General features: G+C 42.8%; 2 protein-coding genes across 5 annotated transcripts; both read left to right on the forward strand.

Moving 5' to 3' along the window:
- The first annotated feature begins 28,861 nt into the window (after positions 1–28,861).
- On the forward strand, positions 28,862–84,158 carry BOD1L1 (biorientation of chromosomes in cell division 1 like 1). 4 transcript variants are annotated; one of them, XM_081229021.1, is made up of 27 exons: positions 28,862–29,216; positions 34,322–34,446; positions 38,883–39,073; positions 39,562–40,176; positions 40,760–40,909; positions 48,919–49,085; positions 50,234–50,345; positions 51,009–51,147; positions 52,277–52,349; positions 54,193–60,160; positions 62,051–62,115; positions 62,996–63,080; positions 65,240–65,283; positions 66,697–66,754; positions 67,997–68,067; positions 68,684–68,756; positions 69,467–69,546; positions 71,173–71,257; positions 71,626–71,699; positions 73,556–73,631; positions 73,710–73,744; positions 74,834–74,879; positions 76,809–76,858; positions 76,956–77,040; positions 77,445–77,598; positions 79,985–80,125; positions 82,887–84,158. In XM_081229021.1, exons 1-27 carry the CDS (start codon positions 28,980–28,982, stop codon positions 83,002–83,004), a joined length of 9,117 nt encoding a protein of 3,038 aa, XP_081085147.1. In that variant the 5' UTR covers positions 28,862–28,979; the 3' UTR covers positions 83,005–84,158. The 4 variants fall into 4 exon arrangements, with proteins under 4 accessions (XP_081085147.1, XP_081085144.1, XP_081085145.1 ...); XM_081229018.1 differs by lacking the exon at positions 79,985–80,125; XM_081229019.1 differs by lacking the exon at positions 79,985–80,125 and having other exon boundaries at positions 73,713–73,744.
- Positions 84,159–109,289: 25,131 nt separating this feature from the next.
- On the forward strand, positions 109,290–113,068 carry NKX3-2 (NK3 homeobox 2). The gene is made up of 2 exons (XM_081239870.1): positions 109,290–109,778; positions 111,259–113,068. The coding sequence occupies exons 1-2, from the start codon at positions 109,319–109,321 to the stop codon at positions 111,783–111,785; spliced, it is 987 nt and encodes a 328-aa protein (XP_081095996.1). The 5' UTR covers positions 109,290–109,318; the 3' UTR covers positions 111,786–113,068.
- Positions 113,069–144,179: the final 31,111 nt, after the last annotated feature.

The following is a 144,179-nucleotide window of genomic DNA, read 5'->3' on the forward strand; positions in this document are numbered from 1 at the left end:
AACACAGAGGATGGACGCCACCCAAGATCACTCCCAAGACCTTCACTTTGGGTAAAATGTCTTCACCACTGTTCTTTGTTCACTATTAAAATTAGTCCATCCAACACTCCAAATTGTCTATTTCTGCATATTCACTGTCACCTTCATATGCAGGCATTGCCATGAAGCTGGAATGAGAAAACAAGAACACTCAGAAACACAGACACACACACATACACACACACACACACACACACACTCACACACAAATACACAAGCAAAAAATACTCCAAAACAATTTGGAAATAGTGCAGTGCCTCCCCTGGCACTTCCCCAAGTCCACAGCTTGAGGAATGTCTGACCTTGGGCAGTTCAATGTTGCTGCCTTTTCTAAAGGAATCTCTGCCTGAGTATAACAAAGACCAGCTTCCATTGAACATTGGGGAGCTCTTGAGGCTGCTGCCTTGTCTCCATTTTCTCTCTTTACAGACACCATGTGGCGTAGGAAGGGGCTGGTGCACACTTGTGTTAGAGCAGGTACAGAGACCAGGGGAGGATGGGGGACAAGAGAGAGAGTCAAAAGGGAGGCACTGCCTTCCATTTCTTTAGGATGGTGTAGGGGAAAAACACGTAAATGGTCCAGCTTTGGATGCAATCTGTCTCCCAATTCCAATTCTATCTATTTGCAGCAACATAAATTTAGGCGAGTTGTTCATTGCCTCCGAGCTTCCATCTCCTCCTTCTCAAAATGGCTCTAATATCACATCCTTGTTGTAGTGAAGATGCAAAAGGAGTTATGGCAGGTGCGGTGCCAGCCAGGCACACAGATAAACACTCAGCCAAAGCTTATTCTCTTTCCCTTTTAGCTTTTTTTTTTTTTTCACATTAGCACTATTCACGGAGGTCCAAAATTCTCCCTTTTTATTTGTTTGTTTTGCCTCCCAAATCCTGAGTCTCATCTGCAAAGTAAAAGAGAGAGAGAATGAGAGAGAGGGCTGTGAATTTTCATAATTTAAGGGTCTTTTTCTTTGACTTGATCATGGAAAGTGATGTATGGGAGCTGAGTGGAATGACAAAAGGGGAGAGAGAAAAGAGAGAAGAAAGACTTCACAAGAGCAAACCCCAAAATCAGCCCCTTTTGAATAATCATTAAGCAGCCTGTTGGAAGCTTCAAGTCCTCAAAAGATTTTTGGTATGAGAGAGTAACAACATGAATCTAGAAAATGTGGTACATTTTATCAAAGATTTGAATTAGAGAAATCTTGGTTGGTTTTGCCTATTGGGTTGGGGAGATAGGGAAAGGCACAAAGAAAAACAGAGAAACACTGCCCCCTGCTGTCTGTGTGGTAAATAGCAACATCGATGTAAAAAATTTCCGTGATCAAATAAAAACACTCACTCCCTAAATGTTTGCAAAGGAATCACTATGTGCAGATATTTGATTTTGTGGAATGCATTTCCCCATCCAAAGCTACCTTCAAAAGTTGTAAAAATGATCAAAGAACAGAGGCATGCTCTCCAATGATTATGTTCTTCACTGGGCTTTTTTTTTTTTTTTTTTTTTTTTTTTTAATTTTTGGCTGCGTTGGGTCTTCGTTGCTGCTCGCGGGCTTTCTCTAGTTGAAGCGAGTAAGGGTTACTCTTTGTTGATGTGTGTGGGCTTCTCATTGCAGTGGCTTCTCTTGTTGCAGAGCACAGGTTCTAGGCGTGTGGGCTTCAGTAGTTGTGTCATGCAGGCTCAGTAGTTGTGGCTTGCTAACTCTACAGCGCAGGCTCAGTAGTTGTGGCACACGGGCTTAGTTGCTCCGCAGCATGTGGGATCTTCCCAGACCAGGGCTCGAACCCGTGTCCCCTGCATTGGCAGGCGGATTCTTAACCACTGCACCACCAGGGAAGTCCCGGTTATTTATTTCTTTATCTGAACAGGAAATACATTGATGTGATTTTAAAATCAAAATGATATAAAAGTTATAAGTTGAAAAAAATCTCACCCCTTATTTTTGCCCTCCTAAACCATACCTAGATATTTTTATTAGATTTTCATGTAAATACAAGCAATCGTGACTATATATATATTTTTCTTCTTTCTTGTACAATAGTTAGCTACTCAATATTGTTCTACATACTGCTTTTATCATGTAACACCATGTCTTGGAGCTCTTTCCATTTCAGGACAGAGTAAGTTTCCTTGCTCTCTCTTCACAGAATATTTTAAATGTGGAAAGAACACATTGCCAGTTGCAAAACCCTATAAATTGGTTACATTATTGCAAAATGTGAATGATTTAAATTCTTTAATATAAACATAACCTCCTTCAGCCCACACTTTCCCACAGACAAACACTGTCCATGGTCCTATGTAATCACCTTGTCTCCTGGCTGTATTTTTATTCTGGCACTCCTGGTGATGACAATCTCTCGCCTTGGTACTCATTGTGTTCCACGGCAGAACAGAGCTTTGCGTCACTGAACTTTAGAAGCTAGTGCTCAGAATTAAAAGAGCTTAATTTCACCAAGATTTCTATTAAAACACCCAAGGTGAAGGAAAAAGGCCTCCGCTTCATCTGAAATGTTCTTGTAAAGGGCAAAGTGGAAAATACAAACACCACTGCCTTTTTGCTGGTTGGATACCACAGCCATCGGCGCCTCCTGAAAATGGTAGGGCTGCCAGCTCTTGATGGAAACCAGGTTTGGCTTTTTGTATTCACAATGGCTAGAAAACAGTGTCTTCTAGTACAGACAGCAAGCCAGTAAGACTGTCAAGGTCAAAGAAAAACCCAATTATCCATAGCAAACACTGACCATACAATTAAATTATACCAGTCAGGAAAACATTTGATCCTCTGCAACTGGGCTTTTCCAGAAAATTCACCCTGAATCAATCTGAGCCATTCATCAGCTTCTAGCTGACCAATTTCCTTCTGCTACCCAGCATCCTACAACATGTCTGTAGTAGATACTTCATGCTAACCCACATCCCCTTGATCCACCCTAGAGGTCACCTGCAGCATCACAGGAAATTCCCATGCACACAGATATCTTACCATCAAGGATTTGTTTCTACCTGAGTGCTTTTTCTTGCTACATAAGTATGCACTGGAAAGCCCAGGCATTCAGGGCAGGACAAAAGTACCAGGGAGTTAAAATTCCCAATCAACCCTCAATCAATGAGGGACAGGAGTTGGTAGATAAATAGCCAGCCCTCTTGCCTCTTGCTGGGGCAATGCTGAAGTATGTGGCACCCAGACTCTCAAAGGGACACCAGTGTGATTGAGTCCCAGGTACTGACAATAGTGACCCACTCATTAGTACATTCCTTATTGGCTTTTGTCCCTTCCCACTCTTTCACCTTCTTCCTGTGATCACTTCCTATGACAGTCTGGATCCAATCAGGAGACAGAGCACACAGTAACTTAAACAGAGGAAGTGTAATACAAAGAACCACTAACTATGATAAAGAGTAACTGTAAGATACAAGTAAACTCTTTAAGGCACCCTATGGCTTAGGCTGAACACCCACAGAAGGACAAAGTTGGGAGGAATTCAGACATCTTTGGAGAAGGTGTGGCTCAGTCCACAGTGTAGTAGAGAAGTCTGCTGCTTTGGCTAGGCTAGAGCTGGTCTGGAGGTGCTGCAAGCAAGAAGCCACCCTCCAGACTGCACATGGGGGAGCAGTCAATCAGCACCTAATTATGGGGATGAGGAGCCTGGGAGTCACAGGGGATAGGAGTCCTTCAGAGCATGTAAGCTGTGCTCCTGGCTCTGGTTTCCATACCAAGGGGGTTGCATGAAGGTTATCACTACACCATGGCTCCATGACCATCCCCCGAGTTCCAACAGGCAGGTTCAAACAGATGCTAATTAGGAAAGGAAGGGGATGCGGAGACAAGGGAGGAGCAGTCAAGAAAGGATAGTGCAGCCTTGGGGCAGGGTCGTGGTTCCCCCTCAAGGGATATAAAACAATATCTTTGAGCTGTTTTGCAGATACTGAAACCCCCACCAGGCGGAGAAATTAACGGTATGCTTCCCACAAGCACTTAGACCCCAGACAGGTTGGAACCAGAAGGTGGATGCCACTGACTCACACTTACCTCACCACCAACCAATAAGAAGAATGTACACAAGCTGATCAAGTCTTCTTTGAACCACTACTATAAAACTTCTCCCTACCCCCTCGGGGTGGGGAGGGGACACACAGTTTTGAGGGCATTAGCCCTCTGTGGCCCCCTTTGCCTGGCAAAATAAAAAAGCTATTTTTTTTCTACTTCACCCAAAACTCTGTCTCCGAGATTTAATTCAGTGTTGAGGTACAGGGGTTGGATTTGGCTTCAGGACCATATTTTGGCTTGTGAGCAGGTTCCACAGAATGTCCCCACACCCATAATTGAGCCTCATCTGGCACAGAAATGGCAGGAGACCCTCCTTCTCCAGCAATATCCCTCCAGCATCCTTTACTGAGAAAGCTTAGCATCATGCTCATGTTAAAGGAGAAATACTTAATGGAATTCCTTTATCATACACCACATATTCAAGGGTGCATCAGGTCTAAGGGGCAATAAATTGATAACAAAAACACCCCCCAAATAAACTATTTGCACCCAAATCCTTTTCTCAGGGTCTGATTTTGAAAGAACTCACATTAACAGAATGTCCATCAAACCTGATTTCAGTCTTGTTTCTGTGTGCCTTAAGATGAAGGGCCTTAACAGCTCAGAGTCCCCATTTTCTCATATGTAAAATGGAGGTGATAATAAACAATCCTACTTCAAAGGGTGTTGGTAGAATGAAAAATCTAGACCTTTCACCATGCATCTGGTACAAAATTTCATCCTCTTTCATCCTTATTTTCAAATCAGTTGCAGCCTCCAAATTTCTTCTTCCATCCTTTATGTAAGAGGTTAAGTGTCAGGGTGCTCTGAGCTACCTAGCTCAAGACATTTTGTCCTTGACTGTGGCTTAGGACAGCTTTGGTGGGGAGGAGGTTAGAAGGACACTTTGCCCTGGAAAGGGACTGTTTGAAGCTTTGGAAACAACGGATAAAGACAAGTGCTTCTCTGTAGAGAAAACTTCAAATGGAGAAGTTCTCCCAGAAGAGGATACACCAACTTCTGTGGGCACTTAAATAAATGAGCTTTAAAGGGGTATAATATAACAGCTACCTTGTGTTGAGATCTCACTATGTGTCAGGTATTCGTAGTCATAATCCTGCTTAATTCTCAAAACAAGTCTCTAAGGGAAATGTTATTTTTAATTCCAATTTTGCAAATGATGAAACAGAGGCTCAGAAAAATGAAGCGATTTACCTAAGATCAGAGTCAGGATTTGAACCCAAATCTGACTCAAAGCCCCAGCTCCAACTGCTGTGGTGGATGGAGTCTTGATTTAGACTAAAGAGTCAGAAGATTGTAATCCATGATTAACCTCTAAGTCCCTGTGAGATCTGGGAGGAAGTTCTTCATTATTCAAGGGAGAAATTCCCTCATCAGTAAAATGAGGGAGTTGAGTTAGAACCGTGATTCTTGTGGGGGTGATACCATCCCAAAGGATATTTTGTACATTTATAGGAATAGTTGGCACTATGATGAGAAGATGCTCAAAGGCATTTCATGGTTGAGTGCCAAGAAGGCTAGACACCCTATACAATGCTTGGAATAATCCTGTCCAATGAAGAATATGCTTCATGCCATGTATATCCCACAAAACATTCTTCTTGCTGAAAAGTTTATCTAAACCTAGACCTCAACATCATTTTACATAAAAAATAAAGCATTCTTATACAGTTTTAATATATAATGAATTTTTCAGAGCCAAGTGGGGGAAGATTGTGCTTTTTTTAATTTTTTTTTATTTTTTGCTTTATAACAAATTAACTCAGTTATACATATACATATGTTCCCATATCCCCTCCCTTTTGCGTCTCCCTCCCACCCTCCCTATCCCACCCCTCCAGGCGGTCACAAAGCACCGAGCTGATCTCCCTGTGCTATGCGGCTGCTTCCCACTAGCTAGCTACCTTACGTTTGGTAGTGTATATATGTCCATGCCGCTCTTTCACTTTGTCACAGCTTACCCTTCCCCCTGTGCTTTTTTATTAAAAATTTTAGCAAGCATTGGTCACTATTTGGAAAATCATATCACTGACAACAATGCAACTCATGATAGGAGTTAGCAGAACACTGCCCCTCTCTCACTTTGCATTTGTACTGATCATATATATAGTATCTGTTGCAAGTATTTGTGTATTTCCTTATGTCTTCCAATATAGAAGTCCCCAGACATTTGTATATTGAAATACTCATTACCTTACTAGAAATTACTTTCCTTTTATATTTCCTTCACAGAAGAGTTAGGACACCAAATTGATTACAAAGAAAATATATGTGTAGACAGGTTGTATTATCTGTGAACTTTGATTTGAGATATTTAAGGAGGCATTATAAAAGACTTGTTTTGAAAGGGGAACTCCGGGCACAGGGAGAGAGGTTATGACCTCTTTGTTCAGTGAAACATGGCAGCCCCCAATACAAAGCCAAGACTCAAGATGCACAATATGCATATATTTTCATTTACTCAAAAATAAATCATTAGCACCGACTCTGAGCCAGGAATTGCCGTGGGTTCTGGGATGTCGTAGAGATCAAAAAGACTCAAGCCCCTGATATTGTAGAACTCTCACTGGAAAAGGCAAAGGCTCATATCTACTAAAGCTAAATATTCTCCTAACTTAATTCCACTACTAGATATGTACTCAGGAGAGATAAGGGTACATGCCCACCCAAAGGCATTACAAGAATGTTTATAGCAGCTTTATTCATAACAACCAAAAACTGCAAAGAACTCAAATGTCCCCCAAGAAGAGAATGGATAAATAAATCGTGGTGTGTTCATACAGTGGAGTAGTACACAGCGATTAAAAAAAAAAAGACAAACTAGTAATACCACAACATAGATGACTCTCACAGACATTTTGTTGAAGAAGCAAGACACAAATGTGAAATTACTATATAATTTCATTTATATGAAGTTGAAGAACAGTCAAAATTAGTCAATGTTGATAAGTGTCAGAATAGTGGTTGTCTTTTGGTGGAGAGGTTATTGACTAGGAAAGCACACAGGGAACTTTCCAGAAAAGTGAGAAAATTCTGTAACTTCATCTGCTTGATGGTTTTACAGGTGTATCTAAATTATCCAGGTGTAATCAAAAGTTCATCAAGCTGGACACTTAAGATTAGTGCACTTTGACAAACCTTAAAATATTCAAATTTCACCTCATTTTAAAAAAAAGACTCTATTTGAACACCCCAATTTAAAAAGTTAGTAACTGCAAACAAAACGTCTCTGAGGTCAGACAGATTTGGGTTCAGATATCATTGCCAGTATTTTCTACATTTTGAGACCTTGAGAAAATTACTTATCCTGTCTGAGCCTCCATTTCCTCATGTATAAAATGAGAATAATAATTCATCCCTTTCCAGTTGGCTGAGAGGATTCCAGACATAACATATGTAGAAGTGCTACCATTGTCCTTATGCTTCTCCAGGAATTTCACACTCCATTAGCTTTGACTTCCCCAAAGCAGGGCTCGTGTCAGTGATGGCAAATGTAGGACACTCGTGTCCCCCACTGCCCACTCCTGAGCCCTAGGACATGGCTAATCAACTATGACACTCTTCCCCGCTGACCCTTAAAATCCATCTCCACACAGTTCTCCCTGAAGCAGCACACTCCGTGAGAGCTGACATATGAAATAAAGCCTATTTGCTATCTTGACCTACATCACATTCATCTTTGCCTTGTCAGCAGCATCTAGCACAAAGACCTGTCGAGCTTGTAAAAAAATGGAAAAAGAACTGATACTTACTTAGCATCAAAAACTCAACATACTCAAGCCAGGTGTTTTTTTATGTTTTTAATGGTACCACTTAAATCCTCACAAAAATTCTATGAAAGAAGCATAATTCTTGTTGAGTAATCAGAGGAAGTAAGGCCCAAGTTTATTTAAGTAACACCAGTCCACAGGTCAGAGGCGGTTAAACCAGGTTCAAATCCAGAGTCTAATGCCCGAAGTCTGTCCGCCATGGCATGCCATGCTTCATTAACTTGAACATGCAGTGCATGTCTAACATTAGAAAATACACAATTGTGGATGAATCATCCAGCATCCAGAACAAGGAAATAGACATGCATTATACAATTAGGAGTGAGTTAAAAAGAGAATATAGAAAATGATTTCATGCCAAGAAGTAAATAAAAATAAGTGAGGTCTGATAATTTAAAGGAAGCAAGACATAATCAACAGTCTGCAAGATTAACAATTTATTGGCTGCTAATTCTGCAGATTGGCTTTTTCAAGCACGAGCCCATTGGGTATTCTGCCAATGGAGCAGAGAGCACCTTGGCTAATCCCGTGAAGTGCAGCTGCCCACACTCTGCAGAGCCCTGCCTGTTTTTCTTGCTTTCAGCTTGGTCTGCTTTCCTGCCAGTTTCGTGTATCTCATCAGAGACCAGAGGTGGGAAAGCAGAGCTGCCCCCTGACAAAGCAGAAGTCTTTGCAGTGGAGGACGAAGAGGACCAGTGAGCCCAGACCCCAGGCATGTCAGGACCACTGTTTTGAGTCTGAAAATACACATTGCAATGCCTTCTCTCCTGGGGAGAGAGAGGGAACAAGAGAAAAGACTGGGAGGGAGAAGAATGCTAGAATGTCACAGCCAGGAGAGCCTGCAGAAGCCATTTTTCCTGTCTTCCCAAATGTCAACAGGTTTGCCATATGCCTATATGATCTGTACTATTATTGATGTATTCTCTTTCTTTAAAAAAGTCCACTTAGTTGACTACATTTAGCCTCATCCTAAGCTATAGCTCAATAAAATCATACACTTGATGTGCTGGTTATATTTCCCTTATAGATATTAAAATAAACATAGTAACTATGATAATTTTTAATGTTTATCCAAAACCACAATGAGATACCACCTTACACCTGTCAGGATGACTATTATCAAAAAGACAACAAATAACAAACATTGGCAAGGATGTGAAGAAATGGACCTCCCGTGCACTGTTGGTAGCAATATAAATGGTGTGGCCACTATGGAAAAAAAGTATGGAGATTCCTCAAAAAATTAAAAATGGAACTACCATATGATCCAGGAACTCCACTTCTGGGTACTTATTCAAAGGAAACAAAAATACTAACTCGTAAGATATATGTACCTCCATGCTCATTGCAGCATTATTTAGAATGGCCAAGCCATGGATACGACCTAAGTGTCCCTCAATGGATGAATCGATAAAGAAAATGTGGTATATGTACACAATGGAATATTATTTAGAGAAAAAAAGAGTGAAATCCTGCCATTTGCAGGGCCTTGAGAACATTATGCTAAGTGAAATAAGTCAGACAAAGACAAATATCATATGATCTCACTTATAAGTGGAATCTTAAAAACAAAACAAAACAAGACACCAAGCTCATACAGAGAACAGATTAGTGGCTGCCAGAGGTAAGGTGGGGTGAGAAAAATGGGTCAAGGAAGTCAAAAGGTACAAACTTCCAGTCATAAAATAAATAAATCTTGGATATGTAATCTACAGCATGGTGACTAGAGTTAATAATACTGTATTGTATATTTGAAAGTTGCTAAGAGAGTAGATCTTAAATGTTCTCACCACAAGAAAAGTTGTAACTATTTGTGGTGGTGAATGTTAACTAGACTTATTGTGGTGATCACTTTGAAATATATACATATATCAAATCATTATGTTGTAAACTTGAAACTAATATAATATTATGTCAAGCATATCTCAGTAAAAAAAAATGTTCATCCACATATCACATAAAACCAGCTTGAATCCCTCTAATGGGACAAGTACCACAGCATTGAGAAATACTGACAAAGTTCATCGGATTCTAGCCTTTGTTTTTCTTTAGCAGCAGAAATTTAGTGGTAATAGAGGATTTTGAGGAAACCCAATCTATCCAATAGATAGCACAGAGAAGCTTTGATGAAAGCTGAGTAAGATGGCCAGGAAACCCAGCTCCTCAGCTTCCTCATTGCCTCCCGTCCTGCCCCAAGGCCCCAAGTACCCTTGTAGAACACCCAAAGCTCAACAGCAGTATTTGAACACTGCCCTAGCTCCAGCCTTTTGTTGTACAGAGGAAGAAACTAAGGCACAAAAAAGAGAACTAATGACAAAATATTGCATACAAAATTATTGCAGAAATAGATCTTGGACACAGGACCTCTGACATACCTCTGGAGATCTGTGCACTGTCCTGTGCCCTGGAAAACCTTCAACCCTGGGCCAAAGAGATGGCACATGGCATCCCTCCACCTCTATCTCCTTCAACGCCTTCTGGTTTGAAGCAACCTTTGAGGTGAGAGAAGAGGAAATCTATGACTAGGAGCGAAGACAGTGAGGTGGGATTTGGACCATTATGGCTATGGTGCTGCTTGGTCTGAAAGCTCTATGGACTGAGAATATAAGACTGATGCATGAGACCCTCAGGGAAACTGACACAGCTCAATATATCTGTACCATTTGGGCCCCCTTTTTCTCCCTTGAAGAACATTTCAACTAGTTGAAGCATCTAGAAGCATGCCACAAACTCAAATCCTATTCCAGAAGCACTGAAGAATAATTTGAGATAGCTTCCATACTTCTTTCTCCTTACTCACCTGCAGCTCCTTTCTGACCCATCCCTGTCCAGCCATGTCTCTCCAGCCTCCCTTCTCTGGATCTTTCTCTCTAGAGGCATCCAGCATCTTTTCCCTTGCAGAGCACCCCAGCTTCTGCACATCTCCTCCCCAACCACTGTGCTGCTCCACACAAGACAGACAGCACAGCCCACCTTGATGACAATGGAGTCTTCCTCCTCCAAAGGCTGGAGATGGTATCATAAAATAATAAAACTTGAACAAATTTTCTTTCTACCAGATTTAACTCAATATAAGGAATCATTTTCAACAGCCAGAACTTCCCAAAAAAGGTGAGTTGTCCCCTTCAGGCAATGGTGTGCCTTCACCTCCAGGGGATCACTTGAGAAGGCATCCTTGGAAGATTCTAGTCTCAGATGGGAAATTTCACTGGATATCCACTAATACTTCCTTCCAACTCTAGAGTCTTCTAATTCAACAGGAGTCTGTGGCCTTTGGGTTGCAGCAAGGGGGAAATCTGAGGCAGTTTTGGGAAGCATATGTGAGAAGTATCTTTGACTCTAGCACAGAGATCATCAAAGTTTTTCTGCAAACAGCCAGATGGCACAGACTTTAGGCCTTGCACGTCATACATTGTTGTTCAGTGCAATTACTCAATTCTGCTATTGTATCATGAAAGCAGCCATAGGCAATCTGTAAACAAATAAGTGTGGTAATGTTCCATTAAAACTTTATTTACAAAATAGGTGGCAAATGAGTCTTAACTTATTTCAAAATAAAAAGGTAAAAACAAAAATTGGCAGCAGGCTAGATTTGACCTGCTGGTTATAGTTGGCCAATGCTTGCTCTAGAGGAAATGTATCCACCTGAATACCTCCCTCTCTCTTCCTGCTTCATCTACTCAACCACTGAGCGAAGTCAGCACTGCCTCCAGAATATGTCTCATGGCCATCCATAAGAGAGACAAGCCGGCACCTTAAGTAATCAAACCCACATATTCCATAGTTAGCAACTGCAGGAAGACCCCCAAATTGACCTGCCTTTGAGAGACATGCATGCATTTCTTAAAATGTCAGTGGTCACTAAAACCCCAGGGTAGAAGTGTTTAGCCCTTCAACCAGGAGAACTGTTGTAGGTTTAGGGGTGCTAATTATAAGCTCCTCCCTTCTAGATTCCTGAGAAATAGACAGCAGACCCAAGGAACCACATGAGAATCAAGATCCAGCACTGCACTTTCCTAAAAGGCCAGGCAAGTACCAATAGCTTCAATATTTAGGGCCTTGGGTTTACCATGTTGGAGAACATGGCTCAAACCAGACCTTCCCCAATTTTACTCCTAACCCCTTGAAGACATTTGGGTCTATTCAGAGGAGAACCAAAGTTCCAGAACCAACTCAAACCATCTGTCCAAAAGTTGCTTTCTCAAATTGTTGTAACTAGAGCAGGAGGGAAAGACAGCAAGTAATACTTGGGCCCACAGCTCTGCATTTAAGTGAAGAGGTTACTCTAATTAATTAATTACTAATTACTAATTACTCTAATTAATTACTCTAATTACTCTAATTAATGTGACTACCCTTATTGGTGATAGGGTAAGAACCTGGGACCCCTGAGTTGTATTGGTCAGGGGTCTGTATCCCGATACTGACTACCGTACAGAGGCAGGAAGAGGAGGGGAGATAACTTGGCCCTGAGGTACCTACTTTTCAAAGGGACAACTCTGATTAGATGCTGATGAGCATTCATGATTAGTAACAGTGAGAATAAGACATTACAAATTGCTCTTTCTGCATCTTTTCTCACTTATTTTCAGCCACCCTGTGAGGTTGCCATTCATATCAACCCCCTTTACATATAATGGGCTGCCCAGAGGAGTTTAAATCCTAGAATTAATTGAAACTAAGAACACTGCCATCTTGGCTATTTTATGTGATTTCTGTGCTCAGGGTAAAAACCTGAACTTACTTTTGGGGCAAGTTGTCTTTTATCTTGGAAACAATCATTTCAGCAGTCCCTTTGAGTTACAGGTGTGCAAAGTAAATCCCATTGATTTTGGGAAAGGGACTTCTTCGGTGGAGATGGGGCTTGGAAAGGGCTTGGGTTTAAAAGAGGCTGATATGTAAATTCAGAATGAATCCTCTCCCATACATCAGTTTACATATGTGAAACTACATGGTGGGTCAAGGAGCCTTCTGCGAGAAAATAGTTTGGTATTTATCTACTTATTATATTCTTTAGAACACATCTGACAGGGGTGGGCCCACTTGAGGCCAGACTATGGGAAGAAAAAGAAGGGTCTCCAAGAGGAAATTCATCAAGAGGGAGGAGTGTGGACTGGGCAACCCAGGCAAAGGCTGTTGAAGCAGCTGGTTCTGGGCAGTGAGTGCTTTAGCTCACGATACTGCTCTCTGGGTGATGGGCTGGGCCTTAGGGAATATGGTTGCTTCTGTGTGAAATGAAAGAGCTGACCTCCGATGGGCCACATCCCTGGCAACCCAGGCCAATTGGAGAGAAGAGTATCCTTGACCAAGGGTAACCCAGGAGAAGAAGCATCGTCCGCTGTTCTCTGTGCAACTGCGGCTAGAGCTGACATTTCTCCTGACCACAGGGACTGCCCAGCTTCAGCAAGGGCCAGGCTTCCCAGGTTCAGTTCTTCTCACCTGCAGAGCAACAATAGGGGTTCTTGGGCTTCCCAGGAAAGGTCTCTGAAGACAAGGTGTGGGTGTGGGAGAGACTGTACTGCCTGCTAATCCGAACAGGTAAAGGATTGCAGTCACAAAGTGGCTGTTAGCAAAAGAGATTCATTTTGCATTTGCATGAGATGTTGAGGTCTAGGGACTTCCAGCTTCTGAGCATGTGAGCCAACTGAGGCTTAGAGAGGCTCAATAATAGGATCTCAGCTGTTCTTAACTCTCATTGCACACAGAATTACTGGGGAAGTCCTAAAACAGACTGATACTTGGGCTGAACCCAGCCGAATTGAGTCAGTCTTTTGGACTAGAGCCAAGGAATCAACTATATTTGAAAAGTTCCATAGGTTAATCTAATGTGTAGGAGGTTGTGAAGTACAGAACTAACCTAAGGCAGATAGATAGATAGATAGATAGATAGATAGATAGATAGATAGATATAGATAGCCCCATTTTATGGAAGCTGAAGGTTAGAAAGTCAAATAAGTAGCCCAAGGTAATTCAGCTGATAAGCTTCAGAATCATATGTCAAATCTAGGTCTGACTGATTGCTGACCCCATATTGATTTTACTCTATCATGTTGCCTTGAAGATTCTGGAGAATGAGGAAAAAGGAACCAAGATAGAAGAGAACAGAAAGAACCCCTCAAAGACTTCAGCTTCCTACCAGTTAAAAACATCCTTGCAGCGAATAAAAGGAAGATGTTGCACAGAGACACAACAATCTTCCTTCGTCATGTCATGTCAGTGAAAAGTCATCCAGGCCAAATCAACATACTTCAAGAAAGGTTTCTTGGGCTTCCCTGGTGGTGCAGTGGTTGAGAGTCCGCCTGCCGATGCAGGGGACACGGGTTCGTGCTCCGGTCCGGGAAGATCCCACATGCCGCGGAGCGGCTAGGCCCGCGAGCCATGGCCACTGAGCCTGCGCGTCCGGAGCCTGTGCTCCGCAACGGGAGAGGCCACAACAGTGAGAGGCCCGCATACCGCAAAAAAAAAAAAAAAAAAAAGAAAGAAAGGTTTCTTTCTCCCACTTCTTTCTAGCCAAAAAGAGCTTGTCAAGCTTCATGCACTTGTAGTTACGTCACTGGGAGGCAGGCATTGAATGAAAGGGAGAAAGTGTGGTTGGTGTGGCTTGGATTACAAAGGAATCCCACCTGGGCCAGGGCTCCCAGCCTCACTAAGCACAGGCAGAAACAGAGCGCCATCTTGTGGGGAAATGGTGCAAGGCAGGCTGGTTCAGGGCTTTGTACCAGAAATGTGAGGCCTCTAGACACTAGCACATTACAAGTGCCTCAAGGGCAGGAGTCCTCTGAGGGTCTGTGAACACCTAGTAAATAATAATATCATTTTAATTAGAGCCATCGCTTATTGAAAGCTTACAATGCACCAAGTTCTAAGCAAAGCCTTTCCTGAGTACCCTCCACATCCCATATACACTTGCAAACTCCGTTGTTGGCAATATTATCCTCACTAGAGTGATACGGGTCTAGAGATGTGGATAACTGACCAGCTCAAGTCACAGAGCTAGTAATGGATCTGGGATTCAACTGAGGGGAAAATAATAGTGAACTTCATTTCCGCTAGGAATGTGGGGTCTGTTTGCCTACAGAAATCTTGGCAGTGTATGTGACACGGGAAAAATGCAGGCAGGAAACCAAATGCCAGCAAAAACCTGTCCTGGAAACCATCCCACTGTTTTTTTATGTCCTCTTGTTCTATAACTAGGCAGAAAAACATGAGCCAGAAGGGTACTTGCAGTTGTGTACTGCTGAGTGTTTAAAAACTGGCTCTATGGGGCATGAAAGCCCTGATTTGTGGCATTTGCCAATTTCTGTGGTATAAATACTCCCACGGTGGCCAGTTTAAAGCTACCAACTTGGCATCAACTACTTCACAAATTTCCTGAAAATTTAACATGAGCTTATTTAAACTGGTTCCAGTACATCCATGAAATCAATTTCATTCTAAGAGAATGATGCTTGTTCGTTAGAAGTAGGGACTTCCCCCATCCTCCAGTCCAAAATAACCCAGAGTATGTTGTTGTTGTTGTTGTTGTTTGGTTGTGTTGGGTCTTCATTGCTGTACACTGGCTTTCTCTAGTTGCAGTGAGCGGGGGTTACTCTTCGTTGCGGTACGCGGGCTTCTCACTGCAGTGGCTTCTACTGTTGTGGAGCACAGGCTCTAGGCGCGGGCTTAGTTTCTCCGCGGCATGTGGGATCTTCTCGGACCAGGGATCGAACCTGTGTGCCCTGCACTGGCAGGCGGATTCTTAACCACTGCGCCATCAGGGAAGTCCCAATCCAGAGTGTTTTGCTTCTTCTTCTTCTTCTTCTTTTTTTTTTTAATTTAAAAATATTTATTGATTCATGCTTTCCAGAACTTTTTTTTCAACCCAAAGGCCAATACTCCCCTCTGCTCTCAATGCTGAGCAATTTTTTCCACCCAAAATGATATTATGTATATTTTTATACCTAATCAGTTTGTGACAGCTGTGATTCTCAAACACTTTTGAAAAATAGAAGTAAGATCAAAGTTGCAAACAGACCATATGTAGTGATTTAAAAAACTGAATAGGCAAAGCCTGACTCTAACTGACCAAATGACCCATCAGCTGGATTCGGCCTTTTCAGGCTACACGAGGACTTTGCTCAAGAGACCTGCACGGGGCTTCCCTGGTGGTGCAGCGGCCGAGAGTCCGTCCGCCGATGCAGGGGACACGGGCCCGCGCCCCTGTCCGGGAAGACCCCACACGCCGCGGAGCGGCTGGGCCCGCGAGCCACGGCCGCCGAGCCTGCGCGGCCGGAGCAAAAAGAGACCTGCACGTTATCAGACGGGTTCCCATGGATGTCCTTAACACCACAAGCACGGCTTCTGATACCCAATGCTGCCAACAACATCAGGGGAACAGAGAGGAGACCCTGCCGACTGATTCAGTTTTATTCTTCAACACAATGATCTTATTCAGGACTTTTCTCACAAGGGCTAATACATTGTTTACTTCAGCTTGGTAGACTCATACAATCTGGTTGTATGTTTGGCATTAATCATAGACACTAATGATTTAAATCTCTGGGCTTGGATGCACAGAAGCTTCAAGTAAGTGATGTCCTAGACCAGAAGAAAAGATTCTGTGAATCTTGACAAATAGGAGAAAAGGTCCATTCTAGTTAGGATTGGGTTCAATTAGTGAAAGAACAAATTAAAACCCTTAAAAATCAGAAAGCAGAGTAAAGTGGAGGTAAACTACACATACATCTTGGGTGGAATAAAGCAGGGTTACAAAGAATTATATAATACCAGCCTTTAAACATCAATATAAAATAAAACAGATAGGGCTTCCCTGGTGGCACAGTGGTTGAGCATCCGCCTGCCGATGCAGGGGACACAGGTTTGTGCCCCGCTGTGGGAAGATCCCACATGCCGCGAGTGGCTGGGCCCATGAGCCATGGCCGCTGAGCCTGCGCATCTGAAGCCTGTGCTCCGCAACGGGAGAGACCACAACAGTGAGAGGTCCACGTACCGCAAAAACAAAAAACAAACAAACAAACAAAAACAGATAACAATGGAATTGCAATAAAAGAAAGTATGATTACTGGGGACTGTGCCATCTCTCAGGTTCGGAATTGTTTTGCTTCTTCTTGGAAAATTAGCTTAAGTTGTGTTTGGTCTTCCCGGGGGGACCACAGTGGAGTGCTTAAATTCATAGGCTTTGGGTGGAAATCTGTGGCACTGACCAAGTTACTTAACATTTCTAAGGCTCAGTCTCCTTGTCTGTAGAATGGTGATATTAATGATTTATAAACATTTATCCACATTTCATTTCAAGCTTGTTGGCAAAGGGAAAGACTTAAAAAAAAAAAAAGCTAGTTCAAATATTTTCTTTGGGGAAGACACCAAAAGTGACTTAAACACCACTCAACTAAAGTTTTAAAAGAGAAATGTCTGGTTTGAAGGTTTTTAGGAAAGCATGTGGCTTAAAGAGTGTTGTACCTTTGAATATCTGGTTAAGGGTTACTGGGCACATCTAAACAAGAGCAGAGTGAAGTCAATCTAACTCCCCAGAAGGAATCTAAATTGCTTTAAAGTCCATCAGAAAAATACTCCGGAGCTTTATTAGGAATGCTAGATCCTTCCCAAAGAGGCTGAAAATCACATCAACCCACAAAGTTGTGCACCAGATCAGGTTTGGAATGATTTTCTTTCACAGTAACCATCACATAGGGCTGGTGTGAGGATTATATGAAATGGTAACAGCAGCTAACACATACAGAGTGTTTTTCCTGTGCCACAACCAGTGGTGAACACGTTCCATCCATTATGAAATCATGTCATTTGCCAGTTCACAATTCTCTAGGGGCTTTTCATTGCACTTAAGACAAAACATGTTTCCTATCCTTGTGGTCAAAGCCCTTCGTGATCTGATTCCACCTGCTACTATTCTACCCCAATATCCTCCAGCTGCAATGACCATATTTCTGCTCCTCAAACACATCAAGCTGATTCCTGCCCCAGGACCTTAGCATTAGCAGTTCTTCCTGCACCAGCTACTCCTCATTTCCTCATGGCTGACTTCACTGCGACATTCAGACCTGAGAATGACCTTCCCTAACCTGTGAGTTGCTGTCCAGTCAACCTCCGCTGTATCTCTCTACTTCATCTTAGGCAGAGTACTTATCTCTTCTTGATATTTTATTCATGCATTTGTTTGTTGACCAGCTAATTCCACTAGAATGGAAGCACTGGTAGGGCAAGCGTTTGTCTGCCTAGATTACCTGCTTTCTCTCCCATGACTAGAATATTTCCTGGCACATAGAAGGACCCCAAACATATTTGCAGAATGAATGAATGATCTCAATCTTCCCCAAACCCTATGGTAGGTCCATTTGTGTATTTCACAAATAAGAAAACAAGACACGGAGAGGTTGAGTGATTTGCCCACAGTCGTAAAGCTAGAAAACAGCAAAGCAAACCCAGTTGTGGCTCCAAAGGCCTTAGGCTCCACCTCTTCCATCATCATGCTTGTAAAAAGAAGCTTCCTCACTCACCGTTCCTGTTTTATATATTACACATTTAGTCTAAGAAATGGAAGTAAATCTGCCTTTGCTTTAGACTTACTTTAAATTAGCTCCTCTGCCATTCGTTAGTCAAAATGCTATCTACTGTGTTATGTAAATCTAAATTAAGGAAAATGCCCACTTCAGGAGTGAATATGCCTTTAATTGTATGAATATATATTTTCTAGTACTGTCCTTGAAGATTAAGGTACTTAACTTGTTCAGGCCCTCCATCCCCTCTGCCCATCCAGCATCCATCATTTCTTTCAAAACCAAGTTACAGGCTGCCTTCCTGTAGATGGCTTCATTGATTAATTCAGTCCATTCCAGCCACCCTCCTACAAATGTACACATTCATTTTCTTCCACTTTGCCCTCATTTTGTTACCAAATGCAAGTTCGTGTACTGGACGTACAGTGAGGCTGAACAAACTGAAACGTCGGAGTTTGGAGCAGAGAAAGGTTTATTCCAGGGCCAAGCAAGGAAAATGGGTGGACTGTGCTCAAAAACCTGAACTCCCCAATAGTTTTCAGGGGAAGTTTTTATAGGCAAAAGTTGGGGTGAGGGCTTCAGGGTGTGTGACTTTCTTCTGATTGGTTGGTGGTGAGGTAAGTGGGGGATTCCAGGATTGTGAATCATCAGCCTCCTGATTTCAACCAGTCTGGGGTTTCAGCATGTAGTTACCATCTTCTGAAACAGGAGGGGAGGGGGCAGGGCACAACTTTTAAAAGAATGACATAGCCATAGGACATGACAAAAACTGGTTAGAACTAACTAGATCCAAGATGGTGGAAGATTTGACTTCCAGTAGACCTTAAGCCTCATTATATGCTCATTGTAATACATTAGCTAAATGACACAACCATCAGCAGCATGACAGTTCAGAGCTAATCATAAAAGGCCAAAAAGTGGGTGGTGGCCCAATTCCTGGAAATCCCCACTCTTTCCCCTGAAGTAGTTGGAATAATCCTCCCACTCATTAGCCTATGAAATTACCCAGCCCATAAATAATAACCACGCCATATTTGGGGGCCTCTAGCCTTCCCAGATGGCCCACACTGTGTTTGTGGAGTGGGTTTCTCTCTAAATAAATCTACTTCTTACCTATCACTTTGTCTCTCACTGAATTTTTTCTGCGATGAGACATCAAGAAGCTGAGTTTCATTAAGTCCTGAGACCAGCTGTGTGATCTCAATTAAAAGATGGTGGGTTCAAGTCCCAATCTTACTTGCACGGTTTCACTTCTACCTGGGTGGGGGCCTTAGTTTCTGTAGAAGAACTCAAAGATATTGTTATATATCTCCCTTGAGGAGGAACCAGGATCCTGCTTCAAAAGCCGCATTATCCTTTTTTGATTGCTCCTCCTTCGTTTCTTCATTCCCTTACTTCCCTGATTAACAACACTTTGAATCTGCTCTTTGGTATTCAGGAAAGTCTAGGAGGCTGAAGCCTTTATCCTGAGAAACTGGGGACATGAGAAGCCTTTTGTACCTGGGAGGGCCCTACGGGGTCCTGCTTAATTTCAACTTCTGCATTACCAACTCCTCTTATTTTATCTCATACATGTATTGTGTGTGCATAACAAGCATGTTTTATCTTTATAATCAGTGTGTTAGCTCCCTGAGACTATGGCCCATGCCCATTAGGCTTTCTATTTTAGGGAAATCTACTTAGAACCAACAAGATGGTATAGAATTCCTATACAGTTGCCTAATAACAGAAAACATGAGCATATAAATGAAAATACACTTTCTTCCTTCTTTCTTCCTTGTTCTGAAAGTTCTGAATTTTGGGAACAACACAAATGCTCTCTTTATTGCAAAACTCACTGTTTAACCACCATTGTAACTTGTTCAACATATTTACTACACCAAAGTATGTGTTTCTAATAACCTAAAATAGTAAAAATTCAAATTTATGTTTAATCTAAAAGAATCTTAGCGTTACTCAGCCTTTTATTATGTTTTTAATGATTACCTGAATCTCACCTGTTAATTATGGTCTCTTATCACAGAAAAAGAGTGGTGCAAAACATTTCAACACAAACTCCTTACTTATATCCAGAAGAGTACAATTGTCAGTTTAGTATTCATTGTCTAAAAGAATTACTTGATGAGTATATTTATTCAATTTTCTTTCAAGAAGTAAGCATAATTTCTCTTTTTCTAAGTAACTCATATCTCTTGAGACACATGATTCAACTCTATGAAAATCATTCCTGAGTCAAATCTTTCTAGCAAGAAAGTTATTGCTTTTGAAATGAAGGAGGACCCTGCGAGGCTCTCCCAGTTACAAACGTCTTTCCATGACCCCTGTTTCTTGTTTGTAGGGAAAAGGTGTCAGCCTCCTAGACATTCCCTGGGTTCCAAAGGGCGGATTCAAACAGATACTAATAAGAGAAGGGAGGGAACACAGAAACAAATGAGGAGCAGCCAAGAAACAATGGTGAAGCAATAAAGCAGGTTCTGGTTCCTCCCCAAGGAATATACAAAACAATATTATCTTTGACTTCTTGTGCAGGAACTAAGGCCCCCACCCAGGGGGAGGATGGTGACTTCAGGCTGAGCACAAGATTCCCAGAACACCACCCTGTTACCTCACCACCAACCAGTCAGAAGAAAGTCACACACTCTGCAGCCCTCACCCCAAATTTTGCCTATAAAAACTCTTCTGTCAAAACCATCAAGGAGTTTGTTTTTTTTGAGCACAAGCCACTCATTCTCCTTGCTTGGCCCTTGCAATAAACCTTTCTCAGCTCCAAACTCCAATGTTTCAGTTTGTTTGGCCTCACTGTGCATGGGGCACATGAACTTGCATTTGGCAACACTTTTAAAGAGTTGTCCCCACCCAATCCATGGCCTCACTGGAGTAACAGAGGCTCTAGTATTAAAAAATAAGCCATGTGGCTTAAAGAATATCAGATTTGTATTGATGTTTTGAAGTATGCCAGCATGGATTAGTAGGAAGTGTCAAGCCAAGGCTCAGTTTACAAAGGGGGCAAACCGTGACAAATGCTGATATTCACTAGGTTCCTGTGCACATGACACCATTTTTCAAAATCCCTTCCCTTTTGGGTCCCTCCCCATCACCTTAACAAGGCATCTTCCATATTAAGCAATAGAATCTTTATTAGTTTGAATGTTTTTCGGTATTTGTTTTACATAATCAAACGATGGGTAAGAACAAATATAACTAGGCCTCAGAAACAAGTGGAGGACAGGCAGGGCCTTCACTGTCCATCCCTTATCTGTGCTTCACTCTGCCGGTTGTCAGATGCTTTTTCTTCTGCAGACTGGCTCTATCCATATGGCAAAGGACCTAGTGGTTGACTACTCCAGACATCTGCTTACAGTGTGGCCACCAGAGAGGGATATCAATTATCTTCAAAAACCCCAAGGATAGTTTTAACTGATATAGCTTATATGGAGGCTTATCTCTAAATGATTAGCTGTTGTCAATAAACTTCTGTGTTTTCCTCATTTTCCACAAGGAACTTGTGGAATTTAAATTTAAATTTAAAACATGGCCAAGAAAATTTGATGTTACCTGAGATAGACCATCCGGAATGGTCCCACAGCAGTATCTCAAGTTCAATATCACCATTAACCAAGTTCTTACAGCCTTATGCATAAAAATCATCCATGGGGAAAGATATAACCACCAAGTGGAGAGCTTCCTATATTTGCTGAACAGCACTTTTTCTTCCTAGATGCGAAGCCAAATGTGAAGCCAAATATGAACCAAAAGTTGTCCAATGATCACAGAGTCAGAAGAGGAATGAATTAGATGATCTTAATGGCTGGCACCTATTAGCAAATGCGTGCTTTCTGTAGAAACAACGCCAGTTCTAGACACTTTGGATCCCTGCCTTTCATAGATGCTATGCCAGCCATTTCCCCTCTAAAGAGATCCTTCATTCAGAGGTAGAATACTTTCATTACTTAGGTATAAAATTTCTTGGTTATAATCTACCTTCTCATCCCTTTCAGAATTTCTACACAGATGACCTGGATTAGATTTGGGTGATTCAGATAATTTTACATCATTTCTACAAATCTTGCTTTCATTTCTGCTTTTCCTAATTTCATTCCTGGAGATGTGGCTTTCAGTTTGCAGGGAATGATCTATCATCTAGAATATTCAGGAAACACACACACACACGCTATTTTTAAAATAAAAACAATCTTCTTAAAGACTAACTCTTCTAAATGCAAAATTCCTTTCCATTTTTATAGGCATATTAAGGAATATCTTTTATTTCAAGCCATCTGATATACTACCATCCCAATTGTCAAAATAGCCAGCAACTCAGTAACATTGACACTGGCTGCTTAACTTCATAATAAATCTTACTTCTTTAAATCTTGTTATCACTACCAGAAGTTTAAAATCTTAAAGGCAAAGAAATATGAAAAAAGTAATGTTACCTGCATAAAAGGAGTATCCTCTTCTGAAAACAAAAACATGTTGAAACTAGGAAGTGTGGAATAAAAACCTGACTAAAAGGCAACCAATCACTTAAGGGAACCACGAATGGCCATCAGAGTTCCCCAAACATTGATGAGAAAATTCACATTTTAGAATTCTGTCTCAGCATACCCACTATACCTCCCCCAATGCCAAAAGCAATTTCTTCACAAAGTAGCACATCTGCATGTGTATTAATGGACAGTTTAATTAACTGATGGGCTACGTCACAGAACATTTCTCACAGAAATGAAATAAATACATGATACTAAATGAGCATTTATTGAACACATCGTGTGCATCCAGTACCCATACCAGAGACCCAGTGTCCTGCCTTGATTCTATTCTCATTCACGGTACCATTAGAAACTATAATAAAGGAAAACTTGGACCCTTTTCCTGTAATCTGCTCTTTCCTCAGCATGCAGAGTTTCCCCTCTCTCTTTGTCCAAATTCCACCCATTCTTAATAATTCATTTCATATAACAAATTGTCATGTGACAAAATGATATATGTCACATTGTCACTTATGTGAGCTGGCTTGGTCATTACAACAACCCTGTGAATTAGGCATTACCTTCACTGTTCAGAGAAGCAACTTCTTATCTAGTGAAAGGCAGACATTCTTGAATACAGGCTTCTCACCTCCAAAGTCTCACAACCACACCTTTGCTGCCTCCTTTTAGTCCAGGCTTTATAAAGGACCAAGTGGTAAATCTTCTCAGTTCTGTAAGCCATGCAGTCTCTGTCTCAACTCTGGCCTTGCAGCAAAAGCAGCCTTAGACAAATGCAAACAAAGCAAACCCAATGGATTTGGCTATCTTCCAATAAAACTTTATTTTCAAATATACATCAACCAGATTAGGCCTGTGAGGCACAGTTAGTCTAGTCCAATGTTTCTCAAATGGTGAACCATCAGCATTTGTTAAAAATTTCAACTCTCAGGCCCCGACCCAGGGCTACCAAAAGTGAGATTCTGAGGATGGGGCCAGCACTGTTTTAACAAGTCTTACAGGAGATTCTAATGCACACTGAAGTTTGAGAGCCACTGCTAATCTTCCTTATTACCCACACAGGACCCTCCCACATAAAGTATGAATAACTAAAGGTGATGGCTATGCCCCACTTCACCAGAAAGCCTCTCTCCACCTCCTTCCTCTCACATCTTCTGCTCCAAATCAAGATTTTTCTCCTCCTCTGGAGTTCCTGCCCCAATACCCCAGGGGCTTATGCAATCCAATCCTAGTATTCTGTTCCCATTATTGCCATCTTGCTGTCCCAGACCCACCTTCCATCTCTCACCTGCTAGAACTCAGCTGCCTTCTTTAATTCTGCAGCTTGTCCAGGGAGTGTATGTTCACACAGCCACAATTCCCAAAACACCCCTATTCTTGGGCACTCCTAGCCTGGCAGGGAATGAGGAGGTTTCCCATCTCTGCCAGAACTGACCCTCCTCCTCTCCAGCTGACCATCCCTTGTGCCACCCTCACCTCCAAGTCCTGACAAGCCCTTCAACTTGTTTCAGGAGAAAAAGCAATTCCCCTTCTCACATTAACACTTTATAAAATGTTCTGCCCAGCTACCATCTCCACCTTCATTGACTATTGTACACTGCAGCAGAAATATAGAAATTAGCTGTGACCACAGAGTTTGCTTTGGAAAGACAAATAATACATCTTATCCTCTTCCCCGCCTCTTACAAAAACTGTTAATGGGGGTGTTTTGAACCCCACCTTAAGATGTGTTCTGTTATCACTGAAAAAGTGAACTTTCAAGATTTCAACTGAACTTTGAGTTGATGGAGAGTCGTTTAGGAAATAACATTCATCAGCCTTTTGATTATGAAAGGAAAGGCCTGGGACCTGGTTTGGAATGGGGCTTCCCTGTGGATATGAGGGAAGGGGAACAAATGACTCTGCCTAATAAGCAGATGGGCTCCCTGGGGTTAGGAGATCATCACTGTAAACTGATGTTTGACTTTCACAGGACTAGCCCCCAGAAACAAGGTTTGGAGGATTGGGTAGGTGTGGCGAGGGGGCAGGCTGGGCTGTAGAAAAGAGAGGAAATCACAGGGGTCAGATATTTGGCAGGTATCTGGTGCCCAAGGAAACAAATGGCTACCAGTAATGGCTGCCATAATAACCCACCATTGTCTCCCTCCTTCCCAAAGTGTTTGTAAAGTTTGTTTAAAGTCACCGGAGCATCAAACTTGGGAAACCAAATGAAAGCTCGATCATATTCAAGGAGAAAGGATTTGATTCTTGTTGAGATGGTCTGAATTCAGACATACATACAGTGGGGTAGGGGAACAGTTGCAAATTTTTTGAAGACCTCACCAAGAGGTCCCCCACTATTATCAAAAATTATATTACTGATTCTAAAGGAACTGTAAGAGAAGAGAACAAAGCAACAAGGCCATTGGTAAGAAATGATGACTGCTTAAAACAGCTTTTTTTCCCTCTTTTTTTAGATTTAAATGTACACCATTTTGCTGCTAGGTATTCACGATACTCATCCCTAGGACCTGCCTTCAAGTGGAAAGAAAAGCACCTTGGAACAGACAAAGCAGTACAGATCAGTGACCCTGATTCTTTTCAATGTAACTAGAATGCTTTCCAAGGCTAAAAAATTGTTCAAAGTTACACTGTACCCAGTATGTGTGTAACCAGTGTAACAAACCCATGGATACAAATATTCTCATTTCTTTTAGATTAACTGTGTGTTATTCAATAAGACAGTTAACATATATTTTATAAAATCAATTGTGAATTATCTATTTAAATTATAATTTTCTACTTTTTCTGCCAAAAGGAACAGAATTTAAAATGCCTTCTCCAATCCCTATAGACGTCTAAATTAGAACACTCAGAGCAAGTTTAAGGGAACCATGAAAGGTAAAACTTTTCTTTGTGTAACTACTAGAGACATTTTATAGAGCATATTGTAGAAGTACATTTTCTTAGGAATACCGTTGATAAAAACTCAATACTTCAAGTGAATTTGGAACATACACAGAGACTGATAATTCTGCAAAATAATAGGCAAAGAATAGGATTAATAGAAGTGGGACAAACTAAAAGAAAAAGAAACCATATTGGACTAGAAAAGGGACCCATCATCTTAAACCAACCATGATTTATAATTTTCACCAATAAATACTATAAAAAGAAATTTAAAACACGTGTGTGTGTGTGTGTGTGTGTGTGTGTGTGTGTGTGTGTAACATCTCTGGAAGATTATACCAGACACTGGTAATAGAGGTTGCTTCTGGGTAGGGAAACTGGGGCACAGAGGAGAGACTTAACATTCCACTGTGTTCCATTTGAATGTATTACCTAGTTTTTTAAAAAATTAAATAATTGTATATGCATATATATCAATATAATATCCAAAAGGATTCATACCAACACGTTAATAGTGGTTATCTGAAAAAGAGACTGATTGTCTTTCTTTTCTCTTTTGTATTTTATAGTTCTCAAATTTTCTACAATGAGTATTAACCTTATAAGCACAAAAATATGTACTTTTAAATGCCTCTAAAAATATGGAATACTGGGGACTTCCCTGATGGCGCAGTGGTTAAGAATCTACCTGCCAATGCAGGGGACACGGGTTCAAGCCCTGGTCCGGGAAGATCCCACATGCCGCAGAGCAATTAAGCCCGTGCACCACAACTACTGAGCCTGTGCTCTAGAGCCTGCAACGAACACCCAACGCAGCCAAAGAAAAAAAAATTTGGAATACTGAGTAACCAATGAATCAAAATAAATAAAATTAATAATATCAATAAAAAAGGAAAAACAGAATATAGTTAATTCTCACCTTATGATGTTTTAGAAAATATTTAGGATTTTCTATATGTTGTTTACAAAACATAAAATTATTTACTAGACACTGAACCAATTCATTTTTAGCAGCAAATATCTTATTGTTTCATTATTTTTTTAAGTTTGATCATTTGCCTAATTAAATTTATGGAATTTTGCTGAATTCTTATGGATGACTCTTTAGTTATTCCCAAATAGTTGAGTAAATTTGATACACACATCTATATACACCAAAGAAATACAATGCCTTTTACCCTACTACACACAATCAGTACTATATACATTTAACAATATATTGTATTGCATTGTTGGTAATTAACTAAAGGGCAACATGTCATATTCTTATCTTGTTTTCATAACTAATTTTGAAAATAGATAAAACAATATCTTATACCATTTTGATCTTGATTTGCTTTTAGCGATAAAGCTTTTATTGCACGACTTCTGTTCTCTGCAGTCTTCATTATACTCCTCAAAATACAGGACACTTTATTTGAATTGAAACAATGAAGTCAAACTGTTTCTGATAGAAAGTAAATCCAATCAGGCTGATCTGGTTAGTCTGACAATGAAAATGGCTGTTAGTTAGGTTATATGACAAATATTTCCTATATTTGACAGTTTTAACTTTAATGAGCTGTTTCATTAGCTGCAAAGTTTTGACAAAAACAAAACTGAACCACCTGTAACAAAAAAAATTCAATTTATCCAAAACTATTTATGCAAATGAACAATGTTTTCCCCAAACTTTGAGTATATCGGGTTAAACAAGGTACATCGCATTTTTTAAAAAGTCTAAATCATAGTCACTTGATGTCTTCTTTTTTTTTTTTTCTTTTTTAACACCCTACTCTAATCATTTGATGTCTTGATAAAACCTATCTGGTATATTTTCTAGAAACCGAAAAAGTGGAAGAATAAGGACTAGGTAAACAAATCCTTTGGCAAGTCGGGTGGTTTTCAATTCTTTGCTTTCAAGAAAATTGAACAGCCAGCTCAAAGATCATCAAATCTAATTTTTTGAGATCAAGAATTGAGTATTGCTACAATAAAACTCCGTTCCCAGGTATAGTACTTGTTTATATGAACACAATTTCTCAGGTCATACAGCTATAAAAACTAGAAATACGAATAGAATTGTTGCTCAATCCTTCCCGTTCTAGCAATAAGACATATTCATCCACAGATCTATGAATTTTAAAAAGCAACAAAATCCATTTCACCCAGATGTATTTTCCCATAACTTTTACATTCTACTGAATAATTATGAAAATTTGTAATATTTATTTTGCTTTGATTGTGTACTAAGAATAATTTTAAAGATAACTCAGTCAAGAATCAGGCGGTTTGCTCTCTGTGTAACCTTGGACAATCTCTCTCGGATCTCAGTTTCCTGATTTGCAAATTAGTGATAATAAGACCTAGTTCAGCGCTGTTCCAAAGACTGGGTGAATTAATGCACATAGAAAGCTCTAAACGCCACGCCTGGCTCCTAGTGCGTGCTATATAAGCATTACCTATTGATCAAACTAATCAATAGCAACACCCTAAAAACTAAAAGCCTGGCGGTTTGTCTTCACGGGTAGGAAGGAGGTGCTGGAGGGATCGGGTTCTAGACCACAGGCACACTCGGAGAGTAACGGGATGCTCAAGAGAAAACGGGATGGGGCGGGGAGGAGAGAGACAGGAGGCCCCTGGAGCTACCTGCCTGGAAGAAAAATGGGCAGGATCACCAGACTGAGAACGAAGAGGGCTGGGAGAGTTTAGACTAAGCAGTTCTATCAACGGTTCGCATGTCTACGGATGCGAACGTCTATGGCTCTCGACTGCTCCGTGAATCAGGAGCAACAGCATCAGGCCTAAACGCCACCGCGGTTGGAACCAACCAACGGTCAACGTTTCGCTCCCCCGCCCCAGCCAGGTGCGAGCCGGCGCCCAGTCGGCCCTCAGGCCCTGGGGGTCGCGTGAGTCAAACGCCCGACTGCCCTGGACTCCAGACCCAAGACCCGCGCGCAGAGCCCACCGCCCGTTATCGCTTCCCACACAGCCCAGCCTTGAGAGGGAGCCCGCAGTATGAGGCTACTGGAACTGGCCCCTCGCGGCCCCCGTAGCCTGACCTTCGTTGCTATTGTCACCGCCTTTTCCTCCCTTCCCCTGGTTCCCTTTCACTTCCGGGGTTGCCCTGGATCCGCTGGTTCCGTAACAACATCCAGTTGGTTTACCTCAGGCCGCGGGACCGGTGCAGCCGCCGCCTCCCAGGAGCGCCGCCCGCCCGGGCCCGCGCCCTCCCCGGCCCAGGCCGCCATGGCCACCAACCCGCAGCCTCAGCCGCCTCCTCCCGCGCCGCCGCCTCCCCCGCCGCAGCCGCAGCCGCCGCCGCCGCCGCCCGGCCCCGGGGCTGGCCCGGGCACGGTCGGGGCGGGCGGCGCAGGGGCCGGCGCCGGGGACCCGCAGCTCGTGGCCATGATCGTGAACCACCTCAAAAGTCAAGGGCTCTTCGACCAGTTCCGCAGGGACTGCCTGGCCGACGTGGACACCAAGGTTCGGGGCGCGAGGAGCTGCGGGCGTGCGGGGACAGGGGAGGACCCGCGGGCCACCTTGATGGGCAGTCTCCCACATCCGTCGATGGGCCGGCGGCGCCTTGGCTTCCCCTGCCTGGGCCCCTCTGAGGCGCGTCTCCCGCCGAGCTCCTTGTGCAGCCGCTTCCTCTCTGAGCTGCTGCTTTGTGCCCGGCACTGTGCAAGGCACGCCGTGTTCATTCATTCGCTTAGCCTTTCGTTCGTTTAACAGACTAGCGTTAAGCACCTCCAACGTGCCAGGCACTGCTTAGGTGCTGGGAATGTAGAGGTGAGCAAGACGGAGTCACTGTTCTTTTGGAGACTCTTTTGGAAACATTAACGTTAACTGTGCTTTCATCTCTGATTCCCCCCACACACACACGTTTACTTTGTATCCAAGTTATTTTTGCCTTCTCTCGAAGATTTCTGGCAAGGATCATATCTTTGTCCTTTGCAGAAATTATTAAGTGGTAATGAATCAAATTATTTGCAGTGTGCATTGCTGGACTTTGTGAGGGGTGCAGGGGTGAAGAGGCCGAGCTGGGGAGATCAGGACTTTTGTTTCTACCGATGACTGATTTAGGTAGCTTAGGCCAAGTCACTTCTCTAAAATGAGAAGGGAGATGGGGTGAGGGGTGAGGAGCAGAGAAAACTGAGGAAAGGATGGAGGCGAGGGGGCAGCAGATACTGAAGTGGAAGAAGGACTGGATAAAAGAGTGAGTTCCGAAGAGTAAGTGGTAGAGGGGAAAGGTCAGCACGGTGGTTCCCTGTACAAAAAGAGTTAGGGGCTAGGAAGGGGAAGGGATTTTGTACCAATTGTCAAAGTGAAAGGAGCATTAGCAGGAACAGGTAAACTTAGCTGGTTCTGCAAGGGATGAGTAGAGGACACCAGGAAGGAGCACTCGGTGCGATGGATGGAAACCCAGTAGGGTCTGGAAACAAGTGAAGCAGGAAGCTTCTGTTGGAAACAATTGTTTTCTTTCTTTCTTTCTTTCTTTTTTTTTTTTCCTTAGGTCTGGTTTGGTTCACTGGTTTTAGAGTTTTGATGGAGTGAGGGTTTTCTCACAGTGTGTTAAGCTGTTCTAAAGAACCTCGTTTCTTGAGAAAAGTGCTTTGTGGTGAACTGCGCACAATTCCTTTATCTTCTCTGGGGAAACCTTCCTGACATGTGGGAACATCTTCCCTTTTAAAAACTCTGGCCCACCTTGTAGACCAGAAATAGAATGTGCCTTTTTTGAGTTGTCAGAGTTTCGGCACCACAGAAAATTCAGTTTACTTGGGGATATTTATCTATGTGGGAAGTATTGATATATAGTTTTCTCACTTTTAGAGAATATGCGCAACCACCTTTTTGAAAATAATGCCTATTGCCTCTTCCTTCCTTCCTTCCTTCCTCCCTCCCTCCCTCCCTCCCTTCTTCCCTTCCTTCCTTTCAAAGGACGTGGCCAAGTAAATGTTACCCAACTAAATAAAGCTGGTTATTTGTATCCGGCAAGTAGAAATTTCACTTTGCTGTTCTCAGAAACCTACAAATCTGTGTGTTATTGTGTATGCAGATTGAAAATGTAATATGCTGATGGTGGGGGCGAGGGGGCTGCAATGTCTAAGGCTCAACATTTTCTTCATCCCCATCCGCACTGAGTGTTATTGCTGTATCTGTAATATCCCTGCCAGATCCTCTCAAAGTGGAGTCTTAAAACATATCTTGGGTGGGAAGGAGGGAAACTCAGGGCTTTGACAATCTAATGAAAACTGGGGAAAATGCACATATTCACATTAACATGCAGCCATAAGATCCAGCAGATGCTGAGGCTCCTCTGCTGTAGACTACCAGTTCCCAGACCCCTGGAGCAAGCTGAGAGGTTGCAAAGCCATTCTGACCTCTTTGCGCTGAGTAGAGTATGTGAGTAGAGTATGAGGAGGGAAAATCAAGAGAGGCCCATCTTTCTGTCCCAGGCAGGGAGCTCACTGACCAAGTAAATATGGCATCTTTCACCCCAGGTGGTAAAGGCCAATTTTTGGATACTTTCTCAGTTATAAATGGCTCCTGGTCACTATGATTATTGTCTGTTTCTTTTTAGGTTCAAAAGGAAAATAGAAGACAGAAGTATATAAGTTTATTCACCCAACAAATACTTATTATGTACCAGGCATTGTTTTAGGTGCCAGGGATATAGTAGTGAACACAAAGTCCCTGCTTACATGGAGCTTGAATCCCGGCAGAGAGAAACAGACAATAAATAATATGTGAGAGGTTCTATGGAAGAAAGAAAGCAGGATGAGGGTGGAAAGGATTGCTGATGCGTTTTGAGTAAGTTGTTCAGGGAAGATTTCAATGAGATGACATTTGAGCCATAACTGAAGGAGCTGTCCAGCTATCAAGGCTGAGGGTTCCAGGTGGAGACCACAGCAAGTGCGGAAGGCCTGAGGCAGAACCTACTGAGGGAGAAAGTGACGGGAGGTGAGGTAGAATTGCCCCTCCCTCCCTCGCTCCCTTCACAGATCTGTTGGGCCTTGGAAGCCTTTGTAAGAGTTTGGCGCTTACTGGAGCTGAGAAGCCACTGGCAGGAGTTGAGCAGAAGAAGGACATGATCTGACTTTCAGTTTAGATAGCTTGACCTCGTATAACTATTAACAGTGTCCCCTTTGCACCCAGTCATGATCTGGTTTGGACAATAAATTAATATGGTTACCCTAATTTTAGAAGATTGGCACTAGCTGCACTGTGGAAAACAGACTTCAGACGAGCAAGGGTAACGCAGGGAGGTCAGCAACAATAATCTAGAAAGGAGATGAGAATGCTCTGGACCAGAGTGGTAGCAGTGAAGCAGGAGGGAAGTGGTCAGGTTCTGGCTGTTTTTTGATGCTAATGCTGACAGGATTTGCTGATGGTTTTGGAAGAGGGGCGGAAGAGAAAGGGAGGAAGCAAGGAGGACATCAAGGCTTTTGACCCGGAGCGCTGGAGAAGGAAGAAGAGATAGATAGCTATTCCCAGAAGAGTAATGGAATCTAAAATATTTCTCTAGTCACTAGGCTTTTTACCTAAAGTAGAACTTAGAAACCAGGAGAATTACCTGTTGTAGTTCAGATTGAAGCTTGTTTTATGGGGCAACTAGAGTGCTAAATTCGTTGTGATATTTGAGCCTAACTGTTTCTGAGATTTGGGAATACTGCAAAGAAGAATTATGTTTTAGAATCATTGGGGAGAAAATTAATTTTCATTCACATTGGTTTTGAATAAATGGAGAAGAAGATGAAAAATGATCATGAGACTGTTTTTGGTAGGGTTGAACATACGTATTAGCAAAAGTCTGGAAATTGGAAGAGATGAAGGGGTGTCACAAAGGGATAAAATCTTTATCATCTGTGTTACCTAGATAGTTACCCAGTCATCTCATCTGACAACTACTTTTTTCAGTTGCTTATCTGCCTAGCAGTGTGTGGAAACAAAGATGGAAAGAGTGGGAGGAGCAGGCTTACATTTCAGTAGGGAGATAAATATTCCTCCTCTCCCCAAAATACAGTACAACACAAGAATTACTTGAATGACAGTATGTATAGGAGATAGTTGGTACGTGGGAGAAGGGCCACGGAAGCCTACCTTGGATGTCAGGATGACTTTACAGATTTGGGTCAACTCCAAAAGTGAGAAGTTTGCCAAATGGACAGGGAGAAAGAATGGTAGGTGCATAAGATTGAAGGCATGAGAACTTATCACTAGAGAATTAGCTTTGAAGCGTAAGGGAGCAAATAGCAGAAGATGAGGCTGTACAGTTTTGCTTAAAATCATTCGGAACACTCAAACTCATCTATGTTAAGAGCCACATAAAAGAAAGATACAAACAGCATGACATGTGGGGGACAGCTTAGAGGAACGAAGCATGCAGTCCTGACTGGTCAGACATTCCTTCTAGGCAGCATCCTTTTAAGATGAGATGACATAGTATGTGTCCTCTCTCCTGCTTCCCTTATGTCAGGAGTGCTCAGCTCTAGCACAGCTGATATTTTGGGCTGGATAGTTCTTTGTTGGGGGGGTCTGTCCTGTGCACTGTAGGATATTCAGCAGCATTCCTGCCCTCGACACACTGGGTGCCAGAAGCAACTCCCCTCAGCTGTGAGAATCAAAAATGTCTCCAGACGTTTCCTGATGCCCCCCCGACCCCGGTGGGGAGGGGGGCAACAATTGCTTCCAGTTACGAACTGGTGACCTACATCAAATTTAATGCCTAGCTCCAGTGGTTGCGACTTCATAATTTCTCTTGAATCCATGTCTTTCAGCCCGTTTTTGCCACCCCACTACAGACCTTTATTATTCTAGTCATTGCATCCTTTCCTGAGTATATTTTGTGTCTGTTTACTCTTTCACCATAGGAAGATTAAAAGCTTTATCAGAAAGCTTTTGATTTATCAGAAAGTTTTCATCAGAAAGCTCAGCTATCACATATCACTCTCCTTATATGTGTTGTGGGTTCCCGTTCTCTGTCCCATAATTCCAGACTTCGTATACAGGTCCCCAGATCCTTCCAGGCCCTGGCCCCAAGCTCTGTCTCCAACTTTATTTCTCTGCTTTTTTATAGTCTCTTCTCCATCCAAATTGGATTTAACAATGTGGGGGGCTCCCTAACGCTCCTGACCCCACGTTTTCTCATCCACTTGCTCTTATATTGTTGGGTGTACCTCCAAGTCCTGCCTTTCCTAGTCCCAGCTGCGTTGTGAAACTCAGGTGCCACGTTCTCAGTGAAGGCTTACTTTCTCTGTTCTTCTCCCTTTCTTTGCTCCAAATCATCTAACAGTAACACTTATTGGTATCTTATTTTCTAGTCCCTTGTCTGTAAATAGGAGGTATGTCTGTCTGCTTTGTATTCCTCATCTCCAAACATATTGTCTTAGACAAAATAAATGGTATTTGAATGACTCTGAAATTATCCTGAAGCAGGATTGTCATAAACTGTGAAACTTTGTTGCCATATTGACACTGTAATCTAAGAAATGTTTAACAGTGTTAAAGATACTCATTCCTGAGACTATCAATATTGTGTAACAGTGGAGATTTTTAACATTTATGTCTTTTTTCTTCTTTCTTTCTAGCCTGCCTATCAGAATCTGAGACAACGTGTTGACAACTTTGTTGCAAACCACTTAGCAACTCATACGTGGAGTCCGCACCTCAATAAGAACCAGCTAAGAAACAATATTCGACAGCAAGTGCTCAAGTAAGCCTCAGAATTGCAGAGTTTCTACAAGGGCTTGAGAATGTCACCATATACTTTGCCTGAAAGCAGAGACATTGTGCAGAAGTTTGTTCACCTGGTGATAATTTTGTCAAGTTTGGTGTGGCTACTTTATATTATGATACAGTGTGATTTTAGAGTAGGCTCTAATCACTTCACATTTCCCCCATAAATTTAACAGTCTGATTTCTCCTGTAGACCTTTGGAAATATTGAGGGAAGGGAATGACAACGTGACTTCAAAAAAAAAAAAAACCCTCTAGATATGATATGAATAGATGGTTAATGCCAGATAGGTAAATATATCCTATACAGTTACATTCACAATTATTCTCTTGGCCCTAAAAGAGCAGGCTTTATTATTCCTGATTTACAAATAAAGACATTAAAGGTCACTGAAATTAAAACATTTTTCCCTGATTTGAGGCTGTGTCTTCTGTGTTCTAATATTGCCCCTCGCTTTTTCTTTTCTCTTTTTTCTTGCATTTTACTGTGATTTTACCTGTGCTTTTTAACGATGACATATCCAAAAAAGGTGGGAGGAGTGCATTTAGACATGTTGGAGTCATTTTTTGGTAAAGATAAAGAGAGTGAAAAGCTGGAATGTTTAGAGGGACCTAAAAAAATCATATTTATTCCCCCAAAAGCAGATTAACAATATTATCTTGTTCTTGAATATAAGTATTTGCCAAGACAAGAAGACCTGGACCCTCTATCCCTGCTTCACACCCCAAAAAAGTGACGACATTGTTTAAAGACTGCCTTAGTCTCCCTGCTTTGACAAATATTTACGAAATGTGGCTTTTAAACAGTTAAACAAATGTTTTACAGCTGTTGCCTCTTTTATTTATTTATTTATTTATTTATTTATTTAGGTTTTTTTTCGCTGTGTTGGGTCTTCGTTGCTTGCGCACGGGCTTTCTCTAGTTGTGGCGAGCGGGGGTTACTCGTCCTTGGGATGTGCAGGCTTCTCATTGCGATGGCTTCTCTTGTTGCAGAGCACGGGCTCTAGGTGCACGGGCTTCAGTAGTTGTGGCACACGTGCTCAGCTGCTCCACAGCATGTGAGATCCTCCCAGACCAGGGATCAAATCCATGTCCCCTGCATTGGCAGGTGGACTCTTAACCACTGCTCCACCAGGGAAGTCCCTACAGCTGTTACCTCTTAATTTCCTCTTGTCCCTCAGGAACCTTGCACACCTACCTAGTGTGCTACTCCATTGATAGTTCCACCCACATGAAGCCCCACAAATAAAACTTTACACTCTGACTCAAAGACCCATTTAGCCACAGGTAATACTAGATACTAGGAGCCTGAGGGCTCAGACTCTGTGTCCTAGTAAATAAGAGAAGAGGGAAATTTGACAATAGCTTTGTTGTCTGCATTTTATAGGATGTTCAGGAACCTGTAAAAGAGTCCAGGTGAGATGAAGGATGCCATTAGAGGGCTGCATAATAATACCTTCTGGGAAAAAGTCAAAGCCTTTCCTGTTGGGTGGCAGGCCTGGGGGTGGGGGTGGTTACTCATTTCCAGACCTTCAGAAGAACAATAACCAAAATAGTGGGATGGGAGGCTAAGGGTGGGATGGGGAAGGGAAGCTTATTGACACTGTCCACACTTGCAGAGCACTGTCAGGCAACAATTTGCATATCTGCTTCCCTATCACAATGGATAACATTGCTTTAAAAGTGGAAGGGGAGAGTCTTGGATTCTTTTTTTTTTTTTTTCCATATATTGAGAGACTAAATGGAAGGCAAATTTCCTGGAATTTACTCCTTAGCATACAGAACCTATAAAGTAGGGAAACAGTCATTTATTCTGTTCTTCAAAGGGAGCTAAACTCAATCGTGCCCATGTAAAATCAAGCACTTAACATTGTTCTTGTACCAATATAAGGCATTGTTTTCACAGAATCTTGTTTGGTGAGGGATTGCTGGACACCTCAGTAGAGGGTTCTTGTGACTGTCAACAATTAACACTAGAGCAGTCCACCTATGGGTGATGAGGACTCTCCTCTAGAGATGTTTCAGAACAGGGGAAATAGCTGTCTCTTGGGTAATATAGGCATTGCTCTTACTGGGATATCTGTATATTTTCTTCTAGCTCTGTTATTTATTTTTAATAGAACTGTTCTCTTATTTAAATTCCATTAGTAAATTTATGTTTCTTAAATAACATGTTAAAGTTTCTTAAAAGACTAGTTGTGTCTAACTAATGGTATAGGGATGGACTATCACCTATAAATACAATTTCAGACAGTTTTTCTTACATATACTTTGAGAAATACTCAGTTGACTCTGTTAGATTGAACCGTCTACAATTGCCATTTTTGTAGGACAAAATAGTCTAATATCAGCAGTTTTGGATGGTTCAGTTTAATAGCCACTCTGCCAACTCAATAGATGGAAAAAAGTTTTATTTTATTCTATTTATGCATTCGTTTATACAACAAAACCTAAAAATGCTAGGGAGCTCAGAAATAATGACCTTAACTGTACAGTGTTTAAAAGGAAAACAAGGAAGTAGCTTTAACCAAGACAGTGCCAGCTGCTGGCATTTTAGCTTTGCCCTTGAAGCTAGAAGTGTGGCTTGTCCTTCCTCTGGTGAGGCAGCTCTGGCCACACCTCAATGAAGTGAGCCCACGAAGAGCAATGTGCTCTCTAGCACTGGCTTCCGTTTTTGTTTTTGTTTTTCCTTTAACATCTTCATTGGAGTATAATTGCTTTACAATGTTGTGTTAGTTTCTGCTTTATAACAAAGTGAATCAGCTATATGCATACGTTTTTAAGATCAGAGCTGACCTTTCAGTGAGAGTAGACTAAAGTACACAAGGGCCCAGAACATAGGCATCAGGGAAAGAGACTAAAGCGGTAATTTGGAGGTGTGTGGGTTTTATTTTTTATTTTGTGCCTTTGTGCTTGTGCCTTAAATCAAAACATTTTTCAGATTGCTTGTCATTGCTTCTTTTCCACCTGCTATATTTTAAAGACACCTCTAAGATGTAACAACAATGTTTTCAGGATTTGCTTTTTTTGTTTGTTTTTTGTATTATATCTTAGAACTTTAGAAAGCAAGTTACCTACTTTGGGCAGTGTTGACTCATTTTTCGCTATGGCCCACATAAGTGGAATTATAGTATCCCAGGGCTGCGAGGTGCCTCAGGAAATGAAAATCACATCCATCCTGCACTCCAGACAGTGCTGCACTCAGAAATAGCATTGCAAAGTATAAGGAGAGACACCTCACCCACTATGCAGGGAGAGCCTGAGGCCTCGGAGCTGCAGAAGATCGGCACCCCACTCTCCCAACTCTATCCAGGGAACTGTGACTCCTCAAGTTCTTTGTTAGAAAGGAACAAGGTGGAAGTGTGTTTCTTCAGATAAATTCAGGTCATCTTATTTTGCTCAGACACCTTTGTGATTTTCTGCACGTTTCAGACTTTACTGTCCCTTTTGCTTCTCTGTCTCATATGCATGATATTTCTTTGTGCACTTTCTTCCCCTTCTCTTCTCTGAAAATCAAGCTTTCCTTAGGAAAGCTTTTGCAAATAATCTCAGACATAGCTAATAATAATAATATCCTACTCTTTCCCTACAGTGTATGGTGTGTTCTAGTGCCTATCATGTTGTATTTTGTTTGTGTCTCTCTCTCCCACCAGAACAGGGACCAGGTCTGATTTGTAGTGGCCCAGTGGCTAACATGGTGCCTGTTGTGTAGATGACACTCGTAACATAATTGTTGAATGAATACATCATTTAGTTTTTAGAGCAAGAAGATAATAAAATGGCCAGAAGTCTTAAGTTTTATTTTTGTTCTTCTAAAGTTTTCTTTCTTTTTCTTTTTTTTTTTAATTTCCTTTTTGTAAGTTTGGTAAAATTATACTTTGTGTATATTCTTCAGTTTTCCTGGAGGCTCTAATACTTACAAGAGGCTTATATTTTTCTGGTAAAAAAAAAAAAAGAGGTTGCAGAATCCATAGATTTATTTTATACCCAGAGCTCAGCTTTAATGACCATTTATTCCTATCACTAAATGATCACTAAGGTCATTTAGTGGGATAAGCCATGGGCAGGATTGAGGTAAGATAAGAATCATCTACAAGCCTGGTCTTTAGGTAATGTGCTGTGTCTAGTTCTAAGGGTATTTTGTTTTGCTTTTGTTCTGTCTGCCTTAGTATTTCCACTGATGACACAGTGGTGGGAAGTTTACATATTTTTTTGCAGTATGGTGTGTTAAATGCCACTGTATTGTGAAACGTATTTTCTTTTGTGTATTCTTTCTGTATATTCCAAGTGAATGGATTGGAGGCAATTTAAGGTTGAACATATATGTAATAGATATGGCTTTACTTAAAAGTACTTAATGCAAATAATGTAGTATTATCTTTTTCACCTTTCTGTAAATTACCCTGTGTTTCAGATCAGGAATGTTGGAGTCTGGTATTGACAGAATTATTTCTCAGGTTGTGGATCCAAAGATTAACCACACATTCAGACCTCAGGTGGAGAAAGCTGTGCATGAGTTTTTGGCCACGCTAAATCACAAAGAGGAAACAGGTGGCAGCACAGCCCCTGATGATGAGAAACCAGACTCTTCCATCATTACACAAGGTGCTTTGCTTTTACTCTTGGTCAGTTCCATTGCTTTCCTTCTTGAACTGAGTATCAAGTTAGGGGTATTTAGTTCTTTAAAACACTTATCTATTTGGCTACTCTAGTGAAATTATATTTATTTTAATTATCACCGAGATTCTTCAACTGGCATAACATTTTTTTTAATGATAAGCATTTTAGTAATGTAGTGTGTGTGTGTGTGTGTGTGTGTGTGTGTGTGTGTGTTTCAATAGAGGGTATAATTAAAATAATTAGAAAACACATCCTTTTCCTGAGAACTAGACTAGTCTCACATTTGCTGGTGCCTTTCCTAATATACTGTATTACAGAGGTAGAGAATTTAGAATGTGTTAAGTACTAGCACCAGTACCTGAAAGTCTAAAGGTTATGTGTCATATGAAGATGACAGTGGCAAGTGGCCTTGATTCAGCAGAGGGGTTTACCTTCTGCATAAATTTATTCTAAAACATGTCTTTCCCTGTAAGGTGTCCCTGCCCCTGGGGCCAGTGCGAATGTGGCCAGTGATGCCATGTCAATCTTGGAAACCATCACTTCTCTTAACCAAGAAGCTAGCGCTGCCAGGGCTTCGACAGAAACGTCAAATGCAAAGACCAGTGAGAGAATATCCAAAAAACTCCCGTCTCAGCCAAGCACTGAGGCTACTGCTGAGAAAGAGAGAACTTCAGAGGACACAGCTGATAAAGAAAAATCTACACCTGACTCTGCAGGGGAAGGACAGGAAACAATCCCTAAGTCTGAAGAATTTAGTGATCTCCCTTGTCCAGTTGAAGAAATTAAAAATCACATAAAAGAAAGTAATAGTTCAGTTCTGCTAAATAAGGATGTTCAACAAGAAAGCAGTGACCAAAAAAATAAATCAACAGACAAAGGTGAAAAGAAGCCAGATAGCAATGAAAAGGGAGAAAGAAAGAAAGAAAAGAAGGAAAAGACTGAAAAGAAATTTGATCACTCAAAAAGGAGTGAAGATGTCCAAAAAGTAAAAGATGAAAAACAAGCAAAGGATAAAGAAGTAGAGTGTTCAAAACTTCCCTCAGAAAAAAACAATAATAAAGCTAAAACCAGCGAAGGGACCAAAGAAGGTAAAAACTTGGAAAAATCAACAACAGTTTAAAGGACAATGAGTGTCCACTGGGGGCACATCAGATTTGCCTTCAAATTTTAATAAAATGTATTTGATACGTGTGTTTTAAAAGCCTGAAAACTCATATCCTCTTTGCTAAAAGATGAGCAATAAACATTTGTATATTTATTTTCTATACTAATGTACCAATTCACAAAGTAAATGAACAGAGAAGTTCTAAACCTTATTATGTAACTCTTATAATTTATTCATATACATTATTCCAAGCAACTTAATTCATAATCTTTAAAATATTAGATAGTAAATATTTCAGTTCCTTACTTAAAATTTCCTTTGTTTATATCATTCAGACCATGAATTATGAGTTTCTTTAATTTTACAGGATAATTTGCCTTTGTATTTTCTGCGAACAACTATACCTTATTTGATATTGGTTACTAATGGTGAGAGATTATTTCTGAAGTTGAAGTTCTTTGACAGTATTTAAACCAGAAAATTTTAAATGTAATTTAGGAATTGGGTGCTGTGTGTATTCTTATTTAACAAGATGATTTATTTTCTGTTCTATTTCCTTCTTCAAGATTTCTCTTTGATAGATTCTGATGTGGATGGACTTACAGACATCACAGTTAGCTCTGTCCACACCAGTGACCTTTCATCTTTTGAAGAAGACACTGAGGAGGAAGCTGTAATGTCTGATAGCATGGAAGAAGGAGAGATTACATCAGATGGTAAAGCATTTTACTTAATAATGCCTTTGTGAAGCTTCCCATTGAGCAGTATTTGTATATTCAGATGGCTGTATCATGAAAAGACAGTGTGGTACAGTGGCAAGAGCACAGGACTTTATAGTTGGAAGATTTGTTCCTCAGTCCCAGCTCCAAGGTTTTCTGTCTGAGCAAGCTTGGTAAGTTACTAAACCTCAACAAGCCTAGGTTCTCTATCTCTTAACTCCATTCCCTAGGATTATTATAAAAGATGAGATCTTATATGAATATGCCATGTGTCAGTGGCACAGTCCACAAGACTGCCCTCATGTTTGACACCAGTTGCAAATTCGGAGTCCCCAAGACCACCTTTAGGTTTAGTAATTCACTAGAAGGACTCACAGAACTCATTGAAAGTTGTTAAACTCATAGTTATGGTTTATTACAGCTAAGGGACACAGATTAAAATCAGCCAAGGGAAGAGGCACATAGGCTATAGAGTCTGGCAAAGTTCAAACACAGAGCTTCTACTTGTCCTTTCTTTTTTTTTTTAAATTTATTTTATTGAACTATAGTTGATTTACAATGTATTAATTTCTACTACACAGCAAAGTGATTCAGTTATACATTCTTTTTCATATTCCTTTCCATTATGGTTTATCACAGGATATTTTTTTTAACATTTTATTTTATATTGGAATATAGTTGATTAACAATACTGTGTTAGTTTCAGGTATACAACAAAGTGATTCAGTTGTACATGTATCTATTCTTTTTTGAATTCTTTTCCCAATTAGGTTGTTACAGAATATTGAACAGAGTTCCCTGTGCTATACAGTAGGTCCTTACTGGTTATCCATTTTAAATATAGCAGTGTGTACATGGAAATCCGAAACTCCCTAACTATCCCTCACCCCCATTCTTCCCCCCTTGGTAAACATAAGTTCGTTCTCTAAGTCTGCAAGTCTGTTTCTGTTTTGTAAATAAGTTCATTTGTATCATTTTTTTTTTAGATTCTGCATATAAGTGGTATCATACTATATTTCTCTTTCTCTGTCTGACTTACTTCACTCAGTGTGACAATATCTAGGTCCATCCATGTTGCTGCAAATGGCATTATTTCATTCTATTTAATGGCTGAGTAATAATCCATTGTATATATGTACCACATCTTCTTTATCCATTCTTCTGTCAATGGAAATTTAGTTTGCTTTCATGTCTCGGCTATTGTAAACAGCACTGCAATGAACGTTGGGGTGGATATATCCTTCCAGACCATGTTTTTGTACAGGTATATGCCCAGGAGTGGGATTGCAGGATCATATGCTAGCTCTGCTTTTAGTTTCTTAGGGAACCTCCATACTGTTCTCCACAGTGGCTGCGTCAGTTTATATTCCCACCAACAGTGTGGGAGGGTTTGCTTCTCTCCACACCCTCTCCAGCATTTATTGTTTGTGGATTTTTTGATGATGGCCTGGTGGTGTGAGGCAATATCTCATTGTAGTTTTGATTTGCATTTCTCTAATAATTAGTGAGGTTGAATATCTTTTCATGTACCTCTTGGCCATCTGTATGTCTTCTTTGGAGAAATATCTATTTAGGTCTTCCGCCCATTTGTCCATTGGGTTGTTTGTTTTGATGATACTAAGCCGCATGAGCTAATTGTAAATTTTGGAGACAGCTCCCTTGTCAGTCACATCATTTGCAAATATTTTCTCCCAATCTCTGATTGTCTTTTCATTTCGTTTGTGGTTTCCTTTGCTGTGCAAAAGCTCTTAAGTTTAATTAGGTCCCATTTATTTATTTTTGTTTTTATTTCCATTACTCTGGGAGATGGATTGAAAAAGATATTGCTTCGATTCATGTCAGAGAGTGTTCTGCCTGTGTTTTCCTCTAAGAGTTTTGCAGTGTCCGGTCTCACATTTAGGTCTTTAATCCATTCAGAGTTTATTTTTCTGTATGGTATTAAAAGACTTATAATTTCATTTTTTTACATGTAGCTGTCCAGTTTTCCCAGCACCACTTATTGAAGAGACTGTCTTTCCTCCATTGTGTAGTCTTGCCTCTTTTGTTGTAGATTAATTGACCATAGGTGCATGGGTTTATCTCTGGGCTTTCTATCCTGTTCCATTGATCTATAGTTCTATTTTTGGGTCAGTACCATACTGTTCCGATGACTAGAGCTTTGTAGTATAGTCTGAAGTCAGGGTGCCTGATTCTTCCAGCTCCAATTTTCCTTCTCAAGATTGCTTTGGCTATTCAGGGTCTCTTGTGTCTCCATACATATTTTAAGATTGTTTGTTTTAGTTCTGTGAAAAATGCTATTGGTAATTTGATAGGGATTGCTTTGAATCTGTAGATTGCCTTGGGGAGTATAGTCATTTTGACAGTATTGATTCTCCCGATCCAAGAATGTGGTATATCTTTCCATCTGTTTGTGTCGTCTTTGATTTCTTTCATCAGCGTCTTACAGTTTTCAGAGTACAGGTCTTTTGTCTCCTTAAGTAGGTTTTTTTCTGCATATATTATTCTTTTTGATGTGATGTTAAGTGGGATTGTTTCTTGAATTTCTCTTTCTGACCTTCTGTTGTTAGTGTATAGAAATGCAAGAGATTTCTGTGTATTAATTTTGTAGCCTGTGACTTTACCAAATTCATTGATGAGCTCTAGTAGTTTTCTGGTAGCGTCTTTAGGATTTTATACATATAGTATCATATCATCTGCAGACAGTGACAGTTTAACTTCTTCTTTACCAATTTGGACTCCTTTTATTTATTTATTTTCTGATTGCCATTGCTAGGACTTCCGAAACTATGTTGAATAAAAGTGGCGAAAGCGGACATCCTTGTCTTGTTCCTGATCTTAGAGGAAATGCTTTTAGCTTTTCACTGCTGAGTATGATGTTAACTGTAGGTTTATGTATATGGCTTTTATTATGTTGAGGTATGTGATGTCTGTGCCCACTTTCTGGAGAGTTTTTTATCATAAATGGGTGTTGAATTTTGTCAAAAGCTTTTTCTGCATCTATTAAGATGATCATATGGTTCTTACTCTTCAATTTGTTCTTGTATCACATTGATTGATTTGCAGATATTAAAAAAATCCTGGGGCTTCCCTGGTGGCGCAGTGGTTGAGAATCTGCCTGCTAATGCAGGGGACTCGGGTTCGAGCCCTGGTCTGGGAGGATCCCACTTGCCGCAGAGCAACTAGGCCTGTGAGCCACAACTACTGAGCCTGCATGTCTGGAGCCTGTGCTCCGCAACAAGAGAGGCCGCAATAGTGAGAGGCCCATGCACCGCGATGAAGAGTGGCCCCCGCTTGCCACAACTAGAGAAAGCCCTCACACAGAAACGAAGACCCAACCCAGCAAAAATAAATTTAAAAAAAATAATAAATTTAAAAAAAATTTAAAAATCATAAAAAAATCCTTGTATCCCTGGGAGGAATCCTACTTGATTATGGTGTATGATCCTTTTAATGTACTGTTAGATTCAGATTGCTAGTATTTTGAGGATTTTTGTGTCAATGTTCATCAGTGATATTGGCCTATAATTTTCTTTTTTTGTGATATCTTTGTCTGGTTTTGGTATCAGGGTGATGGTGGCCTCATACAATGAGTTTGGGTGTTTTCCTCCATCTGCAATTTTTTGGAACAATTTCAGAAAGATAGGTGTTAGCTCTTTTCTAAATGTTTCATAGAATTCACCTGTGAAGCCATCTGGTCTTGGACTTTTGTTTGTTGGGAGTTTTTTAATCACAGTTTCAATTTGAGTACTTGTGATCAGTCTGTTCATGTTTCCTATTTCTTCCTGGTCAGTCTTGGGAGATTGTACCTTTCTAGGAATTTGTCCATTTCTTCCAGATTGTCCATTTTATTGGCATACAGTTGCTTGTAGTAGTCTCTTAGGATGTGTTGTATTTCTGCAGTGTCTGTTGTAACTTCTTTTTCATTTCTAATTTTATTGATTTGAGTCCTCTTCCTCTTTTTCTTGATGAGTCTGACTAATGGTTTATCAATTTTGTTTGTCTTCTCAAAGAACCAACTTTCAGTTCATTGATCTTTGCTATTGTTTTCTTCACCTCTATTTCATTTATTTCTGCTCTGGTCTTTATAATTTCTTTCCTTCTACTGACTTTAAGTTTTGCTTGTTCTTTCTGTAGTTGCTTTAGGTGTAAGGTTAGGTTGTTTATTTGAGATTTTTCTTTTTTCCTGAGGTAATACTGTATTGCTATAAACTTCCCTCTTAGAACTGCCTTTGCTGCATCCCATAGGTTTTGGATCTTTGCTTTCATTTTCATTGTCTCTAGGTATTTTTTGATTTCCTCTTTGATTTCTTCAGTGATCCATTGGTTGTTTAGTAGCATGTTTTGTAGCCTCCATATGTTTGTGTTTTTTACAGTTTTTTTTTCTTTTAGTTTATTTGTAATCTCATAACATTGTGGTTGGAAAAGATGCTTGATATGATTTCAGTTTTCTTAAATTTACCAAGGCTCACTTTAAGGCCCAGCATGTGGTCAATCCTGGAGAATGTTCCATGTGTGCATGAGAAGAATGTGAATTCTGCTGATTTTAGATGGAATGCTCTATAAATATCAATTAAATCCATCTGGTCTAATGTATCATTTAAGGCCTGTATTTCCTTATTAACTTTCTGTCTGGATGATCTGTGCATTGCTGAGAGCGGGGTGTTAAAGTCCCCAACTCTTACTGTGTTACTCTCGATTTCTCCCTCTATGGCTATTAGTATTTGCCTTACATGTTGATGTGCTCCTATGTTGAGTGCGTATATATTTATAATTGTTATATCTTCTTCTAGGATTGATCCCTTTATCATTATGTAGTGTCCTTCTTTGTCTCTTATAACAGTCTTTATTTTAAAGTCTATTTTGTCTGATATGAGTATTGCTACTCCAGCATTCTTTTGATCTCTATTTGCATGGAATACCTTTTTCCATCCCCTCACTTTCAGTCTGTATGTGTCCCTAGGTCTGAAGTGGGTCTGTTATAGACAGCATATATATGGGTCTTGTTCTTGTATTTATTCAGCCAGTCTGTGTCTTTCGGTTGGAGCATTTAATCCATTTACATTTAAGGTAATTATCAATGTGTAAGTTTCTGTTGCCGTTTTCTTAATTGTTTGGGGTTTGTTTTTGTAGGTCTTTTTTCTTCCCTTCCTCTCTGGTTCTCTTCTGTGGTTTGATGACCATCCTTAGTGTTGTGTTCAGGTTACTTTTTCTGTGTGTGTGTGTGTGTGTGTGTGTGTGTGTGTGTAGTAGTAGTAGTAGTTTTGGGGTTTGCTATTCCCATGCAGTTTTGATATAGCAGTCTGTGTATGTACAAGATTGTTTTAAGTTGCTGGTGTCTTCCCCGCCTAGAGAAGTTCCTTTAGCATTTGTTGCAAAGCTGGTCTGGTGGTGCTGAACTCTCTTAGCTTTTGCTTGTCTGTGAAGCTTTTGATTTCTCTGTCAAATCTGAGTGAGACCCTTGCTGGGTAGGGTATTCTTAGTTGTAGGTTCTTCCCTTTTATCGCTTTAAATGTATCGTGCCACTCCCTTCTGGCCTGCAGAATTTCTGCTGAAAAATCAACTGATAACTTCATGGGGATTCCCTGGTATGTTGTTTGTCATTTTTTCCTTGTTGCTTTTAATATTTTTTCTTTGTCTTTAATTTTGTCAGTTTGATTACTGTGTGTCTCAGCATGTTCCTCCTTGAGTTTATCCTGACTGGGACTCTCTGTACTTCCTGGACTTGGGTGACTGTTTCCTTTCCCATGTTAGGGAAGTTTTTAGGAATTATCTCTTCAAATATTTTCTCAGGTCCTTTCTCTCTCTCTTCTTCCTCTGGGACCCCTATAATGCGAATGTTGGTGCATTTAATGTTATCCCAGAGGTCTCTTAGACTGTCTTCATTTCTTTTCATTCTTTTTTCTTTATTTTGTTCTGCAGCAGTGATTTCCACCATTCTATCTTTGAGATCACTTATCTGTTCTTCTGCCTCACTTATTCTGCTGTTAATTCCTTCTGGTGTCTTTTTCATTTCAGTTATTATATTGTTCATCTGTTTGTTTTTTCTTTAGTTCTTCTAGGTCTTTATTAAACATTTCTTGCATCTTCTCGATCCTTGCCTCCATTGTTTTTCCAAGATCCTGGATCATCTTCACTATCACTATCCTGAATTCTTTTTCCGGAAGGTTGCCTATCTCCACTTTACTTAGTTGTTTTTCTGGGGTTTTATCTTTTTCCTTTACCTGGGACATAGATACCTTTACCATTTCATTTCATATAATTTTCTGTGATTGTGGATTCTGTTCCACAGGCTGCAGGATTGTACTTCTTCTTGCTTCTGCTGTCTCCCAATTGTCCTTTCCTTGTGGTGTTGTGGACACAATGCCCTTCCTGGCATTGACATCAGACAGTATATACAGATTGTTGCCAAGCAGGGAAACTCACTAGAGTCTTGATGTCTGAAGTTTTTATTGGGTCTTCATCATATACACCTAGTTGACTGCCCATGTGTCTGTCCTCAGCCTCCAGCCCCTCTGGAGGCCAAACTGATACCCCATGACCCAATGCTCCCACCCTAAATCACACTGTTAGGCAATTTGGCTTGACCCATAACCCTAGGTAAATAAAAACACTCCTATCTGTCATGGCATTCCAAATGCTTAGAGATTACCTCCCAGAATGGAGGAGAAAGACCAGACATCTCTTTTATTATATAGTTTGTTTTTCAGCCAACCCTTATTAAGTGCTTAGTGTGTTCCAGGCACTGTGCTCAGTTATTACACTATTGTATAGGTGCAGGTGAGGAAACAGAGTTGCCAAGACAAGGTGTCTCTCTCGTCCAGGGTGATATAACTAGTGAGCACAGCGCCATTTCAAACCTGTGTCTGGGCTTACAATCAATACCTTATGCTGCTCTTTACCACATGATTAAATATTGTTTATGACCTTTTGAAAAGTCAAAAATATTGAATATTATTTGCAATTGCCCATAGTTAGCATCTTGTAACTTTGTTGCTGGCTCTTGGATAGAATACCTAGAGAGAAAACCATAAGGGGGAAAAAGTAGAAGGTTTTAATGCCACAAATGTATTTTTCTGTATCTCCCATTTTTCATTCTTTTCTTAGTATCCATTAAAAAACTGAATTAGCAGCAATCTCCACTCTTCATAATTATCATCATGAGATCATTTGAGTACCGATGTAGGAAGAATGCTCTCATCCTGTTAAAACTCCACTTTCTCTAGCCAAATGGAAATTTTAATTCTAGATCCTTTATTGGGTCTTTTCAAGGTTTTTCCTGGACAGAACTAGATTTTCTATATATGGGATCCAAAAAATAAGAAAATGGCTCTTTTGAGAGTACTAAGCAGTACTTAGTACCACTTCTTTACTTCTTGCTGTGCCATGGGGAACTTATCCTCCTTCTTCAGATAGAGGAGTTTTAGTATATACTTGGTGTAGGGCCAATTATTGATTCTTCCCTCTTCCATAAAAGAAAGATCACAGGTTGTCATTAACATCTCAAGTTTACTTTAAAGTGTTGCTTCAGGTGAATTTGTTCAATTAAATACCGGTAAAGCATTCATACCAAGTCTATTTTCATACAAATGAGGATTAACTATTTGTCAAAGAAACATAAATAACTATAAGGCCTAATTTTTCTTTGCCTTTTTGATATGTGAGAAGCTGAAAGAAAGGAAAAAATTAATAAGTCAAGAGGACTTACCTGGTGGTCCAGTGGTTAAGACTGCGCATTTCCAGTGCAGGGGGCATAGATTCAATCACTGGTTGGGGAAGTTCCACATGACATGTGGTGCAGCCAAAATAAATAATAAATAAATAAATTGATTATAGCCTTTAAAAATGTCAATATCTGGATGTTCAGATACTGATATTTCTCCTGTCAGACCTACAAATACACTCGAACTACATTGATACTACTTTTGCCTCTTGATGCTGATCAAGCATAATGTTGATCTTATTGCTGATTGACAGAAGCACTGATCTTTCTATTGACTTTCTTCCAGACGAAGAAAAGAACAAGCAGAACAAAACAAAAACTCAAACCAATGATCCCAGTGAAGGAAAAGCAAAAAGTATACGGCATGCTTATGTTCACAAACCATATCTTTATTCAAAGTATTATAGTGATTCTGATGACGAGCTTACTGTAGAACAACGGCGGCAATCTATAGTAAGTCAGATTTGATCTCTTATTATTTTAACCTATTAAGTCAGGTTGGCAAACTTGACTAGTCTGTTTACAAGATACTGGTGAGCATTTGAAACAGTGACATATAGGTTCTACTTTCGGAAACCTTGTCATTTAACTAGGCAGAATAGACATAAACATGATGGAGGTGTTCATATCATGATTAATGGTAGTGAAAAACTGGTAACAACCTAGGTGTTTCATAGTGTCGAAATGTTTGACTCAAATATGGATCCAGCCATAAAGAGAGATGACGTCAGCCATTAACATAATATTAAGAGGGAAGCACAGTCCATCCACATATTTCCTGCATTTGAAAATACTTCTAAGATGTGCTATTATTAACAGGTTTTTAGAGAAAAAAATTGCTACCTTGTTGTATATGTACATCAATCTTAAGATGGCTTACGATTTCAGAAACATTAAAATATGAAAAATTGTGCATCATAGATTGAGGAAATATTACTACATGAAAAATGACTTGAAGGAAGTGCCCCAAAATGTTAATAGTGGCTTATCTCTTGAGGTTAGTTGATAAGGAGTTACGCTTATGCTTAGGATGTTTGGTGCTTTGAGGCTTTGAGTTCTGGGTGGGAAAGAGATGGTGGAGTAACACACAATGACTGGATTTTCCCTGGCTTTAAAGTATGACTGCAGAAAGTCCCATGTCTAAAACCTGGGTCCTGAGATTATGACCAGAAAGTCACATTTGTTGTAGGACTAGCCTGTCACTTGAATCTGTATTTCAACTTTCTTTTTTGAGAAAATCAAAAAATTATGGAGACCTACCTCTACACTTGATGCTCATAGATATTTTTATAGCTATCCTTTTAACTGAAATAGCAGTTTATTAAGCCACCACTTCCCAAAATGATACCTTTAAATTGACGGCATTCTTTAAGAGTAGTGGAAAAATTTAACTTCTCTCTCTTTTATTCTTCTGGTAGCGTCCAGATTGAAACACATGCACACGCACATACGCACATATGTATATAGTAGTAAATATGCACTTTTGCAGAGCCCATTAATTTGTAAGAACATCTGAAGGGCAAGTGTACTTTTTTCCCCAAAGTGTTTTTGCTTTAGCCTGAAAATCTGTCAGGATAATTATGAATATTTTGTGGTTTTAGGCTAAAGAAAAAGAAGAGAGGCTTTTAAGGAGGCAAATTAATAGAGAGAAACTTGAGGAAAAACGAAAACAGAAAGCAGAAAAGACAAAGTCTTCAAAAGCTAAGAATCAAGGTATGGGAGATGTTAACTTTTAATATTTTAAACTACCTTATATACTCCATTATTTTCTAGCTATTAATATAACTTATGAGATATAATTTTGATCATTTTATTTTATAATCATATCTCAATAAAACTTCACTTTTTTAAATTATGTATTTTAAGGTATGGAAGATTTCCTTTTTAATCTAATGTGTTTCATCACTTTTTAAATTATATTTCTGTATCTAAAGTAAACATTCTATCACATACCAGATAATACACCTCACATGTTAGCAATTTATTCTCCAGTGATGGTGGAATGAATTATCACTGGAAAATTTATTGTTAACCTGTGAGTCCTCAAGCCTTGCAGTGATAATAATGGAATTCATCTATACTTTATGTTAAACAAAATGTCAAACATTTATCTGAAATATTTCATTGAACAAAATTGAACTTCCTCTGGACACTGATCTTGTGTGATATAAAATACACAGATGTACATATATGAACATTTGAAATAAAAAATATGACTTCTCCATCTAAAAAATTATTTTTATTCTAACACAGCTTAGAGATATTAAAGCCATTCTGCATTTTTACAGTGATTAGAAAATCTTAATGAAAAATAAATATTACACTGTTTTTAAAACTCTGTTGTGAGATACAGTTTATTGATTGCTTCTTTCCCAGGCAAAAGTAGTGTGGACTTAGAAGAATCATCAACAAAGAGTTTGGAACCCAAAGCCCCCCGAAGTAAAGAAGTCCTTAAAGAACGGAAAGTTTTAGAGAAAAAGGTAGCCTTAAGCAAAAAGAGAAAAAAGGATTCCAGGTACATATTTTATCTGGCCACATTCCCACTGTAACATTCTCTTGGCATGCTACTAGAAGGGAGGCTTTGAACATGACAGTAACGAGTGAGACCTTTAATGTGTATGTTATTCCATGTTTATGAAAGACCTTAGGGTTTCCTTTTCAGTATCATAATTCATTGTATTAATATCTATAATATTTCAAAGTAGTGTATACTAATCTTTTGAGGCGGGCAGACTTTTTAGATAATCTGATGGAAGCTTTAGGCTCTTTGCCCAGAAAAATGCACATTCATAAGCACACAGTTGTCCCTAGAGTTTCAGAGAGTTTATAGACTCTCTAGAAGTACTCAGGAAGCATCCCTGTTCTGGACATTCAAGTTACCTCTTACTGACAGTGACTGTTTCCATTCTCCAGTCTTTCCAGGCAGTTCACCAGAATCTCATACTTCTCCCCATAAACCAGAGGTCCAAGCCAAATTTTTTTTAGCACTGCATTATCATGGTTAATTCTATAAGAATTACAAAGCTGAAGAGATTGAGAGTGGCTGTCTAGCCATGGGCTATAACTTTGCTGTTCCATCGTGATGCAGTTACATAAATTTATCTTAAACTTGAAGATAGCTGAATCAGTCATTTGCAGAACTCAGTGGGAGGAGTTAGCTCTCATTTTTCTTATAGACCTCATTCCTGTCGATCTGAATAAATAAAACTACCCTGTTTATTCAGAAGATAAGACTTTCAAAATGAAATTGTAGCCCATATCATATTCATCTTCAAGCAACATTCAGGAAATTTTGTTTCAAGAATACTTTCCTATAGGGCCAAGAGTGTTCCATGTCACATTTGTGATTGAGTTCTTCACTGTTGACCAAGAATAGGATTTAAATTGAAATGCACAAGTCTCTATGTACAGATTAAATGTTATAGTAAAGAAAAGCTAAGGTTTTTTTTTTAATCTTCCTGATAAATTCTGATATTTGATTCAAAGTTCATATTTCACTTTCTTTTTTTAACATCTTCATTGGAGTATAATTGCTTTACAATGGTGTGTTAGTTTCTGCTTTATAACAAAGTGAATCAGTTATACATATACATATGTTCCCATATCTCTTCTGTCTTTCATATTTCACTTTTTTCCCCACCTAGGAACGTTGACGAGAATTCTAAAAAGAAACAGCAATCTGAAGAAGATTCCAAAGAAACCCTCAAAACAAGTGAGGTGTGTCTTAATTAATAAAACCCCATTTTAACTGTTCTTTTGTTAGATATACACCATTCAGTCCTTTGTAGTAAAACTTAGAATACAATCTGATTTTTTCCAAGTTGAAAAAATCCATCACATTCAGCATTCTGACACCCCCATCCTATTATGGCCTAAAGTCCTCATTTTGGCAAGTTGATTCTTATGATCTTTTATCTGGATAATAGCTACTTTTCTACTCCCTTCCCTTCCCCTAACTTCCCCACCTCTTATTTCCTATATTGGCAATAATAAAATTGCCAGGAATAATAATGAAAAACAAAAGGGAAAAAAGCAAAAAATCCCTCCACAAATAGATTATCTGTTTTATTCTCTTACATTCTCATCAACATATGTTCATAATTTTGTAGATAGATGTAATCTTGCAAAGTGTTTTTAATGTTGCCTCTTTACCCATTGTATGCTGTAACTTCCTAATTATAATATTTGATTGTATAATATTCTATTGAATACCATAATTTAAGCATTTCCTCTTAGTTGAACACTTAGATTGTTTCTAAGATGTGATCATTTTAAATAGTAAAAATATGTACATAAAACTACCCCCAAAATGTTCAGTAAACACATTTCTTCTCCTTTTTGCCTTATTTTCTTGAGATAAACTTGTTTTCACTGGGTTTAAATGTTTATGTATACTGCCATATTTATAACTCTGTAGCTGAACTATCTTAACACTTGTAAGGGAGACACTAATGGTTTAGTAATTATTTATTCATAGCCAGTAAATGTTCTTGATGTCTTTATCCAGAAATGAGAGGCATATTTATAAGTATATCCTGATATTCTAATGGCATATCTTTAAATATTTAACTTTATTTTATGAGAAATTTCTGTGAAAAATGATCTCATAAAATTTTATTCACATTGGTTAGAACTTACCGTAAAATTAGGTTGATGAAATCCCTGTTCTTTCTTTGAGGAGTTTAATTTTAAAGTATTTTTTTAAGATGTTGGTCCCAATATTAGTAGTTGTTAAAATGTAAAAAGATGCAGTGATAAATTGACCCAGAGACACAGAGGGCTTTCTGAATACTTCAGCCCATTATTTGAATAAGAATAATTATAGCTAGTCCATGAGTCTTTATTAGAGTGTGCTTAGTCATTAACATTAACCCCCTCAGTGCTGTACTGTGGGGTAGGGAGGAAAGTTTGGATGTTTTGGTCTATCAGTATCTTCCCTTGGATACATCAATGTATACATATGTCATATATAACATTATTATTACCGTGAATTATTGTGTGCATTTGAAGCTTCCTACATAGCTTGTCTTACAGGTAACCTAAATTCATGGAGTTCCCATAAATAATTTGGGTTTCTAAATTAAAATGTAAGAAACCTTTATTTCATTGCAAAATTTTTAAATTGCCTTCATTAGGTTTTCAGCTTTTGGACTAAAAATAACATTACTTTGTCATTCTTTCAGCTTATATTTATTAATGACCACTGGGCATTAGTGGGCTTTAGCAACTTAAGAGTTTAAGAAGGCCTCCTAAATGCATGGACGCATCTCAGGAAAAAGAACTACTCTCTAAAAAGATGCTGCGATGTAGTGGGAAGGGTACTAGACTCAGAATGAAATCATCTGAACTCGTTGCTGGATGTCAAGTTATTGAATCATGCTGAGTTTCAGGTTCCCGATGCATAGAATGAAGTTAACAATATCTACTGGCTGCTGGCAAAGATTAAATAAGTAAGGTGTAACATGTGACAGCACTCAATGTACTATATGCACCCAAATGTTAGATGTGAATATAAAAATTAATGTTAGTATTTCTTATATTTTAACTTATTTTCTTACAGCATTGTGAAAAGGAAAAAGTATCTTCTTCAAAGGATTTGAAGCACGTTCATGCAAAGAGTGAACCAAGTAAACCTACTCGGAGACTTTCAGAGTCTTTGCATTCAGCTGATGAAAACAAAAATGAATCCAAAATAGAAAGGGAACATAAAAGACGGACCTCGACCCCTGTTGTGGTGGAAGGAGTGCAGGAAGAGACTGACATGAGAGATGGGAAGAGGCCAGTGGAACGGTCAGAAAGTGGCACAGAAGAACCCCAGAAACAGAAATGCACACTTAAAAATGAAAAGCATCTAAAGAAGGATGATTCTGAAACACCACACTTGAGAAGCCTGCCTAAGAAAGAGACAAAATCCTCCAAGGACAAGCCTGAAAAAGAGAAAACTTTGTCAGAAGACAAACTGTCTACAAAACATAAGTATAAAGGTGACAGTACACATAAAACAGGTGATGAGACTGAGCTTCACTCTTCTGAGAAAGGCTTGAAAGTTGATGAAAATATTCAGAAGCCAAGTCAACAAACAAGGCTTTCTTCAGATGATAAAGCTGAAAGAAAAAGTAAACATAGGAATGAAAGGAAATTATCAATTTTGGGCAAAGATGGTAAACCAGTTTCTGAATATATTATAAAAACTGATGAGAATGTTCGTAAAGAAAACAACAGAAAAGAGAGACACGGGTCAGCCGACAAAACTAAGGCAGAGCACAAATCAAGAAGGTCAAGTGATTCTAAAATTCAGAAAGATTCTCTGAGTTCCAAGCAACATGGAAGCACATTACAGAGAAGAAGTGAAAGTTACTCAGAGGATAAATGTGATACGGACTCGACTAATGTAGATAGTAATTTAAAAGCAGAAGAGGTTGTTCACAAGGAGAAGCGAAGAACCAAGAGCTTGTTAGAAGAGAAACTTGTGTTAAAGCCTAAATCCAAAAGCCAAGGCAAACAGTTAAAAGCAGTTGAAACAGAATCACAAGAAAATGTCACAAAACAGGTGACCACTTCAAAACCAGATAAGGAGAAGAACACAGAAGAAAGTGACCCAGATAGGCTGCGGAAGTCTAGAGTTGAAGACAGACCTTCTGAGGAAAGTGGTACAGAACCTGCATCAGAGAGCACTGCCTCTTCAACACATGGTGCACAGAGAGAGTCCAGTCACAGAGTGAAGTTACCACTAGCAAAGGAGAAGCACAAGGGTGATAAAGAGTCAAGCTCTGCCAGACTTGAGAGAAAGTTATCAGATGGGCACAAAAGCAGGAGCTTAAAGCATAGTAGTAAGGACGTGAAAAAGAAGGAAGAAAATAAATCAGAGGACAAGGATGGTAAGGAAGTTGACAGCAGTCATGAAAAGCCCAGAGGAAACAGTTCAGTCGTGGAAAAGAAATTAAGCAGAAGGTTGTGTGAAAATCGAAGAGGAAGCTTATCCCAAGAAATGACCAAAGGAGAAGAAAAACCAACAGCAAACCCTTTGGGCACTCCCAGTAGTTCCTCCCTTCAGAGACCCAAAAAAAGCGGTGATCCTGCCTTGATTCCCGAACAAGAGCCAATGGAAATTGATCTGGAGCCAGCCATGGAAAATGCATTGGAAGTACCCAAAACCCAAAATATCAGAAGCAGTAGTTCTCAGCAAGACACTGACTCAGAAAATATTACAAAACAAAAAACCACTACAGTTCTAAAGGATGAGGTACGAACTTCCATAGTAGATTCAAAAACAGCAGTGCCAGCCTGTAAATCAGGACGTGGAACAGGAACTGTTGGTAATTCTGAAAAGCATGCTGACCATAAAAGCACCCTGACCAAGAAAGTGCATCTCCAAAGTGCTGTGTCCAAACCGAATCCTGGGGAGAAAGAGCCTGCTCAACAAGGAACTCATGAAATGAATGTAGACTCTGAAACGAGTCATCGATTGTCACCTCGTGCTCTGTCAGAAAGCGACAGGGCACAAAAGAATTTGAAAAACACCACCAGACCCACTGAAGAACGTGTTGCTCAAGGAGATACTGCTCTTGAACATTCCACAGCTGTAGACTCCTCCCTGTCGTTAAGTTCTGTGACTGCTGTGCCTCAGAAACAATCTCATGATTCAGGTGTAACTCCTTCAGTTGACAAAAGAACTGTTTCAGAAGGTGGCACAGCCAGCACCTTGCTTGTGGACCACTCTGAAATCCCTAACCAGAGCTTGACTGTTAGGGAATCAGAAGTCCCTAGGACAAGTGACAGCAAAGAAGGTGATGCAGGTTCCACAGTAGACAAACTAGCAAAAGCAAGCATGGATAACAAAAGACACATTCCAGAAGGTTCCCAGGCCACTATACTCCACAGCAAAGAAGGAATAAACATGCCTCTTGGTAGTGAGTTAACAGACATGACTATGGAAAATGAGAGTGTTATCGAAGAAGGTGGCTCAGTGGACGTGGCTGGGAAAGGAAGTAACTTGAGTTCAAAGCAGACAATTAAGGCTTCTGTAGAAAATGGCCAAAAGGATGGCATTGCTGTTGATCAGGTGGTAGGTGTGAGTACAGAGAAAGATGCTGAAACTGTTGGACTTAAGCATAGTAGAGGCCCAGGTGAAATAGAAAACATGCCAACTGTTGCTGACAGAAGGAATGAAAACAGTGAGGTGGACACCAGTGCTGAAAGCAACACTGCATCCTCTGTTTTACACCAAAGGAGCCGGAAAGCTGAGACTGCAACAGCCAGGTCTGGTAGAGCAGAAAAGACTTCCATTGCCACCAGTACTGAAGGGAAGGACAGAGGTGTTCCCCTAAACCCAGTGAAGGCGGGGGATGCCACAACCACGTCTGCAGAGACAGCAGAGGGCAGGGTGGCCGTGCCTTGCACAAGCATCGAGGCGGATGAAGGCCTCACGATGGGTGTGCACTCCAGAAAGCACTCTCTTCACGTCGGGCTGGAAGCCAGGGAAGGCACCATCTTTGCTGCAGCAGAGGAAGGTGGGGGCGTCGTCACAGAAGGATTTGCTGAAAGTGAAACTTTCCTCACAAGCACCAAGGAAGGAGAAAGTGGGGAGTGCGCTGTGGCCGAGCCAGAAGAAAGAGTGGCTGACCCAGTGACGGCTCCCGCGGGGACCACCGAAGACGACATCAATAGCGCAGCACCTGAAGAGAAGGATGACGCCGTGACCAGTGCAGGCTCCGAGGGGAAGTGTGATGGTTCTTCAAGTGGGGACTCAGGACTCATGGAGGGAGCTATTACTTTTATTAGCGAGGTTGAAAGTGATGGAGCAGTAACAAGTGCTGGCACAGAAATCAGAGAGGGGTCCCTAAGCAGTGAAGAGGTGGATGGATTCCGGAGAAATATGATGAGAATGGGCCCCAAGAAGGAAACTGAGGGGACTGTGACGTGTACAGGAGCAGAACGGAGAAGTGATAGCTTCGTCATGTGCTCAGTAGCTGGTGCAGGGCCACAGGAGGAGCAGAGGGTTACAGGGGCCCCTGAGGTCCCAGTAGATAATGACACGCCAGCGGGAGCCAGTCCCACCCAGGAGGGAGACGGGTCTGTGAATGACGGCCCAGAAGGTGAAAGCGCAGTCACCAGCACAGGGATAACAGAGGAAGATGGGGAGGGGCCGGCAAGTTGCACAGGTTCAGAAGAGAGCAGCGAAGGCTTTGCTCTAAGTTCTGAATCAGAAGAAAACGGAGAGAGTGCAATGGACAGCACAGTTGCCAAAGACGTCACCAACATACCATTAGTCGCTGCTGGTCCGTGCGATGACGAAGACATCGTGACCAGCACAGGCGCGAAGGAGGAAGATGACGAAGGGGAGGGTGTCGTGACCAGTACTGGAAGAGGCAATGAGATCGGGCACGCATCAACATGCACAGGGATCGAAGAAGAAGGTGAAGGGGTGTCCGTTTGTGAAAGTGCAGAAGAAGGGGATGGTCGGATTGACACTGCAGTGGGGCATGTGGAAGCCGAGGCCGGGGCTGCCGTCCCGAATGCAAATGAGAGTAATGTTGATAGCATGAGCAGTGCCGAGAAGGACATTAAAGATGCAGAGATCTGCTCCAGTGCCAAAGGGATTGTGGAAAGCAGCGTGACCAGCGCAGCTGCAGGAACGGGCGAAGTGGCTCCAGTTCATGAAGGTTGCGAGGGTCCCATGACTAGTGCGGCTTCAGATCACAGTGACAGTCAGCTCACCAGAAAAGAAAAAGTCGATGATACCACTATTTCCACTGGCCTGGTGGGGGGCAGTTATGAGGCTCTTGTATCTGGTGCAGTCCCAGAATACAAGGCTCATCACACGTCACCAGGTGAAAAAGCAGATGAAGGTATCATCACCTCTGTGGAAAATGAAGACTGTGATGGCCTTGTGGCTGCTAAAGCCAGTGTCAGTATTACCAACCCAGCTTGTTTAGCCAGTGGTAAAAGTCAAGGCAAAGGCTTGATGATTTCTACCAGTACAACAAATGATTTCACCTTGCAGCTAAACACGATGGTAGACATGGAAGAAGGTCGTTCAAGTGCCCAGAGAACTGAAGAAAGCGTGGAAGGCCCCAGAGTGAACGTGGAAGAATTCGAGGTCCCCATGCCCAGCGCAGTGTCAGGCGGTGAGAGCCAACTCCCGGCTGCTAGAAACGAGGAGAAAGACGAGTGTGCCATGATTTCCACAAGCATAGGGGAGGAGTTCGAGGTGCCCATTTCCAGTGCAACAACCATCCAAGGTGCCGAGAGTCAGCAGCCAGTTGTAGCAGTTGAAGAAAGAGCTAAAGGGCCAGTCTTGGTGAGTGCTGATGACTTCGATGTGCCTATGCCCAGTGCACCTGTGGAAGTCGAGAGCCCCCTCGCTTCAACCAGCAAGGAGGAGAAAGATGAGTGTGCCCTCATTTCCACCAGCATCGCAGAAGAGTGTGAGGCCTCCATTTGTGGTGTGGCTGTGGGAAGGGAACATGAGCGATCCATCCCAGGCATGGAAGAGAAAGATGGGAGTGCCATCATCTCAACAAGCTCAGTAGAAGACTGCGAGGGCCCAGTGTCCAGTGCTGTCCCTCAGGAGGAAGTCCATCCCTTGGTCACACCAGCAGAGGAGACGAGTGACACCGCCATGATTTCCACCAGCACCTCGGAAGGACGTGAGGCAGTCATGGTGGGTGCCGTCCCACAGGATGAAGATCAGCCCGCCATTGCGGGAACAGAGGACTTGAGTGATGCCGCCATCATCTCCACCAGCACAGCCGAATGTGTGCTGGCCGCCACTGGCCTAGACAGGCACAAAGAGAATCAGCTGACTGCAGGCAGCCCTGAAGGAAAAGATGACCTGTCAGCCTCAAAGATGAGCAAGGCTGAGGCCCCTCTGCCCAGCCTAATTGCTGAGGACAACTGTCAGTATCCTGGGCCATCCACAGGAGAAAAAGAAGTGGGCCCCATGGTGGCAGTGGGCACCAGGGAAGGGCACGACAGGGTGTCGGTCAGCGTGCTCTCTGCAGGAGCTGGGTGTGCACCAGAGACAGAGAAGTCTGGCAAGGACTGTGCGGGCAAAGTTCAGAGAGAAGATGAAAGCCCTGAGGCAGGGACGTCGGGGGACAGCACTCCAGGCAGGTGTCCGGCAGGGGTTAGTGTGGACTTGCCTCCCGGCCCTCGAGGAGCAGAGCAGGCAGCCGAGGACTCCTCCATCAGGGTGCTCTGTTTGACAGCTGTAAATAGTGGTGCTAAAAAAGCTGATGATCAGCAGGGGCCTGAGGGCAACTTGAAAACCACCACTGAATGTATTAATGGCCAAGAATCAGAAGTTGCTCCTTCTCACATGACAGTCCTTCCCGCTGCCTATGCTGTAGCTCTTTCAGCTCCTAAGTGCAAGCAGGACTTGACTATCAGGAGTGATCGCAGTGGCAAGTGGAGCACTCCAGTGCCTGCTGAGAAGACAGGAGATGGTAGCAGCATGACCGTGTCCTTCCAGGAAGAAGGAGGCCTTGAAGTCACTGTTTCTTCTGAAGAGAATTTGCGTAACATAGGTGAGAATCTCCTAAGTGCACATTGTTGCATTTTACAAAGATAATTGTGTGTAGAGGACATTTAAGACAATATTCCAAAAGATAGTTTGGGTTCTAGAACGTCACAAAATAGCTGTCATCCAACTTGAAGGTCAGGCTTCTCTAAAATTGTGTTTAAAAGCTTAAAGCCTTAGACCTGCTTCTCATATGCGATGAGACCAGAGGCCAGAGGCTGAGAGCCAGGTCATCAGCTGGCCAAGTGTTGTCTGCAGGATTGTTGCAAGTTACTAAACCTCTTGGACCTTCAGATTTCTTATCAATCAAAATGAAGATCCCTTACAACAGCATATGAAATGAGTATATTTTTTAATCACCCTCATTTTACAAATGAGGAAAAAGATTCAGAGAGTTTAAATAACTTGCAGAGTACTCAGGTGCCTCTTAGAAAAAAATTACTTCAGAGCCTCAGTTTTCTGTTGTATAAAAAGGAGATAATAGTACAAAAACAAGCATCATTCCAACCCTTATCTGACTTACGGACTTGAACTATGTGTCAGTTCAGTCTGGCTGGCTACTTCTAATCGAGGGAGCACATTAGTTTATTTAATGGAGTTTATTGTTCATATAAATGAGTTAGTTTCTGGTTTAGAATTGTTTGAAAAGGAAAAGAAATGCATTCCTTCCTGGTAGATTTCAGAGAGTGCTGGTCTTGTTAGAAACAGTTGGTAACTTTCAAAGGTGTAAGCTTTAAGCTTGGTCATTCATACACTCCCACTTCAGACACATTACACCAGGTACCACTGTGGATTCAAAGATAAATAGTCAAGATGGGAAAACAGCTGTGAATCTAGCCATGTATTATACATAGGCCGTGACACTGCAGTGTGACAGGTGCTTAGAATAGGGTTAACCACAGAATGCTGTGAGAACTCAGAGGGGGCACATGGGCTGGACTTGAAGGGATCAGGGATGTCGTCTTCCTTTCTACTCTGATTGTATAAATTGTAGCATCCTAGACTTCTCAACTGGAATAGACCTTAGATACCATCTAAATGCAGCCTCCAGAGGCTGAGGCCAGTAGGTTTAGTCCTGTTCATTATAGAGACTTAGATACGAGACATTAAGAAATGCCCCAAGGGTTGAAATAAGTGACTTTAAAATTTTCCATTGATTTTAGCTTAGGGTAAATTGAACACTCTGGAAGTTTTTTTATGACTCAACCATTGCTACAGTCTATTATTCCTCCTGCCTCCCCGCTTTTCTTCCCCCTGAAGGAACAGAAATAGGAGGGCTTTTAGCAAAGGCAAGCTTGCAGCCTCTTGGAGAAAGGAAGAGTTTTCTTTGGAGGCTTACATGTGGGCAGGTAAGAGAAACTGGAAGTCACAGGACAGAAGAGAGAAAGAAAGAAACGACCAAGACAGGGATAGGTTTGAGTCTCTAGCAGAGAAAATTCTGTTCTCTTTTTATCCACTTCACAGTTTTTAACTTTATGTTCAACTTTGCTGTGTCAGCATGAAGCAAGTACAGTGAGTCTATTCACAAATCACCTTCTTTATTGGGAATATACCACAGTGGCCTAGAATATTTTCTTTTAGGGACAAACTTGATGTAGATCACTATAGAAAAATTCTCAGAAATAAGACGTCCTCACAAATAATATTGTATCATTCTTTGTGGGCAGCCATCTTAACAGCAAAAAAACATTTTCACACACCCCTTCCACCAAAAATGAGTAAATGACCCCTTGCCTTTCATCTGAGAATTTTCGTATATATTCCTTTTTACTGTTTTCTATTGGCAGCAGAGGAAGAGGGCATGGCATACTAGATAACAACATTCTGTTACCTTTTGATTCAGGATGTATTTTGCAAGCAAATTCTTAAATTGATTTAGTGCTTTGAATTTCATTAGGCACTGAAGAGTCTCCATTGAATGATTTGGGAGGATTGGGACTGAAAGCCAACTTGAAAACTGAGGTATGGCTGGTAATTCAGTTATGCTGAACTGTCAGTGGTGTAAGTACCTTTTCACCATATATAAACATATGTACACTTGAGCAGAATATAGTTCCTGTATTCTATATAGCTATACAAGCAGAGTATAGCTTCTCATTGTACTTAAGACATTTAAGTTTTGTTATTGTCACATCCTATAGGGGAAAAGCTAAGAACCTCAATACCTTAGTTAATAGTGCCATCATCAATTCCATCCACTCAAACCAGAAACCCCAGTCACCCTCAGTCACCCCACATTCAGTCCATTTCCAAAATATAACTTGAATCCATCTATTTCTATTTCTACAGCTGCCACGTAATCTAAGCCACTACTTCAGTAGTGTCCCCATTGGACTTTCTTCCTCTCCGGTCCCTCCTCTAGTCTTCACACAGCCCTGAGAGCTATCTTGAAAAACATAAATTAGGTCATGTCATTGCTCTGCTTGAAATTTCCAGTGGCTTCCCATCATACTTAGAATAAAATCTAGTTTTGGGGGTGTTTTTTGTTTTTGTTTTTTTATCACAGCGGGCACTGCAGTGGTTCAGGGTGAGCTGTGGTGAGACTTGAGCCTCTTGAGGAAGTGGGGCAGATCAGGAAAGGCCTTGTGTGTTGTACTCTTTTACTTTAAAGCAATAGGAGAGCCATTGATGGATGAAATTAGTTTTATCATATTTTATTTTATTTTATTGTTTCTGAAGGTTGACAGTATTCATTTTTAAATTTCACAAACTTGAAAGTAGACTTTTATATTGTCACAGGATGCTGGGTGTTTTGTTTAATTCACTTGAGGTGAATTAAACTTACCTTCTTATTTCAAAAACCTCATTTAACTTATTTGTTATGGTGCTTTGGACTTTTTAGGTATTTGTGCCATCAGAGGAAGAGAAAAATCATGAAATTCCAGCACCACCAGAAAGTCCAAGTGGGAGAAAGCTGAGTGGAATCGGTAAATTCCTTTTAGCAGTTGTTCACATTACTTTTTCCTTGCATGTAGTTTTATCTTTTATTGCCACATAAAATTAGTAGTTAACTTGTAATAAAACATCGACAGACTATATGAATTTACCTCTCACTTTTTAACATAGGTTAGAGGGAACTTTTTACTATTTCATTTTTAACTTATACTTTTTCTCATGAAGTATCAATATTATGTAAATCAATATTATGTAAGGTAATTGTTTAAATCCAATGTCTCCAAATAATTGTGGCCAAACAAGTTGCTTTGGAGCAAACCCTTGCTCAAGCTCACAAATGTGTCAATGTGGCCCTCCCTGTCCTTTCAGGTGCTATCACAGTTCACTTCCAAAAGGCTAGTCTCCAGCCCCTGGTCGCACTTCTTTTAACCTCACACTCATGGCTCCTGGGCTCTGGAAGTTGCCCAGTTACTGAAGCTACTCCCCACTTGCATAGCCTCTTCTCAGTCTCTCTGTGCAGTAGTATTCGGTGTCCACTAAGTATTTTTTAGGGGAGAGCCTCAGTGTCAGACAGGATTAGGACAGCGGCTCTCAAACACTTTGGTCTCAGGACCACTTTACACTTTACAAATGACTTCATCTAAATCTGATTACCTCCCAAATGCCCTAACTCCAATACCGTCACATTGGGGGTTAGGATTTCAGTATATGGGGTAGGTGGCAATATATTCCATGTAAGGGGGACAGAAACATCCAGTCCATAGCATTCAAAAAACTGAAAAGTTCAGGTAAAGCATGATCCAGGAGCAAAGACACAGCTTGCAAAGGCCCAATTTCTTATCTTCTCCTTTAGCCCCCAGCAGAAGTAATCACTTTCTCATTCTTGGTCTTTAGGAAGATATCTTTGTGCTGTCATTCATGGCTGAAATCCTGAGACTTATTCTGATTCAGTTTAGGCACCTGAATTATATTGTTCTATAATTTTTTTTTAACTCAGCCATATATTGTGGGCAGCCTTCATTGTCATTGTATACAGATCAACTTCATTTGTTTTAATAGTGGTCTGTAACGCATTTTCCCATTTGTTATTAGATATTTTAGTGGTCTCCAGTTTTTGTAGTTTTTACTAGCTGCAGTGAGCTTCCATATGCATGTAACCATGCATTTCCCCAAGTGTTTTCATAAGCGTGAGTTGAGAGGTCAAACAACATGTAAATTTTGCATTTTCATTTCAAGCACTTGATACCCTAACTTGGAGGCAACTATTGAAGGATGAGTAGGTGTATATTCGGTGGACAAGGCAAAGAGAAAGGCAGTGTGTATAAATCCTCACCCGGAAATATCTGGGGCAGTCAGGGTGGGGACCTTCGAAGGCACAACCATATGAAAGGGCAGCCTTCAAAGTATGTGACCTCAGAAGCCTTATAAGCAAAAGTACCAGGCAGTACTGAAAGACCACCCCAAGACCTGGTAAGCCATTCATGCTCACATGTTAAAACCCTAACGATGACTAATCTATCCAAAACTTGGACAGATGCATTAATTAAAATTTGTATGTATGTGTTATAATACAAATAATTAATATCCCATTTGTTAATTGTCAAGAAGGTAACATTTTTGGATTCTGAAGTCCTTTGTTCCCACAGTTATATTTCAGGTTACTGTACTGTGTTTAGGTATGGTTCAATAAGAGATCTACTTACGTAAAAGGAAGTTGTTTTTAAAAGAAAAATGTGTGTTCTGTCATTGTTGAGTAGAAACAGTAGACCTTGTACTTCAAGTTCCAAAGAATATAAATAGACCATTGCTGTTTGAAGGGATAGGATCTAACTTTTCATTTGATGGCATTATTTTTAAATGAACCAGTGTTACACCGTCACTTAACAGTTACAGCAAAGGCCTTCCTTCCACCGTCCTTCTAAGCTTCAGATCACCGACATGGCTACATCACTATAGTGATTTAATGGATTACTGCCATTACTGTAAAAATGCAGGCAACATTGTTTTTCTGATAGTACAACAGAATACGGATTGTAGAATATAATTGGTCAGAATTTTATATTTCACAAAAGCAGGTAGGCCACTTAGCAACATATTCCGACTTAACTAAAAAGCTCTAAATGTGTTTCTCTGTGGTTCAGAAACAACATTCAGTTTCCTTATTTCTCATTTTTTTTTTATTTTTGAACAGCTGAACTACAGAGGGAGCCTTTGTTGGTGATTGAATCACTAAATGTAAGTCACTGTAATGGTTAGAGTTTTGTTGTTATCAGTTGGGGGTGCTTTGATTTGGAGTTTTGAGAGTGATTACATTTAGGGGAGGGGCTGGCTGTGCATTTCTTTAGGAGACAGGACATGCTCTCCATTCAAGTTCAACCTACTGACACCTTCAGTTCCATGTTCAACTATATCCACTGATGTCAGGAAATTTAGTTGTTTTTCTCAGAAAAAAGGAGTCACTCAATTCAGCTGCACTATGTTCTAGTGGCTGTTTAGGCTAATGTCATGAAACAGCACTAAGAAAATAGAAGGCGGCCCAGATCCCTCAGACTAGGGAACTCCCCTGGTAATCCTAATGAAATCCTTCAAAGAGCTAGGAGCTTTCTATTTTTTTATTACTATAATGGGATTGCAGATTGGACTGTGATGTCTTAAATTATCCTGGTGCTGTAGACAAAACCGACTTTATTTTAAGAACTAAAGTTCACTTTATGTCTTTAGAAACGTTTTGTGAAGATACTAAACTATAATTGCTATATATACATATTTTTCCCAACTGTGGCTCTCATAATCCCTTTTGTGCTTGAAAGAATTGGGTTTGTTTGTTTGTTTCTTTCTGAGTGCATAGAGAAGTGAACATTTTGTAAAATGCTTGCAAATCACAGACAGCTACGTTCTTTCCAGTGCCCCTAGAGGACTTAGAAGAGCTTTGCTTCCTACCAGACAACTGTGGCATCAGAGGGCTTACCTTACCCTGTTGAGACATCCCAGTCTGTATCTAGAAGCTCACACACAGTCTACTGAGTAAAAGGAAGAGAAAAACCCCACTTGGTTCTCTTCAGGTTTACCCTCCAGGAGTTAAAAGGATTTTAAATGTGGCTGAAACCTCCAGAGCTCCCCAGCATCCTACCTTGTTTCCCCGAATCCCCCAGCTGGCTTTTTCCCATCTAAGCACAACTGTCCTTTCCAAATGTGAAATTCTGTAGCTAGGATTTAGAATGTTGTAGGATATTCTAAGACTTCCTCTCTGTGTAAAAAAAAAAAAAAAGTACAGTTGACAAGATTTGCCAGAGGGAAACCTTATGACAGAATGACAGAATCCCTCAACATTTTTTAGTAAAGAAAATCTTCAGGGATTGTTGGATGGGAAGAGAATTCATAGAATTCGGAAATTTTTTCTCTCTTATTTCTTACTCTTTTGCCATAACCATTTTAAAGACAAGGAGAATAAACACAGTGGGATGCTAATTTGTTAAACTGAAACTTCTTCAAAAGGAAAATGCCCTATGCTTGTGGGTGAAATAAAAAAAAAAAAAAAACACGCACTCCAGTTCCTTTAAGCATTCCCACAAACGGCCAGATTATTTTCTAAATGTTCAAGATTTGTGTGAGATTATCCATAAGTAACTTTTTCTATTGCATGTTTAGGTCGAAAATTCAGGCTCAAAAACAAATGAAATTCATAGCAAATCTCAAAGCAAAGAAGGTAAGTTAGTGAATTTCATAGTAGTAATTTAAATATTATAATTATCATTTGTTGAGTGCCTTCTGTGTGACATGCCCTGTGCTAATTCTAATTAGTTTGCAAATTTTCACTCATCTAATTTATATGATCCATTGCAATGAGTGTTAACAGCATCACATCTGTAGTTGAGGAAACTGAGGCATGGAGTGGTCCAGTGTCTCATTCAAGGCCACATAGCTTGTAAGTGGTGCCTTGCCTTAAATAGCTACTAGAACTTTGCCAGAAACCTCACAGTAGATTTATCCAATGTGGATACAAAACGTATAGACCCCAGTGGTTTGTATCATAGGAGAGGCTCTGTGCTAAGTACTTAACTGTTGATTTCTGACAAGCAGTCTCAATTTGGTAGCAGATCAGGGACATCACATTTATGAGGCTCATCGCCCAGGAGTCAGACCTCATTGCACGCAACCTGCAGAGACTGCCAACCCCAGAGGAATAATTCTTTTCTCAAAACAAAATGTAGAATTTTGTTGATTCCTACTGATTTTGTTGATTCCCTATTCCAAGAATGGGGAAAGAGGTCTTAATCCCCTATACAGTTATTTTTATAACATGTTATACCATATTTCAAACCAAAGTAAAGTGGCAATAATTATAAACACCCATGTACCCATCACCTAGTTTTGTCATATCTTAAAATGCAGTATATTTGCTTCATAACTTAAAAAAAAATGTTACAGATATAGTTGAATCCATATTATACACCCCCCTCCCCAATCCCAATCTCTTTTTTGTCATGTTGACATGTATAACTCTAGTTACTTTACTTCAGTTGCTCTTTAGTATTCCATGGTGTGAATATACCACAGTTATTATTTTGCTTCTTTTGTTAGTGGACCTTGAGGTTTTTTGCAACTTGTCCCAATTACAAAGAGAGCTACCATGCATGATCTATTGTTTTCCTTGGACACTTGTTTATACTGTGCTGCTACAGGAGCTGGGGGGAGAAATGGCTTTGAAATTTGCCATGTAAATTCCAGTGATTCTCTTCCCTCCTTCAACTCCATTTACTCAAGTCTAGAAATGGAAATCATGGAACTTACCTGACATAGTTTTTGTGAGGATCCCACCACAGTCATTTATAAAGTATTCTTTCTTCTTTTCCTTCCCCCTTCCACACACACCCCTAAAATAAGTATTGGAGTGAATACTTAAGGTGGGGTTTTGTTTTTTCTTTTTTCTTTTGTATTTATTACTCAGAGATATCCAATAGTGGAAAAGACAACACAGAAGCCATAAGAAGTCATAGTGTTGAAACAAATCCTAAAGAGGTGGGTTTTCATAAGAAACTCAAGTATTTCATGTTTTTTGCATAGTGCTTTCTCCTGTGCACAAAGGCTTTTACCTCTTTGTGTATATAAGAAATTAAATGTATGTATTAAGAGTTCTCCATATCACTGTTACTTCTTTATGTTCTTGTAAGGTTTAGGTAATTTGACAGGTCCCAGGATTATTTGGACATGTCCCTATGATACAGTCAAGGATGTTTTTTCATATACTGCCATTCATCAGCCCTTTAATAGGCCACCAAGAGGGGAGAAAAATGTTGCCAGTTAATTTATGACATGCCATCAATTGTAAGACATAGTTTGACTTCAGAGATGGTAAAATGAGAATTTTTTTAACGTATTTTAGAAATGTTGAAATACAGTATGTAACCAGAAATAGATATGGATATTTTGTATGGATTTATATTAAAATCTTTAAAAAAACAAAAAAACCCTCAAGCTTACAAAATGAGTCTAATCCAAATCTAGATGCCAGAAGCATTATTCTAGATTTTTTAAAAATTTATTCCAAGGGCTAGAAACTAATACAATGTGCCCCTCTTTAAGTAGATTTGGATCCAAATTCTCCTATCTTTAATATAGTCACTCTTAATTCTAGGTTGAAGAGGAAGAAAGGCACATGCCTAAAAGAAAAAGAAAGAAGCAGTACCTCTCTTCAGAAGATGAACTGGGTATCTAGAATATATATGTTCCTGTTTTAGACCTCTTTGGAAATCATTATTTTCATATCCAAAATAATGGGCCGGTAACATAGAAAATTCTTGAGGGTAGTAATTGTTTACAACTCTTAACTCTAGTGTGTTTCCAGACCAGCTTTACCCCTCCAGGGTCTTTTCTGGACTTGATCTAAAAACTAGATTATTCCCTGCAGAAGACCCAACCCCTGGAAATCACAAAAACCCAGGCTTCCTCTGTAACCTGGGCCTGTGCCCCAGCCAGGTGCCATCAAGTAAATCTGATTCCCAAGAGCATGGTCTTAATAGCTAATTCCTGTTCAGGAAGTTAAAAGTGTCTGTGGACGGAGATTCCCTGGAGGTCCAGTGGTTAGGACTTGGCACTTTCACTGCCATGGCCTGGGTTCAATCCCTGGTTGGGGAACCACAGCCACACAGCTCAGCCAAGAATAAAAGAATCTCTGAATATGCTATGTCCTAAGCCTTCTCCACAGAACCTCCTGCTTTGTTGGTGCCATTTGAGCATTTGTAGATTTTTTTATTTTTATTTTTTGGTTTTGCTAGGGCCAAGGCCAGTGTTCAGTGCTCATGACATCATAAATGCCTAAGAAAGAAGTCTCAAACTGTCATTTTTTAAAATAGAACTATGCACTTCATTTTTCATTTGGCTTTTATTCCTTTGTGATTCCATGCAAACTGATTTACAGATGATAATCCAGATGTCCTGGATTCCAAAATAGAAACAGGACAGAGGCAATGTTCTGAAACTGAGCCACAAGATACAAAGGTACTTTTTCCACATATTAATTTTAACTTTTAGGGGTAACCTAATTACATCACTGTGTATACTTATTTTGTATTATATATGTGTGTGTGTGTATATATTATATATATAGTTCTAATATCCCTTTTACTTTATGTATCTCTCATAATAAAAGGTGTATATTTTTTAGGCTCTCTCAAAGGAAAAAAACAAATGTGGCACTTTATAATCTTAAACTGTAAGATTGTATTAATATCACAGTTTAGATATAATCATTACTTAGGTTTTTGTTCATATTACTGACTTCCTTAGGTTTCTAGGTCCTTTCTTCCCAAGTGTAATATGCTTTATTACAGATATACTTACATGAGAACAGTGAAATACAGTGATACATACTGTTTAAAAATTTTAATATTTGGCTTTCTCTTTACCATAACTCCAGCCCCTAAAATATAGGTAGTCGAAGGATGGGCCCTCCCTCATTGCCTCTTTTTTCCTATGATCTTATTTTCACCTTGTGACTCAGGGAAGCGGCTCACAAATTTTCATTTCTGCTCTTACCCCGTCTTTTGTTCTAGGCCCAGATTTTTCCATTTCCTGGTAGATAACCTCTTCTTGGGTGTTCTCCCATTTCCAAGACTCAGTACTTCTCAGTGTCTATTCCAGTCCACCTCCATCTTCTCGTTCTCTCTCTTTCCCTAATCTATTGTTTTTCCAACTTGTTCCAAAAGTATTTAAGTCACCTTATAAATATATGCAGCTGACTTCGGCTCACTAAAACCAGTTTATAGTCTCTTTTCCTCCCAATAACTGATAAACTAAATAAAAAGTAGTAAAAGAATTTTAACAACCGAAGAGGTAAAGTCACATATTGTCATGAATTTCAGTTGGTTGTGGCCAAGGAAAGATACTGGGTTTTAAAAAGCCCATCACTCCCCCTGCCCTATCCAGAACAAAAATCTTGAGACAGTGCTCCTGAATTTGGAAAGAAACAGATTAAAAGGTATCCTTTTATTTTCCCTTCAACTTTGTGTAAGGTTTTTAATGTTAAATTTAAATATACTCTGACTTATTTATTTAAAAATCACATATACAGGTAATATTCTCAATATAAAACAGTACTCTGCTTTTAAATTTAACTTGTATATTTTTATTTACACATTATATTAGTATCGTAGTATAAACAATTTGGTATTTCATGCTCAAAACTTCTTTGCAACTAAGGGCAAATAATTTAACCATTGAGAGACCATTGCTCTAAATCAGCCCAGCTGGATACCCAGAAGTTCTCTTTGGCATCTTCGGCTTTATTCCTTTTCCCCAGTCCCTCCCCTCCACCAACAAAGAAGAAAAAAAAAAATCTGTTGTAAATTCCTTTCAGTTCTTTCTTTGGGGTTTCTCTTGAAAAGTTCAGGGTGAGGGAGGAGAGCAATTTCCATTTTGCAGGGGAAAAAAAAATGGCCTTGTTGCTTTATAGCCTTATCTCATGCTTTTCTGCCTTCAGATTTTGTATCTTTTTGTGTAGTCTCCCAAGCAGCAAGATTGTTACTTTTTTAAAAATTTCCCACAAATATCTAAAAGACTGCTAGGAAATTATTGTTGAAATAAGTAAGAAAAAGAAGCTTCTTGTCTTGTTCAACTTCTCCATAGGAAGAGAACTCTGGAGATTTGGAAGAGTTACCTAAAACAAGTTCTAAGACAAACAACACTGCTTCAAGGGCCATGGAAGAAAAAGGTGAGTAATACATCTACTTAGATAACTTGTTTTAAGAGGAGACTAATCCTTCAAAGCAGTCAGCATATCTCTCACCAGGCTTCGCCAACTGAAACTGCAGTTTGCTGATCTGCCTTCCCATTATAACACAGTACGTCGCGCTGAGTATCAGTAGCGCTTGGGAATCATTTTTAATCTGGCTCCTGTTTTACCCAAAGTGTGCTTCTTATCGGTTAACCAGACTCTGGCTTATTAACTTTGATGTGTCCACCTGAGAATGGAGTCTGTGTGCATGTGTGACGGGGACGACATAGGTCACCTTGGTAGGTGTCCTGGCGCTGAGGCTGAGTGTAGTCCCCAGCAGTGAACGAGCTCTGCTCTTTCTGCAGATGAATACAGCAGCAGTGAAGCTGCTGGCGAAAAGACAGAGCAGAATGATGATGACAACATAAAATCTCAGGAGGTGAGAAATGTTTTTTATATTTATTTGTTCAGATTTATTTAAGTACTACAAACAAATAAAATACATTCAATGGTCTTACCCAAAGTTCTTCGTAAATGCTTTTGAAGTAGCTCTTTTTTTTTTTAGTGCACTAGGACAGCATTTCATGCAGTGCACTTTATCAATGTCATTTTGATTCATTTTGTTCCCTATATCTTAATTTTCCAAACATTTGTATGAGACCTACTTCTGTCAGCCACATGGGATCAGCCCAGATCTGTACCTCAGTGTCCATGTCACTTCCTGACCCAGAGGCTTAGCACAGCCAAACCAGGCACCAGCTCAGGTCAGAGAACAGGGAGCTGCTGAGCCCTGGAGTCCAGCAGAACGACATGGGAGCAGCAGCAGCAGGATGTGTGGAAGGCCTGCAGCAAGTGCCAGATGGGACCCAGTTTGACAAGGTGAGGTCAGGGATTTCTGGGAGGCTGCAGGAGAGGCAGACCTCCATCCCTGCTCACTCCAGCCAGGCCCCTTCAGATTTGCAGAGAGCACAGTGGGACACAGAATCACAGTTACCTGAGACGGAGGCCCATAAATCAAGGGAAACAACTTGTACACCAGCCAGATCTTCTAGATAACCATTGCCAAGTTTGCCAGTCTTGATACAACTTCTTTTTTTTAACATTTTTATTGGAGTATAATTGCTTTACAATGTTGTGTTAGTTTCTGCTGTATAATAAAGTGAATCAGCTGTATGTTTACATATATCCCCTCCCTCTTGCGCCTCCCTCCCACCCTTACTATCCCACCCCTCTAGGTGGTCACAAAGCACCGAACTGATCTCCCTGTGCTATGCGGCTGCTTCCCACTAGCTATCTATTTTATATTTGGTAGTGTATATGTGTCCGTGCCACTCTCTCACTTCGTCCCAGCTTACCCTTCCCCCTCCCCGTGTCCTCATGTCCATTCTCTACCTCTGCGTCTTTATTCCTGTCCTGCCCCTAGGGTCATCAGAACCTTTTTTTTTTTTAGATTCCATATATATGTGTTCGCATACAGTATTTGTTTTTCTCTTTCTGACTTACTTCACTCTGTATGACAGACTCTAGGTCCATCCACCTCACCACAAATAACTCAATTTCGTTTATTTTTATGGCCGAGTAGTATTCCATTGTGTATATGTGCCACATCTTCTTTATCCATTCATCCGATGATGGACACTTAGGTTGCTTCCATGTCCTGACCATTGTAAATAGTGCTGCAATGAACATTGTGGTACATGACTCTTTTTGAATTATGGTTTTCTCAGGATATATGCCCAGTAGTGGGATTGCTGGGTCATATAGTAGTTCTGTTTTTAGTTTTTTAAGGAACCTCCATACTGTTCTCCATAGTGGCTGTATGAATTTACATTCCCACCAACAGTGCAAGAGGGTTCCCTTTTCTCCACACCCTCTCCAGCATTTATTGTTGGTTGATACAGCTTTTTAATAGTTCTGTTTGTTTTCAGTGGCCTCCTTTATTTTTTATAAGGGATCCCATTTGGTCACAAGTGACTAGGACCAAATCCACATTTAAGTGGACATACATATTTATTACAGAAGTAAAAGCTGACACTGAGCGCTTACTTCCATTATCTCATTATCTCATAATCTTCAGGACTCCGTGAATTCATACTCAGTTAGCATTGTTTATCAAGTGAGGGGACTGCACTGAGAGAAATGAAGCACTAAGCCTAAGGTCACGTATTTTTTAAGAGACAAAGCTGGGATTTGAGACCTCTTAGGAGGGAACTCTAAATCCCATTTTGAGAAAGCAAACTATTTGTATAATAGAGGATAAAACTTTTTATTGCTTTTTTTTCCTTTCCCCCTTAGGAAGATCAGCCAGTAATTATTAAAAGGAAAAGAGGAAGACCTCGTAAACACCCTGTAGAAACATCATTAAAAACAAGTAGGTACTTGGTGTGTTTTCAGTTCACACACAAGAAATTTTCAAACTGATTTTCTAAGTGAGATTTTTATTTTTTAGAAGATGACTGCAAAATAGATGCTGGCATTGTCACTGTAAGTAATTGCAAAAGATGAGAATTCTTCAAATATCTGCTCTTGACCTGGAAAGAGTATACTGCAATATTAGCATTTTCAACTATCTTTTCTAAAAAGTATTTGAAAAGCTTTAAGAGATTTTCTTAAATAAAACATCAAATAACCATTCAGATCATATTATGATTACTAATAGCTTCATATAAATATAATTATATTAATTGTAATTCACTCTGATTCTATCCTCACCTGTCAGTTCAGTTATATAAATTATCTAGGGACTTATCTTCTTGTCATCCTTGATTAAAATATAGAAAATAGCTGTTTTATATGATTTTTAGATAATGGCTTCTTTATGGAAACTTCCAAAGTGTCTATCTTACTACTTTTTATGGAGGCCCTTTTATAATAGAATGTACACCAATTTTGATGCAGGAAAATTGGCAGTAATACTTTATATTTTTTAATATTCTTTATCTTTGACCCTGAAGTGTATACCCAACAAAATCATTGTACCAAGACGTCATTGCATGAGTTTCAATGATAGCATTATTAAGAGGACAGACATGTCCACTGACGTAACAAAAGCAAATGGGATTCAAGCCTCAGCTCTGCCACTTACTCCCAGATCTGTGATACTGGGCCAGTCATGTGACCCTCTCGAGACTCCCACTTCCTTGAATATAAAGTAGTATAACAATATCCGCATTAATTACCTCACTAGAATTCTTATAAGACAACAGAACCAAAGAGCCACATGTAAGAGTGTGAATGCATTTACCAACACATAAGATGGTTTGCCGGGCTGGGTTGGGGAATATTAACAGTGGGCCATGCGTGTCCCTCCATTGCTCGCCCCCCAGCGTAGCAGCACAGTGGCTGAGAAAGAGGCTTGTGGCAGCCCTAATCCTCCTTGTGGAAAGACCTGTGTGTTCAGAATCATAGGCATCCATATTTGCTTGGTATGTTTAGTCAACTGTAGGAAGTAGGTTCCAGATATTCTGCCTACATAATAAACAGAGGTCCTGTACCTTCTTTACATTGTTGATTGACTTTCTATGTGATGGTAACAAACTGCTGACTTCAGTTTTTTTCTTTGTTTAAATTTAGGTAGAACAATCTCCACCTGGCAGCAAACAGAAAGTAATGCAAACAGGTATGTACCTAAAAGCATTGCTCTGTGTATGATCTAAGGAAGGGGTGGGGGACCTGGCTGTCGGGGAAGGTTTTAGAATTTCATTGTTTTCCAATGAAGTGGGTGGCTTCCTTGGTAAAAGCAGCTGTCCCTGTAGCCATGAGAGACTCTAGCTATTGGCTTTTCCTGTGATCTGAGTCATTCTCAGTTTTGTTAGTCTGGGAAGCCTTCAGAGAGGAGGGGGAGGGCAACACAGAGCAAAAGAGGGAAGGCACTGCTGTGTCCAAACCATACTTTCGAGGACATGTTTTAGGGAGAAATAGATCAACCTGGGGCTAGGAACTCTTATCAGGAAGACAGGAATTCAGCCCAAGAGCCTATTGTTTTCAGAAGATGAATTTTGAAAGCAGCCTGTGCAGCTTCCAGAACTAGGATGCAAGAGAGAAAATTGTTTCAATGAAGTGTTTTTGTCCTCATTCCAAGGAGAAAAAATATTCCAAAATGTTGATAATGATTAGCTCTGGCTGGTGAGATAGTAGGAACATTTCATGTTTTTACTGTTGCCTGCATTTTCCAGAATTTTTACTATGTGTATATATTAATTTCATGGCTTAAATTATTTGATACATAAAAGCAAAAAATAGCCATTGATGTGTTTGAAAGTGCTGACACAGGCAAAAAAAAAAAAAGAATATGACAAGTATTTTGGACCAAATAAATAGCATGGTCATATCAGGAAAGTACATATTTTGATTAGCAAGGTAAAAGCAAATGTGTAATTTAAAAATTTTTCCACATTTAACTATGTGTGGGATCTTATCCTATTTTACTTTTTCTTGCCTCTTTGAAAATTAAGGTTTGTTTATTTTTTTAACAAAAGGAGGTTTTGCTTATGTTTTGTTTTTAACCATCTTTTATTCATAATTTTATAATATTTTATATCCATACAACAAGAAATCTTTAGAACTCAAATGCCCTTTAAAGACTCTATTGTAAGCTATGCAGTTATGTTTTAGTATTGTCGTTGGGCAGTAGTTTTCTGAATCTAGGTAATGATGACCAGTTAAAGACTGGATTCTTCTTTGTGAGCCTTTTTCTTGGTTTTTAACTCTTCTACCTACGTTAGTTTAGTGAACTTGCAGAAAAGGCAGCTACACAGTCTTCATCACTAATAAGTCCACTTTTGGGTTGATGAGTGTCTAATCAGCATCCTCATAATCTTAGCTTCAAACAGTGCATTGAACTAAACTTCATTTTTCTTACCAAGATACATTCTCAGAAAATGATAACATCTACAGAAAGCAAATACATAAAGAATAGGTATTCACAACCTAAAATAGGCTTATAAAATGTACTTTTCCAGATACCATGATATAAGTATATGGAGTCATAAGAATTCCAACTCCCCCCCCACCTGCTAGTTATGTGACTCTGAACAAATTACTTAAGTTACTCAAGCCTCATTTTCCTACCTATCAAATGAGGGCTGTACTATTTATAGAGCTCCATTACAATTTGAGTAAAGTCTGGAATCCTGACCTGCAGTTCCTGCTGTTTCTTGGGGGCTCCCTAGATGTCCCCTTCCTCCTCCCTTTCCAGGTTCAGAGCATTTGAGCTGAAAGAGAGAAACCATGAAGGCAATCTAACCCAAATCCTCATCTCACAGATGAAAAAACTGAGGCTGAGGGAATTTAAGTAATTTGCCTAGACCACATAGCTTATTCATGACGGATCTGAAACGCAAACTTTGGTATCCTGACTTTCATTCCGACGTGCTTTTTTGCTTAGGTATTCCACCTCAACGTTTGCTTGGCTGATACAAAAACAATGGTAAATCGTGTAAGAATACCTTAATTAGCACTGGTACATTCACAGACAGCAAGCCAGACTGTTGAAATTTAATTTGACACTAATTAAAATATTAATGCAGAGATCTTCCTTTTCTTAAAGATGAGTCCAATAAAGAAACACCTAACCTACAAGAACGAAGTGGAAGCAATGTAAGTGTTAACTTTCTTATCAAGACATGTCCTTTAGAAATAAGCTTAGTAAATGCTCAAGTGACCACCATTTCAACTTTAATTTTATTGCTTCTAGGATGACAGTGAAGAAAAATCTGTAGTAAATGTGCGTCGGAGAGGAAGAAAGCCCAAGCGTTCGCTCACTCTATCAGATGATGCTGGTATGTTCCTGGCAGAGTCTTAATTACAGTCTTACCATTTCAGAATCACCTTTTTAAGAGTTTTTCTTTGGATGAGGAAAAATCCAGGGGGTGCAGCTAGTATTAATACTACATAAATATGTGTGAAATGGCTCTAATCCTGTGTCAGAAATGGTACATCCCAGATGCTTTTCTGAGTACATGTGAATTTTTTGCAAATGCTGGCTGTGAACTGCCTAAGTAAACTATCCCAGAGATTAAGTTAAACAGTTGTGAATTGCAAGTGCTGAAACAAAAAGGAAGTGGAAAACCACTTCTTCTGCCTCCAAGGCCCTAATATCCTTTGTTCTAAACTCTGTGACTCTGTCCTTTGGAAGTGTCTTTGGGAATTGTACAATCCAGGTGTTACCCTTTTATCTGAACAGAATCCTCAGAGCCAGAAAGAAAACGCCAGAAATCAGTTTCTGAAGCAACTGAGGACAAGAAAGACCAGGAGTCTGATGAAGAGGAGGAAGAAGAGGAAGAAGATGAGCCCACAGGAGCCACCACAAGGTCCAGCACCAGATCAGAGGCTCAGAGGTAACAGGGGACAAAGGAGAGCTTCCAGAACCTTCACCAGCTTCTCCATCAGAAAATAGCTGCGGGTTTCATGGGATTCTCTTGTCTTTGACTCACTTGTGCCACAGTGTGAGCTCTTTCCTTTCGTTTTATCCTCAGCAGAGAGCACATGCTCCCAGCCCTGTGACATTTCAGTTCTTCTGGGAGAGGCTGTTTTCCCTCTTAAACCATTTTTGAGGATCACTTTGGAATCTTTTCCAGGCTTTAGATACCTGTTTGGTGGAACCTATTTAGTTCCTTCATAAATATTTATCAAGGATGAGTAGATGTCTCAGATGCAGTGCGAAGCACCGTGGGTGGAAACACAGATACGTACAACACAGTCTCTGTGTGCAGCGTGCTTAGCTGCAGTGAGAGAGAGAAATCACGAGCCCACACCCGTTGTGAGATGCACTTCGCAGTGCTATGTAACAGGTCCATCACGTGAAATCGCCAGGATGGCCACCATTTTCCACTTACATAACTGGCAATTTCATGTTTCCCATAGTACGTTCTCCCAAACCCTAGTATAGCCAGAGCCTCTGTAGAAAAGAGGACCGTGGTCAAGTGAGTTTGGGGAATGCCTCTGAATTTTCTCTCCTTCTTAAGCCATAATGTACATTACCATATTAAGGGCTTGTCATGGTCCTAAAGGAAAGAAACCTGTTTAACTTTGTCAGTTATACTTTGCCCCCCAGCCCCTGTTATTATACCTGTTAACATCAATCAGTATTCCTTTCCCCACAGCCCATTTTGAGAAGTGTTGCATCACCTTACAGTTTTATAACTTTCTCTGAAGCATGAATATTTTCCATTTTTAATGTGATTCACAAGCTGTTAATCTTGGTATCATCATCTATCATTTCATTATCCAAGATTTCAGGAATATTTATTTCAAGAGTATCACTTATTAACATCTGCCACTGTAGTATAATAGTAATAATGTGTTATGTTTACATAAAGACTTAAAATGAGCCTATTTCTAATTCCTCTAAACCTGTACATTATTAGCCATTCATGATGTGGTTTACTTTCTCAAAGAATGAGATTTTAGAGCCAGAAGACTTTAGGAGCTCACAGGGCTGAAGGTGAGGTGTCTCATGATTGTTTTTTAGGTGGGGCAGCTCAGATAAATAGGAATCACAGAATTAAGATATCTGCTGATTGAGAGGGTGCATTTGGGTACAGACACCCCTCCCTCTTGTACACTCGTGGAAAGATCATCCAGTATAGTCGAGCCCAACTCAGAAAGTTCCACAGGCCTTCTAGGCATCTTCAAGTGAGTGTCTAAAAGTAGCTAACAGATTCGCCCTTTAAAATTTATTCTTCAAAACTAAATCGTATTTGATTTACGGTTCTATAATCACCCGGATTATCAGTGCTTCTCCTTAATGCACTTTAGGAGTTTGTGATTTACAAATGGATTCTTTTCACTTTAGATTCCTTGGCATTGGTTGATTGGTTCCAGGGCTCTGGCATCTTTATAATCTCACAGATTCTCAGGGTCACATGGGGTCTCCGTGGGTCCATACCACAAACCCATCAGTACCTCGATCATGCTGCCAGCAGCTCCTCTGAAAAGGTATTTCTGCTTCTGCGTGTTACCTCAGGGCAGGAAAGCCACCTCCTCGTGGCATTCTCTTGTGTTCAATGGATGCTGGCCTCCCCATAGCTTCTACCTTTGGAGCCTCCTGTACAACTTTCCCTTAAACACTGGAGGGCAGCTTCCAGGTCTTCTCTTGTTTTGAGCCCCCTCATCATCCTGTTTGTTCTCCTCAATTTATCTGTATTCTCTTTAAGAAGCAAATGTTTACACCAAGTGTGCACTGATGAATCTAGAAGAGGCCTGTCCACCTTATTTTCTAGACTGTGCTTCAACATGCATCCAGCTCACTGGGCTCCCTCTGCCTGGGCTGCACACCAACTCAGCACGTTCTTTTTCCTCATGGGGCATTTCTTCTCTCACCTGATACTTGTGCAGGCGACTGCTTGGACCCGGTTCCAGGGCCTTAACATTCAGCTTTGTCAATTGTACTTTCATCAATCTTGGCCCCTTATTCTACTCTGGTGAGCACTTTGGGATCTTATATCATCAGCCAATATATTTTCTGTTTATCACAGATTTATCTTTCTCTAAATCACAATATACTGTCCCACACAGTGAAAGCAAAGCTAGAGTCATATAAGCAGAGTTAGTCTCAGGTGACATGAAGACCTGCTCACCAACAGTGGTCCAGAAAACCAGCTATTTTCCTACTTTTAGTCCCCATTCTCTGACTTGCCCGCGAGGAGCCTTGTCCTTTCTGGAGTCCCAGGGACTGGAGTGTTCAGTGCTGCCATTGTCCAGTGTTTCTATAATCTGTTTCAGAAAGCATCATAGTGAGCCATTTACATGTGCAACATCCAAACTTGGCAGCCCAGAAACAGTTTCTCCTAGAAATCGCCAAAAATTAGCAAAAGAGAAATTATCTACCAGTGAAAAAGTTAGTAAATCTCCCCCATTAGGAAGGTAAGTCCCTGCTGACGTTCAAGTCACTTTTAAACCCCTGAGACTGGTTTTGGTGCAGTGATGCTTTCTCTCTAAGTTTAAGATTCTTGTCTTGCCAAATAACTGTCTTTGGGAATCATCTGTTTTCCAAATGAAACCTACTCCAAACAGAGTAAGTAGGAAGGGCTGCCAAAAGGGGTCTCGGTGGCCTCACCAGTCTGTCCCACCTCACGGCCCTCCTGCACAGGCTTTATCCTTGACACTTGTGAGCCTTACCTGCCAACTCCTGCCCCCCAGAAACGAAGACAAGGCTTGTTTCTCCCCGAGTGGTCACAGACCTGAATGCTTGGTTAAAGCAGTGCAGCAGGGTCCAGCAGGTAACAGCCCAGGGTCATTTCTGTTTTGCCCAGAGCACTGGAGAGGTGATGAGGTGACAGGAAAGCCCCTGAGGCATGGCCACGAGCCGGCTTGCACCTTCAGCCTGGCCTGCTTCATCTTCCTGCTTCCCACAGGTTGTGCTGACCCCTGCTCCTTGCCCCTGCTTGTGCTGGCTCTTTCTTGAGGAGCGCCCTCACCACCAGCCCCCAATCAGCCAGGTCCTTCCATCCTGTACACCCACTCCCTTCAGGATGCCGCCCTGCCTGTTCAGCTCATTCTCACCTCCTTCCTGCTGCCCTTGCAGTTGGGGCTGTGCAGTTGACAGTGTCATATACCATTGCTTTCAGTGTGTTAGTTTTGTTTTCCTCTCTGGTCCATAAGCTTCTCCCTTGAGGTCAGGGACTTGCCTTACCTTCTGTACATTATAGCATCAAAAAATAAAAGACTTGACATTGTATAAAAACTGTTTTGATGTCTCTTACCACATTTGATCTTCATAGCATACTTGTATGTATGCATTATTATCCCCATGTTATAGAAAGTAAAGCAAACTGAGGTGCCGGGCACCTTTCACATAGATTCTCCCATTAATCCTCATTAAGTAAAATGTAGTATTTATCCTTATTTTATATATGAGAAGAATCTTAGAAAGGTCTGGTTCATTATTTCTCAATCGTGAATGTGCAAGCCAATCACAGAGGCTCTTGCTGAGATGCAGGCTCTGACTCTGCAGGTCTGGGGCAGGACCTGGCAGTCTGCATTTTTCACAGGCTCCCAGGTGCTGCCAGTGCTGCTGGTCATAGGCCACCCTCTGAGTGGAAAGAAAGGGTCTTTCAGGTGACCTAGCCAAGCTCACACAGCTAGACGGAAGCCCCTGCGCAAAGCTTCTGTGCTCTGCGGTATGGCATCCAGCACAGTGCTGGCACACGCCCACTCCTCGGTAAATAGATGCGCACTTAGTGGCTGATGGCTTTCCCTGGTCATGGTTTGAAATGGGATATTGGCAAGCACTGGTTTTTAGCCGTTTTCAACACATGCATAGATAACATTATGCTGAAACTACATCATATACGACAATGTTTGACTCGATTTGAGCTTATTTACTTTGCTGTTAAAGGAACAATAAGCAAAACATGTCTTCACATCAGTAGAGTCCCAGCTCCTGCAGTTTTATTTTCCAGGTGTCTTCACTGATATAACATTTACTGCTCGCTCACACATGTCGGGCTTTGTACTAGGCACTGGAGAGAGGAAAAGGAATAACCTCAGTAGCTGCCCTGGAGAAACATCCTGTCTAATGGAGGGACGTACATGTACCTGACTTTCAAACTTTTTTGACAGTAAGCAGCTCATGTTAAGAATGTATTCCGCAATATTGTCGCTGTCACTGAAACAAAATTTTCATGAGCCAAACTGAATAGAAGTGATATCAATGGTCTATTGTGTTCTATTAATACATTGTTTTAAAATAGTGGCTCTAGCCTGCAATTTGAAAAACTCCAGTGGATAAATTAACAACGGAAAGTGCTGTGAGGTTTCCGAAGGTCAGCTTGCTCTGTGATGAGGAAGGCTTCCCAGAAGGAGTTGCTTTTGAACTGGGGCTTCAAAATGAGGTTTGCCAGATAGGAGCTGCGGCGTTGTTCCAAAAAAAATCACATGCCAAAATATGAACATGTCAGAGAACACTTTGTGTTTGGGAATGGGGCTACTTTGGCAGGACTATAGTCCAGAATGGTGCAGCAGTTGAGGGCAAATGGTAAAGGACTTTGTGTATTGTGTTCCGGATGACTTTGTGCTGAAATCATCAGAGATCCTAGAGAAGAGATAAACAAGAGGGGGATATTGACATGATTAACTGAAGTTTCCGACAAATCAGTCTAATGGCAGAATGGAGAGCAGGGCTAGGCTGCTGGCAGGGAGACTGGGTAGGAAACTCTTCTCAAGTTCCCATGCCTTTTCTAACACTGCCAGCTGTCCTCTGTGGTAACGTCCTGTGAGACACGGTTGTGCGTGTGCTCAGACGGAGGCTGCCATCCCGCTGTGTTCTCACCAGTTGTTTCAACATGTGACTGGCCATTGATTTCTTTATTGTATAGATAGAAGAACTAGGGCCTAGAGAAGAAAGTGGTCTTGACCAAGGTCCACACCCAGAGTAGGACAGAGCCGGAAGCAGAGGACAGGCTTCCAAACTCCTCCACCAGTGCCCTGTTAGGATGTGAGGCTGTCAGCAAATAACCAGTCAGCATAGGCTCTTCTAGAGTCTCCTTGTCCTGTGTAGACCTTAGCCAGGTTTTCTCTTCTTGGCTCTCAAGGTCAAAAATCTTCCAATTTTTGAAGAACTCCCAAATTATTTGAAGCAGCTCTTTTTAAGTCTTACCACGGCCTTGAATTTTGTTTACTGCAGATCAAAGGCACAGCTCTCCCCTTCTACCAAGCGCAAGAGAGAAGCCAGCCCTCCCGGGGCACGCACCAGAGGCCAGCAGAGGGTGGAGGAAACCCCGGTGAAGAAGGCAAAGCGGTAATCTGACTGCGGCCACCCCTGGCTGGTCCACAAGGAGACACGGTAGAGAGAAGAGGGACAAGCCTCAGGGCACAGGCTGTTGTTTTTAACCAGGGGAAGGCCGTGCATGTGCTCCAAGTTCCTAGGTGCAAGCTTTTTCTTGTTATGTTTTAAACAGCTTTATAAACTATTGTTCATAGAAGTATTATGTACATTTATTTCAGATAAAGGAAAATAAGTTTACTTTGTACCTGAACTCAAAACAAAGTAGTTGTATATTTTAACATTTGAAATTGGGATTTCCCGATGTGACACATCACTCACGCAAACCCTTCCAGCCCATCAGACACCAGGCTGCCAATTGGTAATCTGTGTACAGTATATAAACATGTAAAAACAGGTTGTATTTTACTGTATGTATGATGCTAATCAATGAACACTTTATTTATTTTACAGAGAAAACTTATCTGTGAACTTTACTATATATCTGTTTATTTTATTTTATTTTTTTTAATTAAAAAAAAAGGGTTTTAAATGCTATGCAGTCATTAGTAGAGATGTTTTAGGACTCTGCCTGCCCTGTAACTATCTGAATCTCATCTGGCAGGAAATACAGACTCTTCTCGCATGTATCCAAGTAAAGTAGTTTAGCTCAAGAAGGAGTCTCCATTGCTTTTCTGTTCACAGTTGTGATTCTGTTTTTTAAGAATGTAACTTGTTTCTAGATTACACTCGCATCTGTGACTTTACTACCAGCCCCACTGATGTAGGAAGTTCTGGTTCAAGTAAAATTACATCTGTCACCTGCAGCAGAAACCCCTGTGTCGGTGTCCATTCCTCTCTGTGCTGCCCCATGTTCTTTCCATAATGTCTTTTTCAGTGAAGAGAAATGCATTGAAGATTAAGTCACTCCTGTTTATCGAGCTTCAGGATTATATGTTATTTTATACACAGTTATTTCAAGATAGAAACTGGCTTTATTGCCAGATTCTTTTTTAAACATGTTTTAACTCTCATATGAGCAAACTGTCCAACTTAAGTTTTTCATAAGATTAAGCTTTTCTTAAGATCAAATTTGCCTCTAGCAATGATGTGATGAGTTGCCAAATAATTGAGATTGTTTTAAAATGTTTTGTTCATATTCTTGTTTTATAATTAAAATTTACATTCAGTGTGTGTGATTTTTTTTGAACTCTTAATGTAAGTTGGATATTTCTGTCATTTTACATTGTTTCTTACTGAGATTTTATATATAAATTATAAAATGTTTCCCAAAACTTGAGTGGTAAGAATTTTTCTCCCCCTATTTTAAAATTTCTCCCTGTGAAAACTGTTTCATCTCTCTAAATAATTGGTCTTAGATATATTGTTCCATTTTCACATTCAAATTTGAGTCACTGATGGCCTCTCTCTCTTGGTAGAATTGGATGTTAGATCTGGAAGGGGCTTGGGAGACAAGAAATGTGAAAACTCCGTATTTCCATTTATATGGTTGAGTTTAACCAAAGCTCAAAGTTAGTTAAGGGTAAGAAGCCAGACTAGGTTCCAAGGCTCCAAACTCCTTGGCAAACCATCTTTGCACTAGATGGTTCTAGATTGGTTCACCAGAAGTGCTCACCCGAGAATGTATTCTCCACGTGAAACCAGTCTTATTCCGTTTAGTAATGCCCTCCCTGGGCACGACCTTACGGGACTGAGTAGCTGGGTTGTGGGGAAATGCAGCCTCTTAACAAAGTTGGAAGTAAACATTGCAACTGTGTAAGGAATCATCTCGTGGGGAACTCAACTGAGTCACTTAACCTCCAACGGTTCGGAAACCCATGTAGGGAGGAGCTGCCACCCCATGGGGCACTGGAACTACACAGGAGCGGTTCTTGGTCATCACAAGGATTTGGCATCACTGGTCCATATTTAGTAGAAGGGAGGAGGTTGGAAATGTTGAGTGTCCTACAATGCACAGAACAGCCCCTGATTCCACAGCCCAAAATGCCAGGAGCTTCCCCCTGAGAACCCACTGGGAAACACTTCCACACCACCTCAAACTCTCCATTTCCCTCGTCTCAGCTTAGTGACCACTGCCATGCTTCGTTGCTCCTCCGTAGGCAACCTGAACAGTCACGCATCTGTGGAGCTGACACAAGCCTGGGCCAATGCAGCGGGACGTCCCAAAGGGGCAGCCTGTCCCCAGACTGAAAGTAATGCAGCCAGTTCCTCTGCAGCTGAAGTTGGTCCTTCCCTGCCTACTTCAGGCCTCTTTCTTCAGGGTGATGCTGCTGGACCGCCCCCGCCCCACCCCATCACCTAGACTTCTTCAAGATTAGAACCTACTAACTCCAGCTTGCCAAGGCCAGCCATTAGGAATGGCCGTCTGGTGATCTCACAGTGAGCCAAGTTGGGACTGAACTCCTGTCTTCTAACCCCAGGTCCAGGTTCTTTCTGCAAAGCCCCAACAGAGGGAGGATGGATCTTCCTACCTCAACAGCAGGCTCACTCACGGCAGGACCATGATATAGTGGAGGAATCCCCAAACATCTTCACAACTGAAAACCTAACTGATTTGAGATGAGGTGGGAATTTGAGATTCGAGCTCAATGATTTAATTTTCATTTGCTTTTTATTTATTGTTCATCCTGAGTGCAAGAGCACCTTACATTTCCTAAAATTACTGCTTAGCTATCCTTGTGTAATTAAATCAAGAACAAGAAGTGTTTCCTGATACACTGAGTGAGACACTTTTCTCAGGGGAAGGAAATGGTTGTATAGCCAGCGTCTTCCCGCTGAGACTGCTGCGCTGGGATGCACATTTGTTGAGCTCCTAGCCCAAAACCAGGGACGCAAGTGTGAGCCCCAGTCCCAGGGGTGACAACACGTGCGGCAGACAGCTGTGCTGCCCTGGGACTGCACCGCAGGACACAGCAGCGGGGAAGAAAGTTACCTTCCTGAGAGAAGCCGGCCAAAGGACGAACTCGGTGGACAAGAGAGTCTTTGTTTGTTTAAGTATAAAATGGAGTTTGAAGCAAGGTTAGGACCTAAAGAATAGAGCATTTTGAAAGCTGAGGAGCAGGCTGGCAACGACAGGCCCCATTCTTACCGCCAAGACAACCTTCCAGAAACTTCCAGGAGGAGAAGCACACAGATAATAATATCTACATAGCTCTAACCACACAAAACACATACTAGCTCCAAAGGCTGCTTCCTCACACTGCAAACCTTCTTGGAAATTCATTAGTCACACGAGCACAAATGGATTTCTAAGAAATCTGGTTAACTTCGTTTAACCCAGAATTTTCCAAGGTTGTCAAAACCTTAGAACCCCTGCTTCCTCTCCGTAACACACACCACATACACACACACAAACTCAACAATTTAACATCTATTTGACAACCCTGCTCCCACCCAGATTCTGGACATTTACATAAGAACCTGAATTGAGGATTCCTGCCCTAAGTTGCCGCTTTGCTTTTCCTGAGGCACCTTTTAAAATAACCACTTAGAGTTGAGTACGCAAAAAATAAGTGACCTCCGCACCAAACACCTTATAAGTAACAGGTGCTTGGTACCCCACTCTCCATCTCCTGCTCTCTTGTGATCTGGGACAGAGGACTGCCCTTCCCCCAGCTCACAGCACCTCCCTCAACCCCACCTCCATATCTGATCTGTAAGCAACAAATCTTGGGACTTTACTTCCTTTGTATGAATGTATTGAACCTGCACATTTGACCAAAGTGACCCCGGGGTTTTCACTTCCCCAGAGTGGGAGCTCGGATGCCGGAAGAGCTACCTGCCAACCCCATGAAGGTGGTTTGTGCCTCCTTGTTCAGCAGATTATAATCTGTACATTCTTTATTTAATACATCAGCTCTGGGCCCCCCCAACACATTGAAACATAGAACGATACTCACACCTTGGAAGCTTCCTACGTGCCCCCAAGTTTACCACCATTCTAAATACAAGTTTATCATTTTACTGTATATGTATATACATCCCTAAATGATATTTTAAGTTTTGAATATTTTTGAACTTTACATAAATAGAATCATATTTTAAGGATCATTTGAGACTTGCTTTTTTTCTTCTACACTGTGCTTTGAAATTTGTCTATGGTAATGTGCACACCTTCTATGGTAACATGCATACCTCCAGTTAGTACATTTTTGCTGCCGTATCGTATTCCGTTAAAAGAATACATCACAGACCCCGGAGGAAGATGGCGGAAGAGTAAGACGCGGAGATCACCTTCCTCCCCACAGATACATCAGAAATTCATCTACACGTGGAACAACTCCTACAGAACACCTACTGAACGCTGACAGAAGACCTCAGACCCCCCAAAAGGCAAGAAACTCCCCACATACCTGGGTAGGGCAAAAGAAAAAAAGAATAAACAGAGACAATAGGATAGGGACGGGACATGCACCAGTGGGAGGGAGCCGTGAAGGAGGGAAGGTTTCCACACACTACAAGCCCCTTCGTGGGCGGAGACTGCAGGTGGCGGAGGGGGAAAGCTTCGGAGTAGCGGAGGAGAGCACAGCAACAGGGGTGTGGAGGGCAAAGCGGAGAGATTGCGGCACAGAGGATCGGTGCCCTCAGGCACACACCAGCCCGAGAGGCTTGTCTGCTCGGCCGCCGTGGCGGGCGGGGCTGGGAGCTGAGGCTCGGGTATCGGCTTTCAGTCGGAGCGCAGGGAGAGGACTGGGGCTGGCGGCAGGAAGAGAGCCTGAAGGGGTTAGTGCACCACGGCTAGCCCGGAGGGAGTCCGGGGAAAGGGTCTGGAGCTGCTGAAGAGGCAAGAGACTTTTTTCCCTTTTGTTTCCTGGTGCGCGAGGAGAGGGCATTAAGAGGGCTGCTTGGGGAAGCGCCGGAGACAGGCACGAGCCGCGGGTAAGGCACGGACCTCGGAGACGGGCGTGGGCCGCCGCCGCCGCCGCCCGCCGCCGCCGCCGCCGCCGCGGCCTGCCGCCGCCGCCGCTGCCGCCGCCGCCGCGGGGCCTGTGTGCGAGCGCGGGTCACTGTCCGCCCCGCCTTCCGGGGGGCCTGTGCACCCCGCCACTGCCGGGGTCCCCGAGACCCGGGGACGGCTTTCCCGGGAAAGCGCACGGAGCGCCACGGGCTGCTGCAACGTCACGCCGGCCTCTGCCGCCGCAGGCCCGCCCCACACTGCGCGCCCCTCCCTCCCCTCTGCCTGAGTGAGCCAGAGCCCCCGAATCAGGGGCTCCTTTAAACCCGTCCTGTCTGAGCGAAGAACGGACGCCCTCCGGCGACCTACGCGCAGAGGCGGGGCCAGGTCCAAGGCTGAGACCCGGGAGCTGTGAGAGCAGAGGCAGGGAAATCTCTCTGTGCAGCCTCGGAGGCAGCGGATTAAAGCTCCACGGTCCATTTGATGTGCCCTGCGTCTGTGGAGTGCAGGAATGGACAGCGAATCATCCCAAATTGAGGAAGTGGACTTTGAGGACAAGATTTAAGACTTTCCCCCCTTTTCCTCTTTTTACAACGAATTATTCCAAATTCAGGAGGTGGACTTAGAGAGCAAGATTTCAGACTTCTCGCCCTTTTCCTCTTTTTACAACGAATTATCCCAAATTGAGGAGGTGGACTTGGAGAGCAAGATTTTTGATTTTTCCCCCTGCTCTCTTTTTGTGAATGTGTATGTGTAATCTTCTGTGTAAGATTCTCTCTGTATAGCTTTGCTTCCACCATATGTCCCAGGGTTCTATCGGTCCGGTTTTTTTTTTTTTTTCAATAATTACTTTCTAATTTTAATAACGCTACTATATTTCATACTTTATTCTATTTTACTTTACCTGCTCTTTCTTTTTTTCCTACTCTCCCTTCCTCCCTCCCTCCCTCCGCTCCTCCTTTCCTTCTTTCTTTTTCTTTCCTCCCTCCCACCCTTCTTCTTTCCACTTTCTTTTTCTTTCCTTCCTCCCTCCCTCCTGTCTTTCTTCGTTTCCTTCCTCCCTCCCTCCCTCCTTTCTTTCCTTCTTTCTTTCCATCCTTCCTCCCTCCCTCCCTCCTTTCTTTCTTCCTTCCTTCCTTCCTTCCTTTCTTCCCTTCTTCCTTTCTTTCCCTCTCTCTTTCTTTCTTCTACTAATTCTTTCTTTCTACTTTTTCTCCCTGTTACTCTGAGCCGGGTGGATGAAAGGCTCTTGGTGCTGCAGCCAGGAGCCAGTGCTGTGCCTCTGAAGTGGGAGAGCCAACTTCAGGACACGGGTCCACAAGAGACCTCCCAGCTCCACATAATATCAAGCAGCGAAAATCTCCCAGAGATCTCCATCCCAACACCAGCACCCAGCTTCAGTCAACGACCAGCAAGCTACAGTGCGGGTCACCCTATGCCAAGCAACTAGCAAGGCAGGAACACAACCTCACCCATTAGCAGAGAGGCTACCTAAAAACATAATAAGGCCATAGGCACCCCAAAACACACCACCAGACGTGGACCTGTCCACCAGAAAGACAAGATCGAGCCTCAACCACCAGAGCACAGGAATTAGTCCCCCCCACCAGGAAGCCTACACAACCTACTGAAACAACCTTAGCCACTGGGGTCAGACACCAAAAACAACGGGAACTACGAATCTGCAGCCGGCAAAAAGGAGACCCCAAACACAGTAACATAAGCAAAATGAGAAGGCAGAAAAACACACAGCAGGTGAAGGAGCAAGATAAACACCTACCAGACCTAACAAATGAAGAGGTAATAGGCAGTCTACCGGAAAAAGAATTCAGAATAATGATAGTAAAGCTGATCCAAGATTCTATTTCCATGATCCATAATCTTGGAAATAGAATAGACAACATGCAAGAAACAGTTAACAAGGACCTAGAAGAACTAAAGATGAATCAAGCATCGATTAAAAACACAATAAATGAAATGAAAAATACTCTAGATGGGATCAATAGCAGAATAACTGAGGCAGAAGAACGGATAAGTGAGGTGGAAGATAAAATAGTGGAAATAACTGATGCAGAGCAAAATAAAGAAAAAAGAATGAAAAGAACAGAGGACAGTCTCAGAGACCTCTGGGACAACATTAAACGCAACAACATTCGAATTATAGGGGTTCCAGAAGAAGAAGAGAAAAAGAAAGGGACTGAGAAAATATTTGAAGAGATTATAGTTGAAAACTTCCCCAATATGGGAAAGGAAATAGTTAATCAAGTCCAGGAGGCACAGAGAGTCCCATACAGAATAAATCCAAGGAGAAATACACCAAGACACATATTAATCAAACTGTCAAAAATTAAACACAAAGAAATCATATTAAAAGCAGCAAGGCAAAAACAACAAATAACACACAAGGGAATCCCCATCAGGTTAACAGCTGATCTCTCAGCAGAAACCCTACAAGCCAGAAGGGAGTGGCAGGACATAATTAAAGTGATGAAGGAGAGAAACCTGCAACCTAGATTACTCTACCCAGCAAGGATCTCATTCAGATTTGATGGAGAAATTAAAACCTTTACAGACAAGCAAAAGCTGAGAGAGTTCAGCACCACCAAACCAGCTTTACAACAAATGCTAAAGGAACTTCTCTAGGCAAGAAACACAACAGAAGGAATATACCTACAATAACGAACCCAAAGCAATTAAGGAAATGGGAATAGGAACATACATATCAATAATTACCTTAAATGTAAATGGACTAAATGCTCCCACCAAAAGACACAGAGTGGCTGAATGGATACAAAAACAAGACCCATATATATGCTGTCTACAAGAGACCCACTTCAGACCTAGAAACACATACAGATTGAAAGTAAAGGGATGGAAAAAGATATTCCATGCAAATGGAAATCAAAAGAAAGCTGGAGTAGCAATTCTTATATCAGACAAAATAGACTTTAAAATAAAGACTATTAGAAGAGACAAGGAAGGACACTACATAACGATAAAGGGATCGATCCAAGAAGAAGATATAACAATTGTAAATATTTATGCACCCAACATAGGAGCACCTCAATACATAAGGCAAATACTAACAGCCATAAAAGGGGAAATCGACAGTAACACAATCATAGTAGGGGACTTTAACACCCCACTTTCACCAATGGACAGATCATCCAAAATGAAAATAAATAAGGAAACACAAGCTTTAAATGATACATTAAACGAGATGGACTTAGTTGATATTTATTCGACATTCCATCCAAAAACAACAGAATACACATTTTTCTCAAGTGCTCATGGAACATTCTCCAGGATAGATCATATCTTGGGTCACAAATCAAGCCTCGGTAATTTTAAGAAAATTGAAATTGTATCAAGTATCTTCTCCGACCACAATGCTATGAGACTAGACATCAATTACAGGAAAAGATGTGTAAAAAATACAAACACATGGAGGCTAAACAATACACTACTCAATAACGAAGTGATCACTGAAGAAATCAAAGAGGAAATTAAAAAATACCTAGAAACAAATGACAATGGAGACACGACGACCCAAAACCTATGGGACGCAGCAAAAGCAGTTCTAAGGGGGAAGTTTATAGCAATACAATCCCACCTTAAGAAACAGGAAGCATTTCGAGTAAACAACCTGACCCTGCACCTAAAGCAATTAGAGAAAGAAGAACAAAAATACCCCAAAGCTAGCAGAAGGAAAGAAATCATAAAGATCAGATCAGAAATAAATGAAAAAGAAATGAAGGAAACGATAGCAAAGATCAACCAAACTAAAAGCTGGTTCTTTGAGAAGATAAACAAAATTGACAAACCATTAGCCAGACTCATCAAGAAAAAAAGGGAGAAGACTCAAATCAATAGAATTAGAAATGAAAAAGGAGAAGTAACAACTGACACTGCAGAAATACAAAAGATTATGAGAGATTACTATAAGCAACTCTATTCCAATAAAATGGACAACCTGGAAGAAATGGACACATTCTTAGAAATGCACAACCTGCTAAGACTGACTCAGGAAGAAATAGAAAATATGAATAGACCAATCACAAGCACTGAAATTGAAACTGTGATTAAAAATCTTCCATCAAACAAAAGCCCAGGACCAGATGGCTTCACAGGTGAATTCTATCAAACATTTAGAGAAGAGCTAACACCTATCCTTCTCAAACTCTTCCAAAATATAGCAGAGGGAGGAACACTCCCAAACTCATTCTACGAGGCCGACATCACCTTGATACCAAAACCAGGCAAGGATGTCACAAAGAAAGAAAACTACAGGCCAATATCACTGATGAACATAGATGCAAAAATCCTCACCAAAATACTAGCAAACAGAATCCAAGAGCACATTAAAAGGATCATACACCATGATCAAGTGGGGTTTATCCCAGGAATGCAAGGATTCTTCAATATACGCAAATCAATCAATGTAATACACCATATTAACAAGTTGAAGGAGAAAAACCATATGATCATCTCAATAGATGCAGAGAAAGCTTTCGACAAAATTCAACACCCATTTATGATAAAAACCCTGCAGAAAGTAGGTATAGAGGGATCTTTCCTCAACATAATAAAGGCCATATATGACAAACCCACAGCCAACATTGTCCTCAATGGTGAAAAACTGAAACCATTTCCACTAAGATCAGGAACAAGACAAGGCTGCCCACTCTCACCACTCTTATTCAACATAGTTTTGGAAGTTTTAGCCACAGCAATCAGAGAAGAAAAGGAAATAAAAGGAATCCAAATTGGAAAAGAAGAAGTAAAGCTGTCACTGTTTGCAGATGACATGATACTATACATAGAGAATCCTAAAGATGCTACTGAAAAACTACTAGAGCTAATCAATGAATTTGGTAAAGTAGCAGGATATAAAATTAATGTACAGAAATCTCTGGCATTCCTGTACACTAATGATGAAAAATCTGAAAATGAAATCAAGAAAACACTCCCATTTACCATCGCAACAAAAAGAATAAAATATCTAGGAATAAACCTACCTAAGGAGACAAAAGACCTGTATGCAGAAAACTATAAGACACTGATGAAAGAAATTAAAGATGATACAAATAGATGGAGAGATATACCATGCTCCTGGATTGGAAGAATCAATATTGTGAAAATGACTCTACTACCCAAAGCAATCTACAGATTCAATGCAATCCCTATCAAACTACCACTGGCATTTTTCACAGAACTAGAACAAAAAATTTCAAAATTTGTTTGGAAAAACAAAAGGCCCCGAATAGCTAAAGCAATCTTGAGAACGAAAAACGGAGCTGGAGGAATCAGGCTCCCTGACTTCAGACTATACTACAAAGCTACAGTAATTAAGACAGTCTGGTACTGGCATAAAAACAGAAAGATAGATCAGTGGATCAGGATAGAAAGCCCAGAGATAAACCCACGCACATATGGCCAACTTATCTTTGATAAAGGAGGCAGGAATGTACAGTGGAGAAAGGACAGCCTCTTCAATAAGTGGTGCTGGGAAAACTGGACAGGGACATGTAAAAGTTTGAGATTAGATCATTCCCTAGCACCATACACAAAAATAAGCTCAAAATGGATTAAAGACTTAAATGTAAGGCCAGAAACTATCAAACTCTTAGAGGAAAACATAGGTAGAACACTCTATGACATAAATCACAGCAAGATCCTTTTGGACCCACCTCCTAGAGAAATGGAAATAAAAACAAAGATAAACAAATGGGACCTAATGAAACTTCAAAGCTTTTGCACAGCAAAGGAAACCATAAAGAAGACCAAAAGACAACCCTCAGAATGGGAGAAAATATTTGCAAATGAAGCAACTGACAAAGGATTAATCTCCAAAATTTATAAACAGCTCATGCAGCTCAATAGCAAAAAAACAGACAACCCAATCCAAAAATGGGCAGAAGACTTAAATAGGCATTTCTCCAAAGAAGACATACAGACTGCCAACAAACACATGAAAGAATGCTCAACATCATTAATCATTAGAGAAATGCAAATCAAAACTACAATGAGATATCATCTCACACCAGTCAGAATGGCCATCATCAAGAAATCTAGAAACAATAAATGCTGGAGAGGGTGTGGAGAAAAGGGAACACTCTTGCACTGCTGGTGGGAATGTGAATTGGTACAGCCACTATGGAGAACGGTATGGAGGTTCCTTAAAAAACTACAAATAGAACTACCATATGACCCAGCAATCCCACTACTGGGCATATACCCTGAGAAAACCATAATTCAAAAAGAGACATGTACCAAAATGTTCATTGCAGCTCTATTCACAATAGCCCGGAGCTGGAAACAACCTAAGTGTCCATCATCGGATGAATGGATAAAGAAGATGTGGCACATATATACAATGGAATATTACTCAGCCATAAAAAGAAACGAAACTGAGCTATTTGTAATGAGGTGGATAGACCTAGAGTCTGTCATACAGAGTGAAGTTAGTCAGAAAGAGAAAGACAAATACCGTATGCTAACACATATATACGGAATTAAAAAAAAAAATGTCATGAAGAACCTAGGGGCAAAACGGGAATGAAGACGCAGACCTACTTGAGAATGGACTTGAGGATATGGGGAGGGGGAAGGGTGGGCTGTGACAAGGCGAAAGAGAGGCATGGACGTGTATACACTACCAAACGTAAGGTAGATAGATAGTGGGAAGCAGCCGCAGAGCACAGGGAGATCAGCTCGGTGCTTTGTGACCGCCTGGCGGGGTGGGATGGGGAGGGTGGGAGGGAGGGAGATGCATGAGGGAAGTGATGTGGGAACAGATGTATATGTATGACTGATTCACTTTGTTATAAAGCAGAAACTAATTAAAAAAATAAATAAATAAACTTTAAAAAAAAAAAAAAAGAATACATCACAATATACTAAGCTGTTCATTTGCCTGTTACTGGTCTTTAGGTTGTTTCCAGGTGAAACAATGCTTCTATGAATATTCTATGGATATTTTATGGGCAGAGCCTCCCAAACTTATCATCATACATATAGAAGATGACATTTATAGGCACATTAAGGGAAGCCGAAGAAGCAGGCTGGTTGCTGCCTGAGGCGACCATTAGCCTGTGAACCAGAGGACCACTCAGCCACTTCAAAGGCTGAGGGATTAATATATATCCCCATTTCCCATGCCAAGACACACCCAGCTTTCTGCTTCAGTGTACAACTGCTAAGTCCTAGAGTAAGCATATTTTCAGGTTCATAAGATAATGCCAAATTTTTTCCCAAATGCTTTTACCATGTTGTACTCCTACCAGCAATGTGTTTACCTCCCTGGACATTTGGTAATATAGGACTTATTGATTTTTGCCTATCTAGTGGATGTAAAATATCTCGTTGTGGTCTTTATTTGCATTGGTTATAAGGAGGTTGAATATGTTTTCATGTGTTTATTTTCCATCCTTATATCTTCTTTTGTGATATGCCTGTTCATGTCATTTTACCATTTGGTTCTTTGTGTTTTTCTTATTGACTTGTAGGAGTTCTTTATATATTTAATATAAAGATATAAATATATATCTTTATATATTGGATAATAAACCTTCATGTAAATGTGTTGTAAATACCACTCCCCCAAACAAACACACACAACACACACACACACACACACACAATTGGTGGTTTATCTTTCCACTTTCTTTATGGTACTTTTTCGTTAATTTTAATGTAATTGAATATAAATTTCACTTTGGAATTAGATCTTGTTGTGTCTTAAGACTCAAGATCAAACAGATATCTCTAAGTTTTGATGTGTTGCCTCTAACATTTAGAGCATAGAGAAGAAAGCAAGAGGTGTATCAGTGCATGACCCAGGCAAGCCAAGTCTACTAAAGAATTCAGGCCAAACTCAAAGTCACCACTAGTTTTTAAAAGATGCTCCATGGCCGGAAGGATCTGGCTGAAAACAGGTTTCAGCCTATTAGTCGTTTGAGTCACACCCCTCCAGTCTGGGCTGGCTGGCTGCCGTCTCATCCTGAGTCTCCTCTCACCATCCTGGGGATGCCCTTCACCACTCTCATCTTTGGGAGCCTCTAAGATCTGCATCCCCCATCTTCCTCTTGCTTGTTTACTGCTGTATTTTGATGGAGCCCCAATAGCATTATGAGAAGTGGCCTCTGTAATACCATAAAGGACCAACTGTCAAATCAGACTCATCAGAGACCATGGCCAGCACAAATCTTTACTAATAATTTCAAGGATATAAGTAGTTGCTTGGTGTCGTCAAGCATGGAGATCCGGGGTAGCCAACTTACTTCCCTGGCCCTTTCTCCTCAGGATGCACATGTGTCCAGATTAACACAAGAAGTCTCTAAAAAGATACCTGCAGCTACTCTACTTACATAGGAAAAAGTCTTTTCAGTCATTGAACATCTCTACTCAGAAGGTTACACAGCTTGCATGATGTTTTCCCAGTAGCCAAGCCCCATAAATCAATAGATTACAAAGGGTTTTTTTCTTTGTGTGTTGTTGCTGTAAGCAATCCTGGACAGACCTGGTATGTCCTGTTGAAAGCATTTCCTAAGTATCAACTCTCCCACTAGCAAACACCATTCGTTGTTTGCCTAGAGTCCAATCATTAGCAAATTTACAAGAGTTTTTAACTCCAGGTCACCTTATTTCTTTCTCAGGAGCAGCTCTCAGTGCTGGATTGAAGGCCTGTTGAGAACCATATTCTTCCTACTACATTATAGGAAATCATTTCAGACCCATTTCAATCATGGTCCAGTCAGCTATTAGAAACTATATCAGTTATTTTAATAACTAATTTAATATTGGCAATTGGTTTCAGTAGCTATTAGAGGACTAAAGAGCAAAAGAGTAATCCTGACATGACATGGTACAGAGTAACTTCAGGAAGCAACCATCATCACTGCTTGGCTTGGGGAACAGAAAGAAAAGATTGAGTTTGGTAGGAAACTGAAGAAGAATCCGAACAGTGGTGATGAGCAGACCCCTGAGGCGTGTGGCCAGGTTGGCGGGACAGGGTGGCTTGTCCTAGAGTGGGGGAAAAGTGGGAAATTGGAGTCAACTGTGACTGCAATCAGCTGCCACTGCTGGAGTGAAGAACCGTTGCTGGGGGGAGGCTAACAAGAGTGACCAAACAAGGAGAAGCAAGTCCCTTCTCCAACTTCAGCCTCCTAGTCTGTGCTTAGTGCCCCAAATTGGCAGAAAGAAACTGGAGAGCCATCTGGCTAAGGAGAAGTGGGGTTTGCCGAGTCCCAGCCCAGTCAACACAACATGGAATATAGAAGGTAGATGTGAAGCAAAGAGACGATAGCTTAATAATTGGCAAAGCCACACCTCTGACTACTCAACTCTATCCCACCCTACTACACATACTTAAACTTCAATACAAGAACAACTGGCTTGTGGATTTCCCTTATGCTGTAGCAAGCTCAGCACTGCACTTTAAGGATGCAATTCAAGTTTGTAATTAGTCTAGCATCTGGTTATTTTGCTACAGTGGAGCCTTGACAAATACCTAATATGCCATGCTTTCTAAAGTGGAAACTCCAAATACATTTTTCACATTCTCTGCAGAAATCATCTGTGTTCTCATTCACTCAGTTTTTATCTCCGGAAGGATCAGCCTCTCCATTAGCTTTTAATAAACGTGCCCCCTCTGATCACTGGCAGAATCTGTCCCATGCTTTTTTGCAAATGTCATTCTTTCAAAATAAGTATATCATCAAAGCTCAAAGTTGTTTTTATTTGCAGAAAACAATTTGTCACTCTTCAACAAGTCTTACTTGAAAGAGTCAAATAACATTTTTTTCATCCCTAAAGAAGTATTCATCAAGAATTTGCCTTTTCCTATTTTGGGCTCATGTGTCTCTGTTTACCCTCAAACATTGTTTTTCATTTCATCCCTGTCACTTGGGGGTCCTCTGATCCTTCAAAAAGATTCTTTCCCAAGTAAGCATTCTTGAAGTTTAAAAGGACATATAATTGGTCATTTCAGACTTTTTTCATTTTTATTTTATATTGGAGTATAGTGGATTTATAACATTGTGTTAGTTTCAAATAGACAACAAAGTGATTTAGTTATACATATACATATATCTATTATTTTTCAGATTCTCTTCCCATATAGGTTATTACAGAATACTGAGTAAAGTTCCCTGTGCTATACAGTAGGTCCTTGTTGATGATCTATTATATATTGTGTGTGTATGTTAATCCCAAACTCCTAATTTATCCCTCCCCCACCTCCACCTTTCCTCTTTCGTAACCATGTTTGTTTTCTAAGTCTGTGAGTCTATTTCTATTTTATAAATAAGCTCATTTAAATTTTTTTAAAAAAAACAACCTTAAGTGAAATTCAAGTCTCAATAAATTCATACACCCTCAGCCCCCCAGACCCCTACTTCCTTCTGAGCTAAATATGGATTGATTCTAAAGAGAGGGCTTTTGATACTGCACTAAGAGCCCTTTTTGAACATACAGGAAGCACGTGTCTCCAGCCCTGGTTCACCTGCTTTTCTGCAGGGATTGCTCCTCAAGCTTCTTCCTTTGACAGTTGCCAGGACAGCTCAGTCCCATCTGTTCACTTGATGTTCCATTAAGCCCGTGTGCTACCACCATATCCTGTTCTCCCTTTCCTGTTTCTAGCCACACTTATCAGACAGAATGACAGAGTTTGCTGTAATTCCTAGACATAAATCTCTCCAGTAAGCTTACCCCCTATCCTAAACCCCTTTCTCTGAAAGCACAGTCTTCTGGCCCTTTCCCTTTCAAAACCCAGTCCAAAATATCCTGTAATGGAAATAAACATCTCCAAATTAGGCCTCAGAAGATGATTTAACAACAACAAAAGAAGCTGAAATATGTTATTTGTGCTAAAAGACTAAGGGAACAGCTGTGTAAGTGAGGAAGGTTAGAGAGCTAACACATTTTACTGAGCAGGCTGCCTTAGCAGGGATCCTGATGCAGCAGCTGTGCTCTGTGTGACCTTGAATAAATCACTTGGCCTCTCTACGTCTCAGAGTCCTCATCTGTAAATAGAAATTCTGATACCTGTACCTCTGATCTCAGGTTGTGTGAGAATAAAGAGACCATTCATTTAATAAATATCTGCTAAGAGCCTATCATGTACCAGGCCCATTCTAGGCACTGGGGACACCCAGGTGAGGGTTCGTGAGGTTCGTCCATACAGCTGCCTTCAGCCTTGGAGTGGCTCATCCTCATGGCTGAGTAGTATCCTATGCTGTGAATGTACAACACTTGACTTATCCTCCTCTTGGAAACTGGGAAAAGAGGCTTTGAGCATTCTAGCATACATCTTTCGGGGAACTTTCCTACACATTTCTGTTGGATCAATTCCCTTTTAGTCTTTCTATTTACATCAGAGAGAAAGTCTCAGGTTGGTGCTGGCATGCTGTAATGTCTCTCTAGCTCTTGTCAATCTGTCCTTATGACAGAGAGCCAACATCAGGTCCAGAGCCTTCAGCATCCTATTATATTGAACTAGTGTATCAACACAGTTCTATCAGCATTATATACATATATTTTTTAAATAATATATTTGGTAATAGGTTAATGATGCTTCATATACGTGTATATTTATATCTGAACATATTCACATTATTTATATTATTTATACAAACATTCTTTTAAAAATGAGTTTTTTTCAAGTTTAAAAAGTAGTCATTTAGACACAAATGAACCTATCTGCAAAACAGAGACAGACTCACAGACATAGAGAACAGACTAGTGGTTGCCAAGGGGAGGGGGGTGGGGGAGGGATGGAGTGGGAGTTTGGGATTAGTAGATGCAAACTATTTATAGAATGGATAAACAACAAGCTCCTAATACATAGCACAGGGAACTATGTTCAATATCCTGTGATAAACCATAATGGAAAAGAATATAAAAATGAGCATGTATACATATGTATAACTGAATCATTTTGCTGTACAGAAGAAATTAACACAACTTTGTAAATCAACTATACTTCAATAAGAAAGAAAGGAGAGAAAGGAAGGAAGGAAAGTAGTCATTTAAATAAAGGTATTAAGTAAATAGAGATTATAGATGGATTCACACAGAGGGCAAAAATGTGAAAAGGGGTTGCAAAGGGTTGTAATTTAAGAAATGCTACTCTAAAAAGGCCACTCTTTTGAATCACACATCTTTGTTTATCATCACTGAGTGGCAACTTGCCCAGATGAGTCGGTTGAATGAAAGACAAGTGCTCAGGTTGGGGGCATGGGCAAATCATTCTAAAGTAGAGGGTTTCCTTGTTTCCAGAAGGAAAAGGTCACAACAGGTAGGGATGGGAGACTCCCAGAAGGACTTAGGACTGAAGTAACATGTGAGCCGAGCCAGGCAGGTGGAGAACAGTATCTTTTTTAAATAGTGCATTTTCCTGTTTCTGTGTTCTTTGCCAGACCTGGTGGGTCAGTGGGGTCTCCACAATGAGGAACAGGACAGACGGCCTGTAGGCAGGAGGAACAGGAGTGAAGGTTTTGAGGGGTTTCAGAGGAACATCAGGAGTCAGTCGGCTGTTTCAGGAGCTAGGGGAAGTCAGGCAGCGTCCCAGGAGTCAATGCTCCACCCACCAGCATCACCCTTGACCTCTGTGTCACTGATAACCTGTGGACCTCTGGAACTTGACTAAGTACCCAAATCTATGACCACTCCTCTTTCCAACTCACATCCCTAATACTCACACTCAGACTCCAGCAAGTGTTTTACTCTTCCAGGACTTCTAATCCATTGATCCTAAATCGATCAATCACTTTCCTTGAGTCACTGTTTTTGCCCTGATCCAGCTTAGGTTCCATGATTCTAAGCCCTCCCTCACAAACAAACAGCCTTAAATTCCTGGGTGCTTTTGTTAATGATCCAGCAATGGCCCCGCCTTGAGTAGCCCAACTATCTACCCAACCTATGCTATGTGAGTGTGTGTGTGTGTGTGTGTGTGTGTGTGTGTGTGTGTGTGTGTGTATCTGTGTGTCTCTGTTTCCCTGAGCAAGGGAATGTTGCTGGAGAAAACACACACCTGTGCTAACTGGTCACACTTTAAGGTCATGGACATGAATCTCAAATATACCCTCACTCCTGCTCAGCTGTTCCACCTAACTACCCTGATTTCTTCCCTTCCCATTGTCCCAAACGGCTTTTTGCACCTTCTCCCTATCCCCCTAATCCTCCCTGCCCCACTCTCTGTGCTCAGCTTGCCTCATACTTGTTGAGAGAACTAAATAAAGTAATAAGCATTAAGGATTTGCTTACCTGGCTCATAGTATGTGCTCAGTAAATACCAGCCATGGTTATTATTACGTCATTGTCAGTCAACGCAATAACCAGCTTAAAAGCATCTATATCATTCTCTTTTACCAGAGACCAACTGCTCTCTTTCTCAAGGACTTGCAGTTTTCTCTTCTCTCCTGCATTATCAGTTATCCTTCTTGGGACTTCCCTGGGGGTCCAGTGGTTAAGATTCCGTGCTCCCAATGCAGGGGGCATGGGTTCGATCCCTGGTCAGGGAACTAAGATCCTGCATGCTGCATGGTGTGGCCAAAAATTAAATAAATAAAAATTTTAAAAAATTGGGTTACTGGAATAAAAAAATTATATTTCTCTATTGGGTTACTTACACGGACATAAAAACATATTCTAGTATCTTCTATTTAAAGATAAATCTCTGGTAGTAAATGTGATTATCAGGGAATGAGAAGGGCAATAGGACAGATGCTTAAGGGGGATGCAATGAGAAGTAAATAATAGAGATCTAATGCACAGTATAGGGAACATAGATGACAATATTGCATTATAATCACCAAACTTGCTAGATTAGGTCTTAGTTATTCCAACCACTAAAAAGAAGTAATAGGGCTTCCCTGGTGGCGCAGTGGTTGGAAGTCGGCCTGCCAATGCAGGGGACGTGGGTTCGTGCCCCGGTCCGGGAAGATCCCACATGCTGCGGGGCAGCTGGGCCCGTGAGCCACGGCTGCTGAGCCTGCGCGTCCGGAGCCTGTGCTCTGCAGCAGGAGAGGCCACAACAGTTAGAGGCCTGCGTAACGCAAAAAAAAAGGAAAAAAAAAAAGAAAAAAAAAACAGAAGTAATAAATATGTGTAGGTGCTAATTATCCCTACAAGGGCAACCCTCTTACAATATATAAATGTATCAATTCAACATGCAGTACACCTTAAGTTTATACAATGTTATTTACTGCATAGCACAGGGAACTATATTCAGTATCTTGTAATAACCTATAATGGAAAGGAATCTGAAGCTGTACACCTGAAACTAACACAATATTGTAAATCAACTATAGTTAAATTTTAAAAAAATTTAAATTTATACAAAGTTATATGTCAAACATATCTCAATAAAAATAATTAATTAAAAATAAAAGTAGGGCTTCCCTGGTGGCGCAGTGGTTGAGAGTCCGCCTGCCGATGCAGGGGACACTGGTTTGTGCCCCGGTCTGGGAAGATCCCACTTGCCGTGGAGCGGCTGGGCCCGTGAGCCACGGCCGCTGAGCCTGCGCATCCGGAGCCTGTGCTCCGCAACGGGAGAGGCCACAACAGTGAGAGGCCCGTGTACTGCAAAAATAAATAAATAAATTAATTAATTTTAAAAAATAAAAATAAATAAAAGTAAGTCTCAACACTCTACTAAATGGGAGAAAATATTTGCAAATGATATGACCGATAAGGGGTTAATATCCAAAATATATAAATAGCCCATAAAACTCAATATCAAAAAAACAAACAACTTGATTAAAAAATGGACCAAAAAAAATGAACAAAAGACCTGAATAGACATTTTCCAAAGACATACAGATGGCCAGTAGGCACATGGAAAGATGCTAAACATCACTAATCATCAGAGAAATGCAAATCAAAACTATAATGAGATATCACCTAACATCAAATAATTAAAATAGAGGAAGTTCCGTCATGGCTTAGTGGTTAGGATTCAGGGCTTTCACTGCTGTGGCCCAAGTTCAATCCCTGGGTGGGAAACTGAGATCCCATAAGGCACACGGTGCAGCCAATAAATAAATAAATAAAAATAAAATATAAAAGTTTTTTTTAAAAAACAGAGCTACCATATCGTTCATATGGGTATATAAGTGAAGAAAATGAAAACTCTAATTCGAAAAGATACATGCACCCCAATGTTCATAGCAGCATTTTTACAATAGGTAAGATAAGGAAGCAATCTAAGTGTCCATCAACAGAAGAATGGATGAAGAAGATGTGGTGTGTGTACACACACACACACACACACACACACACACACAGAGGAATATTACTCAGCCACAAAAAAGAATGAAATTTTGCCATTTGCAACAACATAGATGGATCTGGAGGGTATCCTGCTTAGTGAAGTAAGTCAGATAAAGACAAATATTGTATGTTTTCACTTATATGTGGAATCTAGAAAATAAAACAGGCAAATGAATATAACAACAGAAACAGACTCACAGATACATAAAACAAAGTAGTGCTTACCAGTGGGGAGAGGAGTGGGTGGAGGGATGGGGGAGGGGCAATATAGGGGAAGGGGATTAAGAAGTACAAACTATTAAGTGTAAAATAAATAAGACACAAGGATGTAATATACAGCACAGGGAATAGAACCAATATTTTATAATAACTTTAAATTGAGTATAATCTCTATAAATATCAAATCACTATGTCGTACACCCGACACTAATATAACTATACTGAAATAAAAACATAAATTAAAAAAATTTTCTTTTCTTTTTTTAAATAGCCCCAAATCACCCTCTGTCAGATCACTCTAATTTTCTTCAGAGCACTTACACCATCTGATGTTTCCTCTATTGCTTTATGCAGGCATTTGCTTCTTGATGATATTTCTCCACTTGAATGTTAGCCTATTGAGAGTAGTGTCCTACAGGGCCGTGAGCCTCAGAGCCTAGAACAGTAGCTGAGACACAGTAAGCACTCAAATATTTGTTGAATATTTTAAAATGAAAGATAGGAAGAGACTACAGAAAGGGTAGTCCCCCAGGATAGTTACTTAGAGACAGGAATACAGTAAATTCAGAAGACTTTCTTGTTATTTTACAAGCATCTCAAACTCAGTACAAGTAACAGCACATAGTGTCTTCCCCTTTATCCACTCAGATCTCCTTCTTCTCCTTAACTGCCCCGTCAAATAGCATCATCATCCACCCACTGTCTTAACTGACAACCCAAATGAAAAAACAAAATCTGAGAGACAAGACGGACTTGTTTGCAATGCCTGAACTTATTGATGTTTAGGGTGAAATACCCCAATTAGTCTCATGAAAAAGTTAGCTTCTGAAAAAAAATGAAAAACTTGCCTATGGCTCCAGTAAATCTCACAGACTGCATGTACCTTATATCGCCATCCAGCGGGCTCCCGGGTCCAGTTTGCATGAGAGGCAGTCAGCGGAGCTAGCAGAGAGAAATCAAGTAGATGTTAGACCAGGAGATCTCTGGGCTCCCACTGCAACCGCCCCATCGTTTCCCCCTTCCCTTGAGGGAGGTGAGTCTTCAGTGGGGGTCCGGACTGTGTCTGGCTGAGTCTCTTCAATGGAACTCCTCGGTTATTATATCCCTGACAACATGAGACTGTGGAAACATAAAACTAGGAGCAAAAACATTCCGTTTTATGAAACCAACATTCTCTTTTTGACTCTACTTATCACACTACTTCTCTACCTTGGTATCCTCACATCCCTCAGAGGTGCCCGCTAGGTGGCGCTCGTCCTCCACTGTACCCAGGCGAAAAGGGTACTTTTCTTTTTAAGCCTGAGAGGTGATTTCCAAATCTGGCTTTTTACAGGTAAGAAAACTAGCTCCAAAGGAAAAATGTCTTTCGTGAGGACGTATCGCAGCATCTCAGGAGCCTCGAGCAAAACCCATGTCCCCATATTTCTGAACTCAACGGAACTTCCATCACCTGCTGTCTCCCTCTACACATGGTTTAGTTTAGTAATTAGAATAACAATGGCGTATTTCTTGCCTTCTACATAACAAGGTTTAGGTTCAGATCCACAGGCCTTAGCGTTCTTTATTTTCACAGGTACGAAACTGAAAAAATCGTTAGATTTTCCTGCCTAAATTCTTTCTTTGATTTCCTTAAGTTCGAAGTTCCTTTTCTGATGAATGCGTAGCATAAGTAAGGAAGACGATGGGAAACATTTAATGAGAATAAACGTGAAGGTTTATGAGAAAAAGCGGTTAGAATAGAAAACCCAGCTGGGTTGGCATTACACAAAGTCAGATTTGAATCCTGAATTAGCTGCTTACTGATGGTGAAATCATTTAAACTCCATGAGTCTCAGTTTCCTCATCTGTAAAATAGGGATAATAATGTCTTCTATTCACTCCACCCTCAGGGTTATGTAGATTAAAGAAAACAATAAGCTGCGGTCCTGGCACATTGTTGGTGAGCAACATTTGTTTAAATATAAAACTACCTCGGCCTATAGTAATGGTCTGATATACCTGGACCACGTACGTGAAAAATCCTGGTGGGGTCTGAAAACGGATGACCTAGGAACCCAGGAGCCAGTGTCTGCTGGCGGGAAAGTGGCGTGTTGCTTGATGCTTGGGATTCTTCGGATGCTTGGAGTGCCCTCGGGAGCCTGTGGATAGGGACAGAGGGTAAGTGCCGAGCGCGGCCTGCCTGGATCAGGCTCCCACCAGGCGAGCCAGCACCGGCATGCTCTCCCCTCCCGTCAACTCGCGCAACTTAGCAACGGCATCGGAGAGCACCGGGTAAAAACCCTCGTTTTAAGGGACTGGAAACCGTGGCCAAGAGATAGCAGGTGACTTCGGTCACCGCCGTTGGCGTCTGAGAGACGCGCTTGGCCTCCCACTGCAAAACAGCCTCTGGCGCTCGCCCTCGGGCCGCTCTGGGCACAGGAGACGGTCTCCTCTCCGGATCTCCCTCCATCCTGCCCCGGGCGCAGGTGGAGGGCGGCAGGGACGCTGCGCGCGGTGGCCCCACAGGAAAATCCCCGCGGACGCGGGTCCCGGGAGCGCGAGAGCGTGCGTAGCAGCTTGCGGCGTGCGCCCGAGTAATGGGGTTTGCCTCCTCCCGGGGCCCTCGGCTCTCCCACCCTCATCCTGCGCTGCGCCGCGGCCCGCGGAAGCCCCACCATCCGGCAGCGCTTCGTCTCGAGGCTGCTCCCGGGGCTGGAGGGTACGGCATGTAGGGGGCGCGCAGGAACCAAACTGCCGAGGAGGAAGGGGAGGTCGAGGGTGGAAGTCGGAAAGGGGAAGGGGAAGATTAAGACAGAGCTGAGCGAGGGGCCGGAGAGGAAGGCACCGGCGCAGAGCAAGCCTAGCGCCCCCTCGAAGACTGGCCGGCCGAGGGGGGTCCGGAGCTCCGCAGATTCCCGGGGCCGGCCCATGCCGGAGCTCGGCGCCCACCGAACCTCAGGCGCCGTCAGGCAGCCGTGGTTCCCCGGAGCTCTCGGTCAAGCGCGGAGCAAATCGCCCTTTATGGACTGGAAGCGGGGCCCCGGCGCGCCCCTATCGCCGCGATCTCCAGCCCTGCGACATGCGCTGACCTGCTGAGTCCTCGCCACACACCCCCACTCGCCGGCCTTGACTCTGCACGTACCCGGGGAAGCCTCTGTGCATCCGTCCACCTCCGCTCACCAGCCCCCAAAGCCTTTTCATTCCCACCCAACCCCACCAACAGCTTCTAGTGGTAGTTCCAGACCCGTGTGTTTACTCTCTGCCAACACCCAACTCCCGGCCCTGCCTGCAGCCATTCCCCAGACCTAAAGATTGACTAACCGCCGCAGTTGCCCGAGATGACACGAGCCTCCCTCTCTGTGAGCCTCCTGAAGACTCGGACTGCGGCCACTTTCTTATACCCCGGGCACACACCAAAAAACGGACAACTCAAAGTCACCGAATTGCATCTTTCTAAGCTTTGAAAACCTCTACCCAAGCTTGTGGCAAGGGGTATATTCTACTTTGATTTGGGGTTCTTCAAAAAAATTGGCGGGGGGGACAACTAAGTGGTGGTTATATTTTCAAGTAAGTCTTTGTATAGCCCCCAAATTCACTCTAATACTCAGTCACTCAACCCGCAAACATCTCTGCCTGCCTGTGTGTCCAGACTCATTCTATATTTGTCCACATCAAGTCCTAACCCCACAAAGGGATGGCTGTTTGTGACAGGCAGTTCACACCTGCCCGTTTCTCTCCTTCTGGGTGACCTGTGTCAATCAATCTCCTCCTCAACTCGCCCGCAGAGAGTAACAACAAATTGTTTAGGGTGGTGGGAGAGGGGGTGTAACTTAATAAATGAAGGTCCGCGGGAGGAAGGAAAGGACAACTTTCTTTTGAAACCTCTTAAGCATCTGTTCTGTTCCCCCTCTGGGCCTGAAAAGCATCCCGTTCCTTACACTTGCCACCTACTGAAACCAAATTTAAACACCTTTCCCTCAAAACTGAAGTAGTAGTAAAGAGCTATAAATGGGCAATGACCTCTTCAAGGATGAGGCTCTCCCCCGCCCAAATACACTACAGGATGTGCACTGCAGTGTATTTGGGATGCAAAAGAGCATCACGTGGCTGAAATGCTGGAAAGTATAGATGCTGCGAAGCCCCCCCACTGATCCTGAAAACTACTAATGTATTTCATCCTGAGGTGTAGAAAAGGAACCACCAAAAAGAAAGCTACAAGGGCGAACATTATTTGTTTTAGTGGCACCAAAAACACCAATCTCAGCAATTTACTAAATTAAAATCACAGTTCTTTAAACGTATTTAATGGTTCAAATTGTGTATTTGGTTTTAATTTAAATCTCTGGTAAAATTTACGGAAGACAGTGAAACATGTTCCTTAAGCAACTTCTTCATTTAAAAATAAATAATATAAATAGGCAACAAATGTTTTGAGATATCCACAATATTTGTGTTTCTTATCCTGGCTTCTTCTACTACATAAAATAATGCACTACTCATTTTTTTAAAGCGCATTAATGTCATCAGTTCAGAATCTTTACTATGGTAGTTCCAAGATATTCTTTTAAACAAAAACATATTTTTTTCAACTCACAAGTAACAGAGTATTTAAAGAACAAAGTTTCAATTTTCTTCCTCGTGTAAAATTTAGCAAACTCCAAGTGCCTTCAGTTTTGACAGCCCAGGGAAATGACCCCGCAATTTCCAGAAACTCTCCCAAAGATGCCCTCTAATTTCTCTCCTGACTTTAGCTCTATCTCTACCATCTTTTCCTTTTTAATTCTTTTATAGAAATTGAAACAAAATCCGATGAGGAAAGAAATCTATTTCTACAGTGATTTTAATTCACTTATTATTTCAGAGAAAAGAATTAATATTCCAGTGAGGAATCCGCCAAAGTATAAGGGGAGAAGAAGCATTTCGTTCTTCGAATCTATAAACCTCCCTAGAGAACAGAAACTACGCGCGCGTTTTATGGGACTGCGTTAACTTCGGGTTTCCCTCCCAGATCTGAGTCAACTAAATATCGTGTTCCATAAAAGTGCTAGAATAGGTGGCTACATCTGTAGAGGTAAGAATCGTGTTTTTTTTAGCGTGTCTAAGTGGGTGAGACTCTCTGTTGCTGGAGGATGCTTCGAGGACCAGGCTTGGGAGGAAAGGGGTTAAGTCAGACCCTGACTTTCTCCGCGCAGCGTGCCCTGTTTTGTCTGTTCAAGTCGACGTCGTCCAGCCGGAGCCAACCAATGGGCGGCCGGGAGCTCCCGGTACAGCCCAGTGAAGGGGCGTGGCCTGAGGCTGTCCCTCAGCAGTGAGGAATGACACCCGGGCAGGGGGTGGGGGGGGTGGGCTACGGTGGAACTCTGAGGAAGGAAAGAGAGAAGAAACAGATAAAACCAAGACAGGGGGTAAAAGGGTGCCCCGCGCCTCTCGGAATCCAGCGGCCGTCGTCGCCGCCGCCGCCGCCGCTGGGGGTGGGCTCCGGAAGAGCCGGCCCAGCAGGGAAAGGAGACGACGATCCAGAAGCGAAATCCTGCAGGCGGGGAAGAGACAGAGGCGCAAAGAAAAAGTGACTCGGGCCGTGCACCCCGGAGGCGCTCAGGAGGGGACTGCAGCCGCAGAGGGGCCTCACTGATCCTCCCCCCCACGTCCTCCGAGGGCCAGACCCCGGCCCGCCCCTAAGGGCGCGAGGCGATGAGATAATCCAGCTGAGCTGCGAAAGGAGAGCTTCTGGCGCTGGATTGGGGGGGAGGGGGTCTCTGGGCGGGGTGGGCCTCGGAAGTGGGGGTGAGGGTCGGCGCTGATCCGGGGCCAGAGGGGGGCGGAGGCTGCTGGGCAGCCCAGGAGTGGGCTGCAGGGGCCTCGCTCGCGGGGCTCACTCGCGCTGCGGCGGCCCGCGCGCTACATTCAGCTCGGAGCTGCCCCGCGCCCCAGCCCCCCGCCCGGCCGGCCGCTCCGGCCCGCGGCGCAGATGGCTGTGCGCGGCGCCAACACCTTGACGCCCTTCTCCATCCAGGCGATCCTCAACAAGAAAGAGGAGCGCGGCGGGCTGCCCGCGACGGAGGGGCGCCCCGTACCCGGCGGTACAGCGGTGGCAGCGGCGCCCGCTGTCTGTTGCTGGCGGCTCTTTGGGGAGACAGACGCGGGCGCACTGGGGGGCGCCGAGGACTCTCTGCTGGCGTCGCCTCCTGGGACCAGAACGGCTGCGGGGCGGACCACGGAGAGCCCGGGCGGCTGGGATTCGGACTCGGCACTGAGCGAGGAGAACGAGGGCGGGCGGCGCTGCGCGGACCCGCCGGGGGCCAGCGGGGCCTGCCGTGCAGGGGCGACCCTGGGCCTCGGCCAGCCGGTCTGTGAGCTTCCCGCAGCCAAGGACCTGGAGGAGGAAGCCGCGGGCCGGAGCGACAGTGAGATGTCGGCCAGCGTCTCAGGTCGGCTGAGGCTTCGCGGGGAAGGGGGACGGGCTGAGGGGGTGGGCCTGCTGTTAGCACCTTGTTCCCTGGGCCCCCCGGGTTAGCCAAGACCCTAAGCTCTGCGCACCGGCGCGGGCTGCTCTAAGCCTCTGGCAACTGAGCCCGAGAGAGGACCAAGAAACTCCTCAGAACGCTGCGTCCTGGGGTAAAGCCTCAGACGACGTCGTGGGGCAGTGTGCTTTAGACCAGACTGGGAGAGAACCACTGCACCTTGGCTTTCAGTCCATTGCCAGTGACTTCGGCTGAGTCTGTCTCCAAATCTCCAAAATCGAGGAAAGGGAAGAGCGAGGGTCCCAGAAACCTCGGGTAGCCAGTATCCGGGCCCTGGCCCAGGGATCAGAGATGCTCCCAGCTCAAGGTCTCAGAGCCCGCCCCGCAGCTCAAAGATAGGTAACGAGGGATAATTTCAAGTGGGCTGAAGGCCAACCGAGCCCGAGCTTCGGGAGGAGTGTTTCTTTAGCTTTCCTAGACCCCAGGCCCAGGAGACCTGTGCCGGGCTGAGGACCCAGGAGCTGGAGGCAAACCCTGCAGCCAGCTGAAGGCAGAGGGGCTTGATTTAGGTCATCCCAGACTCAGCAGGGGGAGGAACCTCCTCAACCACGAGCTGGCACGTCATTTGGTCAGAAAGACCCCCGTGCCTGCCCCGTCGGCTGGATGGTGCTGTAGGCCTCACGATGGCCCCAAGCAAATATTATCTGCTGCAGGCCAGAGTGCTGGACCTCCCTGCTAGGGTTCTGCGGGGAGAGTGCGGAAGAGGCAGAGGAGCTGGCTTCAGATTAGTGTCCAAGGATTCGAAGCAGGGACACCCCTCTACCCCCAACCCCAGCCCTCCTTTCATTGCCTTTGTAAGAGAGAGGGAGAAGCCTACCCGTGGCCTTGGCTCAGCCTATTGCCATAGTCCTCCCACAATTCCAGCTGGATGGGGGCGTAAGACTCAGAATACTTCTGTCTCCAGGATCCGTCTCCCCACTTTCTCTTTACGCGCAGCCAACACGTGTGTGCTGTGACGATGCGTGTGTGAGCGTGAGTGTGGGGAGACGGGTGAACCCAAGGAGGGTATCAGAAACGCCATCTAGAACCCCAGGGCTGAGGGCTGAGGGCTGAGGGCGGAGAAGGCTTGCGAGGATGCTCAGGCCCAATGCCCACATTGCTGAGAGGATCCTGGAGCCCAGAGAGGGCAAGGAGCTGGATCTTGGCTGCACAGCATTGATACAGCGGCTGAGTTCGTTGCCGGCTCACAACAAGCTTAGCTGCAGGAAGCGAGTGGGACAGGGTTCTAAGACTTGCCTCCAGGACCCGCGGCTTCCAGGCCCTCCCCACCACTCCGACGGCATGAAAGGGTATTTCCGCCCCCCACCCCGACCACAGCGGTTGAGGCCGGACCTCACTCCTCTGCGGCACTGACAGTGTCTCGTTTCTGTTCCCACTGGGTCCACAGGCGACCGCAGCCCGAGGGTCGAGGACGACGGCGTCGGCACAGGAGGCGCACGCGTGCCCACGTTGTGCAGCGGCGGCGGCGGCGGCGGGCCCGCGGGCGGCGCAGAGGAGGAGGAGGAGCCCGTGGCGCCCAAGCCGCGCAAGAAGCGCTCGCGCGCCGCCTTCTCCCACGCACAGGTCTTCGAGCTGGAGCGCCGCTTCAACCACCAGCGCTACCTGTCCGGGCCCGAGCGCGCTGACCTGGCCGCGTCGCTGAAGCTCACCGAGACGCAGGTGAAGATCTGGTTCCAGAACCGTCGCTACAAGACCAAGCGCCGACAGATGGCCGCCGACCTACTGGCCTCGGCGCCCGCCGCCAAGAAGGTGGCAGTGAAGGTGCTGGTGCGCGACGACCAGAGACAGTACCTGCCCGGAGAGGTGCTGCGGCCTCCCTCGCTGCTGCCACTGCAGCCCTCCTACTATTATCCCTATTACTGCCTCCCCGGCTGGGCACTCTCCACGTGTGCGGCCGCCGCGGGCACCCAGTGAGCCGGCCTGGGGTGAGGCAGCGAATGATCCCCGCGCCCCAGCTCCAGACGGGCGCTGATGGCTGTGCAGTTTGTGCCCTGTACTGGGGCGCCCCGCGGAGGGGGCAGGTGGAGGATGAAATCCAGCCCTGGCTCTGCTCTGCTCTCCAGGACGTGCGCCCTGGCAGCGGGACTGGGTCTACCCAGAGGGGGGCGCCTTTTTCTAGTTTGAACAGAGGCATCCTATGGCCTAGGGACCCTGTTCCTACCCCCCGCCCCACTTGCTGGAAGCCCTTGGACATTATTTATTACCACCATAATGTTGGGTTTGGATTGTGTTTGCCTGGGGATGGCGTTTCCCAGAGAGGAGAGAACTCCTGGAGACCACACAAGCCTGAATCCCAGAATTTCAGGCCTGCCGGGAGCTTCGTGCGCTAGGCCACACTAGTTCATGGTATCCATGCTACCAATCTATGTGTATCTACATATCTATTATTTTTGGAAATTGCAATTGTTACAAAGGGGTTTAGAGCCCTGGCAGCCCCAAGGAGCCCCAGGCTAGGGGTTCATTGAACCATGAAATGTTTGATTTGCGGGCCCTCCTCCCCACCCCTCCCCGGTGTCAGAGCTCGGGTGGGGGCGCCTGATTGGGTGCTGAATGTATGGAAGGGAGCCTCTGAACACAGGGCAGGGCAAGGGCCCCGCATCTTCCCTCTCGGAGGTCCAGGCTGCGACCAACTGGGGGAGCTCCTGGGAGCCCCCGAACCAGGAGAGAGGAAACCCAGGAGTCCTTCGCAGAACCTTTCTTTCTCCCTTCCTTTCTTTTTCTTTTTCTTTCTTTCTTTCTTTCTTTCTTTCTTTCTTTCTTTCCTTCTTCCTTCCTTCCTTCCTTCCTTCCTTCCTTCCTTCCTTCCTTCATTTCTTTCTTTCTTTCTTTCTCTCCTTTCTTTCTTTCGGAGGTTAAAACTTGTAGCACTTTTCAGTTGCTTGTATTCAAATGATGGTTATTTTTGTATTCAATGTGAATATCCTTGACCGGCCTTTCCTCGGCGTCCCCTGCAGTTCGGCCGCTGGGCCCAGTCTCTACCGTTTAGCCTCGGCGACTCCTGCGTCCTGACCCAGGATTCTCCCATCCCTGTCCCTGCAACCTAAGACAGGTGATCCTGTCAACCTCGTGTCAACCTCGCCGCTTGTCGCCTCCTTAAGGGCACTGTGCACTCAACTAGAGTATTAACTTTAAAAAGATTTGTGAAATTTGGAAGTTCTATTCGTTGTTATTTTTTTTCCTTTAATTTATAAACTTTTAGTTTAACATGCCCTCCTGGACGCCGTGTTTTCTCTGAGCCTCTCTCTGTCCGGCTTTGGGGGAACCGGTAACGTGGGCTCATTTTCCCAACTTGTTTTCAGTCCAGGACAGGACACTTCGCTCCTCCCGGAAGTCGCCTTGCTGCTCACCCTCAGGAAGCATTTTAAATCCGCGCAGCTCAGGGAATCGTCATTTCTGGGACTTTGCAGGAGTCACAGAGGAATCCCACTGAATCCGGAGTAAATACCTAGGATTCACGTTTTTACTCGTGGGCACTAGTGTCAGAGTCTAGGAAGCATCCATAGCTGAACCCGCTCCCAATTTCCATCCCCCACCCTAACCTTTTCACTCCTCCACCTGCCGGCATCCTCTTTGCTTTCGATTTTCTGAGCGTTTTCTCTAAGCGTTCCTGTCATTATTTCATTTCCAGAATAGGCAAAAACTCGCTGGAATTCTGAAGCGGTTAGGGGAGACCGAGGAGCTAATAAGGTGTCTCCCGGGGAGGGTCACCTGTGCTTTGACCCCTGCCGGGTGCAAATGACGCTGCACCTTGTTCCAAAGCACTTCCACTCACTCCCTCAGTGACACGTCGTCACTTGATCCGCACAGAAGCCCACCGTGGGAGCAGAGGATGGGCAGGGAGATGGTTATTTATTACTCCATTTTAAAGATGAACGCGCCCCGCCGGCGTTCCCCAGAATGACTCCCCAGATGCCAAGGATTCACCGGAGCAAGGAGCTCACCGCTACACGCCCCTCACGTCGGGTCCGGGGAGAGCAAGGAAGAGTTAATGCCACACGGCAGGCGCCAAGGCGCCCGGTCCGTGGCCTCAGTCGGGAAAACACTGAAACCCAGGCCGGGGCTACTTTCAATTTCACCGCAGCAGATAGGCCGCCGCGCCCTACTCCTCCGCCGGCGATCTTTCCCAGCCTTGGACCCTCCGGCCTTGGCACCCCAAAGGCCTTGGCCGGGCTTCTGCTGCCCCTCAGCCCGGAGGGGGCAGAGAGTCGCGACAAAGGCTTTACGAAACGATTCGCGCTTCTGGAAACAGTGAGACGCCAAGGGAAAAGCAAACGCCCTCAGGAGATGCACACCCTAGCCCCCAAGTCCAACTACCTTCCAAAGGATTCCTGCAATTATTTTGTTTCTTTTTGACATGTTTTAAAATTCCACTTTAATTTCATCATTAATCATGAATGCATTTTCCTTAAAGAAAGAAGTTTTCCAATAATGCTAGAATCCCTTCTCTTCTCTCCAGAGATCGCCATTACTGCGGGTTGTTTTTTTTTTGGGGTGGGGGCAGGGTTTTCTTCCCATTCTGAAAACGTCAATTGTTTGTGGCTGCGTCCTAAGACGGTAGTTTGCTCTCCATCCTTGCGGATTTGGAATCCAGAGGACCGGGGAGTTTCTTCCGTAGGCCGGGCGGCGCCCCTTCCCTTCCTCGTCCCCTCTCCGGCTCCCTGCCTGGGTCAGTTCTACTGGGCTGGCTCGAGTCGCTCGGGAAAAATGACTCAAACGAATTCAGTTTGACCCGGATTGTTGCAGTTTCACTCTGAGCTGCTCCGCGGCTGGCGTTGGCGGGAACGCCGTTAACATCTGATTCCAGGAGCTGGAGGCAGCCTTCGGGTCCAGCCCACCCCCTGAGGATTTCCCACCGCGTTTCGTGACCCAAGATGTATGTCTTTACCTGGACCCCAGGCCACACATGCGGCTCCTGTTGGAAAGTTTCAGTATTACTTTCTTCGTTTCCTTTTCCTTCTCTACTCCCACCCCTGCCCTTTCTTTGAAGATGAGAAAGTTCTGCTTTCTGCCCGCCCTGCTTCCTGTCCAAGGGGATCTTCCTTCATCCACTCCCTGTGACCCTGGGCCCCGCTGAGCCCTCTGGGCCTCCTCAGGACCTGGTTGCCAGGAACAGTTGTCACCTGAGTCAGGTAGACTTTTGGCTTCATCCTTCGCAATCCCTTAGTGAATCTCAGACCTGGCCTGAAAGATCACTGGGTTCGACCCACACACTTAGATGGGGGAGCAATGGCTGGGAAAGGGGACAGAACACGCTGTGACCCGTGCAGAAATCAGTTCCAAGAAATCAGGCTTAGACTAAAAATCTTGCTCTGGGCAGCAAATTTGGGATGATAGGCTACCAAATGTCACTGGTGTTTTTTGTGTGTGTCTGTGTGTCTGTGTGTCTGTGTGTAACTCAAACTCCCGACCTGTTCATCATGGCGATCCCAAGCCGCGTCTCACTCAAAGTGACTTGATTTGAGGGGTATATGGACCCCCAGAGAGTATCTCTAAAGAGCTGGGTCAAGCAGGGAGAGTTTGGGGATAGATTCCATTTAAGAAAATAAAGGGCTTCCGGGCCACAGTGAATCCCACTCCTCCACTCTAGCAAGGGAAAGAGGGTGACAGCGAATCTGACTTCATTTGAGAAGTTCGGAAGAGAGCTCAATACACATATCCCCGCGCCTCTGAAAGGCAGCTTAGTGGTAGCGGTGCCCCGAACCCCGAGAGGCTGGGCCCCAGGAAGAGCGGCATCTAAGGGAGCGGGAAACTGGCAGAGTGTGTCAGAGCCACCGAGCATCCCACAGAGGCAGGACCTCATCCAAGGCCTGCAGACGTCCGCGGGGAGGGCACCCCAACTGGTGACCGGAGCTCGGTCCGGCCAGGCCGATACTTCACCCGCGTTTCATCACCAGGAGAAAGGTAGAAACCGACCTCTCTCAAGTCCATGGAATTCACCTAGCCTTATAGAAAGGCTCCTGCCTTGGGGAAAGCTGAGCAGTGGGGAGAATCACACATTCCCGGGAACCAGGACACTGGGGGAGCAGCTTCTGGGCCCGAAGGAATGGAGGGGAGCGAGGCAGACCCGTGCTGGGGCTCAGGCTTATGCCGAGGAGCTGCAGGGCTTCAGTCTTGCAGGCCACCAACCTCCCCCTGCTAACAGTCTTCTTTGGGAACCACATCGAGCTCCGTGGGGCATGCTGGACCCAGCATATGCTTGAAAGAGCTGAGGGCAGGCGGGGCGGATTGATTCGTCGCAGGTGTAGCCGCGCTACTGCAGAAGTCAGGCCACCAGTGAAAGTGTGAAGGCTGCACCGCCAGCGGCCAAGGAAACAGGAGCAGAGGCCGGAAGGAGCAGCCAAGCAATACATACCACCACCACCAACAATGATAACAATAACTATAACTCTATTCCTTTGTCTGGGACATTACAAGTGAAAAAGTGCTTCCTGCATCCTGTCCCTCGGTAGTTCCTTGAGGCCGCCTTTTAGCTGGGTGGACGTGACCTCCATTTTGCAGGTGGGGAAACTGAGGCTCAAAGACGCAATGTGACTTGCCCAAAGTCACAGGCCATTAAGAGGCCAAGTCAGAGTCATTCAAAGATTAGAAGCATATTTTAGGATTTGAGGCAGCAGGGTGAATCGTCCTTCAGCTTCAGAGCTCGCATTCCCCACGTTTGGTTTCAGGGTGGTTGGATCACAAGAGGGTGGGTGTGCTTTGAAAACCATTAAGCACTGTGCAGCTGGTGTGGACTTATTATTATTGTTGCCATGATTATTATGATTATGAACTTCTGGGCAATGCTGAGTTGGCTGATCTTAAACAATCTTCCTTGAACTCCTGCATCCTTCAGAGGTTTCTAAGTGCTCTGTGGTGTGCTCCACGAAGGGGCCCTCAGAGGGATAGATAACCTGGGCCTCCTCCAGTTTTCGAGTCTCCTGATAAATATGTTTTTGAAATGAAGAAACGCCAAAACAGGGTTGCAAAAAAGTGTATTATATTGTAAATGGTTACATCATGTAATAAATTCTTTACCCCCTGTAGTCACACATAGAAGTTATTCAACATAAACTGGGTCGTTAAAAATCATTAAAGCATTTATTAAAAAAAAAAAAGATTACAAGCGGGGTAGTCCAGTGCGGGATCCAGGTTAAGTTGAACAATGAACTTATTTCAAACCTGTTGTGTGTATGAAGGAAGGGTCGAAAGTCCAAATTTAGGGCAATTCACGAATGTGAGAACTACGGCAAACGGCCCTGAAGCCCCGCACCCCTCCCGAAGCGCTGTCGTTACTGTTGAAGTTTTTGGCTTTGAATCGGGCAGGGAAAGGCAGGAGCGTGGCTTCTGACGCACCCGGAGCTGACCCGGAACCCGCGGCGTGGGCGAACAGCCCCTCTCTGTTCCTATTGGAATGTCAAGTTCAAAGGGGATATTCGGTAGCCGCGGGGGCGTCACCCCGGAGCCTCCAGCGAGGTAAGCTCGGTGCTGGGCTCCAAGTTACCCCCACACTTGCGTGACTGTGCGTGACACACTCACCCGCGCAAGGCCCGCTCTCTCTCACACTCTTCCACCTACAAGCGTCGGTGTTTTCTCCTTCCGCGCCCCCGCCCACAATCCCGGGTGCGGCCCGCAGCCGGGCGGTTAGTGCGCCAGCGAAGCCAAGAGCCCCGTGGTCTCTGCACAGGCCTCACGGTCTCCAACGAGCGCCTGCATCCCTCCCTGCTGTTTTTGCAATTGCAACTTTAGTTTTTGGCGTGAGGATCAGCGTAGGGGTTGCTCAAGGCCTCGGGGCTTCTTGGTGAGTCCTTTCCGGCTCGGCCCCCTCCCATCGCCACATTCAGGCCTCCTGGCTGAGCAGCGCTCCCTATGACTTGGACGTGCGCCCCGGCACTTAGGGAAATCCCGGCCCTGGAAATCTGGGATGCACAAGGTGAGAGCTTCTCTCTCCAGCCTGTATATTCGAGGGTGAGAAGGGCTCAATGGCCCCACAGATCCATAAAGTGATTCTGCTTTGGACCTGGAGTCCACAGGCGAGAAGCAGCTCTGCCACTCACTTCAATCTTAGGAAATTCATTGCTTTTATCAGAATCTCTGTTTTAAAAATTAAATAAAGAAGAAGAAGAAGGAAAGAAAAGAGAGTTGTGAGATGCTCCTTGAGGCTTCTGGGTAGTGTTTGAGGTGTACACTCACCCCCGGCTTGAAGTAGAAGTAAGGACAAAGCCTTTCTATATTTTACTTTAAATAATGCCATCCCCTTTATAAGCAGATTTTTTGGGGGGTGGAGTTGTTTTATTTTTAAAAAGAATTTGGGTTCCCCAAGATGCTGTGTACAGGCCTCCCCAAGGTCCTTATCTTTGGGCCTCCTTTATCTGCTTCCCTGGCCTGGGTGGTCAGCTGTTTTGAAAAGTCCAGCTTTTTCGATGCGAGGACTTCTCCCCACCCAGCAAGCTTGGGAGGGAGACCTGAGGCTATTCTGCTTCTGTGGCCGCGCTGAGCTCCAGCGAGTCCCCTGTCCTTGGATGGAAACCGCGACGCGTTAAGAAAAAAAAAAAATTAATGCCACCAGTGTTTTCTCTCCCGTGGTCCACCAGAAAGCGAGGGTGAGCGGCAAGCTGTAAAACAAGAGCCAGTAAAGCCGCTTATTTTAATAAGCTTATTAACATTTTTGAATGGCTTCCCTTGTGCTCTCCGAGGCCCCCTCAGTGGCGTGGCAGGGCTGTGCGGCGGGGATTTTTACGCACGGAGCAGCATACCCGCGCGCGGTACCGCCGCTCTTGGCACCGGGGGCTGACAGGGCGGGTGTGGCCGTGCGGCACCCACAGTGCCAACTCTGGACCTGGGCGTCCCCGGCTTGTCCACGCCTTGCTGAGCGCCCTTAGCAAGACTGCGACCTTCAGAGGATACAGGGCTGCGTGGGTTCTGAGCTTGCAAGGGAGCTTTCGAGACCCTAGATGTGACCCCGAATTGTACCCACAGCTTCGAAGGAGCTGGAAGATCTGAGGGTTTGTCCCGCTTTATCACATTTGTGCTTTGTTTTTGCAAAGGGTGCTGATGGAATTGATATTCCTCCCTGCACAGGTGTCGAGCGTATTCCTGCTGGCGTGGGCCGGCGTCTGGGCTTGGTCCAGAACATCCTGGACCCGGTGTAGGGATGTCACCAGAGTGACTGACTTCCAGGAATTCTTCCTCCTTAAGGAGGCCCGGGACGCTGCCCCTCTTCTTTCCGGGAGAAGTTGAGCGACGCGTCCTTGGCCCCTGGGACCGTGGGAAACGAAACTAGAGACACACAGAGACAGGTGGTGAGAAAGAGTAGAGAAGAGACGTGCGTGGACACCGGGCAGGTGAGAGAAAAAGTGGGCTCAACGGAAGCCCTCACCAGGCGGCGAAGCTCTCAGTGTCTTTCAGGTCTCAGCTTACAGATCTCAGGCCTTCCCCGGAAACCCTCCCCGCAAGTTTCAATTAAAAATCCCTTCTAAGTCCGTCCCACCGTCCCGGTCCTTATTACTTGCTACAGTGATAAGTGATATTGGGCCCAGTGTCGTGCTCCTGCATAGTCTGGCCTGGCCTAGCAACCCTTGGGAAGTTGGAGCCGGGAGGGCTTTGCGCCCGCGGTGTACCTAAGTGCCTAGTGCAGAGCCTGTCGCTCTGTGACATTCAATACGTACTTACTGGCTGGAGTCATGAATAAGGACCAAGATCCTCAGCTTTGTCCTTGTCTGTCCCCGCCACACCCCACCTGCACCTCGGGATCTGAGCGCCTGGCCACAGGCGCCCGCGTGAAGCTAGCAGAGGACAGGAGGGCCAGCGGAGCTTTCCTGAGCTTTGCTAAGTTCTTTTCTCCCGGCTGGCTGAGTGCACGTCCTGGGGAAAGGCCAAGCGTGAGAGCCCGCGTGCCTTGGGGTCAAGTTATGCCGCCTCAGGCTCAAGATTCTTCCTGGAGCCTGGGCAGCCCGCTTAGCTGCCAGCAAACTCCAGAACGCGTCTCAACCTCAGATTTGATCGTATTAAAATGTGCGTAAAATCTGACCAGCTAAGGGCTGACAAAACCAGGGCCCTGAATAAACGTTCTGTTTCCGGTTTATATGGGTGGGTGGGTGGGTGGGGAATGGTCCAGTTTCGGAATTGGACAGACGCTGTGGTTGGAAAGGGCCAGCTGGCCGGCACAGCGCAGAGAACCGGGCTGGGGCGCGGGAAGGGGGAATGCGGAGAACACCCTTGGAGAAGTACAGGCGGTGGATCAGGTGGCGGAACTGAGCCCTCAGCGGCCCTCGGCAGAGGGGCTTCTCGAGATGCTTAGGGGTGAGCCCGGGCTAAGGCCCCGGGGCGCGGTTGACAGTGCTCCTAGTTGGGATAGCAGCTTTCCAGCGACTGTCCTAGCTCTTTGGACTCCCAGCTCAGGGCCTGGCACATAGTAAGCACTCAAAAGTTTTTAGATTCCTACTGTATTGTACCTTATGCTTCAAGAGCGGATTCTCTGGGCCACTTCCGTTGAGTCTCAAGGCAGGTAGTTCTGGTTCCATGAGAAGGCACAGGGGTGGGAGAAGGTGGTGAGTCCAGGAGCACTCAGCCGGAAAGGCCAAACCCAGGCCGAGATCTTTTTGATTCTTCAGAAGGGAAGGCAGTGAGAGCTTCCTCTTGAAAAACCCAGTAGGAACAGAGCATGGATTTGGAACCAGGCCCTTCATGAAGATCGGGCTTAAGCTTCACTGCCAAAAATATGGATAATTACCCCCCCCATACACCCTACCCCTGGCAGTGATCATCTAAGAGCCCCGTGCTCCCTGGGCAGTAGGTGCCAGGAAAAGCTCATAGCCTAACTGATAGTAAGTATTGCAAAGTTAAACAAGGACATTTACCATTTAAAAAATTATCTACAGAGGTGGTAAGGGGTGGACAGGGAGTGTTGAGAGATAGTAAAAATCACCAAATGAGTAATAACAGTCACAACCCCTAATGGAAACTTTTGAGACAACAGGTTCTGTGCATCCTTTGCAACTGCAGTTATGGTTTTTAAATAAATTCAATACATAGACTTTTAAGGTTTAGAAAAGAAATACATTAATCTGCTTTCCAGTGGATTCCTTCTGTCCACAAGAACTTGCAGAAGAATTTCTTTAAAATAATTCTTTCCTAAGGTGTGCATTATTTATTTGATTAACAATAATTGTTTTCCATGCCATGCTGGTACTCATGTTTGTGGGAGGCTGGTGTCCTGCCTTCTGGTGGTTCAGTCCTGAGGAGAATGCACCCCCAGAACATGCCTGGGAAGACCCCCACAGGATACATACAGAGGCCAACGGGGATCCTATCCTTACCAGGTGCTGGGGCAGGAAGGACCTCGAAAGAAAGCTCCCAGGAAATTCCTAAACATAGAGTTTGGGGTGGGGGGCGGTGAAGAGAAAAATCTTTGTTGTGGAATGGCTGTCTGACCTTCTCTTCTTCCTTTTTGCTGTCCTCATTCATTCATTTGTTCAAATATTCAGCATTATTTGTTAGGTGCCTACTTTGTGCCAGGGATACAGAGGAGAAAGTCCCCGCCTTGGTGGAGTTTACCGTCCAGTGGGAGACTGGGATAGAAGTGCCAAAAGGAAAATTAAGCAGGCTGTGTGTTAGTTAGCGCGGGAGAGTGCAGGGTATTATTTGGGAGGCTAGTCAAGGAAGGTCACTGAAATGTCAAATATTTTCAGGAGCGCTCACGGTGCGCGCTGATCGCTAGGGCTGGGTCGCTGCCTTTCAGACTCCATGACAGGGTCCCTATTCCGGGCTAAGTCTCTGTCCCTTCTTTTCAGGTCCTTTCGAAGTCTTCCCTACTTTGCGTGTGCGTGGGGGCGGAGACCAGGCCGAGAGCTCTGAGTGCCCTTTTAAACACCCGCTCCATTCCGGGAGGCCTGCGGGAGGGTCTGGGAGGAGCAGCCTCGAGATCCGGGCGCCCTCGGGAGTCAGTGTCTGAGGTCCCCGATCACTAGCGCGCTGAGCCGCTGGAAACTCCGAGAAGTTTCAGAAGGAGCTGGGGGGCAGCTTCTCCTTCTTCCCAGACAGAAGCCCTCCAAGCCTGCGCGGGCCAATCACCGTCCTGGTAACCGGCGCTTTATTTAGCGCTTAATCTGTTTGCGCTTAAACCGTTTCCTTAAGTACTTTACGTGAATTATTTCATTCATTCTTCCAGGCAGCTCGATTACAGTTACCCGACGTTGGGGATCGACCCTACGCTGCGGCTCTCGCTGGAGGAGCTGGGGTTCGAACTAGACTGTCTGGCTCCAAACTACTCAGCGCTGGCCACATTTCCGCTCTGTTCCCCACCGCAGAGTCGCGGTGATGAGGATCCCATTTACAGAGAAGGAAAATGAGGCCCGGAGAGAGTAAGCTTAGTCAGGAGCCGAGCTGAATGGTTGACGTTCCTTAGCTCATTTCATTTTCACAACGTCTCTGAGAAGCGGAATTCGCGCGCCGGTAGCAAAGGAAGAAAGAGAACTCTATAAGGGACGGTTGGTTGGCCTTGGCTGTGCAGGTCGAAATGGCAGCGTGGTGTTAAGGCTTTGGAGGCAGGGCTAGCCTTGGCTCCCGCTTCTGCTTTTTCTCAGCTTCCAGGCCTTTGGACGTGTTCCCTAACCTCTGGCCCTCAGTTTCCCCATCAGAACAATGGAGACATAGGTTTGCTGGGAGATAAAAGGAGGTAATGTAGGCAAAGCCCTTGGAGTTGGTTCTGGCAGAACAGCAAATTCTCAGCAGTGATAAGGGTACGAGGCTGAACAGGACCCTGCCTTCCTAGACTCTCACCCTGGTCTTTCCCCCCTTCTTTTCCACTTGCAAAAGGGGGAGAATTTTCCCCAAACTCATTATAACAGAAGCATCAGGAGGTAGTAAATTGCCTTTTTGTCTTCAGGGGATCTGAGACACAGACTGTAGAGGAAGGCTTCTTAATCCAGGCTCCATTTACTATGTTCCTCTCCTTGGTGACAGTGTGATTCCTGGCGACAGGACGGATCCTTGTGGGCTGGTGGCTGGCACAGGCCCTGGGAAGGGTGGAGGACTCCACACCCCTTTTCCTACGCATTGTGATAGGGAGTGTTGTGTAAGATCTACTGAAGGCACATCAGTTGCTGTGCGCTCACCCCTCCCCATTTTTTGAAGATTCTGGCTTCCTTTCTCAGGGCCTGATTGGAAAGAGCTTCTCAGCTTTGTTCACTCAACCCCAATCTCCAACCCCTCCCAACAAACACTGCAGCCCCCATCACCAAGGTCTCCAGCAGCAGAGACAGGGAGCTCCAAGAAGGGTAAAGAGGTCTCACAGGTTCAAAGCACCTCTACTGCTCTGCTCTGACCATAGTAGATATTGTTTCATCCTCAGGAGAATCCCATGAAGTGGGTGGGATTATCTCTCCTTTACAGATACGGGAGCAAAGTTCAGGAGGGTCAAGTGACTAGGGCAGGGTCACACAGCTTGCAAGGGTTGAGCAGGGAACTGGCCCATGGGGCCTATAGGACTTCAGAGGTTCCAGCTACTGCCTGCGACACCTACATGCCCCACTCCCACTCCTAGGGTGGCGTCTGGCACTGGGCAAAGGAGGAAGAATCCCATGGGGAGCGAAGAAAGGGGTATTAATTCTCTGGGCGGTTTCCTATTAAGAAAACACCTCGCTCTGGCCTGCTTCTTCCCAGGGGCCGCTGCTCGGCCTCCTGAAGGCGAGGCCTGTATATTTGTAGTTTGATTCCGCCCGTCAAGGCTAATTTCTCCCCACAACTTAATGGACTCGGCTTGACATGCGTAATGATTCCTAATCACGAACATTATTTTCGCTAGCGCGGAGACATGTTCCAGTTGTTGTGACAGATCGCGTTTCAGCCATAATGACGGAAAATTACCATTTCTAATTCTCCGGTTTTTGACACCTAAATCCACAGACCATATGTGGCAGCGGGAACTCTGGGCCCCTCGGTCCTCCCTCCCCGCCATGGCAGAGATCTTGCGGTGTGGTGCTTCCACCCACCCCCCTGAGCCGCACCCAAAGGGGTGGAGCGGCAGAGGCCCTTGGGATGGACCCGTCTTTTCTGGCCCCTCAGCCTTCCGGCCCCTCCCTCCAACATGAGATGCCCAAACACTGATGACAAAAACTGGAACTTGGAAGGGGCCTCAGAGACTCATGCATTTTCAGGGACCCGTTTTACAGATGGGGACACAGAGGGGAATGCAGCTAGTCCAATATCTCATGGCTGGTAATTGGAGGCTAAGCTTTTCTCAGAACCATTCCTGGAGTTCCCTAGCAGTGAATGTCCCTCAGCTGTCCAGAGGGAGACCTGGCTTGTTCCTTTATTTGCAAGCCTCAAAACCATCAGAGAGGCAAAGCTTTCTAGGGAAAATTGATGAGAGCTATTGCAGAGGAAAAAGTTGAGGCACAGAGAGGTTAAGTAAATTGCCCCAGATCACAGCCCTGGTAGAGATGGAGTTGGGCCCAGCGCCACTGATCTTAACTTCTTTCTAAGGTGCCACAATTCACCTTGACCTCTCACCCACCGTAGGTGTGAGGAAATTGAGGCCAGCAGGCAGAAAACTGAAGCCAAGATGCCCATGTCCATGCCCAGGTCTTGCTCACTTTAGAGGCCCCCGGGAGGGATGCAGTGAACCCCACCATTGGCCAGCACTCTCCAGCCTGCCTCAGGAGTCACTTCTGCATGCCTCCCAAACCCCCACTTCAGGCATGAGTCAGAGCGAGGCCCTGAGGATAGAAAAGGGAAGAGATAGAACCTCCACCAGGGGTTCACAGTGAAAACTGCTCATCACACAGGCCTGCGGTACCTAATAGTGACCGATGCGCTTTGTTCTAGGGAAGCAGGAAGGTTCATGGGGCACGAGGAGTGTCTGCTCAGAATTTACTAATCCTGCCTTGGGAATATGTCACAGAACCTCAGATTTATCATCCCCTGTAAGACCATGGTGAAAATGCCCACCTCCGAAAATGGTTGCGAAGTTGGTAGAGGCCTCCTGTCTAGGCACTGGGGACCTTCGCAGCGGCTCCATCCCACTCGGTCCCTAGAAGCCCCTGTGCCACACCCACGGTAATGGGTGGGGGAATGCTGCCAGTGCTAAGGGGCGGACCCCAATCAGGCAAGGAAGTCGCAAGCTTTCTTAAAGGGTTCGCTGAATCCCTGAAAGTTATCTGTCGTCCGTGGGAGGCCCTGAGCTGAGGGTGACGCGAGTGCGGAGAGGAGGTCGCGGGCGAGTCCTGGGTTCTCTGCGAAGTCCGCTCTGCGAGTATCCGTGTGAGTTTGCGGTTCTAAGCGCGCTCCTCCTCGCGAAGAAGCAGCGATGACCCAGCAGAGTCAACCAGAACAGGAACCCGTCCTGGAAACGGAGAGCTGGAGAAGAGAAATAACACGCCAAGGTCTGAAAGCTGGGCGCGGGTCTCCACCTCCACGTCCCCCCATTCCCGCTATGCATGTGCCAGCTGGCCCTGGCGTGGTGCCTCCCCCTGGCGTCTGCCCCACGGTCCCACGTGGATGGCACCACGCAGGGAGCCTTTTCCTGCACCCAAGGTGTGCTGGGACCACGCTCCGTCACTACTGCAGCCTCGATTGTTGTTTCCAACTCAACGTCTTCGGAGTGCCCTTGGAGGCGGTGGGGTATAAATGCTAAAGTAGCTGGCTTCTCTGTAACACCTACCCCACCCTACCCCCAAAGTCCGCCTTTGTTGGTTAAAAAGAAATGTCTTGGTAATACATTTTTTAGATACAAATAAGTTGGAGGCTTCCACGGAAGGAGGCTGAAGATAATTAGCTATCAGGATAAACTAGGAGCCTTGCTCATGCCCTGGGTCGGCTTGAAGCCAAAGGGGTCACGTCCAGGGAGATTCTGGGTTTCAGTTCCTTACTAAAAGTGAAAGAATAACAGATTCCCCCCCCAACACACACACCTTCCACAACAGAGAGTGCAAAGGAAAGGATGTTCATGAAAGGATTTTGTAACCAGAGGGTATGCAAAGAGCCTGTGGATGTAGTTATCTACAGGGGCTGCCCAGAGGCTGTGGAGAGCCCTCTTGGCCTTCCTGTCATTCAGGCTCCAGGCACAGTCTGCATGGGTCAAACCTACAAGAGTTGCATAGCCTGTTAATTTTACCAACTTGGAGACTGAGGCCAAGCCTGAAGGGATTGTCTCTCCTCTTTTCTTTAGGCTGCATGAAGCTTTAGTTCAGCAGAGAAACTCCCTCAGAGAGGCCATCACTCTAATTAGGAAGAAAAAAGATGGCAGATAGTGGTGCAAAGACCTCTGAGCAAAGGGATCTTCCATTTTCAAGTCCAGTACAGAATCATTTACAGGCCAGAGTACCTGGGAGCCAAGCTCAACTCTTCATTTTACTGGCTGTATGACACAGACTTCAGTATGGTCAGTAATTGGGGGTAGCAATAGAACCTACCTCATAGAGTTTTGCTGAGCATTAAATGAGGTAAAACTTCGAAATGGCTTAGAATAGTGCCTGGTATATATAAGTGCTCAATTACTGGTGTCTGGCAAATAGTAACCAATCAATACATGTTAGCTGTTTTCAAAGACACCAGGGCTCATGTGGTAAGGAATCTCAGGTCTTTGACTGGATTTAAACAAACAAATATAGAAGCCATCACATACCAATGGAACCTAAAGACATCTGCAAAGAGATGCTTCAAGTGTTGCCTAGAATGGCAATTTGGATGGTGGTCTCTCCAGTCACGGGCCTGGATGTCAATTTCAGCTCTGCCACTTAATAGCCAGGTGACTTTAAACTAATAGATACTTAGTCTATTTGTGCCTCGGTTTCTTCTTTGTAAAATAAGTTTTAAAAGATAGATGTAAAACATTTATCTCACTGCCTGACACTCAGTAAGAGTTCAATATTGTTATCTCTTATTCCTTGTTGGTATATAAACTGCCCTTACCGACACTGCTAGTGTAGAGGGAGATGATGTAATTGGTTAATGCTCTGGTAACTGGGTGCGACTGCTCAGGGCCAAAGAGTTTAGAGATGATCTGAACTCAACACTGACATGACCACTGGGTGGCCTTGCCCCAGTCACAGCCTCTTTTGAGCCGGCTGTCACCTCTGCAAGGAGGATAATGGTTTTCACTTAGCAGCAGAGGCTCCAGAATTTCCTAATAGGAAGGGCTCTGGGGTCTGGGGGCTTTGGAAGATTGCCTTAAAGCTGTTCTGGCAGAACAAGCAGGCTCTTGACTTCGATTGGATGTATGCTTGTGATCCAGTGGAAGAGAGATTGAAGGCTTACTCTGCCCTTTTCTGCTCAGTTCATTCAAAGAGAACAAAATGCTATGCTAATGTTCCCATCTCAGGTCTGTGGGTGGGGCAGACAGGGTGGATTAAAGTCTGATTGAGTGGGGAGCTTGCTGCTTAGTCCTTCATAAAATGCCAGCAGAAGGGCAGAATTCATCTGGGGTTCACAAACGCTTCTTCTAGAGGACAATCTTGATCAGAAATCCTGATCTAGGATTACAAGATCTTATGACCCACTTTTGACTTGCCTGCAAGGTACTAAAAGGTCCACAGGCTTCAGCAGCTATTTTGTAGATTTAGAATTAGAGCATGTAAAATGCTTGGCAATGTGCCTAGCATGCAGTACTGGAAAAATGGGAACCCTCTTTATCCAGTCAGATCATAAATGCTTGAAACAGCTTAAGCAGGACCTTCTGGGATATATTCACAAGAAGGCTCACGGTGCATTTTTAAGCGTTCCAGGAAGAAGCTTTGCAAGGCCTGTGGTGCAACTTCTGTCCATTTCACTAAGGATATCCTGAGGCTTAGAGACCTTTCCTACTGGAATCTCCCTCAGATAGGAGGCTATCCTAGGGGTTCACTTCGGAAGAAGCTCGGCTTGGCCCGAGTCTCTGGGCGCTTGCTCCTTGGCTCCCCGGTGCCCAGCGCCGATGCTCAAGAAGGCTGGGGAGAACTGTGCGGTAGCCCCACCTGTGGCTTCAGTCGGGCGCTCTGCCTCTGCGCCAGCGGTTAGTTCTGGGGCATCTCGTACACGTCAGGTGCCCGGCGCACTGCTGGATCGCCTTGGCTCATAGCCAGGACTCCGAGGCCTGGGAGAGCCAGCAGGATCTCTGTGGTTTCGTCTTTCTGGTCCTGTAGGCAGGGGCCAAGGGTTGGCAACCGTCCGAGCGCCTAGCTTGCGGGCTTCTCCATGCGTTCTTCACGTCTGCATCTCTTTGCTTTGATCCTTACAGAAAGGTTGTTGGCAAGTCGCGTGGACATCACGCTGCACTTTGAAACAGGATAATGAGAGTGACAGCTCACGATTTGTTGAGCTTTCGGTAGGGGCCAGCCACCATGACAAGCTCTCTATCTCTGCCCATTAAAACATTTGTCACACCTATTCTATGAGGGATGCATCGTTATCATCCCTATTTTACAGTTAAGAGAACTGAGGTACGAATAACTGCATTTCTTTGTGGTCCTACAGTTAACCACGTGATGGAACCCGGATTTAAACCTTGGCAGCTCATGTCCGTAACCACGCCCCTATGCTTTTTGCTGTGTTGCTGGGGGCCAGAACAGTGCCTGACATTTGGTAGGCTTCTTTGAATATTTGTGGAAAGAGGAGGCATTGTTATCCTCATGTTACCGATGATGCAAGCGGACATAATTTCTGGGCCAACCCTGGCCAGGAAGGGGGTCAAGGCCGCTTTGGCGTGGTCTTCTCCCCTGCATCCCAGGTGGACTCGGGGATGGTAAAAGGCCACTAGCCTGATACACCCTGCCTTCAATACCCGGGTCCTTCCTTCCCAAGCGGAACATGAGGGTCTGTGAGTTAGGTCTCTCCGCCTGGCGGGCAGAGGATGCTGATTTAGTTTTATTTCTTGAGCGCTCCAATAGGAAGGCTACCCCAGTACTCACCACCGACTCAGTGGTTCCCCACCCCCTGGCCCCCAAACACTGAGCCAGTCCAGGGTGCTGGAGGCCCAGGCCCGCTTAAGCTGGGAGAGTGTGGGTGGGACGAATGGCGGGGTGGGCGGGGGGAACGGGATGATCCCAGGGTTCCCCTGGCACCGCGGACAGAAAGGATTAGGCCGAGAATCCGTCTCGGGCTTGTGGCTGGAGCAAACGGCACGGGTAGGGTGGGTGGGTGAGTGACGCAGGGAGGGCGTGAGTGGAGTGGAACCGGGCCGGGGGCGGAGGCCCCGCCCGGGTGGGATGGAAAGTGGGTAGGGCCGCGGGCGCGGCGTGGTTTGGTAGGGATTGGGTTGAGGGGTGCAGCCAGGGCCCTCGCGGAGGTCACCTGGCCCGGATGCGCAGGCACCAGCCAGGCCAGTGCCCCCTCTCCCCCTGCTACTTCCCTTTTGTCAGGGGTCGCCGCAGGTGAAGCTGGCTGCAATCAGCCTCTGCCCTCTACGCTGGGCGCTCCTTCTGGCCCCTGCAACAGCAGCCGCGTTTCCAGGATCGCCGGCAGTAAAGGCCAGGGAAGGGGGCAGGTGGAGGGGAAGTCGGTTCAAGCACTCGGGAGCCTCAGCGGTCGATCTCCCAAATCCTAGGAGTGCAGATCCCTGCCTGACGCTGCGCTGGTGCGGAGAGAGAGCCCCAGCCGCGCAGGGCCGCTTCCGCGTGGGGCCTTGGGTACCAGCAACCCGCTTTGTGCTGCAGGTCCTCCTGTAAGACAAGGCTGATGAAGTCTCCCTCTTTGAGAAGCTGAAACGGTACAAAGGCGCAAAAAATTTGCGGTTGGCGTTAGGGCCCAGCCAGCCTACAACTTCAGCACGAGTAAAAATTCAGTGGGGAGTGTACTTGGTTTCAGTGGGTGAGGGTGAGGCCCAGGATCTGCATTTGTACCCCTCCGGTGGGCCTGGTGCACGCAGTTCAGGGACATCACAGGGAGACGCCGAGGCGGAGGCTGCGGGGCGAGGAGGCAAGGGGAGTGGAGTCTGGCCTCGGCTCCATCAGCTTGCCCTGAGACCCACTGTGCCAGGGGCGCTGGGGACAGAGGGACGGTCAAAGGCCTGCCCTCGAGAAAGTGACAGTTTAGCAGTGGAGAATCAGGCCTGGGACCAGAACTCTGCGTTTAAGCCACTTACTCCAGCGGGGCCGCCATGCCGCGGTGTCTGCAGCGCCGTTGCCCCGCCACGCGCGCCTGTTCCCCGGATCCCTCTCTGCCGCCAAGTCGCCTTGGAGCGGTCGGGTCTCCGGGCGCACGCTGTGCGGGGCTGGAGACAGTACTGAGGCTTTGCGGGGGTCTCTGAGCGCTTTGGCGAGCACCTTTGCAGACCCACTCCGGCGAAGAGGCCTTTTCCAGCTTGGAGAGTGGGAGGGAGGAGGTCGAGCCGCTGGGGAGCTTGGGAGCGTCGAGTTTTCCCTAACTCGGGTCTTGCGGAGGTTTGCCCCGGGGAACAGGAGCAAACTGGGCCCCGCTGAAGCCGACTCGCGGAGGACAGGAGCGCCGCTTCCTGCCAGCCTCGGGGAGAGTCACGTCAGGCTTCCCAAGCAGGCGGGTCTGCGCCCGGTCTTGCTGCCAGGAGAGCCACCTGTGGAGGCCGTGGACGAGAGTTGAGCTGAATCCACACCTGGAACGTACCCTTCCCCAGTTCCCTTCTCAAAGTCCTTTCCTTGCCTGTCTGAAATGAAGCGAGAGGCTCTGCCCCTCCCTTGGGTAGAAGGCAATGAAGTTGTCAGGGATTCACAAGTGAACAGTGTTTGCTCGCCTTTACCTATCCAGGTGAATTATTTGCGGTGACTTCTAATTTCCTTCCCCCAAAGAAAACCATGTCTTCCCACCTTTCCACCTTTTTTATTTTTCCCTTTAAGCTTAAATGCTTATGAAAAATTGATGGAAAAACATCTTCAGTGGCCTTTGGGTTCTCCTAGAAAAACAACTTTAAAATTCAGCTCTTTATCCCAGGCTTCCCCAGTTTTCAAACTGACAACTCAAACATGTTTGGACTTCAAAATGTCAAACTTGATATCTGGCTCTTTTACAAAGATGGCTTGGCTGAGAAATGACTGAAAAGGTAAAATGCTACTTCCGACAGATTTGGAAGTTTCCTTTATGTTTTGCTAATCTCACTATCGGCTTGCTGAGTGACCATACTAGAACTGAAAGTTTTGTGTCAATATATTGGCAGTTTATAGAAAATAAAAAAGGTAGAGTATCGAGCTAATGAAATTTAGCAAGAATACTATTAGACTTTTCCCTTATTCGTCATTCTCCCTTAGTTCTTTTACGTGGAATTCCATATAACATATAAACTGTTTATATAAAAGTTTGCAGAGTGTTACATTAACCAAAAATACAGGGAATGGAACAGTTAAGGAGCACATATAGGCATATTAATTACCCCACCTCGCACATGAAGCTACATGTTCTACATGGTGTTTTTCATTACTACATGAGCTGTTAAATGTATAAAGTAGGTACATTTGTGGGCATATTAACACACTATGAGAACTTGAACTTGTTCATTTCCTGTTTTTTATGGGCCTGGTTAGGCTGTATGGGCTTGCTTTGCACATGCTCCCGTGCCCTGAACTCACATTGACTTCTAGAGTATCCCCTTCATGGTTGGAGGGAAACAAGTAGAAAATGGCATAAACTGTATGGTTGAGTGTAAGCTGGCCAAATCTGTGGTGTATATGCCTAACATTAACTGCATCCCACAGTGACCCTGGCCCTAGGACAGAAGGAAGCCCTTGACTCATGAAACTGAGTCTGGGTGCTTTTCTTCAACCAGTTGTCTTTTCAGAGACCACATGGTAAGTCCATCATTACATTGGAGGGGTTTTTTTTTTTGTTTTTTTTTGTTGTTGTTGTTTTTTTGCCATTGGTTTGCCTGGGCTGTCCTCCCAACTTTACCTGACAAATATGAAACCTAAAATGAAGCTGCCCTGCTCCCTAAGCAGATTGCCCAATTCCCTTCCTTAGTGCAAATGAGTTTGAAATAATTCTCACCTCTTCCCCACACAAAATGAGCCACCTGTGGTGCCTACCTCTGAGTTTCTATACTCCTTTATTCTCAATCATAAAATTGAAAATAACATTAATAGGATAATTAGATACCTAGAAATGGGTTACTCAGTAAAGAACAGGTAGATTGATGCAGAAATAAATAATCTTGGGTCCTGATGGGTGTTGCAATAAATGAAATTAGTTTTCATTATCTCTATTGAAAAGCACTGCTTACGTATTGAAGAGAACTGGGGAAAAAAAAAAAAACTGTACATACCCCTACCTTCCATATATATTTTTTTCTTGGTTTTTTAAAAAATAAAAATCTAGCAAAAATGTAGCTTGTTTGAATCTGGAATTAGAATAAAGAACAAGACTAGGTTCTATTTTACAGTGGTCTTATGTGAAGAAAATTTAAAATCAGCTTCAAGATAACTCTTGAAATAAATATTTAAAATATGATTTGGTTTACATGCAAAAGCCACAAGAAGGAAAATACCGCAATTGTTTTTAAGATGGCAAAGTCTTTGAAGAAAAGTGAAAAACGTCATTTGTCATTTTTATGTCCTATTTACAGGAACAGATAACCAGATATTTTGAAGGGGAAAATATGGCATTTGTGTGTGTGTGAGAAAGTGTTTTATGAATGGTCCAGGTTTTCACATTTTGTCTGCTGAGTGCAGGCAGTTTATAATGGACGACTGAAGTCTGAACTGATAAAATTTTTAAACACAGCACTGGTCATTTTGGTCTAAAATGATTCCATATAATTTTTTAAAAAAGGTCAAATCAAACATGGCGATAACAGCTACTATTTGAAAGCTTCTCGTGCTAGGCACCATGCTTGATGTCCTATAAATATTATTTCATTTCCTCCTTATGAAAGTCTATGATATTATCCCCACTTAACAGATGAGAAGATTGAGCCTTTGCAAGTATAAGCAACTTCTTTACAGTCATATAGATAGTAAATGGTGGAACTGGGATCAATTGACTGTAAGATCCAAATTTTAGTCACTACTTTAAGCTGCATCCCTCCATTGACGTGAATAACCATGTTTCACTGAACAGTCTTGAATTCACGGAACCTTGTATTTAAAAAAAATGTTTACTAAATTAAACGGTTCAAGTTGAAATGGTAGAATTGGCTATGAACTTAGACTTTGAGAAAAATTACCTGGCTTTCAAGAAGATGGTCTTATTTGCTAGGCCTAAAATGTTTTACTTTACTGTTCTGTTTTGAAATGTTATGTTTTGGAACAAAACCAGTGGTAAGATTCAGAAATGGAGATGCCAATATAAAGGATGAAATACTGGAACTTTTTCAAGCTATAAACTGGAGGGAGCTGAATTGGGGGAGTTAATATTTATATCAGTTTTCATATCAGACAATTTCATATGTGTGATAGATTTCATGTGGCCTCTTTCTGTTGAAAACATTTTTTTTTTAACATTTGTTTGCTAAAAAGTGTAACTCCAAGGGCCAAATTCCCTGGCTTGTGTACTGAAGATATTCAGCGTTTTGAGTGTTAAGAAGAGCTGCGAATTAATCCCCGGGAAAAATTCCTTCCATTTCCAAGTCTGCCAATGCAGGATTTTCAGAAAGGATAGTTGACCAAGGAAATTAAACTCCCTTTTACTATGCAGATGTCAAGAACGAGCATGCTCTTCAAAGAAAAGTTATGAAACACAAGAATTTTTTCTTCACTTTGAAACGTATTTTCTTCTTGGTGTTGGTATCTACATTAGTTTGAGTTTCCTATGAGAGTTTTAGTTTCTTTATCCTTTCATTTCTGTGTGGTACTGATTTTTTATAGCCCAGGAGCAACATTATACAAAGAAAAATTAAAATTTCCATTACAATCTCTAATTCTCTAAAATTGAAAAAAGAGTAAACTGGAGTTAACATACATGCCATTGAAGGTTGGAATTTTAAATTTGGTCTTAATAGTCCCAATACTTATAAATAGCAGAATTATTTTGCGGTTGAAGATTCTTTATTTAATAGTATTTATAGAATGTGGTGAACGCTGGTTGAGCAGGTTAATATGCTGCCTTTTTAATAGGGAGCTATTGCTACTGGCTTCCCTTCCATAAGGCATGCACTTGGTGTTGTTTTTCAGTGCTGTGAGTGCTAATGAAGGCCAATTTAAAGCAATTTTCTTGAAGATTGCTGTTCAGCCCCGTCTGACTTACAATTCCAAAACTTATGCCAGGCAGGAGGGTGTAGCAAGAGGTTAGTAAATACAATTATATTAATACTGGTGTTATTTTAGTTACTTAGAGCTTGGTTATCTTGAAGGCAACCAGTCAATTAATACAGAGTTGATATTGTCAATGTATTCATTACACTAATAAGTCTCTCATTTAAGCAGACGTTGAAGCCCAGTGTTTGTGTGTAAGTACGTTCAGCTGAGCTGGCTCTGAGCTGATGAGTGAAGGCAAAAGATCCTCTTTTAAAACTCTAAACTGCAGGAGATGAGTCATTGGCATGTGTTATCTTAGATATGTCACTGCTATGCTTACCACAAAATTATTCTATTGTCAGTGAAATTATTTTACTCTGTTATAGATATTATTTTTGCCCGTCTTTCCTGAGCAGGGTGTACTCTTTCAGAATGGACTTATTAACATGGGATCAACTTGAGCTGAATATCGTGAACGAACAGAATTCAGAATGAGGCTAGTTCAGTGATCTTTGCACAGCGAAAACTCAGTAGGGTCCCCTCTGGCTCAGTGACTTCATTATAAGGAAAATAAAAAAGAGAAAAGATGACTTTTCTAGTCTTCTCTCAATTTTGTAGCCTCTCAGCCGTTTTCAGGTTTCACTTTTCATTTTAAAAACAAAATTTCATAGGCTCCCTTCCAAACTATTTAATTCACTTCTGGCAACTAAAAAGAAAATGAGGCACAAATTGCTTTTGAAAACTTAGAAAGGTACCTACATTATTGAATGTAATATCACATAGGACTTAATTGGGTATAATAAAATATTTTATACCTTCAATTCCCTTGAGACCAAAATGAAAAGTTTTCTCTAGGGGCAAAAGATAAAGATGATTTCAAATACAATGACTAAAAGGTAATTATATAAATAAGGTATTTTTGTTCTCTCTTATTTTTGAATTATGTCACCTTGTCTAAGACAGGATAAAAATTTCCAAGGAGGAAAATTTCAGGATATCTAATTTGCTGTCAGAACTAGTAGGCTGATATTTGTAAATTCTTTTGCAATTTTTGAGCTGTAAAATGGAGATCATTTGATTTATCAAAGACATTTTGTGGGACTTAAATTGAAAAGAAAATGAATGATGAATGCTACATAAATTTTTGCATTTGAAGAAAATTACTTAACCTCTTTCTTCTGCAAGTCTCCATTTATATCAATATGTTACAATGTGCCCTTTTATATGAATGTCACAATTATAGAGATAAATGAAATTTAAAATGAGGTAATTTAATATTCAAGTTTAAGTCAGTAATTTTCATTTTGTTCAATAATTTAATTTTTATATTTGAATAATGATGAATTTTCCACATTGGGCCTTTTTTTTCCCAGTTTGGTATTTTGACTTGCCTATAAAACAAATGCATTCTAAAAATTAAGACATTGAGGTTGGCATTCAAACCTTCTTTGTTAAGTGAGATATTTTTACAAGTGTAATGAACATTTTTCTGATGCTCATTTGAAAAGAATATTGGATTCATATTGATAACAAACACTTTGAAGAGATTTTGTTAGTGTTGTCCTTCTCTCTCTCAGAGTTGCCCTTTGTCTTTCCATTTACGTGGAGAATAAGGAAGTGTGCATAATTTATTACTATTAAGGAACTTTATGAATGGCCTTTCTCATATTTCCCCCTTGGAAGCCATTAGATAATCTGTTTTTGTAATACTGAGTCAAACATTTGGTTTAATATTTTTTTTCAGAACAGACTACATAATCATAAGATTATTAGACATCTCATAATTTTTAGAGGTGTCTTAAACCCATGCACGTTTACTCCTACACTGTTTCCTAAAGCTACAATCTTTAATTCTTGTTCTCAAAAGCAAACAAACAAACAAACAAACAAAAATGTTACCCAAGATGCACATAAAACATGCATTAGAGGCATTTCCTACTCTATGTTTTTTTATTATCCCTCTACCTTACCACCCACCAGCGTTGTGGATTTAAGAGTCGACATAATTGAGTAAGTAAATTACCAAAAACCCAGGCAGCTGCTGCAGACACCTCGCAATTGGCTGTTCCGTGGTTGTAATGTTCTCGTATTAGCACATTAAAACCAGCAGAAAGGGAGCTCTTAATTACGCTTGCTTTATGGGAGCACAATAAATTCTTTTTGTTGACCTTACTGCACACTCAGTGGTGTTTCTGTGCAGTGTTGCATTAAGAGATATCAAAAGTCATAGATTGAAGGATTATTCTGAGTATTTAAGGAACGAGTTAAGTAGGTAGTAATGAACCCCCAGTACAACCAAATCTGCTCGTCTCAATGCTGAAGTACCAGTTATTCAACATTTCAAACTGACAGCTTGTAAATGTAAATTTTATTAAATGCACAGCAATAAAAATTTGTAGGTTTCTGTCACTTTGAATTTCAGTGGCTCAAAATGAGGCCTCTAGCCTTTTAAATCACAGCAGGTAAAAGCAGAGCTCTCAAGCATTCAGCATTTTAAACTGGAACTTTTTTAGGTTTCACTGTGCGCATTTTCTCACATAATATCCTTTGCAGGATTCAAGAATGGATGTGTTATGTCACTTAACAGGCCTGCATTTTCCATCGCCTTTATATCACAGTTCACAAAATGTTTCTATTACATCCAGAGAGGGGAGAGAGAGAGAGAGTGGGAGAGAGAGATTTTAAAAGAAATAAATTACAGAGATAAAAAGAAAAATAAATTAAGAAAAATAAGAAAGTGTATCAAATAATATGTATTGATGCTTTTGTTTTTAAACTGGTCAAGCTCATTCTCATGGAGATAATGGAAAATATAAACTGTCATGTAAAATAAGGATGTAATGAGAAAAAATTATGGGAAATAAAATCTTGGTTAAGATTTCCTGAAGATTTCTAAAACCTAGAAGGAAAATTAGAAACGTGCATATTTCAAGGCTCAGTTTATTGGGCAAAATGATAACTGGTGTTTCATTTAAGGAAAGCCCAAATCTAGATTTAAATGACAACTGTTTTCTATGTTCTAACCTTACTTAATAACAGAAGCATTTCATTTCTCTATTTATTGTCCTACAGAGAAGCAGTCTCAATTGATACCTGACAAATATCAGAGTTTAAACACAGTAATTGAATATGCAGTTTGTCAAGTAATATTATTTTACCTTGGTGAACACTGTTGCTATAAATGACTTTTCTGATGAGACCTAGGAGAAAGCATTTGGCCACCTGTGGTTGTTAAATATCCCCCTGGCACTTTTTGTAAGAGTTGAAGTATTACCCCGTGTTTTGGCCACATTCCAGTTTGGGCTAATGGCATTCGTCCTTTCAAAGTTTCCTTTGCAGTTTTAATTGGGTCTGACCCTTTTCTTCACTTTAAGGAGCACCCCCCTCCAAAAAAAAATTCCCATTCTGGCAGAAAGGAGAGAGTCGTCCTTCTTTGGCTAAATTTCTGGAGAGTATTACAATATTCTGTACATTATCAAAGTAGTTAAGGGTGAATTTCAACACTGTGCATATATAAGTACTAGAGGGCTTAAGCATTTATAAAGTAAAAATATTATTTTCTGCATGCATAGAATCTTTCTTCAAAAGATTTTACTTTTAGGGTACTTTGGGGGATGATGTAAAGCAGTTAACTTCAGAGTTTCAACAGCTTATTTTTTAAATGGTGGAAATCAAGGATGTTTTATCATAATTCATATGTATTTAAAAATTATGATTACCAAGATAGTAATCACATTTTGGGGGGCTAATTTTCCTTTCTATATTAAAAGCTAAAGTCCTTTCTCAAAGATGTGTGTGGATCAGCTAACATGTACTTGAAGCTGTTTTAATTTTAATACCTCTTGCTGTTGCTGTATCTACTGAATCAAAACTAGAGTTAAGTATACACGACATATCAGTCGAATGGTTCTTAAGGTTTCCTTAGCTAATACGTTTAAATTTGAGAGGCAGTCACTTTTGAGAATATTTCTATTTCTGGTTTCTCATCTTCCCCTATCACTTCTGGTTAGTTCTGCTGCCAAGGTCAACTCCTTCTCTTGTTAGAATTACCAACATTTTGGTGCAGATAGCTATCCAAGAGAGGGAGGTGGAATAAAAATAGAGTGGCCTTAAAATCATGGAATTTCAGAGTTGAAATTTTGGAGCTCACATTTAGTCACTTTATTTTAATCTACTTCATGTTTTTTTTCTTTTTCTTTTAAATTACATATGTGGCATGTGACTGTTAAAAATACATAAATTATATACAGTAAAAGAATTTACTCTCTCCTCCCCTATCTTGCTCCCCCTCAATCCTAGATCCTCCCCAGTGGTAATTACTGATATTACTTTGGTGTTGGTCCTTCCAAACACAAATGCATCTTTGTACATAATTTTGTTTTGTATGATTTATTTCAAACAAATGGAACCACACCATACTGCAATATGTTTTTTTCACTTTGTAATATTATCTAAAGAGCTTTCTATATTTGTACATATAGATAAACCTAATTCTTTTTGCTGGGGCTTGTAAATCCATACTATGAAGCACCTCCCGACTGTTGATTATTTCATTTTATAACTAGGTCCCTTGCCTCTCTTTATATATATGGGGAATTATTGCTCTAGAGTAAGTACCTATGGACGGTGCTGCAATTCTCTTATTTTATAATTGAGGTACAAGGGTCCTTGGAGATCAAGTGATTCATCTAAGGACACACAGTTTTGGCAAAGCCAGGACCAAAGCCCAGGTCTTCTCATTTTTAGTCTACTGACCTTTCTGTGATACCATATATGGTGGCTATTCTGGTTCTCTGCCCAGATCCTTTCTTCATGGTAAATGCTCTCTTCCTCAGAGGCTGGGGCATCAGCTCTGACAGCTCACAGCTGCATCCAACACAAAGAATTGTCCTTGGCTGCAGGAAACTGCTTTGGCCAAGGTTATGCCCCCCTCCCAGCGAGTGTCTCATGGTTATTGATTGACTGATTCAGAAATACTAAGATTTGGCTCCCTTGTTTCAATTTGAGACAACTCTGAGGAGCTATCACAGCTCCAGAGCACTTTGTAGGATGGGCTGAGGCCTCAGCTGCATTCAGGGTCAGTTGCATTCAGGGTCAGCTTCTCACTCCACCCAATCCAGACTTTATTACAGAAGTGGGCTTAGAGGACTCACCAATAAACCTTCTGCATGCAGTTCTGTGTTTCAAAATCTATTTCCAGGGAACCCAATCCAAGACACCATATGGCTTCATATATATCTTCCCCAAATGTGAATTTGGAAATTCAGAGGCAGAACAAGAAATGATCCAAAACTAGAGATTCAATTCTGAGATGATTCAGTTCAGAACTGGGGAGTGTCAATGGAATCACTAATTCCTATAGGCTCTAGGACTAAGTCTAAACATTTAAGGCTAAGCATTGCACATAAGCAGTACTAGAAGAAAAGGTATAGAAAGGGAAGAAGGAATGAAGGGGAAGATGTATAGATGAGGAAAGCTGCTTCGAATACTTTTTGAGAAGAGAGAGGATAAACATTGATAAATAGATTAATAAGGATGGAGAAGTTTTGTTCACCAGAGTTCTTTTTAGGTATAGGACTATCTTTTAGGGATAATACAATGATTACTGTGATGCTCTTATTTCCCAACTCCCCCCTCCACCCCACCCCACACTCAACCCCAATATGCAGATGTAGGCTGGCACCAAGAACACAGGATAAAGGAGGAGAAATCTAAAGTTCTAAGGGAAATTAGGAAGAAGGGAAAAAAAGCTGAGTGATGTCTAGAAGACAGAGACAAAAGGAGAGACCCAGGTAGAAAGAAGGCTGAAACATAAGTTTTGAAGGACAAGAATGTCTAAAGGGAGATCTGTCAACTTGTTCCCTATGAACTATGCAATTTAAGCCATCTTCCCCTCACCCTTTCTCAGATGAGCGTCCTCCCTGACCAAGGACCCTGTCTGTGACCCTGCACCCCAGTTCTAGTTGGCTAGACCTGGAATGGACCCCCGAACTGAACCAAACCAGTCAGGTTCTCTCCAGTAATTTGGAATAGAGATTCAGAGACAGAGAATTCACTTTTGTATGTGATTAGAATTACAGTCATGTAAGCCTGAGGGCTGAGGCATGGCTGTCTTCCAAGGTGGGGCAAGAAAGCAAAGAATACCAGGCTAAATAGAGTGGGATAGATAATATGCAAAGAGAGAAATAAATAAATACGAGAGATAGAGTTTCTCTCTTCCTTAAGGATTTCTAGGTCTTGCTTAAAGTCCTCCTTTGAAACTTAGTTCCATTCTCGTCCTTTGGTTCTATAGAACACTCCTGTATCCCAGTAACAAATTACTAAGTCTAATTCAAGTTACTGTCTACTACTTTAATCAAAAGAGTTTTCCATTTCTGGGGATTTATCCAAAGGAAACAAAAACACTAACTTGAAAAGATATATGCACCCCCGCGTTCATTGCAGCATTATTTATCGTAGCAAGACATGGAAACAACCTAAGAGCCTATCAAAGGATGAATGGATAAAAAGATGTGACATGTATATATGATATATATATGATATATAAAATGGAATATTATTCAGCCATAAAAAAGAAGGAAAGCTTGCCACTTGCGACAACATGGATGGACCTGGAAGGCATTATACTAAGTGAAATAAGTCAGACAGAGTGAGACATATAGTACTGTATGATCTCACTTATATGTGGAATCTTTAAAAATAAATAAATATAAAAGAACAGAGCTCATAGATACAGATTGGTGGTTGCCAAAGTTGGCAGGTGGATGGGTGAAGGGTGTCCAAAGGTACACACTTCCAGTTATAAAATAAATAATCCTAGGGATGTAATACACAGCATGGTGACTATAGTTAATAATACGGTGTTGTATATTTGAAAGTTGCTAAGAGAGTAGATCGTAAAAGTTTTCATCACAAGAAAAAAATGGTAACTATAGTGATGGAAGTAACTAGACTTACCTTGGTTATCATTTCATAATATACACAATATAGAATCACTATGTTATACACCTAAACTAATATGATGTTTTATGTCAATTATATCTCAAGTAAAAGAGTTTTAACCAAGAATATTCGTATCAGAAGTTGGACTGCAAACAATAGCCCTTTGGAGAAGAGAATTGCAGAATTGGCTCAGTTGAAGTGATATAAAAGGGGGTGAATAATAAAGATTTCTCCAGAGTGGGACAGGACTGTAGCTTGATTTTGTTATTTGCAGTGCTACAAATATGATAAATCATGTTTAGAGTGGGGAGAATTAAAATGCCAAGGGAAAGCCATTTAACAAAATCCCATAGAGATCAATAGAGAAAAGAACTGGACATGGAAAGAAAAATCCAGTGTTTATCAGGTAAAAGTGTTCAGGAAATGAACTGACAACAATCTTCATGTCTTCAGATGAAGAAAATATTAGGAAGAAGTAAAGCAAATTTTCCATTTAAATATGATTAAATATGAGCACTTATAAATGAAAAAGTAAAATGTAGCATGGTGTATATAGTATTTGTGTTAAAAAAAAAAAAAGGAGAGAGTGATTGTGTATTCATTTCCCAGGGCTGCATAACAAAGTACCACAGACTGAGTGGCTTAAGATAATAGAAATTTATTCTCTTATGGTTCTGAAGGTGAGAAGTCCAAAATCAGGGTGTCCCCAGGGCCATGCTCCCTCTGCAGGCTCTAAAGGTGAATCTATCCTTGCCTCTTCCAGCTTTGGGTGGCTTTAGTCATTCCTTGGCTTATGGCAGCATCACTCCAATCTCTGCCTCCATCTTCACATGGCCTTCTCTCTCTGTGTCTCTGTGTCTTCACGTGGTATTGCTCTCTCTATGTTTCTTTCCTCTTCTTATAAGGGTATCAGTTTTACTGGATTAAAGGCTCATGACAATGACCTCACCTTAACTTGATTACATCTGCAAAGACCCTATTTCCAAGTAAGATCACACCCACAGGTGCTGGGGGTTAAGACGTCAACATATCTTTCTGGAGGGGGACAATTCAACACAAAACAGACTGTATATAAATATATATTTACTTATTCAGTAGACAAATGTTTTTCAAACTGGGGTTATTGTAGATCATATCTTCAAAAAGAGGGCTGCAACAATGTCTCCCATCCTAGGTACCCTTCTGTAGTATTCTTTACCACTCTCCCATTGGTAATTCCCCTCCCCTGGATTCCAGCTAGCCTTGGTGACTTGTTGTAATCAAAAGAATGCAGCAGAAGTGTCATCATACATCTTCTGAGGCTCCATCAGAAAAAAATTTGCAACTTCTACCTAGGTCTTGAGAATGCATGATTTCTGATCACACCTTCTTAGGATGCTCCCTCTGGGAACACAGCCACTATCCTGTGGGAAGCCCAAGACACATTGAGAAGCCACGTGTAGATACTCCCGTTGACAGTCTGAGCTGAGCCAAGTCTTCAAGCCATTCTAGCACAGGATCCAGACATTGAGCAAAGAGTGCTCCAGATTACTCCAGACCCAAGGCATTTGTGCCATTCCCAGTCATCTAAGTCTTCCCAGCTGTAGCCCCAGACAATGCAAAACACAAACAAGCCACCCCTGCTGTGCTCTGCCCAAATTCCTAATAAACAGAATCCCTGAACATAATAAAACGGTGGCTGTTTTACACCCCTAGTTTGTGGTGATTTGTTATGCTGTGACAATAATTGGAATAGTGGGTCATAACTCATTAATGGTTTGTAAGATAAACTTAGTGGGGCACTAAAATTAAACTAAAAATTAAAATTTTTGTATTCTATATCTTGACATTTTAATTTAAAAATATAAACAACATAAATTTACTATTAAAAGTGATCATTTTGTCGCTGTGATTTGGAAGGCTGTGTTCAAAAGATATAGTTATTCAAATGTAATAGCCAGCAGAAAGATGTGCAGAGAAATCCACAAACTCAAGGATAAATGTGTGAAAGAGAACTTTTGACAGTGGAAAAAAGGGAAAGAAAAGTAAGTGTTTGTTATGGGAGGAAACCCATAACTCCAGTTTGCATGGCCAGCTAGAGGATAAGAGGAATGATTTCATTTTTCTTTTCAAAATTTTTATTGAAGTATAGTTGATTTACAATATTGTATAAGTTTAGGTGTACAGCACAGTGATTCAGTTATACACACACACACACACACATTTCAGATTCTTTTCCTTTATAGGTTATTACATAATACTGAGTATAGTTCCCTGTGCCATACAGTAGTTACTTGTTGGTTATCTATTTTTTACATAGTAGTGTGTATACATAACCCCAGCCTCCTAATTTATCCCTTGCCCCACCCCCTTTCCCTTATGGTAACCATAACTTTGTTTTCTGTGTCTGTGAGTAAGAGGAATGCTTTCTTGATAGACTATGAATATGAATACTGGCAAAAAGAGACAGTTTAGCACAGGTGTTAAAAAGGACTCTGACAGTAGACTGGGCTTCGTTTTAATCTCTTCTCCACTATTTGCATCTGGGTAGCCCTAGAAAAATTATATCATGAATCTAAAATTCAGTATTTTCATCTGTAAAATGGCAATTATGATAGTACCTACTTCACAGAGTTGTTAAGAAATTACATAAGTTAATGTGCATCACCTAGCAAAGAGTCTAGTCCATATAATGAGCTCAAGTAGATAAATAAGAAGTAGAAAACTCAATACATTAGCTTGGTTCTAAATAACTGAGGAAAGTTTTTTGGTATGGTGGGCAGAATTCTAAGATGGTCCTCAAGAACCTTACCCCCAGTGGATACAGCCTGTATGTGACTATGATGGGAAAGTCACTCCCATGACTAGGTTAGGTTATGTGGCACAGATGACTTAAAGAATAGGAGATTATCCTGGGTAAGTCTGACCTAATCAGGTGAACCCTGAGAAAGGCTCTTCCTAAAGCAAGAAATTTGAAACAAGACGGATTTGATGCAGGGAAGGTTCTTGGTTGCTGGCTTTGGAGTGGAGGGAACCAAACAAGAAGGAATGCAGATGGGCTCTAGGAACTAACAACTTATCTGTGATTATATCAATGCCAGATAATGACAGTGTTGCTTCTTCATTTCTGATCGTTATAATTACTTCTTTTTTTTGAGTTATGGTGCTAGCTAGGTTTGCCAGTACATCAATAAATAATGTCAATGATAGTAGGAATCTTCCCAAGCTCAAATGGAAACTTTGAATTATTTAACACAAAGTGTAATATTTGCTATAGGCTTTCTGTAAATTTCTTTATCAAAAT

This window comes from Mesoplodon bidens (genome assembly GCF_964165515.1).
Source record: "Mesoplodon bidens genome assembly, chromosome: 1".
Taxonomy (NCBI): domain Eukaryota; kingdom Metazoa; phylum Chordata; class Mammalia; order Artiodactyla; family Ziphiidae; genus Mesoplodon; species Mesoplodon bidens.

Bases quoted from the DNA above. Each gene is read 5' to 3' on its own strand.
- BOD1L1 (XM_081229021.1), top strand. From the start codon at position 28,980: ATGGCCACCAACCCGCAGCCTCAGCCGCCTCCTCCCGCGCCGCCGCCT. The intron at 66,755-67,996 runs GTAAGTTAGTGA...TTTATTACTCAG, and splicing joins CAAATCTCAAAGCAAAGAAG to AGATATCCAATAGTGGAAAA. The intron at 68,068-68,683 runs GTGGGTTTTCAT...TCTTAATTCTAG, and splicing joins TTGAAACAAATCCTAAAGAG to GTTGAAGAGGAAGAAAGGCA.
- NKX3-2 (XM_081239870.1), top strand. From the start codon at position 109,319: ATGGCTGTGCGCGGCGCCAACACCTTGACGCCCTTCTCCATCCAGGCG. The intron at 109,779-111,258 runs GTCGGCTGAGGC...CTGGGTCCACAG, and splicing joins GATGTCGGCCAGCGTCTCAG to GCGACCGCAGCCCGAGGGTC.